General features: G+C 35.9%; 1 protein-coding gene across 2 annotated transcripts; it reads right to left on the bottom strand.

Annotated features, from left to right (window-relative positions):
• Positions 1–3815: 3815 nt before the first annotated feature.
• On the bottom strand, positions 3816–93479 carry RYBP (ring and YY1 binding protein). Of its 2 annotated transcripts, XM_090407551.1 has the most exons (5): positions 93298–93479; positions 39608–39733; positions 34433–34573; positions 12558–12644; positions 3816–5705 (listed from the first exon to the last, which is right to left on the bottom strand). In XM_090407551.1, the coding sequence occupies exons 1-5, from the start codon at positions 93321–93323 to the stop codon at positions 5480–5482; spliced, it is 606 nt and encodes a 201-aa protein (XP_090263677.1). In that variant the 5' UTR covers positions 93324–93479; the 3' UTR covers positions 3816–5479. The 2 variants fall into 2 exon arrangements, with proteins under 2 accessions (XP_090263677.1, XP_090263756.1); XM_090407630.1 differs by lacking the exon at positions 12558–12644 and having other exon boundaries at positions 3820–5705.
• Positions 93480–116937: the final 23458 nt, after the last annotated feature.

Raw genomic sequence — 116937 nt, forward strand, 5'->3', positions numbered from 1 at the left:
GATGGCACACATTCAGCCCACATAGTTTCCAGCAAACCTTGACTTTAGGACTTGAAGCAATTTTTCAGCTATTATTGGCCACTATCCATACCAGTTGGCTGTAATTTATTACTTATTTATATAAGTAATAGTTTTATTTATTATTTATTAATTTTTTCCTTTTTGTAAACATATTGCTCTCCAGCTTAATTTAATTTTGTAACACCTAATGAATAATAGTAATAGGACTCTAGCTCTGATGTAGTAATCCCCCCCCCCCCCTGCCACCACCAGAAGCCGGGCCAATAGTTGTAATGGTTGACCAGTAACTTGAGAATGCCATGTAGATTGTTGTGCAGCTTGCTTCTTTGTATATGTGTATACTCCAGATCAGTGTTTCTTAACCTTTTCAAAGTCACGGTACACTTTTGATTATAAGAAAAATTTGGGGAACACCAACAGCATTAGGGTCATAAAACTAACAAACATATGCATAAACTTGCCTTTTAAAAAAATGGAACTTATTTTAATGTGATACTCGAGCTTGTCAGCTTTTGCAGATTTCAGTAATATCGGGTCCAATATGTGATATAGCTACCCTCATCTGTTTGTCTATATTAGCAAGTCTTTGATGCTTTTTTAGTTTTTATATGGGTTAATATTGAGAAATAGAGCTCACACAAATATGATGTTGAAAACTAACAAAATTTTCAGTGCTCTTGTGGAGAGAGCTGGGTATTTGGCTTGGACAAAAATACAAAATTCTTCAAGAGTTATTTCAGAGAATTTCATTTTTAGAGTACAATCCGTTGACATGGTAACTAATTGCTCTTCTTCTTGGAACAAAATTAGCTGTGCCAAATGGATTTCCAGTTACACTCAGAATTGTGTCACGTGACATCTTTCACCGGCAGAACCCCAGTTAAGAACCACTGCTCCAGATGATGACCTTATTGTGAAGGTTGAAACATTGAGTGTTTATTTTGGTTTATATTTTTACTCTAACATGATAGTTGCCTCAATAATTTGCATAATGTATTTTAACTATAACGCTTTCACAACAATGTCAAAAAGAAGCAACAGTGCAAAACCAGAAAATGAACAAAAGAAACAAAGAAAAGCAATTACGTTAGAGAAAAAATACAAAATTATTACCAGCCATCAAGCGAGTAGCACTGTTAAAGCTCTTTTTGAGAAATTTTCTCTTGCTATTTCTACAGTGTGCATGCACCATTTTAAAGGATAAAGAAAATATTTGAAAGAAGTAAAAATGTGCAATCTATGCAGTCTGCATGGTTGTGTAATAAAGAAACAGGCAGTATAATTCCTCATACTATTAACAACTTGGATAAGCAACCAAACTCAACAATTAAATATGCCAATTACCTACACAACAATTTATACTAAACCATTAGCCATTTTTAAAATGCTGAAAAAAAGTATGGCTAACCAGTTGCAAAAGTTTCAGAAGGTGACATTAATGAACTGCTTCAATCTTACACTACGGAACTCACCCAAATCTTCTCGAATTAGAGGAACAAGAAAGAAACGAAGAAGAAAAAGACAAAGAAGATAACGAATATGTAGCTCAAACTCGGTTTTTCACTTAGGAAGGCTTAGGAAAAGCATTTAAACTTCTCGAAAAAGTTCAAGCAATCTCTGAATTACAAGATTCAGACTTTGAACGATTTAGTAAATTTTTCCATGAAATGAATAATGCTTCTGCTTGCTTTCAAACTATTTTAAACGAAAAGAAGTAAAAGTCAACCAAGCACTTGAGGCCTTCTTTGAAAAAAAATGATGCACTGAAGCTTCCTAATATATCTCCTACTAACTCAACGGCTGCCAATTCACCCAGTAATATAGAAACGAGCTAATTTTTTTTTTTCAAAGAATCTTTTTTTTTTTTAATTTAAAATTTTTCTTATGTTTTTTTTAAATATATAACTCTTTGGGCTGTAAAGTCTTATCATTTAATATTCATTTTATATATTACTTCTTACAAACGTAACTCGCTTTATGAATGGTCGCCAGGAACCAATTAATTCGTAAAGGCAGGACCTACCTATATATATATACTGCTCAAAACAATTAGGGGATATTTCAGTTTGTGGGATAATTAACTATTTGATACTTTATACATGAATAAATATTTCTTACTTAGGGATGGGGTATAATTGATGAGACATTGTTTAAATAATCAATATATCAAATTTGACAAATTATACATTTTAGCATGAAATAATTTTAACAAGAATAGTCAAAAACACTTTTTTTAATTTTTAATAGGGCATAGGTCTCCATTAACAGTCAAAACAGGGGTACGTCTTGATTGCATGGACCAGATAAGATGATCAGTTCTTGTGGGATATTTCCCCATTCTTCTGTGAGAGCAATTTTGAGCTCTAAAAGCAATTGTGGTGGCACCAGTTGAGCAGAAACGTGCCTACCAAAGCATCCCAGGCATGTTCGGTTTAATTACAATCCGGTGAACAGGCAGGCCAGTCCATTTGTTCAATCCTTCTTCCTCAAACCACTCCTGTACCAAATCTGCACAGTGTGGACGTGCGTTGTCATCTATAAAAATGAATTCTTGGCCAATTGCAGCAGCATATGGATGAACTATAGGTTCCGAAATCTTATCGCGATACCTTTGGGTTGTTAAGGAACCATTTCTGATAAAATAGAGATCAGTATGGCCACCTATACATATTCCAGCCCATACCAAACTCCCACCTTGATGTTGGGGTCTTTCACGAACAAACTGTGGATTATTTTTTGTTCCACTTTCATGCCATATCAAGATATGTCAATTATCTGGTTGCAGACTGAACCTGGACTAATCACTAAGAAGTACACGAGCCCAATCCCCATTTGTCCAATTGCAGTGTTCCTGTATCCAAATTCTTCAGGCTCTTTTGTGATTTGCAATAAGTGGAATGCAAACCATTGTCTTTAAACCAAGTCTTTAAGCATATAAATCTATGGCATGAAGCTGATTCGTACTGTCTGTGTCAATACCAGCATCCCTGTTGTGTGGCAAGTTCAATTCAAAGTTGTTGCATTAAATGTTTGATTTCTTCTGGCAAGTAATGACAAATACTGATCGTCTCTTGGAGTTGTTGCTGATGGGCAACCTTGATCTTGTCTTTGGCAAACATTTCCCATCTCCAGAAAGCGATTCCAAAGTCCCGAAATTACGCTTTGAGATACACGGCAACTTGCTGCGTTTGTCCAGCTTAAAATTGACCAATGGCTCTCCAAGCCATGGATTCCGGGATATCATGTTGCTCTGCCATTTTAAACAAAATAATGGGTGGTAGGTGACACAAGTTTACAACTGAAGTGATAATTATGCACTGTGGAAGTGAGAGCAACAAGCCATGCTTTTATACCCCTCAAATGCTAATACAGCTAAGATACGTTTCGACAAGTGTCTTAGCCGTATTAGCAACTGAGTACGATTTTCTATGCAGTTGCATGTTCTACACTGTTTTATATTAATATTTTAAAATAAATGCTACATTTATAAATTATTCTATAACTTTACTAGGAGGGCTATGCCCCCCCCCCCCCAAGTTCCAGACTGGTAGGCCAGTTCTCCTTGAATTCTGGAGACTCAAAAGGGCCCCTCCCCCAAAGTTCCGGGCTGGAAGGCCGGTTCTCCTTGAATTCTGATGACTCTACACTCAGGGTAGCTCCTGAGTTTCAAAACATTTCAAAGAACGTGACATAAAAAGGCTTATTTTATATATATATATAGGGTAGATAATTTACAAGAAAACCAAAATAACCACTAATTGTTTTGAGCAGTGTATATTAATTTCAAACTGCACTTATAAAGATGAGAACAGAGAGAAAATCTCAGAAAGATATTACATATCATACAAACAGAAGTATATTTCTCAATTTTTGAAGTCTGCAATTTAAGCTGATAATAACAAAACAAATATTTCAACATATTTTCTGCACTTGCACAGGATTTAAAAAATACATCCAAACATTACAAAATTCAAAAGAAAATAATTTTCAAAATCTTGACACACTGGGATAATCACACATATTTCATTTTCATATCCTATAGATATCTGCGAGAATGGCAAATAGTGAATTTAAAATGCTTTTTAAAAGTGAATTAAATTATTACCATTTCAAATATAATAAAAATTTTATTAGAATTAAAACGTCCAATTTCGAATCAAGTTTTTATAAAGTTATAAAGAAGTAAATCTTTTACTGAACAAAACCAGTACCAAGAATTAACATAAGAAATCTAGATAAATAACAAGATTTCAGTTCTTATTTCAAGTTAGGATGGAGGAAAAATTTTCTCTATTTATTTATTTTTTTATCAGCAGAGCATTTTATTTCATTTTTAGGTTTAGTGAACTTTCTCACTATTATACACACCACTGCTATCAGAGTGAACCATATAAATAATCTATTGAAGATTAGAATGAATGGGCACATGATTTTCCTTTTTTGAATAATTCAAGTAATCCTATACTTCAGGAAGTTCAGTAGAAAAATTCTTTAAAGAAGAATTACTCTAGATACATTTGCTTGTTTAGATTTGAAAGATTTCACAGTTGTATGAAATAGGTGATGTGATATTTTTTCTACCATATAAGGACTTCGTGACTATTTTAAAAATGTACCTTTCTAAGTCTATATTACAGAAGGCCTTTCACATTATATTCTTCTGAATATCAAGATGGAAAAATTAGCTTGTTCAAAGAGGCAAGTTATTTTTATTTTCAACCCATCAGTTTTATTATCTGTCACATAATTGTGGCAAGATGGCCAAGTTTCGTAAGCAGATAAATAAAAATCCACAATTTATACATAATGGGGATCTGTTTATCATCATAAATAGAAGACATTAAAATCAGAAACCCACCCAATCACCTCCTGCATATTATTCTGCAGATTCAGAAGGTGTATAATGATCCCTCATGATGCAATATTCCTGCAAGATTTGGTGTGTTCAAGTACAGTTAATTCAAATATATATACTGACACACACAAGTACAATGCATTATAGATAATAGATCATACAAATGAGATCTCAAAAGGAAATAATAAAAAAAAATTAAAAAACCTCACTCACTTTATTATACACAATAACATCTCTCTTTCCCTCTTTTTAAGTGTGTGTGAAATAGTCATTTTTCTGTTGCATGAGTGTGTGAAACAGTCATTTTTTTTTTTTTCTGTCCTCAAAATGAGATTTACTCAAAATTTGTGTGTTTGGAAAAGGAAACCATTTCATCGTTCCTTAAGAGCATTTCATCAAAGCTTTCTTCACATCACTAGCTATTGTCACATTGTAACCCTGAGGCTTGGCAAGTCAGAAATGCACAGGTCCACCAAACAACACAAAACGCCACAATATGGTGGCAATGTGAGAAGACAATTCTTATTTCTGTACAGGAGAGATGAACACATTTTAAAACTGAACACGGGGATCCATACCAGTGCTGTTAGGTACACTATGACATCATCTTCGTTCCGATTGGGTATCTCCATTCCTTATGTCACTATGGCTGGCTGAATCAGACTGACTGCTGTCTGTGCTATTTCCACTACTACTGTGTGGACCATTGGTGGTATTATCTGAAGACATTCGACGTTTTGGTTGGAACTCTGTAATGATCACAGTGACATTGTTCACAGTCACTGCCTTCTGCTGAGCACTGCTTCTGTCAATATTCTTTAGTCTGGGTCTAAAAATCAATAATAAATAAAATAACCACAAAGGAAATTATAATTCTAGAGTTTTCTGAAAAAACAAGTCTACATGCAAGCAAGTATACACATAAATATGGAAACTTCACATACTGATAATTTAATAATTTTTATTTTAAAGAACTGAGAAGACAATACAAGGGCCTGCTTAATAGTTTTTTAAATGATAATCTTGCTCATGATAGGCTGATTGTAAACCTGTAATACATTAATATGATGGAGTGCTAAGGGTTGTCAAATCAAGGAATCCTGCTCTAGAGATTTAACATGCTCTCTTACCTGGACCAACCAAAGTACAGTAATCTAGTTTATCCAACATAAGTTGAATAAATGGTAGATTGCAATGTGGCCATGCACATCAGGAAGATGATTTGCAATTCTGATAATTGAAGGCTAATTGCTTGGTGCTCTACAAGAAGCTGGCTAGCATGAAAGGGTCAGTTAATTGAAGAGTCACAGTTTTGAAGGTCAGATAAATGCCAAGTTTTCTTTTATGAAATGTATTAATATAGCAGCATGAATTAAATAAAATGCACTCATTCATTATTCTTCTGCACCTGGCTTGATGTTTCAGTTCTACCATTAGAGATCTGAATTATAGCAGTGAAAATAGTACGTGCAAGGAGACCATCAGTATAGATGAAACAGTGCACAACAATTATGTTACAGACTTGAAGAAAAAGAAAAAAAATCTATTGACTGACATTTGTAGTGCAAATAAAAGCTGTTTATGGAAATGAGTGTGCAGACAGTAGAACTTTTTTTTTCTTTCTTAAGTTGATCTGTACATGTTTGCAGTGCACCACATTCAGAATTCATACTCATGGATACCACTATTAATTCTGAGTACTATGTGAGGACATGGCTAAAATTGAAGACAAGCTTTCAAAGTCCTTACATGCAGCTGCCTTCACACAACAATACACACCCTCACACAAACACATGAACTCAAGTGCAAGGATTCACCACATTGATATCACCCTTAAGGATCAACTACTGTGCCTCTCAGAGTTGGCTCACTTTCTAAAAATGAAGCAGAATTTCAAAAGGTATCAAGTTATGTTAGGCAACAAAGCCAACACACACACACACACAGAGGATGAAGATTCGTCTACATGTTCAATTCTATCAAATGATATGAACACTAGTGAAAGCATGAAAGCATATGCAGACTGCAGAATAAAGTTTAGGAAAGTACCTGTTCCTATTATCAAAAAAAAAAAATAAGGAAGCAAACTTTTCAGTATATTCTTGTACTTATGTTACTCTAACATAAATATGAGTAATGAACTTTATTAATATAGTAAAAGTGGAGCTCAATTATTAAGAGTAAAATAAGTAGTTTTTTAAGCTAATCTTCTGGCTTCACACTTTGCCTCCAATGCACACACATAACTGACAATGGCAAATGCCCTCCCCACCCAATCATTCCAACTGCACAACATACAATGTCTCTGTATCCTTTTGCCAGAAAGAAATCATAACCTGTTGTCTAAATTAGACACAAAAAAGATCCCTTGCCCTGATGGCATTCCTTCAATTGTCCTGAAGGTCTGTGCACCAGAACTGACTCCTATCCTATGCTGTCTATACATACTCTCTTACTCCACTGGTATATATCCCAAAGCCTGGAAGCTGGCCTATATTCAACCCATTCCTAAAAAGGGTGACAAATCACTGCCACAAAACTACAACCCTATCTCACTCACTTCAGTTCTATCCAAAGTGATGGAGAAAAACCATGAACTCTCAACTCCTATTCTACCTTGAAGGTACCCAGCTATTAAGTGACCACCACTTAATAGCTATGGATTCCATCGATGCTGATCAACAGGAGATCTACTCTCATATATCGCCCATTGCTGGACAAATGCCATGGAGAAATTTAGCGAATCCCAAGTGGTTGCACTTGATATCTCTAAAGCCTTTGATCGGGTCTGGCACAAAGGCCTACTAAGCAAACTCCCATCATTTGGACTGTTCAATTCTATCAATTTATATCTCAGGACTTCTGCAGATGGATTACCAGCTTCCTGTCTGAATGCACACTATGTGTGATGGTAGACAGTTCCCTATCCTCTCACCATCCAACTAATAGTGGGGGTCCCACAAGGTTCAGTTCTCTCACCGACTCTCTCTTCCTACTATATATATCAATGACCTACTTCAGTTGACCTCCAACTCAATACACAGTTTTGCAGACGACAGCAGATTGCACTCCTCCCTTTCATTTGACAAACCCTACACTACACAACTCACTTTAACCCACAGAGCATCAACCACCATTGCCCTTAATTTTTACCTCCAAACCATCCTCCAATGGGGCTCAGATAACCTCGTTGACTTCAACGCTAGTAAAATCCAGTTCTGTCTTATTTCTCACAAAAAAGAACCATTTACCCCCAGCATTATTTTTGATAACACTCAAATACCCAGATAAGATGAGATTTCTCTTCTCGGAATTACCCTAAAATCAAGCCAGTCCTGGCATAAACACATCACAACCATTGCATCCTCAGTTTCCAAAAAAAAAAAAAAAAAAAAAAAAAAAAAAAAAAAAAAAAAAAAAAGGGGTTTTCTTTCACTCAAGACATTACTTCACCTCTAAACAGCTGTTAGCCTTATAGAAACCGCCCAGCTATCGAATACTGCTCTCACATTTCGAGTGAGGCTCTGGGCTCTTAAAAGCTCCCTCAAAATGCCCAACTCAATACAGAGGAGAGCAACTGCTCTCTTCTAAACAAGTTTCTCCTTTCCCTACCCATATACGGTACTAACGTACTATAGGTTGACCAGCCAACTTCTCGTATATGGGCCCAACATATATATACATAAAAAAAGTAGTGGTTTACCAAAGTATTCCTTTATTACCTTTTTTGTTACTGAAACAAAGATGCCAGAAAGCATGTGAGATAACAACTACAAGATTTTATATCCCATCAATAATGATCAGGAAAATGATAGAGCAGCTACAGTATTCAACAGTAAACACAAAGAAAATCATTTTGAATTGCAAGCAATTTCAAGTAAACTGATATACCTATGGTCCAATAGAAAGTTCTACTAAGGAAGAAGTGGAGGAATTTTTATGGCTGTTATTTCTCTTAACACCAATTAAAAAAAAAAAAAAAAAATAGATATCCTTGTTGAAGATCCAAACCACATATGGGCAACCCCCCTGGCCCTAATCTATTTCAGCAAAGTTTGTCTGATTCATGGTGGGAGAAAACATGATGTGTTCTACTAACTCACATTAAGCTGACGTCATATTACTTGTGCAAAACACACTATGTTTTCTCTAACCAAGGTTTCTTTCTCACTTTGACTAGTGGCGTGTGTGTGTGTGAACGTGTCAGTTTGGTACTAGCGTTGGTGTTGTGCTTTGTTTTAGTGCCTGCATTGATGTTATGTTCTGTTCAGTGCCTGCAGTGTAGGAGACAGTTTTGTTTGACAGTTCTGAATATCGCTTATAAATTTGGGACATTGTCAGGGGTTATTGCAAAAAAAAAGAAAAGTAGATGCAGAGAATCATCAATTTCAAGACAACTGGACAGAGGATTATTATTTTATTCTGAATAAAGGTTTGCCTGTATGTCTGTTGTGCAACGAATCCGTATCCGTCAACAGAGAATAAAACTTGAAGAGACACTTTACTTCGAGACATGCAGATCACCCAGAAATTGATGGACAACTACGAAAAGATGAAATACAGAAGTTGAAGAAGAACTTGGATACCCAGCAGCAAATGTTCAACAAGCAACGAACACAGCACCACAGCATTGTCAAAGCCAGCTTTGTGGTAAGCGAAAAAATCGCTAAGCATGCTAAGTCATTTGGTGAAGGAGAATTTATCAAAGAATGTCTGCTGGATGTTGCAAGTATAATATGTCCTGAATAGAAAAAAGACTTCGAGAATATTCGTTTGTCGAGATGTACTGTTGTCCGATGGATAGAAATTATGGCCGATGATATCAAAAAAAGTTGAAAAGAGAAGCTTGCTAGATTGAAAGCATTTTCAATTGCTTTGGATGACAGCACCGATACCTCCAATACAGCACAACTAGCAATATTTATTAGAGGAGTTGATGCGGATTTCAACATCACAGAAGAATTATTGGCGCTTCGGCCGTTAAAAGGAACAACCACCGGTGAAGATATATTTGAAACAGTCGTCGAGAGATTTGGGCTGAAATGGAGTTCACTATCTGGCATATGCACTGATAGAGCCCCTGCAATGGTTGGTGCTGAGAAGGGATTTATTGGAATAGTTCATGAAAGAGCAATAGAACTACAGATCCATTCAGAAAATTTAACAAATTTTCACTGCATTATCCACCAACAAAATCTGTGTGCACAATCGATTAAATTCACAAATGTTATGGAAGTTGTAGTAGCCAGTATTAATTTTATTAAGTCAAGTGCACTTAATCACTGCCAATTTATGGAGTATTTGGCAGATCTATTTTCGGATTACGAAGATGTGTCTTATTATTGTGAAGTGAGGTGATTGAGTAAAGGTAAAATGTTAAAAGGATTTTATGATCTGAGACAAGACATTGCAGATTTTATGGACATAAAAGGAAACAATTAACCAAGTAAAAGATGATGAGTGGCTGTGTGATTTAGCACTCCTTGTAGATATCACCGGATACCGAAACGAACTGAATCTTAAATTGCAAAAACAAGGACAACTGGTTCATGAACTGCATGGACGTGTCAAAGCTTTTTGTAATAAACTAAGATTGTTGGAAAGTCAGATAAGAGCTAAAAATTGTTATCATTTTCCTACTCTAGCAACTCATAAAAATATCCCTCATAATTGTTATGGAGATGAACTGAAGGCACTAATCGAGAAATTTGATACAAGGTTTGCAGACTTCAAAAATAAAGACTCCACATTCGCTATATTTGCTCGTCCAATGGATGCTGGTGTAAATAATGTGCCAGAAAACTCACAGATGGAACTTATTGATCTTCAGGCAGATTTAGTGCTAAAATTACAATTTAACAACATTGCTTTGACGGATTTTTATAAATTTTATTTGGTGGAAGAAAAATATACAAATTTACATGCCTTTTCAAGAAAAATCATTTGTCTTTTCGGCAGCACATATGTGTGAACAGTTTTTTTCCGAGGATGAAATACAATAAATCAAAAATTCGGACAATAATAACGGACGAAAACCTCGAAAATTCTATGATTATCCTTAAGTAATATTAACGTCAATATTGATAGTCTCGTAGTTGAAGTACAAGGCCAATCTTCACATTAAATTGTTATGTTGTTCATTATATTATAAATAAATGAAATATGAAGTAGCGACTTGTTTTAATTCATTTAATATTAATTTATTTTATTTAATAATTTGGTCCAGCCCTTGACTCGGAGACAATGATAATTTGGCCCCTGAACTAGGAAAGGTTGCCCATGCCTGATCTAAACAGTAGAATTAGAAATAGTGTGCTAGAAACACAGAAATGTTTCAAAAAAATTTGGCATAATAATGGTAAGTACTGGCTGGATTTCTGTTCAGGAATTACTAATACATTGTTCCAAAGATGTGAACAAATTCAAATGGAGACAGACATGAGGGATATTAAAAAAAATAAAAAAATCAGTTTCAAATTGAAAAGAAATATTAATACAAAAGTTTCAAAAAGAATCCAAGTTAATTAGCTTTCACAGGTGAATGAACTGTGTACTCATATATACAAATATTATCAATGACAAAAATGAAATGGCATTTGAACAAACATTGGAGTGTCAAACCCAAAGACTGACTAATTCAGCAAGGGAGCAGGTGAAGTTTCTGCAAGAATAGAAAAATAAAGAAGTTAAAAAATATCAGTGAGTTAAAGAGCTATGATAGTGTATAGCTGTTTGGGAGATCATCCTCAAAGGTAATAAGAATGGAAAGAAAAAAAGAACAAACAACCTTAGAAACAGCTGCACGCACTCAAAACTCTAAAAGCCTTTCCTTGCTTTATATTCAAAAGTCTGATCATTCATAGTCATCCCCATTTGTACATAGGTTGTAAACTTCTGGAATGTTAAAATTATGAAGAATTTATTTCAGAAAATGTTAGATTTACAAACTTTATGGCTATTAATCTATGTCCTTCCTTGGTCTGATAAATATCATATCTGTTATTCCCAAAGTTTACAAATGTTAATACAGATGTTTCAAAAAGAATCCAAAATTGTAATCCAATGAGCTACTTGGTATCTTAGTCTAAGAACATTGTCTAAAAAGTTTGGCCACCTTTGCTATGTGCCCTCTAAACTTTAACTCTCTATCCACTAACTCTCCCAAATCTCTGGCTTCGCCAAATTCCCAAAATGAATAACCTCACTCTTTGCCAGATTAAACTGACATTTGTTCTCCTTTGCACATACTGCCAATCTATCCAAATTAACCTGCAATATTTTAACATCTGTATTAACAATTGCTGTACCCAGTTTTGCATCATCAACAAACAACTTAATATTTCCTTTCAGATTCTTTCCTATATTGTTAATGTACAAATTAAATAGTAGCAGACCAGAAACAGAGCCCTTTGACATACCACTAATCACAGGCCTTCCTGGACTCTACTGCTGAATAAACTATAGTCTGGTATCTCTCCATCAACCACCCTCTTACCCACTCCATCAACTTGATATCAAGTACTGTGTATGCTGCAATTTATTAATTAGAATTCCTATTAATGTGTGGTATCCTGTCAAGTCTATGCAAAATCTAGAAGTATCATTACCCACCAAGCTGTCACCATATTATAAAATGTGAGCAACCTATAGTCACAACCTATCCTTCATAAAACTATGCTACCTCTCATATAATATCCCATTTCTGTCTATCCATTCCTGTATTTTGCTCCAACTTCTCCAGTACTTTGTTACATCAGTCTTGGAGTCCCTAGATGAAATAAAGGACAAATAATACAGCCAAAAATCCAAGATAATAGGATTCAAGTTATGTTTAAATTACTTTACCCTTAATTATACTGACATTATCTTAAACTGAAATAAAGTTTGAGATGAAAAATCTAGAGGCTACATCCAAAAATATAACCCTTGCTATGTATAAAAAAAATTAAAAAAAAGCTACCCATAGTACAATAATAATGTATTATAGGAAAATTGCACAACCCACTTTGAACTCAGTCTTATTTTTTTTCTCCCCCTTACTGACATCCTTTTGCAACATACACAACCTTTCCTCTCCCATTCTTAAACGGAATGGGAGAGGAAAGTTTCTTGTTCAGATGGAATATTTGCACATATAGATCATGCTACTAGTAGGCATGCCGATTAGTGATTTATCGAACCATTTTCTACACACGCACACACAGTTGACCCTTGAAGAGTAGGTTCACTCATATGTGTTTTTTTTTTTTTTAAATAAATACGCTGGAAATTTTTTTTTTGAGAGATTTTAACAATTTGGAAAAACTCGCAGATGAATTGTGTAGCTAAGAAATAGTGAAAAAATTAAGAAAAAGGTATGTCATGAATGTATAAAATGTCATCTCCTTCCAGGAGGTTGACTACCATGGACTTCCACCATGTACGGTTTTGTGCTTCTCTTTTGCATTCTTCATAGGACAAAAAGGTCCAATCCTTAATATTTCCCATCCAATCTGTTCTTTGTCTTCCTCTTCTTCTTCCTTCCTTCTAGAAGTGTTTTTTTTGTAGGGATTCATGCCTTAGTATGTGACCAAGGCAGGTGGTTTCCTTTTCTTAATTTTTCAGATTCCTATCTTCTCCAATCATCTCTAATATTTCTAAATTAGTTTTTTGGCGGTCCATGGGACTCTTAAGAATTCTTCTGAGGATCCACATCTCAAAGGCTTTTAGTTTATTTTCACAATATTTTGATATTGTCCAGGTTTCTGCTCCATATAGCAGTGTTGACCATACGTAGCATTTGAATCATATCCAACTGCATAAAATAAAAAATATAATGATTCATTCATTAGTGTATAGCAGCGCTTCCCAAACTGTGGGCCGCGGCCCCCTTGGGAGCCCGGGGGCCGCGAAATAATGAAAACAAATTTAAAATGTTTTAAGACTAAGTAGATTTTTGTTATTTTTTATATTTTAATGGAAAAATTCACACATTGGTGTTGGTTCAAAAACTTTGCTCCCTGCGTATTTCGGCGCTTAATGAATATTAGTAAATATTGCTTATTCATATGTTTCATTTCAAAGCAGTGGTTAACTGTATTTACTTCGAATGCTCTCCAGGGAAGCTCCAAATCTTCCTGTCCCTTTCATCAATCATGGACTGATCAAAACACGTTTTATATTATCACTGTCATCCGAGCTAGTTTTCTGTTACCAATAAAAGTTTCTCATATACTTCACATGAAAAAAAGCTTAAACAAGTTCATGTGGGGAGATAGTAACTCGCTTGCAGTGATAAACAACACGCCCTCCCTAACAGCCACTATACTGCAGAGGCAATAAAAACAAGTACTTTTATTATGCCAGTGAATAAGGTATGAGGTGAGGAGTCTGTGTAATATATTTCTCAACAAATAGTGCAATTAGAGACAACTGGGATAAAAACACACTAATTAATGAATCACATGTCCCCTCATACAGAAACTATGCTATATAGACTGAAACAAAACCATATGTTGCACAGGCAAACACAATATCTAACTGAAAACTATTGTTATTAATTAGATGTGTGTGAGTTCGATTTCCCAAGGCAGCAATAAAATTCAACCGAACGTGTTAAAATTCGTAAAAGTGTTAAAACCAAGTAATATATATATAAATAATGAATGTTATGGCAGTTTCACATATGGAATTCAGTTGAAGAGAGTTAGCATTTCAACTCAATTGTCAGCTATGCTTTTATCTTTCAGTTGAGCGATCTTTTGTTAATACCGCATCAATCATATGCACGTTTTAATAACCTGCCTTCGCTGTCTGTTTCGCGTTAGGCTTAATTACCGTAAAGGGAGAAAAGTCACAAAAGAGAAAAATGTTCCTGGTCCGGGAATTCCCTTATTAAGTAATATTCACTAATTTCATGTTATCAGTCTGTGGTGTGCCAGTATCGGTAAGTGGTGATATTATTTGATCTATTCTATGTTAAAAAATTTAACCCTGAGATGGATAAGTCGCTGATAAAAAAAATAAAAAAAAAATCCTGCGAACAATGAGAAAAAGCAAAAACAGACTCAACAAAAAGGACAGTATTTCATATTTTACAAGAACAGCCTGCATCGTCTTTAGAACCAAACGGTAAGAGGCAAAAAATGTAATATATGCATTTGATTTTTGCAATATTCGCTGTGTATGTTTTGTATTGAATATAAATACAATAAATATTATAATAATACATCTCTCTATTACGATTTTTTTTTCGAGGGGGGCCGTGAAATATTTTAATTTTTGCAAAGGGGGCCCTGACATCCAGAAGTTTGGGAAGCACTGGTGTACAGGGTCTTGTCTTAGCCTAATTCTGGTTTTTGTGTGAATTTACCTTGAGGTCAGAATGTTTTTCATGCTAATGAAGGTTTGATCAAGCAATTTCTATTCTTAATATTTCCTTATCCCACTTTCCATTCTCTGTAATTAGTTGACACAAATATATATAACTCTCTACTTGTTCTAAAGTATTTCCTCTGATCTTAATATTTATATCAGGTATCTTCCCTTTTTCTCTTGTTACAAGCATGGTTTTGTTTTTTTTTTGTAGTTGAAATTAAGTCCATATTTTTCACTTAGCTGCAGCATCTCTTCTAGTAGGTTTGAAGATCTTTTTTATTTTCAACTAGCAGTACTGTATCATCTGCATATCTTAAGCTGTTTATAATCCTGCCTCCTTTAAATTCTTCTAATTGCTGGAAGATATTTTCAGTATAGAGGTTAAACAATATAGGAGAAAGAACACAGCCTTACCTGACACCCTTCTTTACTGGGAATTGCTCCAAGATTTCTCCTGATATTTTTACTGAGGCAGTTTGCTCCCAATATAGATTTATCAGTAATCTAGTATATCTTTACCATCTACTACTAAATTTCTTATGCATTTGATTAGTTGTTCATGTTGTATATTGTCAAAGGCCTTTGTGTAGCCAATAAAGCATAAGCAGACTTCTTTCTGCTTTTCCAGATATCTCTCTATAATAGTTCTAATGTTGAAGAGTCCTTCTCTAGTTCATTTATTTTCCTGAAAACCAGACTGCGTTTCATTAATTTCCGTTTTGATTTTATGTTTATTTCTTTCTAGGATGATATATAACATAACTTTTGCTATCTGATTGATTAGACTGATTGTTCGGTACTCTTCACATTTGATTGTTTTCGATTTTTTAGGCATTGGTAGGAATGTTGAATCTTAAAATCTTTTGGCAGGTGTCCAGTTTCGTATATTTTGTTACATATGTCAGTCAGTGATCTTATAGCCTTATCATCTAAAGCCTTTAGATATTCTGCCATAATTCCATCCATTCCTGGAGCTTTTCCTGGTATCAGTTTCTTAATGGCATTTGTTACTTCCCAGGTAAGAATAGTCGGTCCCTCCAAATTTTCTGCATTGGCTTGTCTATTCTATCATGATTGTAGAGTTTCCTTTGAATATTCTACCCATATATTCCTTATTTTGTCTTTCTCTATTAGGATGTTTCCACTGGTATCTTCAATGCAATGAGAGCCTACCCTTTCGCAAGATTTGCTAGTTAGCTCCCTAACTTTTTCATGAAGTTCTCTGGTTTTGTGCTTTTTGTACAGAAGTTAAATTTTCTTGCATTTATTGTTGAGACATAGTTCTTTTGCAATCCTGCATTATTTTCCCAATCTCCTTGTTTAAGTTCTTGTATTCAGAAAATTTTTGTGTTTCTATCTTTCCTCCATTTTCAGTATCTTGTCATTCATCCAGAGTTTACTCATCATCTTCTCAAATTTGGGAATTGTTTGTTTTACTGCCTTTTTTATGTACTCTTTAAATTTCTGCCATTTATACTCAATCTCATTTTTAGGGTAAGTATACAGGGTGTTCGGGATAAATTTGACATATTTATAATTAATTATATTTTTCCGTAAGTTACATGTATTAACACACACTTCTCTTCATTTAAAAGTTTGGACCCTTCTTCATTCATATACAAGATGTCAGAAAGGATGGATAGCTGGAACCCACCTGAATCATGGAAGAGAATAACTTGTATCATGATGATTCGTGCCCGCCATCAAAATAAGGATATTACAACTGCTGCCCAATGCTCCCTGAATACAGTAAAAACAATCAGGCATGAACTAGAGACTTGCAATGATGACTACGAGGATGTAGCAAGAAGAAAGATCCCTAGCAGACGATCTGATTGCGTTCGTACAGCAGAATTCCTCGCAAATCTGCAGGAACAGGTGTTGAAGAACCCTGGCATTGGAATTCGGGCTTTGTTCGTGGAGTTGCTAACTGTAGTCAAGCCCTGGATAACAAGGGTAGCCAATGGTAGGCCGTATGTATGGCAGCAGGATTCGGCCCCTTGCCACACCTCTGGGAAAAGTCAAAAATGGTTGTCTGAAAATTTCTACGACTTCACCAGTCCAAATGTTTGGCCTCCAAACTCCCCAGACCTTAACCCCATGGATTATTTTGTATGAGGCGCAGTTGAAAAAGACACCAATCGCACTTCCAGTAATACAAAAGCCCAGTTAATGGATAAAATTAAAACAGTTTTTGCGGCCCTTCCCAGGGAGACTGTAGCATCAGCTTGTTCGAGGTTCCGAAGCAGAATTGAAGCTGTGATCGATGCTAATGGTGGTTATTTTGAGTAAATCTTGTTGATAGTATTGTAATTAACTCTGCCTGTAATGTTTTTTTGTCAATTCATTAAATTTAATAGATACAAAGAAGATTTTCTTTTTCCTTACGAAACTGTCAAATTTATCCCGAACACCCTGTACTTGGTGAGATCAGAAACATTAACAACAGTGGATTGTGCCAGTTCCTTTAAAAACTTATCTTGTATTTCTTGATTTTTAAGGGAGATGAGATCATATTTTTCTATGTTTATAGGTTTATAGGAAGATACAGAATGTCTTCATAGAAACATTCCACATCTTCATCTGGTTAATCAGAAGTAGTTACATATATTTTGGACATTAAAATTTTTAAAGGTTGAGCTGCAATTTTTAATGCAATTATCCTATCATATCATCATCATCAAATTCCTGACATGTACCATCAAGGGGGTGTGCAGGATATAATAGTACCACATGAAAAATTTATATCATTACTAACTTCCTATCTACAATTTTTCTCCAAATCAGTCTGTTAATTGTCAAGACTCCAATATTGTCATTATCAGATCTTATATTTCTATCATCTAAGGCACATTGTACCGTATCAATCCACCTATATCTTGATCTTCCTCTGGGTTGTTTTCCAGCCAAACTGGCACAGAACACTTGTTTTGCTAATCTTTCCTCGCCCATTCTGTTTAAGTGACCATACCACCTGAGATTAGCTCTGCTAACGCATTCCTGGATGTTGACAATGTCAAGTTCTTCACTAATATCCTCGTTTTTAATATGATATTGCCATTGATTCATACCTCTAATCTTTCTCAGGACTCTCATATCTGGGGTCTCTAGTCTTTGGTCAAGTGTTTTACTTCTGACCCAGCTTTCAGATCCATATGTTAAAACTGGTTTGAACACTGGCTTGTATACAGCTAATTTAGTGTTCCAACTAATTTCTCTCTCATTCCATATGAAGTTACAATTGACTTCCTACCATACCAGCTTTGTTGATTCTGTTGTCTATTTCCATATTGAATTTACCATCTTCACTAAAAATCGTGCCTAAGTAGATGAAATGTTTTACTTGTTCCACAGGTTCCCCTTTCATAACATAGTTGATATTTTCAACAATCCTACCTATTTTCATTGTCTTTTTGATGCTGATCTTCATCCATATCTATTACAACAGTTATTCGATTTAGTTAGGAAATCTTGCAAACTTGTAACGATTTATTTAAAAGTATAACATTGTCCACATAAAGAAGAGCTGACATTAACATATCCAATTCTGATATCATGTTTATTACCACTTTCCTTTATAATGTGATCCATATAGATAATGAATAACAGAGGGGGATAATGCACATCCTTGTCTCACACCAGATTTAACATTAAACCATCTTCCTGTACTTCTTTCAATTCTAACTGCTGACTTATAACTCAAATAAAGACTAAGTATTGCTTGATATAATGCCCCATTGACACCATATAACAGTAGCACACTGAATAGCTTCTCTCTTGGTACCTTGTCATATGCCTTTTCCAGATCGACAAAACTTGAATACAGATCTTTGTTATATTCCCATGCTTTCTCAACTATTTGTCGTAAAGTGAAGATATGATCCTGACAGCCTCTATTTGGCCTGAATCCAGCTTGTTCTTCACCAAGCTTTTCTTCCACAATTCTTCTCAACCGTTTCTCAAGTATGCTTGCATAGATCTTGCCAGGAACACTCAGTAAGGAAATACCTCTGTAATTCTCACATTCGGTTTTATTTCCCTTTTTATATATGGGTACTATTAGAGCTCTACTCTAATCATCGGGAATTCGTGCTGTCCAGGCTTTCTGAACTATGCAGTGCAGCCACTATAAGACTTTTATAACACCATACTTCAGCATTTCTGGTCGAATATCATCTACTCCTGCAGCCTTTCCACATTTCAAGCCTTTGATGGCTTTTTCTACTTCGAGTATGGATATGTATTCCTGACTGTATGCCTGTTGAGTGTTTTTTTACCACTGTGCTATCACTACTTGTTTCATTTAGCAATTTTTCGAAGTAATTACTCTATACTTAAAGGATATCTTTTTCTCCTGTTTTCATGTCACCTTTATCATCTCTAACTCCTTTTCCAGCACTCTCTCCTCCATTCCTAAGCTTCTTCAACAACCTCCAGAATATTTTGCCACCTTCTTGATATTTATTTTCTATATTCTTGCCAAAGTCCTCCCATGACTTCTGTTTAGCTAGTTTTACACAGTGTTTAGCATTCTTGCATTTGTCTCTAAGAGCACAAGCTGACTTATTTGGCAGGAACTTTTGATATGCTTTCTTCTTTTCCTTCGCTGCCTCTTTAACTTCCTGTGTCCACCATGGAGTTCTAATTTTTCTATCCTTGCAGAAAACTTCACAACATTCCTCTCTAGCTGAGTCAATCAGGGCTTTCTTCAAGGCTTGCCAGTGAATTTCCAAAGTTTGATTCCTGTTCTCAAACTCTTTCATTTTTTCTTCAATAATCGTTGTGTATTTTAGCCTACAGTTCACATCTGAGAGCTGCTCAACTTTTATTCGCTTTAAAACTTTCTTACATGTTATTCTTTTCAATATGAAATTCAATTTTATCCTGCTCAAGACTAAATAGTGATCACTTCCAATTTCAAATCCTCTGTACACTCTGGTGTCCTGCACCAGGGAGAAAACATCACTATCAACAATAACATAGTCAATGAGACTTTTCTTATTCCTAGCCTCTTCTCTCCATGTGAATTTGTGCACATTTTTAAGTTTATTTTTCACTTGTTGAAAAACAAACTTTCAGCATCTTTCTCTAAATCCAGAGTAATTTAATAAAAAAAAAAAAGTGGCACTCCGTTTGGCAGTTCCTATAGGAGGAGATAACCTTGCTAATGCTTCTGCCTGGTATCTCCACTTGGGCCTGGCTCCCACTGAAGAGATCTCAATAAAGGTCGAAACTAGTCTGGGTAGTGGCCCCTCCCTTAATGCATAACATTATACATATCCGCAAGGAGATGTGTTTTGCATTATGGGAGATACTGAGATAGGAGTGTTGGTAGCTTGCTCCACCTTTGCTAGGAGTCGCCCGGTGTTGTACCACTTTACCCCAGTCCTGAAGATACTTTCAGGCACAAACTTTGTTTGCACACACTTGGATAAAGGATTAAACTAAATTTATTATCTGTAATTAATTGTTGAAATTCTGTTTTGACTAGATTTTTGTATAATTCTTCATATCGCACCATACATGACTTCAGTTCATGTTTAAACTGTTCAGCTCGTTCAGTATTTGGATCATGTGTAAGAAAATCACTTTGCAATTTTACTAGCCATTTCAAGCCTTTTTAATTAATCCCGCAGTGAATAGAATCTCTTCATTATCATGACTTTTTTCTTTTTCATTGATTTCGATGAAATTCTTCAATATCTGCAGACGAAAAATCATCAAATCCTTCTCCGCTAACTGCATGTGCTAATCTGATGATATTGGGTTATTCAGTTGTAAGCAAAGGTACAAGGTTTTTCTTTTTTCACACATTCTGGCCAAGTAGCTTTCCAGCATGCATTTAAAGTTGATGGTTTCAATTCTGATAACGCCAACTTAGTAAGTTTGATGCCATCCAAAATTGAAAATTTCTTCCTCACATCAATAACTGTCAGTAAATTATCCTTATGTAGTTTATCCAAAATGTATTGGAATGTTCTTCTTATGTACTAAGTTTTGCAGGTAGTAATCGCTCCTGGTCTAGCGGTTGCATTAAGGATGTTGTATTAGGTGGCAGAAAACAAAATTGCACATTTAGGTGTTCTAAAACAGGATGGACAGGCACATTGTCTATAATCAATAAAACTTTATAAAGTCCAGATTTTTTCCCATCAAATAGAGTTTAATTTCTGGAACAAAACATTGATGGAACCATTCATTAAAAATTTCGTTTGTAACCCAGACTTTTTCTATTTGCCTTCCAGTGCACTGGTACGATCTCCTGAAGCACTGCTGCCAAATAACAGTCACATCCTTAGCTGCTTTAAAGCCACCAACACTTTTTTGTGATTTCGCTATATAAGTTCTACTTGGCATTTGTCTATATTTTGTAGCACAGAGTAATCCCTGATATTTAAAACATCGGGGCGGAGAAGTCCCCAAAATTCAAGTTTATGCACATATGTACTCTACTAGAAATTATAATTATAATGGAAATGCTCTTTTTAACAGAATTGAATTCAAGTGAAATTTTGAAAATAAGTGCCATTTGGACGTTTAATCAAAATATACAGCCTATAAATAGAATTGCTTTTGTTTCCTAAACCATGTTTTTTCGACATCGTGTAAAAAAAAAAAGCCATGTAAAAAGAGAATTAGCTGTATTTATTCCACACAAGAAAGGCAGAAAGAAGAGCCTATACCAAACAGAAGCTGTGCAAGAGTGCCAGAAATACAGTAATCTGATGAAATTCTTCATGAAGGAGATTGTTCCCATAGAATTGAAGTGGAGGGAAAAAAAGAAGGCTGAAAATAGCAGGTCTGGCGATTATGCAGTTCAACTGTAAAAAAGATGTTGAGAAGCTGTAACACAAGTTCCTGTAAATCTGGCAAAAATATGAGACATAATGAATGCTAGTTCTGCTAAAAAATGGAAATATCTATAGAAGAGACAAACTGATATTCTAAGAGAAAGTGGTGGAAGAGTCTGTAAGAGAAGTGCTATTTATCAACTGCAACTGATAGTTTTCAGCGCAACATCAAGAATTTTTAGAGCAGTCTTAGGTGCACCATCCCATACATGAGATCAGTATCCCAATGTTGATCGTATTTGGGATTTATACAAAGTAACTGTTCAGCAGGGAAGTACCACCTTGACAGCAAAGGATGCCAAGTTTTTCGGAAGATATTGATGCTATAGAAGTGATATAACTGTGCTAGGAAAAGTTTGGAGTAAGAGTCAGTTCAAGAAGAGAGAGATTTCATCTTGACTGTTGATGATCAGATCTTGTCCACTTATCTTTGAAAAGGTAATAAAGGTTCTAGGCCAGGGAAACAAGAAAACTGCGTTTTGGAAGCATTGAAGTTGACTAGGTTGCTTTCACTCTAACCAATAATACTATAATCAGTGTTTAGGACACTTATATAGATGATCTTGAAGCATGAGATGTTTGAGCACTGCAAGGACTATCATATGAGTAGGATTAGTGGAGTGTGCTATCATCAAATTTATGAATAGGGTAGAAGTCAATGAGAGCAGGTCATTTATATAAATCAGGAAGAGGATAAGAAGCAAGGAATAAGAAAAGTCTCATTGACTATGTTATTGTTGATAGTGATATTTTCTTCCTGGTGCAGAACACCAGAGTGTACAGAGGATTTGAAATTGGAAGTGATTCTATTCAGTCTTGAGCAGGATAAAATTGAATGTCATATTGAAAAGAATAACATGTAAGAAAGTTTTAAAGCGAATAAAAGTTGAGCAGCTCTCAGATGTGAAATGTAGACTAAAATACACAAAGATTATTGAAGAAAAAATGAAAGAGTTTGAGAACAGGAACCAAACCTTGGAGATTCAGTGGCAAGCCGTGAAGAAAACACTGATTGATTCAGCCAGAGAGGCATGTGGTGAGGTAGTCTGCAAGGATAGAAAAATCAGAACTCCGTGGTGAACACAGGAAGTTAAATAAAGAGGCAGTGAAGGAAAAGAAGAAAGCATATCAAAAGTTCCTAGCAAATAAGTCAGCTTTTGCTCTTAGAGAATACAGAGACAAACGTAAGAAAGCAAAACACTATGTAAAACTAGCTAAACAAAAGTCATGGGAGGACTTTGGAAAGAACATAGAAAATAAATACCAAGAAAGTGGTAAGATATTCTGGAGGTTGTTGAAGAAACTTAGAAATGGAGGAAAGAGTGTCGTACAAGGAGTTAGAGATGATAAAAGTGACATGAAAACGGGAGAAAAAGATATCCTTGAATTATGGAGTAATTACTTCGAAAAATTGAAATGAAACAAGCAGTGATAGCACAGTGGTAAAAAACACTCAACAGGAATGCATATCCATACTTGAAATAGAAAAGCCATCAAAGGTTTGAAATATGGAAAGGCAGCAGGAGTAGATATTCGACCAGAAATGCTGAAGTATGGTGGTATAAAAGCCTGGACAGAGGCACAAAATTCCAGATGATTGGAGTAGAACTCTCATAGTACCCATATATAAAAAGGGAAATAAAACTGAATGGGAGAATTACAGAGGTATTTCCCTACTGAGTGTTTCTGGCAAGATCTATGCAAGTATATTTGAGAAACAGTTGAGAAGAATTGTGGAAGAAAAGCTTGGTGAAGAACAAGCTGGATTCAGGCCACATAGAGGCACCAGGATCAGATCTTCACTTTACGACAAATAGTTGAGAAAGCATGGGAATATAACAAAGATCTGTATTTAAGTTTTGTCGATCTGGAATAGGCATCTGATAAGGTGCCAAGAGAGAAGTTATTCAATACGCTACAGTTATATGGTGTCAATGGGGCATTATAACAAAGATCTGTATTTAAGTTTTGTCGATCTGGAAAAGGCATCTGATAAGGTGCCAAGAGAGAAGTTCTTCAATACGCTACAGTTATATGGTGTCAATGGGGCATTATATCAAGCAATAGTTAGTCTTTGAGTTGTAAGTCAGCAGTTAGAATTGAAGGAAGTACAGCAAGATGGTTTAATGTTAAATCTAGTGTGAGACAAGGATGTGCATTATCCCCTGTGTTATTCATTATGTATGAATCACATTATGAAAGAAAGTGGTATTAAACATGATATCAAAATTGGAGATGTTAATGTCAGCTCTTTGCTTTATGCGGACTATGTTATACTTCTAAATAAATCTGCTACAAGTCTGCAAGATTCACTGACTAAATTGAATGACTGTTGTAATCGATATGGTATGAAGGTCAGCATCAAAAAGACAAAGACAATGAAAATAGGTAGAATCGTTGAAAATGTCAACTGTGTTTCGAATGGGGAACCTGTGGAACAAGTAAAACATTTCAGCTGCTTAGGCACGATTTTTAGTGAAGATCGTAAATTCAATATGGAAAAAATAGACAACAGAATCAACAAAGCTGGTATGGTAGGAAGTCAATTGAATAAATTCATATGGAATAAGAGAGAAATAAGTCAGAACACTAAATTAGCTGTATACAAGACAGTGTTCAAACCAGGTTTAACTTATGGATCTGAGACCTGGGTCAGAAGTAAAACACTTGACCAAAGGCCAGAGACTGCAGATATGAGAGTCCTGAGAAAGATTAGAGGCGTGAACAGATGGCATCAATGGCAATATCATATTAAAAATGAGGATATTAGGAAAGAACTTGAGATTGTCAGCATCCAGGAATGCATTAGCAGAGCTAATCTCAGGTGGTATGGTCACTTAAACAGAATGGGAGAGGAAAGATTAGCAAAACAGCTGTTCTCTGCCAGGTTGGCAGGAAAACGATCCAGAGGAAGACCAAGATATAGGTGGATTGATACGGTATAAAGTGCCTTAGACGATAGAAATATAAGATCTGATAATGTTGGAGTCTTGATAAGTAACAGACTGATTTGGAGGAAAATTGTAGATAGGAAGTTAGTAATGATGTAAATTTTTCATGTAGTACTATCATATCCTGTATACCCTTTGAGAGTACATGTCAGGAATTTGATGATGATGAGGATGGATGAAATGACAGTCCTGAGGGATACTAGCATTGATAAAAACAAGTCTAAGGAGAGATCATCAGACACCATTTCATGTAGGGATCTGGAGAGAAAACTGGCAATCTATTTACACAAGGACAAAGGCAGTCCAAATGATGGTAACTTGTTGAGAAGCATTCGATGCCAGATCCAATTAAACACCTTGGAGATATCAAGAACAACAGCACAGATTTCTCCAAACCTTTCCATGGAATGAGTCTAAATATGAGAGATGTAGATCAGGAGATCTCCTGATCTACGTGGTCCCTAATTAGATAGCAGTTCTGAAGGTGTTGAAATTGACTGTTAGTTGCCTTCTCCATTACTTTAGGCAAAAGTGACACAAGAGCAATAGGCCGATAGCTTAATGGTAAATATTTATCTCCTTTTTTTTGGTTGGGGGGAACTGATTGTATATAGACTTTCTACCATGCTGAAGGATAAATGCCAGCTGAGTACAGTTTAATGAATATATGACAGAAATCAGGTGTTAGTTCAGTAGCACATCTCTTGAGCACAAGGAGTGGAATTGCATCAGGACTGGCTGTCTTTGTAGTATCCAAGTTATTCAAGACTATTCAGATGTTTTTCTGGCAGAAGGTCAAAGTGGCATGAGATGCAATGTTCTACACAAGGGAAGAGGTAATTTGTCAAGGTCATCTATGTGGAGTTGGAAGAGAAGAATGAAACCAAGATATCAGCCTTGTCTTTAGGTTATGTTACAATGGAGCAGTAAGGCGAAACAGAGGAGGAAGCACAGATGGATAAAAGTTATGCCCAGAAGCATGACTGCGAGTAACACAAGCAGCGAGTTTTCGACATTTATCCATGCTGGATTTAGACTTTGCCCTTTTTTAAATTGTGGTTTTACAATGTTGCAGGCAACTGTGTAGGCAGTGAATGAAGCTGGTTTTAGTCTCAAGCCAGTTGGAAAAGGTTGTTTGCTTTCATGGATAGTGCTGGAAAAACTTTTTGGAGAATCATGGTTGGGGAATTTGAACAAAATGAGGAATGAAAGTTTCCATTCCAATATGGATTATTTCTGTAGCAAGATCACAACAGGTAACTTTATCTGAAGAACTGAAAACAGTAGTCTGACCATGGAAAGAGAAATAAAAGTCACACAAGTCTTCCCATTTGGCATTGTTGTAATGCTAGAGTATGTGAGGCAGTAAATGACTGAGGGAAGGACGTTCCACCAGAGATGAAAATAGGATAAGATGTTGCCTGAACTGCCAAGATGAGTAGTCACTTGAACAGAGTATCTGGAAGGAGAACTAGTTAAGAAAAGATTTAGGTGTTGGATGAGTTATGAGGATTGTCAGGAATTTAGATAGGAAGATGAACGATTACAGTAAAAATCTCTGCCAGCTTGGTCAGAATTATGAGCTTATTAAAATTATGGACATTGAAATCACCAAGAAGGATGACTTCATCGTTTGAAAATTCTGACTGTATGAAATTGTGGGACGCATAACGATCAAAGCCGTATAACTGAGAGGAGACCTCCACATAGTCTTTAAAAGAATGCGAAGAACTGACCACTGCATCTGACCTAATGTCCAATCCTCACCCTCTCATGGTGCACTCCGTTAGATATCTACCTGGATACTGAATGCACGAGGATGGTCTGGCAATTTAGCCGACCAAACTGTATTCTTATTTGCATAACCAAAATATAAAATGATAGTACAACATGACAGAATTTCATGCAATTGGGGCATCGCCTGGTTAAACAAGGCCCCCACTGTTTTCGCCAGGGAACCAGGGTGAACAGTGAAAAGTCAGCTACTGGGACAAATCCTAAAACACACCTCAACTCAACATCACCAAAGTTCAAGATCGGTATAATCAACATAAGAAGTGTGAATGGCAAAAAAATGGAGCTAGCTGAGGAATGGTTAAGTACCAGATCAGCATAATAGGGGTGACTGAAACAAAAAAGACAACAACTGGCGAGATCTTTCTGAGCAATAAATACAAAATGTTATATCAGGCAATGATAATCAAGGAAAAGAAGGAGTAGCCATAGTATTGAACACTAAATACGATGCTAATCTTCTTGAATTGCAGGCAGTCTCAAGTAGAATGATGTGGGCAAATATCAGAATGGGGAACTGGACAATGAGACTTAAGAGAAAGCAACTGATACAATGAAAAATGAAATGTTGGTCCTTGTTGGGGATCTAAACAGCAGAGTTGGGAAAATTTTGAAAAAAAAAAGAGCAAAGCTAATAATAATGGCAAATACCTGTCAGATTTCTGCTCAGGATATGGACTGGTTATTACTAACAAAATGTTGCAACATAAACATGTGCACAAATTCACATGGAGAGAAGAGACAAAGAATAAGAAAAGTCTCACTGACTATGTTATTGTTGATAGTGATGTTGTCTGCTTAATGCAGGACATTAGGATGTACAGATGATCAGAAATTGGAAGTGATCACCATTTAGTCTTGAACTGGATAAAATTGAATTTGATATTGAAAAGAGGAATATGTAAGAAAGTCTTAAATTCGCTTTGAAAGTTTTCAAAGCGAATTAAAGTTGAGCAGCTCTCAGATGTGAACTAAAATCTGAAGACTAAAATACACAAATATTATTGAAGAAAAATGAAAGAGAAGTTTGAGAACATTAACCAAATCTCAGACTCAGTGGCAAATCCTGGAGAAAACATTGACTGCTTCAGCCAGAGGCATGTGGTGAGGTTGTCTGCAAGGATAGAAAAATCAGAACTCCATAGTGGACACAGGAAGTTAAAGAGATAGTGAAGGAAAAGAAGAAAGCATATCAGTTGTTCCTAGCAAATAAGTCAGCTTGTGCTCTTAGAGAATACAGAGACAAATGTAAGAATGCTAAACACTGTAAAACTAGTAAACAAAAGTCATGGGAAGACTTTGGTAAGAACATAGAAAATAAATATCAAGAAGATGAGAAGATATTCTGGAGGTTGTTGAAGAAGCTCAGAAATGGAGGAAAGAATGCTGTAAAAGGAATTAGAGATGATAAAGGTGACATGAAAACAGGAGAAAAAGTTATCATTAAAGTATGGAGTAATTACTTTGAAAAACTGCTAAATGAAACAAGCAGTGATGACAGCACAGTGGTAGAAAACACTGACCAGGCATGCAATCAGGAATACATATCTATGCTTGAAGTAGAAAAATTCATCAAAAGGCAGCAGGAATAGATGATATTCGACCAGAAATGCTGAAGTATGGAGGTATAAAAGTCTTACAGTAGCTGCACTGCATAGTTCAGAAGGCCTTGACAGAGGGACAAATTTCAGATGATTGGAGTAGAGCTCATAGTACCTATATATAAAAAGGGAAATAAAAGTGAATTACAGAGTGTTTCTGGTAAGATTTATACAAGTATACTTGAAAAACTGTTGGGAAGGATTGTGGAAGGGAAGCTTGGTGAAGAACAAGCTGGATTCAAGACAAAATAGAGGATGACAGATAGTTGAGAAATCATGGGAATATAACAAAGATCTGTATTTAAGTTTTGCAGATATGGAAAAGACATAACGTGCCAAGAGAAAAGCTATTCAAAACGCTACAGTCGTATGGTGTCAATAAAGTATTATATCAAGCAATACTTACTCTTTATAGTTGTAGGTGAGCAGTTAGAATTGAAGTAGAGGAAGATGGTTTAATGTTAAATCTGGGTCAGACAAGGATGCACATTATCCACTCTGTTATTCATTATCTATATCAGGGGTGGGGAACCCCTCGCCCGCAAGTCTATTTCAATTCGCCCCTTTGCTGATGTACTCGTACGTACATCAGAACACTACATACACTATATATAAGAGTTGAAATTTGCCAGTTGCCCGCGGAAGTTTTTAAATTAGCAATTTTTGCCCTTGATACTAAAAAGGTTCCCCACCCCTGATCTATATGGAGCACATTATGAAGAAAGTGCTATTAAACCTGATATCAAAATTGGTGATGTTAGGAAATAATTTTGTATTTTGTATTCTGTTTTTCTGTTGGTTGTTACGTTTTTTATTGTTTAAATGTTCTGGAATTGGGATGTTGCAGTCACGGAAGTGTTCTTGTAGTCTAGCCCACAATTTTGTTGGCAAGGAAATTTGTAAACAATATTGTGGTGTTCTAGTATTTCTTTGTGTGTATGAAATTTAGTAGGTTTTAGAAGTATTGCCAATTTTTGGTTTGTGGTAAACACCACCTTATAGTCGGAGTGTTTGAAAATGTATTTGTAGGCTTCATATTTGACCTCCAGAACATACACAAAGCCTACAAATACATTTTCAAGCACACCGACTATAAGCAGGTGTTTATCACAAACCAAAAATTGGCAACACTTCTAAAGCCTACTAAATCTCTCACACACAAAGAAATACCAGAACACCACAATGTGGTTTAAAAATTTCCTTGGCAACAAGATTGTGATGTCACCTACACAGGTTCTACTATCAGATCTTGGCTAGACTACAAGAACACTTCCATGACTGCAACATCCCAATTCCAGAACATTTAAACAATAAAAAACTCAACAACCGAAAGAAAAACAGAATACAGAAAAAACAGAAATAGCTGTCCAAGCCCTTGAACAGAAACATACCCCAAATCGACAAGGCCATAATAGTAGACCTACAGGAAAACGAAACAATGCTTAGAATTTTGAAAATGATAGCCATAAAATGTGACAAAAACTCAATAAATGTCCACCAGCCCTAAATAATTTCCAAGAGTTGGAAGCTCCATAACATAAAAATTAGGTCATGACTCCAACCAATAGAACACAACACAGATACACCATGCCAGCATGACATAGCCTCCACTTCCCCCACGAGCTCCGAAGACGCATTGTCGAAATGGATGACACCCCGTTCTCCCACCCTGATCTCATCCCATAATACTGGAACATGGAAATTTTCCCAAAAATTTCCATGTTCACCCCATCCCAAAGTATTCTCTGCCCACCTTTAATAACATAAAAAAATATAAAAACACCCGGGTTTTTCAAAAAACTTCACATACCTTTTGCCTCACCAATAATTCTCCCACATCTCTCAAACCCCACTTTTCCAACCCCCCTTCCGTTCAGGTCATACTTCCTTCCTTCAAAGGAATGTATATCGCCACACGCCGGGATGCTACTGAAGAAGACAGCTAGCAACATCCCACAAAGGTATGTCCAGTTTTTCTTCCAATATATTCTTCATATATTTGTCCATATAAAACATAATGTTCAAAAATTTGAGTAAAAAGCCAATGACATTATAAAAAGGGGGTACCCTAAACAAAACTAAGCTAAATAGCCATAAAAATAATATTTATGTAGAGGAGTAACATGGTAATTTTCCCAGAAATAATACCTCTCCTAACTGTATTTTATGTATATGTCTTTTTTTTTTTTTTAAAATAAGTTAGGAATTATTGACCTTTTTCAGTTATCTTACATCAACTACTGAGGTGACACCACATTTTAGAATTATCTGCTTTAGAATTATTGTTTATGTTCTATTCTGTTATCATATGCTGACAATGCCTATGATATTTAAGCGAAAATTCTATGTTAATAAAGTTTTTTGCTCGAGTTTTCCTTTGTGTTTATAATTCTTTTCATTATGCCAACTCACGGTATTCCATTATTGAAACAAGTCTTTCAAAAGAATTACTTCCGATATCTAGAATATCTCATGTCGTACCATCACGTGTATTTCTGTAAAAATTTACATATTAGCCTGTAAACACATTCAAGGTACATATCAAGGAATTAATGAAGAAAATAATCTAGACTCTTTATCTTCAGTTTTCATGTTGCCTTTATCACCTTTTATTGCATTTACAGCACTCTTTCCTCTATTTCTAAAGTTTTTAGTAACCTCCAGAGTATTTTGCCACTTTTCTGATATTTGCTTAATTTTCATATTTAATCTAACACAGGTCTGGTTGGTGGATTCTGCTCTACAACTAAGAGTCCAAGGGTTCAAATCTCATCATAGGAAATGAATTTCAATGCTTGGTGTGAGACCAATGCTCAGCTAACTGGAGATTTGAAGTGGCTTGAAAAGTTTCACGTTCCATCTCTAGAGCAGGTTTCCAGACTGTGCAAAAAAAAAAAATAAAAAATAAAATATAAATATACAAAATTAATAATTAGAAAAAAATGCTTAGGCCAGGATGGTACAAATGTACTATAGGTTTACAAAAATCTTTTGGGTGTTAGAACTAGGATTTTTTTGCTTTGGAGAATAGTGAATGACTGGAATAGATTGCCAGTCTGCTGTGGGTGCCATGACTGAATAAGTTCAAAGCAAAGTATGATAGACACTGTGCAAACATTGGATAGTGCTTAGTTAAGATGAAAAAGGGATTAAATTTGTGTGGGGGAAGACATGAACAGAAAACGTTCCAATTGATGGCAACATATTGTGACAGAAAACACTGAGTCTATATGAAGACCTCAGCAAGGGATCCCTGAAACAAGTGACACCAAGCCATTTACTGCACGTAAGGAATGGTTACACAGATTCAGGAACAGGTTTGGGATGAAAAATATAAAAATTATGGGAGAGGCTGCAGCCACGTTTCCAGCAGAATTGAAGAAGTTGATTAAAGAGAAAGGATGCCATCTAAAGCAAGTCTTCAATTGCTATAAAACCAGGCTCTTCTGGAAGAAGATGCCAATAGAACCCTACATTCATAAAAAGTGCAAAGGAGGACAAGGGCATATAACATGGAAGTACAGATTAACTCTGGTAGTATGTGGCAATGCTGCGGGGCATAGTGTAAAGAGCAAAAAACCAATGTGATCTCAAAAACAAAAATTATCTGCCCATGTTGTCGCAACATATCAGAAAGCATGGGTGACAGCCATCTTGTTTATGGAATGGTTCCATCAATGATTCATCCCAAAAGTGAATACATATTTGGAAGAAGGGTTAGAATTAAAGTCCTATTAATAACAGACAATGCACCTGGCCATTCTGAATCTGTCTGCTGTGAAAGCAAAAATGTCAAATTTGTATTTTTACCTCCAAATACAATCTCATTGCTTCAGCCTCTTGACCAGGGTATCATTCGGTTTGTCAAGGCCACATACACCGCCTGGTATTTGATTTCATTCGATCAGCAACTGACGAAGACCCAAATCTGGACATAATGCAGTATTTAAAATCATCATCACTATTGCTGATGCAATAACATTCATCAAAGCTGCAATGGATTAATTAAAACCAGAACCTGTAAATTCCTGCTGGAAGAACTTATGGAGTGACGTCGTGAATAATTTTAAAGGCTTCCCGGGGATCGATGGAGAAGTTAGAAAAATCATTCACAAAGCAAAACAAGTTGGTGGAGAAGGATTTTCTGACATGTTTGATGAAGACATGGAAGAGCATACTGAAGGTCATCAAGAAGTATTAACAAATGAAGAATTGGAAGAACTTGTTGAGTCATCTATACAGGAAGATGAAGAAGAAAAAACTGAAATTTGCTTCAGTGTTTCGAATTTCAGACATTAAAGGACAAAACTATGAAATACAATCCCTGAATGGAACACAGCATTAAGTCACCAATATGATCACCGAAGGATTACAACCTCTGCAGCAACATTGAGTTAAAAACAAAGACAACTTCTGATTTCAATGTGCTTCCAAAAGGTTTTGGCAAAAAAAACCTTCAACTGTCAAGGATCTCCAACCATCGATATCGTCACGGCAATAGTAGTCTAATGTGTCATTCACTTCATCTCATCATGTAGACATTTATCATCTCACATTATCACAAGAAGACGGGCGAGTACAGTACAATAAGATATTTGAAGAGAGAGAGAGACCAGATTCTCATAACATATTACGACATATTATAATTATTCTATTTTATTATTATTTACTGTTGTTAATCACTTACTGTACCTAATTTATAAATTAAACTTGATCATATGTATGTATGTACAGGGAAAAACAGTGTATATAGGATTCAGTACTATCTGTGGTTTCAGTCATCCACCGGGGGTCCTGGAACATATGTCCCCTGCAGATAAGTGGGAGGGACTACCGTATGTAAACTTTTTATGTAATACTATCATAATATCCTGTACACAACTCGAGGATACATATTAGTAATTTGATGATGATATGCCAGCAAAGGTTGGTCGATTAGTAGAGCCTCTGCTACTAATGGCTCATGCAAAAAGTTAAGCTTGAGGACGGTTAGTAGTTGGAAGGGAAATAATCGTTTGATGCTGTTGGCACACTCTCTCTCGATGAGTCTTTGGACTCCCTGGAGGTGTCCAATAATAATAATATAAGATCATTTTTAGTTGCAAAGTGAAAGTATATGTTTACACAGCTTAAAAAAATTATTCAAGAAACAATCTGTGATAATTAATTCAATCCCTATACAGCAATACTATTACAATAGTACCCTTTTTTTTATGACTCTGTTGAACCATTTATTACCTAACTTATGAAAACTGGATAGCAGCTCACATTCAGTTGCTATTTTCTTAACAAAAGTAATATTTGCCAAACAATGTTATCCTTTCTTCGTTCACCTCTCCTTCTATCCCATCCACAAAAATTTGTAAACCTATCATCATATACAGGGACTGTGGACAGTGTAAGAAATTTTTTCACAGCCATTAAATTCCTGACATTTAATGGAGAATTTATATTAGCAACTGAATGTGAGCTGCTACAGGATGATAGTGCTACATGAAAACATTACGCCACAACTTCTTATTGACAATTTTCTTCCAAATTAATCTGTTATCTGTCTAGAAACTCTACTCTACAGACCAAACATTAATCATTTTTCACCTCAGGCCTTTAATAAGCAGAGCAGTGTTTACACAACAGGCAATAAAATTAGTCTCCCACTTAAAGCCTATCACAAACATTCATGCTCAAAGTGTGATCTGAATATGCAAACCTACTGGTTGGAGAGCAGATACATTAAGAACTTGGACAACCAGGATGACAAATATGACAATTTTATGATAGTTAATGCATTTATAGAAACTTTTGTAAGCGATTTCTTTCCATGTAGTGTATAAAAACAATGGTGAAGATGCCCTGCATATCCTGATTATTCAAAATTTTATCTTTCTTTATGTTATATACTCACCTTTTACAGTACAAGTTATTTTATTTTCTGAACTTAGAACTACAAATTTGAAAATTGTGAAATCTTTTTTTGAACAATCAATATATAAATGTACAAACCTCATTTTCTTTGCACTTTTATCAGGCGTCGAAGGCTTCTTATCCTTTTCTGGCTTTGGAGTCATCTTTTGTTTTGGCTGGGCTTGAGTAAATTGCTGGGCTACTTGCTGAGCAACAAGCTGAGGATTAATGCGAGGTTTTCTGTAAAATATATATAAAAAAGAACAAATGCAAAAGTTTAAGGTATCAAACAGTTAACATATCCTTTTGTTGCATTCTTAATTTTTAAAAATGAAAATCTTCAATTTTTAAAGCTCAATTCATACACTCATCTGTTTTTTTTTAGTTTTTTTTTTAGGCATAAAAAGAGAAAAATCTCAATCTAATGGCCTACAGCCAATTTTCAGAAATGCTATCATGTGCTATAACAACCTTTTCCAATTCTAGTGATGTGAATCAGTGTTGTATATTGAAGGAAGAATAAATATTTTTGAATGTTCTTTCTAGACTGATAATATTAAATCACACCATAGATAATGAAGCATCATTTTTTACAATGTCATTTTTGTTTTATTTATATATGCATATGTAAAATTATACATGAAATGTTAGTTATGCGGATATTAGTCAGTGTTCATTTTAACAATTTTTTTCTTAGTCCAATTTTTCTTAGAAAAGAAGTCAAAAGAATAGCAACCTACCCCAAAGGTATTTAAGAGTCAAAATTGGATAACTGAGGAGGCCTTCATATTGCTGTTTAAGGAATGCAGAGAACAAACAGGGGCTTATAAACCTAATGTCCAATTCACACCTTCTCATGGTATCTGCCTAGATACTGAACAAATGAAGATAGGCTGGTAATTTGGGATTTAGCCAACCAAATTGCATTCATATTGGCTAAAACCAACCAAAATGATGATAACATGAGAGAATTTCATGCTGGCTGGGGCACCACTTACTAAGAATTATGTAAGTATACCTGTGAAAATGTTAAATAATTCCAGTACAAGACTACAGGATTAATCCCTTACTAAATTGAATTTGGTATGAAAATAAACAATAAAAAGACAATGAAAATAGGCAGAAACACTGAAAACATCACCTGCATCCTGAATAGAGAATCTATAAACAAACAAAAGCTTTCAGCTATTTAGGTACAATTTTAGTGAAGATGACAAATTAAATATGGAAATAAACAACAACAGAATGACAAAGATTTAGAGGAAGACCAAGATCTAGGTGGGTTGATACAATAAGAAGTGCCCTAAAACAGAAATATAAGATCTGATAATATTGGAGTCTTGACAGATAACAAATTAATTTGGAGGAAAATTGTTGACTGGAAATTAATAATGGTGTAACCTTTTCACCATTATTATTTCATACTGTACACCCCATTAGAGTACATATCAGAATGATAATGACCTATCTTTTACTAAACTTTCACAAAGGATAAGTGAAAAAGCTTCAACAAATTCATGCCTAATTTACTCACTTTTTATTTAAATACACAATGACTAAATCCATCACTGTTGTGTAGCTGACCCAGAAGGGAATTGCTACACAATGACAATGGTGGATTTTGCAAGAGTGTCAGACAGAACCTCATGGAACTCAGTTATACAAACTGGGGCAAATGTGAGATGAATATGAAGACGAAGATATGAATACATGGGCAACTGATGGAGAGAGATTAAAGAGTAGTATATTGAGAAGTAGAATCCAGAAGCAGACAAGCCAGGTGATTAGTAGAGTACTGCAGAGCTCAGGGCTTGGACCACTGTTTTTAATTTCCATACTTATGGCACAGAAAAAATGATTTGAAGGGAAATATTTATTTGTATTCTGATGATGCAAAACTGGTAATGTAATAATTAATTAAGGCAATATATAGAGCTTGCACAATGGTTTAAATAGGCTGACAGTATGGGCAAAAGATAACAGGTATCAGTTATCTTTTATGGAAATATGTCAAGTTATGCATTTTGGGATGGCAGGTTACAAGTTGTGTATTATTATTATTGATGGAAGTGTACTCTATAAAATTAAAGCCAGGGATTTCGGGATATTAGCAAAAAGAAATTGATATTAAGGGGATATTGAAAAAGTGGCCAAGGAAAGCTCATAGGTGGGTGTTTGTCTTAACACCCATAAAAGGTTTGAAACTATAGTACATTAGTACCATGGGTAAGCTACTTAGTTATTGAAGAATACACTCACAAACAGAGATAAGGAAATTATAATTTCTCTTTATAAGGCTTGATACAGCCATACCATTCTCGCTGTGTGCAAGTCTAGTCACCTGAGTTTCTTGGGAATGAGAAAGTGATGAAGGGGATTCAAGGATGAGCAATCCAAGGTGGTGGTGTGTGTGTGGAATGCTTCTTAGTGCAGATGGTGTTTGTGGTTTGCTGAAGATGACTGACATGTGGAAAAAAAGGGAATATGACAAATATTTTAAGTTACTAAAAGGGTTTTATAGGAATGATGCAGGACACCAGGTTTCACTAATACCAAAAATCTTAGGCCACAACATAATCATCAATTTCCTGATATGTACCCTGAAGGGGAGTTCAAGCAATTATGATAGCACTGCATGCCTTAAGTTTACATTATTATTAAATCTCTTATCCACAATTTTCCCTCAAATTAGTCTATTATTTGTTAGCACTCCAGTATTACAACATAACCATCAAGACAAACCCTTTGTTCCTTATGTTCTTGGCATTTGTGTATGGGCATAACAAAGTTACTGCCTGTTTTTTATTTTTATTCTTTATTTTTTTTTTATAATTATATCTGCAGTCTGCTTGGTCCAGTTGGGCAGCTTTATCCACCCCAAACACACACACAATCAAAATGGCATTACCAAGCACATACAGGTCTACCCCTTCATCACATTCATAACTAATGCTTGTTGTCATTCTTATCATTATTACATTTACATACCTAAGCTGTGCTAACCCACACATTCTCACTATTATTCCTATGCTGATCCAGTTTCCCTGACTTTCTGCATTAGGTCTCAATTCAATAAGCAATTTGTCCAGGTTTCTAATGCCAATCCACAACTGCAGGTCATATTATATAAGTCCTTTCTACAAACTCACTTCACACATCCATAAACTCATGCCCATTTCTCTTACACTATGCATTTAATCATTTCCCTATCAAAAACCCTAACTCAGTATTATCATAACAAATGGCCAATTTTGACCATCTACTTTCTCGTTTCTTCCATCAATTCTTTCATATCCTCTCTCACTACTTCAATTCATCTGTTTATATTAGCACTATCATCTCTTACATTTCTTTTGTTTCTTGATTGCATTCATCATATCCTTAATTTTCTCTCCCAATAATCTCTAAATACAATGAAAAGCTAATTGCAGTTTAGAAGTTTGGGTCTAGTGACTGAAGTTTAGATGTTGAAGCATGTTCACAAAGACCTTATGCATTCTGATAAATATGATGTGTATCTTATATAGGCATATTTAAAAAGAATACTTATGAGGCTGGTCTGAAAAGTTCTCGGCCTCAACCATAGATGGCAACACTATCGGTAGATTTTTTTGTTTTCTAAGTTGGTACATCTGTCATAAGCATCCATGTAAAACTGCAAGTCATTCTATCAAGTAGTTTGTTTTATACAGCTGTCTGAAGCAAAAGTGTCATCTGTATCCCTCGAAATGGATAAAATTGAGTATCATGCGGTTATAAAATTCTTTGTAAAAGAAGGTTTAATGCCAAAAGAAATTCATTCGAAGTTCATAAAAGTTTATGGGCACCCTTCTTCATTTTTGACAATTAAGAAATGGGCTGACGAGTTTAATCGGCAGATCATCTTCAAGGCTGTACCAGCCTTGAAGATGATCCACGTGAAGGATGTCCAAAAAGTGTAGATTTGTGCAGATGTCTTACATTTGAACCAGTAAATTCTCATAAATTTCAGGTGTTGTTTTTTTACTTTAATGATTAAGTGAAATAAAATGTTAAGTCCTTTTATCACCAAGAGAATGAAATCATTGATCAAGTGCACGATATGGATGTATTGGATGACTGGCGAGTCAAAGTGCATGAAATTGCGGAGACTATAGGCATTTCAAAAGAACGTATAGGATATATTTTGCATGAAGAATTGCAAATGAAAAAACTTTGCACAAGATGGGTGCAGCAGTTGCTCACAGCAGATCAGCATGAAAATCTCTAAACAGTGCTTGGAGTGTTTTAACAACAATAAAATTGATTTTGTGCATTGATTTATTACTATGGATGACACGTGGATTCACCATTACACATCAGAATCCAAACAGTGGACAGAAACCGGTTGTTCAGCACCAAAGAGGACGAAATCGGCTCATCAGCAGGAAAGGTCATGGCATCGGTGTTTTGGGGTGCTAAAGGTATTTTGTTTATTAATTACCTTGAAAAGGGTAAAACAATAACCAGGGAATATTATTCCAATTTTTTAACCAGACTAGATGAAAAAATTTTTGAGGAAAGACCGCGTTTGCAGAAGGAAAAAAAATCATCTTTCTTCAGAACAATGCACCCACTCACAAAGGTGTTTTTTGGCAATGGGAAAATTAAGGGATCTGCACTATGAATTATTGGAACATCCACCCTATTCCCCAGATTTGGCCTCCTTCTGACTTCTCTTTTCCCAAAACTAAAACTCTTCCTCGCTGGTCAGCAGTTTTCTTTGAATCAAGAGGTGATTGCAGCTGTAAAGGGTCTTACTGAGAACCACTACAGGGACAGGATAATAGCGTAGCAGCATCGATGGAAGAAATGTATTAGTTTTAAGAAAGATTATGTTGAAAAATAAAAATAAATTTGAAATTATAAATTCGTTTTTGCATTGTTAGGCCGAGAACTTACCAGACCACCTTTGTATATTCAAGAATTTGTGCAGATGTCTGACATTTGAACCAGTAAATTCTCATAAATTTCAGGTGTTGTTTTTTGATTTTAATGATTAAGTGAAATAAAATGTTAAGTCCTTTTATCACCAAGAGAATGATTTTCACTAGTGTAAAATAATTTCTTAGTCATAAATTGTAGCTGAATTCTAATAATGCATACAAAATATAATATCATTAGAAATGCATAAAATGACTGGCAGAAGTGCAAAACTTGCTTATTAAAGTAAGTTTATTTAGATTAAATGCAACAGAAATTAGTACAGACACACACACACATCAAAAACAGAAAAGAGAAGTTAATATTACTTACCTGGTAGAGGTTCCTTTACGCACATCACACATTAAGCACTTAAAAGCCTCTGCTGAATTGCGATATGTACACACACTACAGTCCCAGTAATTCTCTTCGGCACCTTTTGATTGGCGTTTTGTTCTCCTTAAAATAAATAATTACTCACATGTTAAGACTGATATTATACAATGATATGAAGTTTGCAGATATAAATAACAGAAAATTTAGTAAATTATTAAACTAACTTTCATGACTTACACATGTAACAAAAATTATATAGAATTTATTCAAAAACTCCAATATATTTTATCCAATGTTATGTGAACATCATCAGGAAGATAGACTGCTAACTACATTCAAAAGATGAATCTATTTCAATAATGAAATATTGTGAGTTGGCATACTAAAAAGAATTATAACACCAGGGCAAAACTCACATAAAAAACTAAACTTTATTAGTATAGAATTTTTGCCTAAGTATTGTAGGCATCATCAGTACATGATCACAGAATGATAAACATTAACAGACAATTCTAAAATGCGCTACCTAAGTAACTAATGTAAAATAACTATAAAACATCAATAATTTTCTAATTTATTTAAACAAACAAACAAACAAACAAACAAACAAACAAACAAACAAACACACACACACACACACACACACACACACACACACACACACACACACACACACACACACACACACACACAGGGGATAGACGTAGACCATCAGTTCCGTTTAAGTTAGAATGGTAAAGTTTCAGGTTTCTTTATAAATCCGTTCTATGAGGAAATGACTTTTACGAAGGTATTTAATATTGATAGCATGCCCTGCAAATTCAGACTGCTCAGGCTTATTGGCATTTAATATAAGACTTGTGTACTTCCAACTGAATAAAAGCAGATCTTCTAGTTTGTTCTGAAATGAGATAACTCACAAGCGAAAGGAAACTGGTAGGTGCCTGGTAGAAGGTAGAAGCTTGTCTTTCAGACCTACTGCTTTGTGTTCATTCACAAGTAATTTCTTCTGTATTTGAAGAGATAGAGATACCATAACTATTCCAAGTGCTTATGATGAAAGAATCCTTACAACCATTATCTAAAAAGGTAAAATAAATATGTTGTAATTCTTTCTGTAACTGTTCATCTGAAGAACATTAATAATGGGCATGATGTACTAATGTTTTAATAGTTCCAGGATTTAGACAAGGATGGTAATGAGATTCAACGTGGATATAACTGGCTGTATGAGTCTTCTTCTGAAACAGTTAAAATTATAGGCCACCATCTAGATGATGATGAATTAAAAAAAAAAAAAAAAAAAAGATTAATTGCTTATTTAAGGTGAATTGGATTTAATTTAGAAAGAAACTGTCTTAACTCAGAGGAAAAGTTGAAAGTTCAAAACAGAAGTTTAAACATATCTGATGGTCTATGTTTATCCCTTTGTGCAAAATAGCAGATTTAAAAGTACTAACTTTATTTTGTGTGTGTATATACACACACACACAAAATAAAGTTAGTATATATATATATATATATATATATATATATATATTTATATATATATCATATCACATAATGATATGATATATATAAATATATCATATCATTATCTAATTCCTGCCATGTACCCTCAAGGGGTGTACAGGATATGATAGTACTACACGAAAAATTTACATCATTACTAACTTCATATCTACAATTTTCCTCCAAATCAGTCTGTTATTTGTCAAGACTCCAACATTATCAGATCTTATATTTCTATTGACTAAAGCTTGTACCGTATCAATCCACCTATATCTTGGTCTTCCTCTGGGTTGTTTTCCTGCCAACCTGCCAGGGAACACTTGTTTTGCTAATCTTTCCTCGCCCATTCTGTTTAAGTGACCATACCACCTGAGATTAGCTCTGCAAACACATTCCTGGATGATGACAATGTCAAGTTCTTTCCTAATATCCTTGTTTTTAATATGATATTGCCATTGATGCCATCTGTTCATGCTTCTAATCTTTCTCAGGACTCTCATATCTGCAGTCTCCAGTCTTTGGTCAAGTGTTTTACTTCTGACCCAGCTCTCAGATCCATAAGTTAAAACTGGTTTGAACACTGTCTTGTATACAGCTAATTTAGTGTTCCAACTAATTTCTCTCTTATTCCATATGAATTTATTCAATTGACTTCCTACTCTACCAGCCTTTGTTGATTCTGTTGTCGATTTCTATATTTAATTTACCATCTTCACTAAAAATCGTGCCTAACTAGTTGAAATGTTTTACTTGTTCCACAGGTTCTCCATTCACAACACAGTTGACATTTTCAATGATTCTGCCTATTTTCATTGTCTTTGTCTTTTTATTGCTGACCTTCATACCATATCTATTACAACAGTTATTCAATTTAGTCAGTGAATCTTGCAGACTTGTAGCAGATTTATTTAGAAGTATAACATAGTCCGCATAAAGCAAAGAGCTGACATTAACATCTCCAATTTTGATATCATGTTTAATACCACTTTCTTTCATAATGTGATTCATACATAATGAATAACACAGGGGATAATGCACATCCTTGTCTCACACTAGATTTAACATTAAACCATCTTGCTGTACTTCCTTCAATTCTAACTGCTGACTTACAACTCAAATAAAGACTAAATATTGCTTGATATAATGCCCCATTGACACCATATAACTGTAGCATACTGAATAGCTTCTCTCTTGGCACCTTGTCATATGCCTTTTCCAAATCGACAAAACTAAAATACAGATCTTTGTTATATTCCCATGATTTCTCCACTATTTGTCGTAAAGTGAAAATTTGATCCTGACAGCCCCTATTTGACCTGAATCCAGCTTGTTCTTCACCCAGCTTTTCTTCCACAATTCTTCTCAACCGTTTCTCAAGTATATTTGCATATATCTTACCAGGAACTCAGTAGGGAAATACCTCTGTAATTCTCACATTCAGTTTTATTTCCCTTTTTATATACGGTACTATGAGAGCTCTACTCCAATCATTGGGAATTCGTCCCTCTGTCCAGGCATTCTGAACTATGCAGTGCAGTCACTGTAAGACTTTTATTTCACCATATTTCAGGTTGAATATCATCTACTCCTGCTGCCTTTCCACATTTCAAGCCTTTAATGGCTTTTTCTACTTCAAGTATGGAAATTCTTGAAGTAGAAAAAGCACTGAGCAGGCATGCAGTCAGTATTAATGACTGCATGACTGGTCAGTGTTTTTTTACCACTGTGCAGTCATCACTGCTTGTTTCATTTAGCAGTTTTTCAAAGTAATTACTCCATACTTCAAGGATATCTTTTTCTCCTGTTTTCATGTCACCTTTATCATCTCTAACTCCTTTTCCAGCACTCTCTCCTCCATTCCTTAGCTTCTTCAACAACCTCCAGAATATTTTGCCACCTTCTTGATATTTATTTTCTATGTTCCTGCCAAAGTCCTACCATGACTTTTGTTTAGCTAGTTTTACACAGTGTTTAGTTTTCTTTCGTCTCTGTATTCTCTAAGAGCACAAGTTGACTTATTTGCCAGGAACGTTTGATATGCTTTCTTCTTTTACTTCACTGTCACTTTAACTTCCTGTGTCCACCATGGAGTTCTGATTTTTCTAACCTTGCAGACAACTTCACCACATGCCTCTCTAGCTGAATCAGTCAGCGTTTTCTTCAAGGCTTACCACTGAATCTCCAAGGTTTGGTTCCTATTTTCAATATCTTTTATTTTTTTCTTCAATAATCTTTGTGTATTTTAGTCTACAGTTCACATCTCAGAGTTGCTCAACTTTTATTCGCTTTAAATCTTTCTTACATGTTATTCTTTTCAATATGAAATTCAATTTTATCATGCTCAAGACTAAATAGTGATCACTTCCCATTTTAAATCCTCTGTACAATCTGGTGTCCTGCACCAGGGAGAAAACATCACTATCAACAATAATATAGTCAATGAGACTTTTCCTATTCCTTGTCTCTTCTCTCCATGTGAATTTGTGCACATTTTTATGTTGGAACATGGTGTTAGTAATAACCAGTCCATGTCCTGAGCAGAAATCCAACAGATATTTGCCCATTATTATTAGCTTTGCTCTTTCCTCCAAATTTTCCCAAAATATTTCTGAATATCTGACAATCACTTCCTACTCTGCTATTTAGATCCCAACAAGGACCAACTTTTCCTTTTTCATTGTGTCAATTGCTTTTCATAAGCCTCAAAAAATTCCTCCACTTCTACCTTAGGAGAACCTTCTGTGGGGCCATAGGCACAAATAAGTCTCATTGTCCAGTTCCCATTCTGATATTTGCCCACATTACTCTACTTGAGATTGTCTGCCATTCAAGAAAATAAGCCTAGTATTTTGTGTTGAATACTATGGCTACTCATTCTTTACCTTGATTGTCATTGCCTGAATATAACATTTTGTATTTATTGCTCAGAAAGATCTCACCAGTTTTTGTCTTTTTTGCTTCAATCACCCCTATTATGTCGATCTGGTACTTATCTAATTCCTCAGCAAGCTCTATTTCTTTGCCATTCAGGCTTCTTATGTTGATAGTACCGATGCTTAACTCTGGTGATGTTGAGTTGGGGTGTGTTTTCAGATTTGTTCCAATAGCTGACTTTTCGTTGTTCGCCCTGGTTCCCTGGCGAAAACAACGGAAGCCTTGTTTAACTGGGTAACACCCCAGCCGGCATGAAATTTTGTCATGTTGTACCATCATGTTTTTATTTTGGTTTAACCAATAAGAATACAATTTGGTCGGCTAAATCCCAAATTGCCAGCCCATCCTCGTTCGTTCAGTATCCAGGTAGATACCCAACAGTGTGCACCACGAGAAGGTGAGGATTGGACATTAGGTCAGAAGCCCTGGTCAGTTCTCCGCATTCCTCTAAAGGTGATGTCGAGGTCTCCTCTCAGTTATACTGCTTTGACCCTTAAGCACCCCATATATATATATATATATATTATTATTATGACACCTCTAGGATGTCTAAAGACTTGTTGGGAGAGGGTACCCACTCCACAACTCAGTTGATCACTATGAACCGCAACTACTTTCATCAACACACACAATATGCGCCATCTATGGCCAAAAACCACCACTGGTATTTTCAAGACAATCACAAACATCCATGCCCAAGGCAGGATTCGAACCCGCAGCCTTTTTGCTGCAGAGCGGATATGCTAACCACTCAGGCAACGAGGCTGGCAAATATATGTTAGGAAATTATAGACCTTTTATAGTTATCTTACATTAGCTACTCAGGTGGCATTTTTTAGAATTGTCTATTAATGTTTAATTGCCATTTTGTGATCTTGTACTGATGACAACTACGATATTTAAGCAAAATTTCTATGCTAATAAAGTTTTTTTGAATGTGTTTTGCAGGGTATTATAATACTTTTCAAAAGATGAATCATATGTCTAGTGCACATGTTCCATTAAAGCTATGAATTTACAAATTAGTTTATAGCATATTCCTAATAAAAAATAACAATAATGATAAAATAAAATAAATAAAAAAATAAGAAAAGTAAAACTAGCTGAAATTTTGAAAAGTTTACTTGCTGACCATGGAATTACCAATGGTACAACACAAAAACAATTTACTATTAGTAATTCCAACCATTTTTTATTTATTTTAAATCATTCCCAAATAAGAGGCCAAAAAATATATAGCAATTTTATAATTTTGAACTTGCCAATTTATATAGTTTATACTTTTGGAGGCCCTAGGCACAACATCATTATGAGACTCCAAAAGAACAAGTCTATTTCACTTAATCAAATTCATATGCATTTTTTTTAGTTTAATGAAAATAAAAGAAAGTTGACATTTCCATAATAACTCATTTTAATAAAATAAAAATAACAACATCAGTATACATATATTTGCATTTAAAAACTGTATAAAATAAATCTGTTCAAATTTAAATTAAAAAAATGAATAACAAAGTTTTTTTTTTCCTTGCTTTGGTTTTAGCAAATATATCTATAATGTCATTATAATGAATTGAGTCCATTACCATCTGTTTCAATGTATAACAACAACGGGTCACTTGTTTTATTTTGGTGCAAGTTGCTTCTTAAATTTTTATTTGTTTCAACACTGAAAATGAGCATTCAGAACTTGCATTTGAAATAGGCATCATCAAAAATATTTTTAAAATTATTTCTATGTTCGGAAAAGTAGACCTTAACCCATCATTTATAATTTGTACATTTTTAATTGAAGAATTTTCTTCCTTTATCATTATTAAAAATTGCTTAACTTCATCAATTAATTTTTCTGAGTCAATATCAGTCCCATAAGTTTGTAAAATTTTGTTAATAGTAGTCTTATCTTTCTTCAAAAATATGTTAAACACATCTAATATGTCTAAATAACTATCTTAAAAAATCTTATCCTTTCACCATTCAATTAATGCAAGGGTTCCTCAAGGTTGTGTCCTCTCACCAACCCTCTGCCTACTATATATCAATGACCTACTTCAGCTGGCCTCCGACCCAATACACAGTTTTGCAGATGACAGCACATTGCACTCCTCCCTTTCTTTTGATAAACTTTACTAAATATAACTCACCTCAACCTACAGAACAGCAACCACCACTGCCCTCAATTCAGACCTCCAAGCCATCCTCCAATGGGGTTCAGATAACCTAGTCAATTACAATGCAAATAAAACTCAGTACTGTCTCATTTCTCATAAAAAAAACCTTATACAAATCACAAATCCACCTAACCATCGAAAACTGCTCTCACATATGGGGTGGGCCCCCAAAAGCTCGACTCAATACAGAGGCGAGCAATCAGCATTATTAATGACACATCTCTTACCAACTCACCCCCCCCCACACACACACACACACACTTTCGCACAGATAATCGGTCTCTGCACTATGTGTTTTCTACAAATATTTCCATGGAAAATGTTCATCTGAAATAGCATCAATAATTCCACCACTTAGTACTAAGCTCGTTGGAATACGTGCAGTTGCTGCTCAACATCCCTGCATAGTGCATCTTGAAACCCACAGAACAAGTTTCTTCTTCTCCTCCTCCTCCACCCCTGCAACTGCTATACTATGGAACAGTCTTCCCTGTGATGTGTTCCATAGTATAGCAGTTTATATTCTATCTCAAGAGCTGGAGGTTGCTTTAAGAAATACTTCATAGGGAGAACTGTTCCACAGAACTGAGGTAGATGGAATGAAAAATAAATGGGAGTAGGTATGGTGAGTCAATACTTCAACCGTAAAAGAGGACAGGCAGCTGTTGCTCATATTTTGAAAAGTAACAGAAATGAAACATAATGGATGCTAGTTCTCTTTTACGGTTGAAGTATAGTTCTGCTGAACAGTATGAATAAAAATTCCAAGAATTAGTTTATTTAATCATGGCAGAACTAAATAATTCCTAAATCATCATTCAATACTTAAAAATAAATTAATTTATTCATTGCCAGGGAAGGCAAAGTCATCAACTAAAGACCTCAAAGAAATACCTTCAAAATAATGGACGGGTCCGGATATAGTCTGATTTGTGGACATTGTTCAGTCGTGATAAGAGATGGAAGCAAATTAGTATAACAATTGCAAATTAACAGTCTATTAAAATAGTTATCCTGTAAATACGAAAATTGACCAACAAACCCACACTATTTCAGACAATAAATATATTGTGTTAGGGACTATGAGATGGAGACACTTGCCTGCCATCTTTAATTGGCTACCAATGGAGACTAAGTTGCCTCCTCAATCTCCAAAAGGCTAGATAAGGATAAAACAGCGTCATGAACTCTGTTTAGGGGAATAAAAGGTATTAGCACATTTTTATATTTTATTTTTATAAAATAAAAAATAGAAATAAACTAAAGTGAACTTTGACACTGCATAAGTTTGGAAACTTCATGTCATTGGCATGGATTAAGACTGTCTTAAATCACATTCTAATGCAAAGCTTAGTTTTTGTGATGGTAAATGCTAAAAACCTGCTTCTCACAAAAAAGGAAAGTAATAACTTTCATAGTTTTGTATCCAGAACAGAATTACAGAATGCACTGTAATTCTGTTCTTCTTTTGAAACTGCAGTACCATTTTTCTGTCTTTGATTCTGATAAACTGTTGAAGCTCAGCTATGTTATGATTAAAATTCAGCTTAGTGTCTAATGGGTCACAGCAGCTGAACTCAAGAATCAGTTTTTCAAATCTATTGCAATTTTGAGAATCTTGAACCCAGAGATGCCCTCTCCCAACACACACCTCACTGTCTAATGCTACAATTCTCAAGAACTTTGTCTTACAGCCAACCTGAAGATGCATGTGTTCAATGCCAATATCTAGCATATCTAGCTAGATGAGCTAGATATGCAACTGAGTGACCTCTGTTTTATGAAATTCACAACTTTAATGACCTATTTCATTAAAATGAGAAACATGGTTCTCTCCTGTAGAAGATGAAATGAAGAATGTTTACCTGCAGACTGACTTCCTTCACTTCAGCACTCAAGACTTGTACAATCCAAACAGCAAAAATGCCATCAGTATACATATTGAAATATGAATCCCAATTCAGAATATCTTCATTAAAAACGTCCAGTTGTGGTTGTCATAAACTGACAAAATAAATTTTTTTCCACAACTTTTAGCTAAAGATATCAGACATATGTTAGGAACTCTGCATCACTGCTCAATAAGTGCCAAATTTTAGCTTTCTGCTGAAGACTAAAGACAAGGATAGCAGAAAATGTTGTTCTGCAGATATCCTGTTCATTTCAAATAAAACATTTTCTTTGATGAAGTCTTCATCGCACCTTATCAATTCCATTTCAATGAGTGAAAGTATATCAGTTTTATAGGTATTCATTTCCTCTGCTAGAAGCCCTTTCTGCTTATATAAATTTTAAAAACATTTTAGCCAACCACATAGGAGAAAGAGCAGGTGAAAGAACAAAGCACCAAGACACTCCTACATTAGTGGCAAAGCTTGAAGAGAGGGTCATTCCATGCCATCCACCAGCATGCATGGAATGACCATAGAGGAAAGTGGGGTGATCCAATTATGGAGAGTGGCAGGTAGACCAAAGGCATAAGCTTAGCAGGATTCAATGTTAACAATTAAAACCTCTGGAAATGTCAACAGCTGTTGATTGACATTTCTCCTAACCTTTCTGTGGTCAGAGCACATTCATGTTATAGGTTTCACAGATTCTAGTGCATAATTCAATGCTAGTAAACTGAATCCTTCCTTTCTTCCCAAACACATCTTTTCTTCCAGTGTTATTTCTGATAACACTCAAATCTTCAGACAAGATACTGTAGGATTACAAATATTGCCACTCCAGAATCCAAGAAATTAGGTTTCTGCTTTTTCTCAACTGGGAATGGTTATTAATTGTAGAAAAATTATAAATCCATCCAATCACAAATACTATACTATGGGTGTCAGTAATCATCCTAAACAGTTAGGATGATTACTGACACCCATATCTTTCATCAGTTCACTCCACTCCACTTCCTTTCACACAGGTATTCAAGGTTTCTGTCTTGCCTGAATTTTTTTTTCCAAATATTTCCATGGTCAGCGGTCACTGAAATGTTATTAACAACTCCAAATCACACAAAAACTTTCTTCCTCTTATTTTTAACACCATTGTCTTTTAGAGCAATATCACTCATGTATTTCTTAAAGAGATTATATGTAGGTTCACTTACTTCCTGCTTATTCATGGTTTTTATGTACTTAGATTGAACAACCTCTTGTATATTCAGGATCACCCTATGTGTGTGGGGGAAGAATATGCACCATGGGTGTAATGATGGGAATAATTTGATATTATCACAAAAAAAAAAGGGGAGGGGGGATAATCCATCCTAGACATGGGCTTCAAAAACTCACTTGCCCTCTTGCCACAGACAAATGGTAAGTGGTCTAAATGCATTCAGTATGTGTGTGTGTGTGTGTGTGTGTGTGTGTGTGTGTGTGTGTGTGTGTGTGTGTGTGTGTGTGTTGTACCATCATTTTTTATTTTGAATATAGAAATAGACAACAGAATCAACAAAGCTGGTATGGTGGGAAGTCAATTAAATATATTCATATGGAATAAGAGAGAAATTAGTCAGAACACTAAATTAGCTGTATACAAGACAGTGTTCAAACCAGTTTTAACTTATGCATCTGAGAGCTGGGTCAGAAGTAAAACACTTGACCAAAGACTAGAGACCGCAGATATGAGAGTCCTAAGAAAGATTAGAGGCGTGAACAGATGGCATCAATGGCAATATCATATTAAAAACGAGGATATTAGGAAAGAACTCGAGATTGTCAGCATCCAGGAATGCATTAGCAGAGCTAATCTCAGGTGGTATGGTCACTTAAACAGAATGGGAGAGGAAAGATTAGCAAAACAGCTGTTCTCTGCCAGGTTGGCAGGAAAACAACCCAGAGGAAGACCGAGATATAGGTGGATTGATACGGTACAAAGTGCCTTAGACTATAGAAATATAAGATCTGATAAAGTTGGAGTCTTGACAAGTAACAGACTGATTTGGAGGAAAATTGTAGATAGGAAGTAAGTAATAATGTAATTGTTTCATGTACTATCATATCCTGTACACCCCTTGAGGGTACATGGCAGGAAATTGATGATATATATATATATATCTATATATATATATATAGAGGAAGATTTACTCGGTTTGAGAACATGTTAAAAGTATTAAATGACTAAAGACCGAGATTAACATAAAAGGTTTTAATCATACGACTAGTTTCGTCTAACATAGACTTCTTCAGGTGCTAAAAAACATAAGAATCCCAATAAGGAACTGGATCTGAACAGTATTAAAAAAAAAAAAAAACTGTAGAGGCTAAAGCCTAGATGAGTTTAAAAAGAGGAACAATCTCCAACTGTATTATGCGATGTGTGTGTCCACGATCTCGTGCACGCCACTATTGAATAGCAGAGCTATGGCAGTCTGATAAGTTGTAGCTTAAATTACTATTGATATGAACAGGGTTTAGGATTAATGCAGTTGGAGATTGTTCTTTTTTTTTTAAAGTCATCTAGGCTTTAGCCTTGACAGTGGTTTTTTTTTTTTTTTAACACTGTTCAGATCCAGTTCCTCTACAGTTCTTTACTGGAATTCTTATGTTTTTTAGCACCTGAAGAAGTCTATGTCAGACAAAACTAGTTGTGCAATTAAAACCTTTTCTGTTAATCTCGGTCTTTAGTCATTTAATACTTTTAACATATATAAATATATCCCCCACATAACTTAAACCTTTTTTTTTTTTTTTAAACATTTCATTCACTGTAAAATTATTTGATTAGAGTTGGCTGCCAAAGAGTTTTATGTCCAGAGAGTTAGAATAACACTTCTAGATCTGAAATCCTTAATTCAAACACTACAGTGTTCTCTTTTGAAGAATTGCCCAAACATTTATTAACTTTTAGTTGCCAGTTTTCCTTTAAAAGTCATAAGGCAATCATTTTCACTTTCTTCCCTCCTTTTTATCTCCTTTAAAGTTAGTTCAGAACTTTTATTTCCCCTCTTTCTATTGAAAGACTGTTCATTTTTTATAGTAATTAAAAACTCAAACTGCTGTAGTTCCCGCCCTCCAAAAGTCTACCAACAGTCAGTTTTTTCGCATGATGATACAACGGCCCCGAGTCCCTTTTACAGGAAGCCACGGCACCATCTCAATCCCCCCAAATTTTATCTGGGCTCGGGACCGGCATAGCTGATGAATCTGGCCTATGGCTGGGTCAGTATTCCTGACTGTAATCCATGTGTGTTCAAGGGACTAGTTTGCCTGCTTGCAGGATCAAATACCCAAGATAAACTGGTGGAAAAAACCCTGCTGTAGTTCCTACCCTCCAACAGTTGTTCTGTTGTTATTGTTGTAACATAACAATCGACAACTTATAAACATTTTTTCCTTCTAAATGAAAGAAAAATTAAATGAAATTAAATTTTCCAACATAAAAATGTACACAAATTTACATGGAGAGAAGAGGCAAGGAATAAGAAAAGTCTCATTGACTATGTTATTGTTGACAACGATGTTTTCCCACTGGTGAAGGAATGAGAGTCCTGAGAAAAAATTTTATGTGTACATAAAAATGTACACAAATTTACATGGCAAGAAGAGGCAAGGAATAAGAGAAGTCTCATTGACTATGTTATTGTTGATAGTGATGTTTTCTCACTTGTACAGAAGTGTACAGAGGATTTGAAATTGGAAGTGATCACCATTTAGTCCTGAGCAGGATAAAATTGAATTTCATACTGAAAAGAAGAACATGTAAGAAAGTTTTAAAGTGCATAAAAGTTGAGCAGCTCTCAGATGTAAACTGTATGGTGTAAACCAGAAATGCTCAAGTATAGAGGTATGAAAGTCTTACAGTGGTTGCACTGCATAGTTCAGAAGGCCTGGACAGAGAGACAAATTCCAGATTGGAGTAGAGCTCTCATAGAACCCATATATAAAAAGGGAAATAAAACTGAATGTGAGAATTACAAAGGAATTTCCGTACTGAGTGTTCCTGGTAATATTTATTCAAGTATACTTGAGAAATGGTTGAGAAGGATTGTGGAAGGGAAGTTTGGTGAAGAACAAGCTCGATTCAGGCCAAAGCTGTCAGGGTCAGATTTTCACTTCACGACAGATAGTTGAGAAATCATGGGAATATAACAAAGATCTGTATTTAAGTTTTGCAGATATAGAAAAGAAATAACAAGGTGCCAAGAGAGAAGTTGTTCAAAGTGCTACAATTGTATGGTGTCAATGAAGCATTATATCAAGCAATACTTAGTCTTTATTTGAGTTGTCAGCAATTAGAATTGAAAGAAGTATAGGAAGATGGTTTTATGTTAAATCTGGTGTCAGACAAGGATGTATATTACCCCCTCTATTATTTATTATCTAAATGGATCACATTATGAAGGAAAGTGTATTAAACCTGATATCAAAATTGAAGATGTTAATCTCAGCTGTTTACTATAAGCAGATGATATTATACATCTAAATAAATCTGCTATAAGTCTGCAAGATTCCCTGACTAAATTGAATAACTCTTGTAATGGATTATTTAAATTAAGGGGATATTAAATCCCACATTATTTTAAAACCGAATAAGAAACTCAAAGATTGGAATCAATTCCGAATATAGTAAATTATAAAAATATTGGCGATTACTAGCGTGAGCTAATGCAAGTAGTCCTAGTACGTAGTACAATACCGGGCAACTCGCAGCAAAGGTGGTAAAGTTCTGATCGCTATTCTTGGTATTTTCCATAATGTAAAAACACATTTCCTAGGAAATGTATGCTGTTATTACATTATGGCAGGAGGTCATTACCCAGACCGATTTCAGCCGTTTTTGAGGCTTCATCAGTGAGTAACTAGACCAAAATAATACCAAAGGGTATAGCGAAAAGAACTTATATACTCCACTATACGAGTTGTCAAACAGGTGCACCCATTAAGTTAATTAAATATAAAGAGCCAATAGTCTCCATTTCGACGATATAAACATTATTTAAATTAAGGGGATATTAAATCCCTCATTGTTTTAAAACCGAATAAGAAACTCAAAGATCGGAATCAGAGTTTCATGCCGAATATAGTAAACTATAAAAATATCGGTGATTACTAGCGTGAGCTAATACAAGTAGTCCTAGTATGTAGTACAATACCGGGCAACTCGCAGCAAAAGTGGTAAAGTTCTGATTGCTATTCTTGGTATTTTCCATAATGTAAAAACGCATTTCCTAGGAAATGTACGCTGTTATTACATTATGGCAGGAGGTCACTACCCAGACCGGTTTCAGCCTTTTTTGAGGCTTCATCGACCTCGTATAGCAGAGTATATAAGTTCTTTTTGCTATACCCTTTAGTATTATTTTGGTCTAGCTACTCACTGATGAAGCCTCAAAAAAGGCTGAAACCGGTCTGGGTAGTGATCTCCCGCCATAATGTAATAACAGCATACATTTCCTAGAAAATGTGTTTTTACATGATGGAAAATACCAAGAATAGTGATCAGAACTTTACCACCTTTGCTGCGAGTTGCCCGGTATTGTACTACGTACTAGGACTACTTGCATTAGCTCACGCTAGTAATTGCCGATATTTTTATAGTTTACTATATTCGGCATGAAACTCTGATTCCAATCTTTGAGTTTCTTATTCGGTTTTAAAACAATGTGGGATTTAATATCCCATTAATTTAAATAATGTTTATATCGCCAAATGAAGCTTATTGGCTCTTGTAATGGATTTCGTATGAAGGTCAGCAGTAACGAGACAAAGACGATGAAAATAGGCAGAAACACTGAACATATCAACTGCATTTTGAATGGAGAACCTATAGAATAAATAGAACATTTCAGCTACTTAGGCACGATTTTTTGTGAAGATGGTAAATTAAATATGGAAATAGACAACAGAATCAACAAGGCTCATATGGTAGGAAGTCAACTGAATAAATTTATATGGAATAAGAGAGAAATTAGTCAAAACACCAAATTAGATATATACAAGACAGTGTTCAAATCAATTTTAATTTATGGATCTGTGAGCTGGGTTAGAAATAAAATACTTGACCAATAGAGACCACAAATATGGAGTCCTGAAAAAAATTAGAAGGGTGAAGAGATGGCATCAGTGGCAATGTCATATTAAAAACGAGGATATTAGGAAAGAACTTAATATTGTTACATCCAGGAATGTGTCAGCAGAGCTAATCTCAGGTGGTATGGTCACTTAAACAGAATGGGAGAGGAAAGATGAGGAAAACAAGGTGTTCTTGGCCAGGTTGGTAGGAGAAAGACCCAGAGGAAGACCAAGATATGGGTGAATTGATACAGTAAAAAAGTGCCTTAGAAGATAGAAATAGAAATCAGAAGATAGAAATCAGGCAATAACAATCAAGGAAAAGGAGTAGCCATAGTATTCAACACAAAATACGAGGCTAATCTTCTTGAATGGCAGTCAGTCTCAAGTAGAGTAATGTGGGCAAATATGAGAATGGGGAACTGGACAATGAGACTTATTTGTGCCTATGGTCCCACAGAAGGTTCTACTAAGGTAGAAGTGGAGGAATTTTTTGAGGCTTTAGAAAAAGCAACTGACACAATGAAAAAGGAAAAGTTGGTCCTTGTTGGGGATCTAAATAGTAGAGTAGGAAATGATTGTGAGACATACAAAAATATTTTGGGAAAATTTGGAGAAAAGAGCAAAGCTAATAATAACGGCAAATATCTGTTGGATTTCTGCTCAGGACATGGACTGGTTATTACTAACACCATGTTCCAACATAAAAATGTGCACAAATTCACATGGAGAGAAGAGGCTAGGAATAAGAAAAGTCTCATTGACTATGTTATTGTTGATAGTGATGTTTTCTTCCTGGTGCAGGACACCAGAGTGTACAGAGGATTTGAAATTGGAAGTGATCACTATTTAGTCTTGAGCAGGATAAAATTGAATTTCATATTGAAAAGAATAACATGTAAGAAAGTTTTAAAGCGAATAAAAGTTGAGCAGCTCTCAGATGTAAACTGTAGACTAAAATACAGAAATATTATTGAAAAGAAAATGAAAGAGTTTGAGAACAGGAATCACACCTTGGAGATTCAGTGGCAAACTCTGAAGGAAACATTGATTGATTCTGCCAGAGAGGCATGTGGTGAGGTTGTGTGCAAAGATAAAAAAATCAGAACTCCCTGGTGGACACAGGAAGTTAAAGAGGCAGTGAAGGAAAAGAAGAAAGCATATCAAAAGTTCCTGGCAAATAAGTCAGCTTTTACTCTTACAGAATACGGAGACAAATGTAAGAAAGCTAAACAGTGTGTAAAACTAGCTAAACAAAAGTCATGGGAGGACTTTGGCAAGAATATAGAAAATAAATATCAAGAAGGTGGCAAAATATTCTGGAGGTTGTTGAAGAAGCTTAGGAATGGAGGAAAGAGTGCTGTAAAAGGAATTAGAGATGATAAAGGTGAAATGAAAACAGGAGAAAAAGATATCCTTGAAGTATGGAGTAATTACTTTGAAAAACTGCTAAATGAAACAAGCAGTGATGACAGCACAGTGATAAAAAACACTGACCAGGCATGCAGTCAGGAATACATATCCATACTTGAAGTAGAAAAAGCCATCAAAGGCTTGAAATGTGGAAAGGCAGCAGGAGTAGATGATATTCGACCAGAAATGCTGAAGTATGGTGGTATAAGAGTCTTACAGTGGCTGCACTGCATAGTTCAGAAAGCCTGGACAGAGGGACGAATTCCCGATGATTGGAGTAGAGCTCTCATAGTACCCATATATAAAAAGGGAAATAAAACTGAATGTGAGAATTACAGAGGTATTTCACTACTGAGTGTTCCTGGCAAGATCTATGCAAGTATACTTGAGAAACGGTTGAGTAGAATTGTGGAAGAAAAGCTTGGTGAAGAACAAGCTGGATTCAGGCCAAATAGAGGCTGTCAGGATCAGATCTTCACTTTACGACAAATAGTCGAGAAAGCATGGGAATATAACAAAGATCTGTATTTAAGTTTTGTCGATTTGGAAAAGGCATATGACAAGGTGCCAAGAGAGAAGCTATTCAATACGCTGCAGTTATATGGTGTCAATGGGGCATTATATCAAGCAATACTTAGTCTTTATTTGAGTTGTGAGTCAGCAGTTAGAATTGAAGTACAGGAAGATGGTTTAATGTTAAATCTGGTGTGAGACAAGGATGTACATTATCCCCTCTGTTATTCATTATCTATATGGATCACATTATGAAGGAATGTGGTATTAAACCTGATATCAAAATTAGAGATGTTAATGTCAGCTCTTTGCTTTATGCGGATGATGTTATACTTCTAAATAAATCCGCTACAAGTCTGCAAGATTCTCTGACTAAATTGAATAGCTGTTGTAATAGATATGGTATGAAGGTCAGCAATAAAAAGACAAAGACAATGAAAATAGGCAGAATCATTGAAAATGTCAACTGTGTTGTGAATGGAGAACCTGTGGAACAAGTAAAACATTTCAGCTACTTAGGCACAATTTTTACTGAAGATGGTAAACTAAATATAGAAATAGACAACAGAATCAGCAAAGCTGGTATCGTGGGAAGTCAATTGAATAAATTCATATGGAATAAGAAAGAAATTGGTCGGAACACTAAATTAGCTGTATACAAGACTGTGTTCAAACCAATTTTAACTTATGGATCTGAGAGCTGGGTCAGAAGTAAAACACTTGACCAAAGACTAGAAACCGCAGATATGAGAGTCCTGAGAAAGATTAGAGGTAAAAATGAGGATATTAGGAAAGAACTTGACATTGTCAGCATCCAGGAATGCGTTAGCAGAGCTAATCTCAGATGGTATGGTCACTTAAATAGAATGGGAGAGGAAAGATTAGCAAAACAAGTGTTCTCTGCCAGGTTGCAGGAAAACGACCCAGAGGAAGACCAAGATATAGGTGGATTGATACGGTACAAAGTGCCTTAGACGATAGAAATATAAGATCTGATAATGTTGGAGTCTTGACAAGTAACAGACTGATTTGGAGGAAAATTGTAGATAGGAAGTTAGTAATGATGTAATTTTTTCATGTAGTACTGTCATATCCTGTACACCCCTTGAGGGTACATATCAGAAATTTGATGATGATGATGAAAGACATCTGCTTTTGAGTTCCAAAAATCTCATTTCCCTGACAGCAGTATCATAGGCTTATTTTCATTCCATACATACTTCATACTTCTGGTTTTCATTTCAGACATGAAACAATAAAAATGAGCAACATTCCATGTAATATAGTTATGGTGCTTTACTTGAAAACAAAAAATATGTAAGTTTTTCATATTATATATGCATTTAAATTAAATTGCAGTTATCATTTCCAATAAATAAACTTTTAATCAAATCAATGCATTCATTTAGTCCAATATTAACGGTTAGCCTAGTGGCTAAGCGATTAGCAACAACATATGCCTAGGGAAGGAGTGTCCTAGGTTTGATTTTCGCCGACGAAGTAAGGAGCTCAAAGATCTTTCTCAGCCATAGCCAAGTTAGCTGGTCTTGGGTGTGGACAGCAGGGTTCTTCCCCCCCTAGTTTATCTGGGGTTTTTCATCTTGCAAGAAAGCAAACCGGCCCAATGAACACACAGGCTACAGTCAGAGGATATAGTACTTAATCCCTCATTAGGAGGGCACAACCAGCCATAAGGGGAGGTCACGGAATGGGGGAACCCCACACAAATAATAATAAAAAAAAACCTTAAATATGTATAGAGTACTCATAACATATGTAAGAGGACCCATTCTTTGAAAAAAAAAAAAATAATAATAATTGTACTATTGTTAATATAATTTCATCAACAAAATAAACCTATAATTATAAATAAAAAAATTAAAATTGGTACAATCTAATTAAATACTACAGTACATCTATATAATTTATTGTTCAAACACCTTTAGCACTTAAGAATAGGAGTACAATTATAATACAATATCATCCTAAGCTGATTTTCACATCTCACAACATGAACTTTTTTAGTGTAAGTAATCTGTGAAATTTTATATACTGCAGATTCTTTTTAATATAGTTATTTAAAAATACAACTGTCTTGCAAAAACCGGATTACGTGGCAGTGCACTGTGAAAAGTTAGTCTGGCTCCACATCGAGTGCTATCTATTTTCTCATTATCATGAATTTTATTGTCTTCCCTTTTAAATTATTAGTCATGGATAATCTATATAAATTCACCTTTCATTTCAGCAGGCCAGAAGAATCACAACTGTTGTATAGAAAGCTAAGTCTGAGTACGAAAAGAAACTGGCTCTACAAGCTAAAGAAGACTCAAAAGAATTCCATTGATATGCAAGTAAAATAAATAATGAATACGAAAGAATAACTCAGAATACAGCAGAGTAGACTGTTGCATAAATTGGAGAATATAGGTCATCATCAAATTCCTGCCATGTACCCTCAAGGGGTGTACAGGATATGATAGTACTACATGAAAAAAATTACATCATTATTAATTTCCTATCTACAATTTTCCTCCAAATCAGTCTGTTACTTCAAGACTCCAACATTATCAGATCTTATATTTCTATCGTCTAAAGCATTTTGTACCGTATCAATCCACCTATATCTTGGTCTTCCTCTGGGTCGTTTTGCTGCCAACCTGGCAGAGAACACGTGTTTTGCTAATCTTTCCTCGCCCATTCTGTTTAAGTTAAGATACTGCTAACGCATTCCTGGATGCTGACAACGTCAAGTTCTTTCCTAATATCCTCGTTTTTAATATGATATTGCCATTGATGCCATCTGTTCATGCCTATAATCTTTCTCAAGACTCTCATATCTGTGGTCTCTAGTCTTTGGTCAAGTGTTTTACTTCTGACCCAGCTCTCAGATCCATAAGTTAAAACTGGTTTGAACACTGTCTTGTACACAGCTAATTTAGTGTTCCGACTGATTTCTCTCTTATTCCATATGAATTTATTCAATTGACTTCCCACCATACCAGCTTTGCTGATTCTGTTGTCTATTTCTATATTTAATTTACCATCTTCAGTAAAAATCGTGCCTAAATAGCTGAAATGTTTTACTTGTTCAACAGGTTCTGCATTCACAACACATTTGACATTTTCAATGATTCTGCCTATTTTCATTGTCTTTGTCTATTTATTGCTGACCTTCATACCATATCTATTACAACAGCTATTCAATTTAGTCAGAGAATCTTGCAGACTTGTAGCGGATTTATTTAGAAGTATAACATCATCCGCATAAAGCAAAGAGCTGACATTAACATCTCCAATTTTGATATCATGTTTAATACCACTTTCCTTCATAATGTGATCCATATAGATAATGAATAACAGAGGGGATAATGTACATCCTTGTCTCACACCAGATTTAACATTAAACCATCTTCCTGTACTTCCTTCAATTCTAACTGCTGACTTACAACTCAAATAAAGACTAAGTATTGCTTGATATAATGCGCCATTGACACCATATAACTTAAGTATATTGAATAGCTTCTCTCTTGGCACCTTGCCATATGCCTTTTCCAGATCGACAAAACTTAAATACAGATCTTTGTTATATTCCCATGCTTTCTCGACTATTTGTAGTAAAGTGAAGATCTGATCCTGACAGCCTCTATTTGGCTTGAATCCAGCTTGTTCTTCACCAAGCTTTTCTTCCACAATTCTTCTCAACTGTTTCTCAAGTATACTTGCATAGATCTTGCCAGGAACACTCAGTAGGGAAATACCTCTGTAATTCTCACATGCAGTTTTATTTCCCTTTTTATATATGGGTACTATGAGAGCTCTACTCCAATCATCGGGAATTCGTCCCTCTGTCCAGGCTTTCTGAACTATGCAGTGCAGCCACTGTAAGACTCTTATACCACCATACTTCAGCATTTCAAGCCTTTGATGGCTTTTTCTACTTCTAGTATGGATATGTATTCCTGACTGCATGCCTGGTCAGTGTTTTTTACCACTGTGCTGTCATCACTGCTTGTTTCATTTAGCAGTTTTTCAAAGTAACTACTCCGTACTTCAAGGATATCTTTTTCTCCCGTTTTCATGTCACCTTTATCATCTCTAATTCCTTTTACAGCACTCTTTCCTCCATTCTTAAGCTTCTTCAACAACCTCCAGAATATTTTGCCACCTTCTTGATATTTATTTTCTATATTCTTGCCAAAGTCCTACCATGACTTTTGTTTAACTAGTTTTACACAGTGTTTAGCATTCTTGCATTTGTCTCTTATATTCTCTAAGAGCACAAGATGACTTATTTGAAGGAACTTTTGGTATGCTTTCTTCTTTTCCTTCACTGCCTCTTTAACTTCCTGTGTCCACCAGGTAGTTCTGATTTTTTTTATCCTTACAGATAACCTCACCACATGCCTCTCTGGCAGAATCAGTCAATGTTTTCTTCAGAGTTTGCCACTGAATCTCCAAGGTTCGATTCCTGTTCTCAAACTCTTTCATTTTTTCTTCAATAATCTTTGTGTATTTTAGCTTACAGTTCACATCTGAGAGCTGCTCAACTTTTATTTGCTTTAAAACTTTCTTACATGTTATTCTTTTCAATATGAAATTCAATTTTATCCTGCTCAAGACTAAATAGTGATCACTTCCAATTTCAAATCCTCTGTACACTCTGGTGTCCTGCACCAGGGAGAAAACATCACTATCAACAATAACATAGTCAATGAGACTTTTCTTATTCCTAGCCTCTTCTCTCCATGTGAATTTGTGCACATTTTTATGTTGGAACATGGTGTTAGTAATAACCAGTCCATGTCCTGAGCAGAAATCCAACAGATATTTGCCATTATTATTAGCTTTGCTCTTTTCTCCAAATTTTCCCAAAATATTTTTGTATGTCTCACAATCATTTCCTACCCTGCTATTTAGATCCCCAACAAGGACCAACTTTTCATTTTTCATTGTGTCAGTTGCTTTTTCTAAAGCCTCAAAAAATTCCTCCACTTCTACCTTAGTAGAATCTCCTGTGCGACCATAGGCACAAATAAGTCTCATTGTCCAGTTCCCCATTCTCATATTTGCCCACATTACTCTACTTGAGACTGACTGCCATTCAAGAAGATTAGCCTCGTATTTTGTGTTGAATACTATGGCTACTCCTTCTTTTCCTTGATTGTCATTGCCTGAATATAACATTTTGTATTTATTGCTCAGAAAGATCTCACCAGTTTTGGTCTTTTTTGTTTCAGTCACCCCTATTATGTCGATCTGGTACTTATCTAATTCCTCAGCTAGCTCCATTTCTTTGCCATTCAGGCTTCTTACGTTGATAGTACCGATCTTTAACTCTGGTGATGTTGAGTTGGGGTTTATTTTCAGATTTGTTCCAGTAGCTGACTTTTCGCTGTTCGCCCTGGTTCCCTGGCGAAAACAACGGGGGCCTTGTTTAACCGGGCGACGCCCCAGCCGGCATGAAATTTTGTCATGTTGTACCATCATTCTATATTTTGGTTTAACCAATAAGAATACAATTTGGTCGGCTAAATCCCAAATTGCCAGCCCATCCTCGTCCATTCAGTATCCAAGTAGATACCCAACAGGGTGCACCACGAGAAGGTGAGGATTGGACATTAGGTCAGAAGCCCTGGTCGGTTCTCCGCATTCCTTTTAAGGCTATGTGGAGGTCTCCTCTCAGTTATACAGCTTTGACCCTTAATATAGGTTTGAATTATAAAAAAGTGGTATACTGGGGATGTGAGTCTGCAAGATTTAAGGTAACCAGTGGTGTAACACAAGGATCAGTGCTTGGTCTGCTGTTATTCAATCTGCACATTAATGGCATTGGGAAGGATTTGATAAGCGACATACAGCTATTTGCTGATGATACAAAGATAGGTGAGGTAATCAGGAATGCTGCTGATATGTATAATGATTGCAGAATGATTTGAATAGGCTGGAATTGTGAGCACAGGAAAATGGATGTCAGTAAATGTAGTCATTCATTTCGGTGCGATTAGATATCCAATGTCATATTGTATTGGTGAGATTATGCTAGAAGAAACTGATGAGGTTAAGGATCTTGGAGTGTTAGTAGATAGGAAGTTGAAGTTCAGGGGCCATGTAGCAAGGATTGCAAACAACTCAAAAGATAACTGCAATGCTGAAACAAAAGTTCACATGTAAAGATATGGCTGTCATTTTGCCTGTTTATCAAGTGAGGTCTTATCAAGGCCTTGATAAGACCTCACTTGAACTATTTTGACCTGGTTTTTGTTGTGATTCTGATATAGTGGAGAGAGGGCAAAGGAGTGTTAAAAATGATAGGATTGTGGAATACTGATTATGAAGACAGATTGAGAATTTGTAGAGAGCGGAGAAAGGGGGGGGGGTGATATGATTGAGACATACACATTTCTGAAAGGGTCATACAGGATTTCAGTTGATGGAATTTTTCAATTTATGGAGAGTGGGAAAAGGATAAGAAGGCATCCTTGGAAGTTGAGAAAGAATGCTGCTAAGAAGGGGTGAGGGCTAGTTTTTCTCTCATAGGGTGAAACATCAGAAACAGCAAGTACACTTGATCTTATTTTGAGTAATATTTTCTTTTAAATAAATTAAAATGTTTACAACCTTTTCTAAATCTAATAATTTATGATATAAAATATTCTTTTTTAATTTAAGGATTGATCATTGGCTTAAAACAGTGAGAGATTTGGAGTCATATTTTCTGAATCCCCCAGTCACACCATCCACTTCTAATACAAGTTGCAATAATGCTCACCAGTAGTCATTATATATTACATACCTGCAGTATGTTATTAAAAAAAAAAAAAAAAGAAGCCAGTTTCACTTAAAAATATCAGAGAACCCTCTGATATTTCGGTAGCCTGTAACTTGGTAGAACCATTGCTGTTTCCTCCTGGCGTGATGTAGGTCAAAAGTAACAAGTATAGTAGTGATCCTTTAGAATCACTCGGTGTAGAGTGATCTTGTTGATTATTGACTTTTTGGAGAGGTATTCCTGCACTTAAACATACCTCAATAAAGGTCAAAACTGGTATAAGTAGTGGCCCTTCCCAAATATATAGTATTATAGACTTCCAGAAGGGATGTGATTTGCATTATGGGATACTAAGGCAACTGATGTGAAGTCATTAGCCTTTATATACAAGTATCCCAGTCGTAAAAATAATCAAGATGCACTTGGACTAAACTTGCTTACAGTTGGATTAAATTAAGAATATAATTTTTTGGCATCTGATTTTTTTGAAAACCATAACTGGTTCTGATTACTCTGTATTTAACATGTCTAGCCTATCTCTAACTTACTGTGCTGATTTTAATGTACCCAATGTCTGGCCTATTAAATAGTCTGTATAATTGATGATTGTTTGATATCACTGATGAAGATTTCAAGGAAAGGAATGACAGGATGGAAATCACTCTGAAAAAGAATAGAGAATAAAAAGTTTTGAATACCATGAGAGTTGGATAACAGATGACAATAGATCTAATTAAGAAATTAATAACAGAATTAAAAAAGCAAAAGCAGCATTTTTCCAAATATACCACATATTAGGAAACAGAAATCTGAACAAACAGTCAAAACTAAGGATCCTAAAGACAGTAATCTGGAACATGGGGACATATGAATGTGAGTCCTGGACGGTCAAAACTGAGATGAGTGACCGATTGAATATGTTTGAAATGTGGTGCTTGAGAAAAACGGATCATATCAGCTGGACCGAAAGAGTCAGCAATGAACAGGTTCTTAAAAAATTCAAGACGAAAAGAGACTATATGGCTAATATCCAAAAAAGAAAAACTGCGTTTGCAGGACATTTGATGAGTGATTCTTCTGGAGAGCTCCCCAGAATAGTATTGCAGGAGATAGTGGAGAGAAGGAGAGGAAGACCCCAACTGCCATGGAAAGACAACATCAAAAGACTGGATGGACAAGAGTTACAGAAGCAAGAGATAGAGAGGCATGGAAGCAGACTGCTCATACTGCAACCCTCTTAAAAGAGGCCAAAGCATTAGATTAGATCTATTCCTATACAAAATGATCACACTTATATTAATGTACAAATTGCCAAGCTAGGGGTGCATGGTGTTCAACACTCCATGGTTCATAAGGAAAGACATCGCAACCTTCTTAAACAAAACAACTGCAAACTTATTTGAGAATGCAGTCATCCACTCTAACCCATCAATCTGCTAAGCAGTGGACTATGACAAACATGTCCTGAAGGCACAAACTCCCCAAAATTGCACTGTGCAGGTAAATATGAAATACACTGTTAATCATTCCATGATGAGCAAGCCCAGTGCTCACTAAAACACACCTAATTTGAATTTTTTTCTTTCAGAAACTATCCATCTATTCACTAGATATCAACAAATACCGTACGGTCACTCAGATATTCGATGATGTGACACACCAGTCCTCACCATGCAGTCCTGTTGTATACTTTTCTGGAGGCTTCAACTCTCTGAAGATCAGTCACTCCAGACACACACGATCTATTCATCTCACTAACAGTCTACCCTTTCCTCTTTTTTCATGAACTGTATCTTTTATTACTGTTTTGAGAAGTATTTCTTTAATCCTTTCAATGTGTCCAAAGTATTTCAACTTTCTTCTGTTAATAAGGAGCCTTAAAGTTCTACTAATCCTTTCTGGCACTCATCTGTTTGTATGCTTTTCAGTATATGATATTTTCAACAGCCTTCTGTGACACCACATCTCAAAAGCATGCTATTCTTTTCCTATCAGACTTCTTTAGGTTTGAAGTCTCACATCCATAAGTCGCTGTTGGAAAAACAGCTGCATCCAAAATCAACTTTGATCCTGTGGGGACAGATGCATCCTTCCATATTTAGGAATGCCTAAAACTATTGTTTTAGCCATTCCTAATCTTCTGAACACCAATTCTTCACATCAATAATGGATCCAAGGTACGTGAACTTGCTCAATTTTTTCTCCATTAACGTACACTTGTTTCTCAGGAGCTGACCCGTCTGTATTTCTTTTGAGAACCATAATCTTTGTCTTGCTAGGATTGAGCTGCAGTCCTCTATTTTTACTGATCTCATTAACTTTGTCAAAAATTTGTCCTAGTTCTTTCTTGTCATTACAAAGGAGTACTGTATACCTCAGATTAGTGACCAATCTACCACCAATACTGAAATACCCTACCACTAATTCCTGAAAGTTTTTTTCACTTGGTTATAAATTAAAGATGCCAAGACATTATATTCTTGGTTTATCCTAAAGGATAAACCAAGAATATTTGCTTATCCTTGGATAAATCCAAGGATAAGCAAAGTTCATGCATTAAGTATTTTCGTGACTAAGCTACTTGTATATTTTGTTTGCTCACACTTGATAAAGGATAAACCAAGAATATAATTTCTTGGTTTCTTTAATTTATCCTAATTCCAGTCTTAAACTCATCCAATGCTACATGCATGATGTCCTCTGCACAGATACTAAACAGGTGAGGAGAAACAAGAAACAATCTCACCTCACCAGTGGCTGGCCTGTGGAACCGTTTTACTGCTGTACCCCCGAATGGAGGGGGGGGGGGGAATAGATCGAGGCTAACTCTCTTTCCAACCTGAGAACAATCAGTTAATCCAGCACCTGTTCTTACTGTGACTTCTTGTTTACTGTACAACTATCAACCTGATAGTATGTTGAGGAAAACCCATTTTATTACTTCCCACAGTTTCACAAAAGCTTTAGAGCAGTCTTTCTTGTATAATGAGACATGTGGAGTATCCATAACTACAGAATAACACATATACACCAGAGTAGAAATAATTTATTATGTAAATATTTCATCTTACATATTGTAAGGTATCATAATAATGACTTGAACAAAAAAGCAGTTGAGTGAATGCATTACATTGGAATCCCTCTATGTATACAGTCATCTGTCAATGGATTAAAACTATAAGGTTGAAAATAATTAAAATTAGATAAATATAAGAGATTACAAATTTATTTAATACAACTGAGGATAACAATTTCCCACACTTTTGGAATAGTGAAGCAGTCATTATGATTGAGGTCAGGTCGATGAAATAAGGCTTCAGCACTTTCTTTGTATAAATGTTCATCTTCATATATAGATCTAGGCAGCAGCTTGGTGGTTTCCCACTGGATCCTCTAGCTAGTGTTTATAAATTTCATGTTGTGCCAGGATAGATCTGTGAGGTATGATAAGATGCATGTGATCTTATTGTTCAGAGATACATTTATTTACAGATATTGTTTGTAAGACATAGTAAGACAAGTTTCACAAACATGGTACTTGTTATATGCCATGTAGCATCAGTGGTAAGAGTTGTCTTTTAAAGAAGGTAACAGGTTATGAATTTGGTTGATGGGTTATAGGTAGCAATGAGAAGATATCTTTTTATAATTTTTACCACGCACACTCACTCAGAGATATATACCATTAATACATGGTATATGAGTTTTATGGCCTTCTTGTTAGAGTTGCTGTATAAGGCTGTTAATTATTGTTTGGGTTATTCTTGGATTATATCCATTTAGTAAGGCTGTTTATTTGACAATTTCCAGTTTTTGTTTTAGAGATTCTTCAAAAAAACAAATCTTGTGTGCTCTTGATACTAGGAATTTTATGATGACATTTTTGACATTGATGGTTAGCTGTATTGTAGATATGACAACCTGAAAAAGTTGGTTCTTGGTAGACAGAAGTGGAAACGATTCCATCTTGCTCATGCTGGACATGTACATCTAGAAAGGAAATACAATTTGATGATACTTTTTTTAGTGTAAACTTAATGTGAAGATGTAGGTTGTTGATTTTTTGTAGAAACGAATGGAATTCTAGATTTGCGTGACTGCAAATTACATCAATGTACTGCAGCCGAATTGCTGGTTTTCGGTGAAGAGAAAAGATTCTTTAAGTGTTCAAGATAAAAGATAGCTAGGTTAGGTGATAAGGGTGAACACTTTTTTGAAACCATTTTGAACACTTAGAAGAAAAAATCTTCTCTACTGAACCAAAACCAACAATTTGGCTATAGTACATTGATGACGCTTTTGCAGTTTGGAGTCACAAAACTCAAACTATACCCATTTTTAAAAAATTTATATATATATATATATTTTTTTTTATTTTTTAAGTAAAAAATCTGCATCTATAGAAAAAGTGAAGATGCAGTCTGGCTTTTGGAATGGTTTTGGTTCTAGAGAGGCCCTCAGAACCAATTTTTTCAGGTCATTATATCTACAATACATCAGCCCACTATCTATCACAAAAATATCATCATCATCAAATTCCTGACATGTACTCTCAAGGGGTGTACAGGATATGAGTACTACATGAAAAATTTACATCATTACTAGCTTCTTATCTACAATTTTCCTCCAAATCAGTCTGTTACTTGTCAAGACTCCAATATTATCAGATCTTATATTTCTATCGTCTAAGGCACTTTGTACCGTATGAATCCACCTATATCTTTTTGAAAATTATGGAGACTACCGTGTTTGAATAAAAACATTAGTTTAGTATAACTAAAATCTACATTCGACGTTTCGACCTTTGTGTCAAGGTCATCTTCTGGAGCATACAACTATACACAGAAAACAAGCTACACTACAATCAAACTGGTTTGTTAAAGATACTGACCAACCGCTACAACAATTGTTGGCCTGACCTTTGGTGAAAAAAAAAAAAAAAATTATACATCAACGCTAGAGTCCTATTATTAGTGTTATCTGTTGGTTGTAGAAATACATTGGGCGCAACAACAAGTATCTATCTATATACATAAATTAACATCATGATTATACTTGTACATTCCAGCCAGCTGGTATGGAATGGTTTCTAATACTAGCTGAAGATTGGCTAGAGTCCTGACTTATGCTTATCTTATGTTAGGTAGGTTGAATGTGTGCCATCCAGATCCTTGGAATTTTCATGCCATCTTTGTTGTTGATATTTGGGTGGTTTATCAGGATTTCACAGGCTTCCTTAAATTTCCTTTCATACCAGGTTTTTGTGTCGGTGTAAAGAGCGGGTGCTTTTCCAGTTGATTTGGTGTAAGGTGTTGAGCATGTGATCTGAGAGGCCTGCTTCACCATAATGGTTATATTTAATATGTTCTTTCTTGCATATAGGGATTGTCCGTCCTGTTTCACCAATGTACAGTAAGTTACAGGTGCAGCGGATGCAACAGACTCCAGGATGTGCTAATGGGAGGAGAGGATCCTTAGAGGAGTTGAATATGGTTTTAAGTTTAGTGGGTGGTTTAAAGGTGGCATGGAGGTTATAATGTTGTAGGATTCTGTTGATTTTTTCTGATAACCCTTTAATGTATGGTATGGCTATGGTTTTACTGTAATCTAGATTCGTTTTTGTTGTTGTTTTATGGAGTATTTTATTACTAGTATTTTTGTTATAGCCATTATTTATGAATGGTTTTTAGTTTTTGTTTCAGGGCTTGCTGGTTAGAGCAAATTGTTGTAGCTCTGTTTTTAAGGGTGTTAATGACTCCATATTTTTGTGATGGGTGGTGGTATGAATTAGCATGTATGTATTGGCCAGTGTGTGTCAGTTTTCGGTAGATCGTGAAGGATACACTGCCTGAAGAAAGATGTGCGACTAGTGTGTCTAGGAACAGGAGCGAATTTTGATTTTCGATTTCAATGGTAAATTGTATGCGTTCATGTTGTTTGTTCAGGTGGCTAAGGAATGTGGTTAGCGTTTGCGCCTGTGCGGCCAGATCGCAAACACGTCGTCAACGTTTCTAAGCCAGACTGTCGGTCTTAGCTTGGCAGAATCAAGAACCCTTTGCTCAAAGGTTTCCATGTAGAAGTTAGCGATTGGGGGGGGGTATTATATGGTGAGCCCATGGCTGTACCTTTTTCTGTAGGTAAAATTTGTTTTGCCACACGAAGTAACCCGGACTGTAGCACATATGCAAAGAGGGCCGTAATGTCGGGCGGAAATTTGTTTTATTTGTTGTAGTGGTTGGTCAGTATCTTTAACAAACCAGTTTAATTGTAGTGTAGCTAGTTTTCTGTGTATAGTTGAATGCTTCAGAAGATGACCTTGACATAAAGGTCAAAACGTCATTCAAACATGGTAGTTGTCTCCTTAATTTTCAAAAATGCATTCGGATCACCGTGCAAGCTTAAAAGAAAAATTCCACCTATATCTTGGTCTTCCTCTGGGTCATTTTCCTGCCAACCTGGCAGAGAACACCTGTTTTGCTAATCTTTCCTTGCCCATTCTGTTTAAGTGACCATACCACCTGAGATTAGCTCTGCTAATGCATTCCTGGATGCTGACAATGTCAAGTTCTTTCCTAATATCCTCATTTTTAATATGATATTGCCATTGATGCCATCTGTTCACGCCTCTAATCTTTCTCAGGACACTCATATCTGCAGTCTCCAGTCTTTGGTTAAGTGTTTTACTTCTGACCCAGCTCTCAGATACATAAGTTAAAACTGGTTTGAACATTGTCTTGTATACAGCTAATTTAGTGATCCGACTAATTTCTCTTATTCCATATGAATTTATTCAATTGACTTTCTACCATACCAGCTTTGTTGATTCTGTTGTCTATTTCCATATTAATTTACCATCTTCACTAAAAATTGTGCCTAAGTAGCTGAAATGTTGTACTTGTTCCACAGGTTCTCCGTTCAAAACACAGCTGAAATTTTCAACGATTCTATCTATTTTCATTGTCTTTGTCTTTTTATTGTTACAACGGCTATTCAATTTAGTCAGAGAATCTTGCAGACTAGTAGCTGATTTATTTACAAGTATAACATCATCTGCATAAAGCAAAGAACTGACATTAACATCGCCAATTCTGATATCATGATTAATACCACTTTCCTTCATAATGTGATCCATATAGATAATGAATAACAGAGGGGGTAATGTACATCCTTGTCTCACACCAGATTTAACATCAAACCATCTTCCTATACTTCCTTCAATTCTAACTGCTGACTTGCAACTCAAATAAAGACTAAGTATTGCTTGATATAATTGTGATTGTCCGTGTAAATACCAGTGGTGGTTGGCAATAGATGGCGTAGGTGTAGTTGCGGGTCAGTTGGTAACTGAATAGTTGATACTAAGTTGTAGAGCAGGTGCCCTCCCTGAATGAGTCAAATAATAATAATAAAATAATAATGCCCCATTGACACCATAACTGTAGTGTATTGAATAGCTTCTCTCTTGGCACCTTGTCATATGCCTTTTCCAGATCGACAAAACTTAAATACAGATCTTTGTGATATTCCTATGCTTTCTGAACTATACGTCGTAAAGTGAAAATGTTATCCTGATTTGCTCTATTTGGCCTGAATCCAGCTTTTCTTCCAACAAATCTTCTCAACCGTTTCTCAGGTATACTGGCATTAATCTTACCCAGAACACTCAGTAGGGAATACCTCTGTAATTCTCACATTCAGTTTTATTTCCCTTTTTATATATCGGTGCTATTAGAGAACTACTCCAATCATGAGGAATTCATCCCTCTGTCCAGGCCTTCTGAACTATGAAGTGCAACCACTGTAAGACTTTTATACCACAATACTTCTGCATTTCTGGTCAAATATCATCTACTCCTGCTGCCTTTCCACATTTCAAGCCACTGATGGCTTTTTCTACTTCAAGTAATAATATGTATACCTGACTATATGCCTGTTGAGTGTTTTTTACCGTGCTGTCATTGCACAGAGCAAAAGGAAAGGGTGAAAGAAATGATTGTTGTGGCAGGTACGAATGATTTGAAAGGAGACAAAATGGAAATGATAGAAGACCTGAATGAATTGTTTGAGGTAGCAAAAGAAAAGAGTGAGCGAGTTAGAATGATTAGTCTTTTGCCACGGTATGACAGTGAAATGTTTGAAAGGAGGGCCATAATTGCGAATGACTTTATGCGTGGGTTATGCATGATGAGTGGTGTGGAATTTGTGGAAGTGTGGTGTGAGTTCGATGGGCGAAAGGATCTATATAAGATGGATGGCTTGCATTTGAATGGTTACGGTGTAAGGAGACTTGAGAAAGTGTTGCTGAATGTAGTGGATGTGCAAATTCAGGGAAACTAGATTTATTAAGGGAGGGGGTAAATATACAGTCCTTAGGGAGGCAGTTGAATGAATATAATATGCCCGACGAATAAGGACAACAAATCAGAGTGGTATAGTTAATATAAGGCATCAAGGTAGGGTTGGGGCCAATGGGGGTCTTAAATTCATGTACACTAATGCTAGGAGTATTAGGAACAAGAAGGAAGAGTTTTTGGCCATGGTTGGCACTTCCGGACCACAGGTTATTGGTATTAGTGAATCATGGCTGACTGTAGATGATATAGCTAGTGGGATTAAATGTGATAGATATAGTGTGTTCAGGAATGACAGGGAGAATAAAATAGGGGGAGAAGAATTGTTGATGATAGCTGATGAGCTAAAGCCAAGGAGAATAGAAGCTGAATTGCAGGATAGAGAAAAGAGCACATTTGAGGCCATTTGGTGTGAGAATGTGGCTAGCAGAACTAAATATACAATTGGGTGCTGCTATAGACCAGGTGATGGAAAAGATGGTGGTGACAGTATGCACAAACAAATAGAAGAAATGAGTGTAAGGAGGGTAATTATTATGGGAGATTTCAACTATGGTCGCATTGATTGGAATGCGACCATAGTTGAAATCCAATTCCTTCCTCCCGCTCGCACGGGAGGAAGGAATTGGATTTTATGCGGTTATTAAAGGATAACTATCTGTGACAGCATGTAATGGAAAATACTAGGGGTCAGAGAGTGCTTGACTTAGTAATTACATCTGAGGATTTGGCTGTTACAAATATGACCACATTGCCACCAATTGGTGAGAATGATCATAGGGTCTTGACTTGGGAGGTGGCTAAAGGTGTGGAATTTTCAATTAAGACAGGATACATGTGGAATTATCGGGCTGGAAAGTATGACAAGCTTAGGAGTTTGATTGGTTCAGTGCCATGGCATGTACAACTGCAAGGACTAGAAGTTGATAGTGCATGGGAGGCAGTTAAGAAGTGTTTGCATGAAGCAATGGCTGACTGTATACCTAGAGTCCGAATAATAAATCAAGTAGGGGTTAAATGGATGATTAACACCATTAAGTTTGAGCTGCAAAACAAGAAACAACTATGGACAGAATTTAAGGAGAAAGGTGATCGGCAGGCACATGAATGGTATAAAGCGCAGGCCAGAAGGGTAACGAGTGTGGTAAGAAAAGCAAAAAAGGATTACGAAAGAACATTGGCCATGCAGGCTAAAGAGAATCCTAAACAGTTTTTTAGATATGTAGCAAGTAAAAGGAAAAATGTACATGGCAGAATGATTTTAAAGAATGCCGATAGTAGGCAGGTAAGTGAATCAGTTGATATAGTTGAGTTACCGAGTGAGCACTTTGCAAGAATATATCATCCAGGTGGTGACATTGCCGAACCGAATAAACCAGTAGATTATACGGGAATTGTGGTGAATGAAGTGGAGGTGAGTAGTCTATTGCATAACCTCAATGTCAATACATCCGTGGGATTGGAAGGTATACCAGCTCGTGTCATACGAGAAGCAGCTAAAGAACTGTCAGTATCCTTGACCATTTTGTTTAATTTGAGTCTCGGGTCTGGGTTAGTCCCGAGGGGGTGGAAAGAGGGGAAAATAGTTCCACTGCATAAAGGTGGTTCCAAGACTGCTGTTGTAAATTACCGACCAATTAGTATATCAGGAATCATTGTCAAGGTCTTAGAGAAATTAGTCAAGAAAAGAATACAGGACTGGATAGATGAAAATGGGATATTGTATGCGGGACAACATGGTTTTGTGAAGAGTAGATCGTGCCTCAGTAACTTGCTCACGTTTTATAACACAGTGACGGCTGAACTGGATAGGGGTAATGGGTTTACAGTGATACTACTCGACCTTGCCAAGGCCTTTGACAGGATACCACATGGAACCCTGATCAGTAAACTGGAGCAGATGGGCGATAGATATAGGGTTGGTGAGATGGATAGGAGGGTGGTTGAAGGAGAGATACCAGAGAGTGGTTTATTCAGGAGTGGAGTCTAAAAGACGGCTTGTGACTAGTGGTGTGCCAAAGGGCTCTGTTCTTGGACCACTGCTTTTCAATTTGTTCATCAATGATATAAGAAAGGATTTGAGAGGAAGTGTTCACTTGTTTGCTGATGATGCAAAGTTGGGTAGAGCAATTGTGAGTGCACAGGATGTCAAAATTTTACAGGATGATTTGGTGGACTGGGCTAGGAAAAATGGATGTCAATTTAATGTTGCAAAGTGTAAGGTTATGCACTTTGGGATGAAAAGAATAGCAGCAGTATATCACATTGGTGGAACCGTACTCCAGGAGATTGATGAGGCCAGGGATTTGGGAGTGTTGGTGGATAGGGAATTGAAGTTTACGGGGCACATTGCAAAAGTGACTAAATCACCTCATCAAATCACTTGGCTTCTGAAAAATACTTTAACTTGCAGAGACAAACAAGTTGTTGTTCCTCTGTATCGAGCCTTGATAAGACCCCATCTGGACTACTGTGCCCAATTATGGGCACCAACCAGGGTTTCTTCGTGATGGGGAGGAAGTGGAGAGGATCCAGAGACGAGTGACCAAGATGATAGCAGGTCTGTGGAATCAACCTTATGAGAATAGGTTGAAGATTTGTGGGTTGCAGAGACTGGACGATAGGCGAAGGAGGGGTGATATGATTGAGACATTCAAATTACGGAAGGGTTTCCATAAGATTGATCCAGAAGATATTTTTGAAAATATGACTGGTGGTGAGAGGCCTAGGGGCCATGCATGGAAGCTGGGCAAGAGCGTGGTTGACAAGGGTGTTAGAGCTAGGTTTTTTACTTGGGAGAGTGGTAAATGAGTGGAATGAACTTCCAGAGTCTGTTGCGGGTGCTACGACCGTGAATGAGTTCAAGGCAATGTATGATAGATACTGTGTCAATGTCGAATAGTTGTTCCTGACATGATGTTAGGGGCTCCCTCGTTGAGTCTGTCGACTCCTTGGAGTTGACCGGAACAATAATAATAATAATTTAGCAATTTTTCGAAGTAATTACTCCATACTTCAAGGATATCTTTTTCTTCTGTTTTCATGTCACCTTTATCATCTCTAACTCCTTTTACAGCACTCTTTCCTCCATTTCTAAGCTTCTTCAACAACCTCCAAAATATCTTACCACCTTCTTGATATTTATTTTCTATGTTCTTACCAAAGTCCTCCCATGCCTTTTGTTTAGCAAGTTTTACACAGTGTTTAGCTTTCTCACATTTGTCTGTGCAGCACAAGCAGACTTATTTGCCAGGAACTTTTGATATGTTTTCTTCTTTTCCCTCACTGCCTCTTTAACTTCCTGTGACCACCATGGAGTTTTGATTTTTCTATCCTTGCAGACAACCTCACCACATGCCTCTCTGGCTGAATCAATCAGGATTTTATTCAAGGTTTGTCATTGAATATCCAAGGTTTGGTTCTTGTTCTCAAACTCTTTCATTTTTACTTCAATAATCTTTGTGTATTTTAGTCTACAGTTCACATCTCAGAGTTGCTCAACTTTTATTTGCTTTAAAACTTTCTTATATGTGATTCTTTTCAACATGAAATTCAATTTTATCCTGCTTAAGACTAAATAGTGATCGCTTCCAATTTTAAATCTCTGTACACTCTGGTGTCCTGTACCAGGGAGAAAACATCACTATCAACAATAACATAGTCAATGAGACTTTTCTTATTCCTTACCTCTTCTCTCCATTTGAATTTGTCTGCATTTTTATGTTAGAACATGGTGTTAGTAATAACCAGTCCATGTCCTGAGCAGAAATCCAACAGGTATTTGCCATTATTATTAGCTTTGCTCTTTTCTCCAAATTTTCCCAAAATATTTTTGTATGTCTGACAATCACTTCCTGCTCTGCAATTTAGATACCCAACAAGGACCAACTTTTCCTCTTTCATTGTGTCAGTAGCTTTCTCTAGAGCCTCAAAAAATTCCTCCACTTCTACTTTAGTAGAGCCTTCTGTGGGACCATACGCACAAATAAGTCTCATTGTCCAGTTCTCCATTCTGATATCTGCCCATCACTCTACTTGAGACTGCCTGCTATTCAAGAAGATTAGCCTCGTATTTTGGGTTGAATACTACGGCTACTACTTTTTCTTGATTGTCATTTCCTGAATATAACATTTTGTATTTATTGTTCAGAAAGATCTCACCAGTTTTTGTCTTTTTTGCTTCAGTCACCCCTATTATGTCGATCTGGTACTCATCAAATTCCTCAGCTAGTTCCCTTTCTTTGCCATTCAGGCTTCTTATGTTGATAGTACCGATCTTTATCTGTGGTGATGTTGAGTTAGGGTGTGCTTTCAGATTTGTTCCAGTAGCTGACTTTTCGCTGTTCACCCTGGTTCCCTGGTGAAAACAACGGGGGGCCTTGTTTAATCGGACAATGCCCCAGCCTGCATGAAATTTTGTCGTGTTGTACCATCATTTTGTATATTGGTTTAAGCCAATAAGAATACAATTTGGTTAGCTAAATCCCAAATTGCCGGCCCATCCTCGTTCGTTCAGTATCCATGTAGATACTCAACAGGGTGCACCACGAGAAGGTGAGAATTGGACATTAGGTCAGATGCCCGTCGGTTCTCCGCATTCCTTTAAAGGTTATGTGGAGGTCTCCTCTCAGTTATACAGTTTGACCTTTAAGCACCCCAAATCAAAAATATCTCAAAATATCCCATCTCAAAAATATGGCATTATAAAATGCTGCATTTACGTCTACCTTTTCACTGTATGAGGAAGCTCATGTGCATGAGGACAAAGTAATAGGGATAGAACTTCAGAAGAAACATGACTATTTCAATTTGTATAAGAAAATCAGAAAAACGCAAGCAGTGTCTCTAAGGTACGAAAGTGGAAAAATAATTTATACAAGAAGAGAATAAAGCACAGATTTGGATAAAATATATTATAGACCTCTTCAATGATACTAGACAGAGACCTATAAATAAAAAAGATAACATTCTAGGACCAGCAATTTTGAAATCTAAAACAGAGAATACTATAAGAACATGTAAAACAGGAAAAGCCAGTAAACCAGATAGTGTGCAAACAGAATTTTTAAAATTAATAGAACCAGATAACAAACTTCTTGAAAAACTGTTCAATAAAATATATGAAAGTGGAAAATTTCTGCCAGATTGGCTCAAATCTGCATTTATCACTATCTCAAAGCGAAATCTTGTGGTGACTTCTGACTTATTAGCCTAATGAACCAAGCATTAAAAAATATTTTTGAAAGTAATTCAGAATTGCATCTATAGTAAAAGTGAAGATGCGGTCTGGCTTTTGGAATGATTTTGGTTCTAGAGAGGCCCTTTTCTGTGCCCAAATATTAACACAAAAATGAACAGGGGAAAAAAAAACTGTCTATATTTGTTTCATAGATTTTGAAAAAGCTTTCGACAAGGTCAGACACATTAACTTAATAGAAGTCCTTCAACAAATAGGACTAGACGAAAAAGACATAAGACTAATAAGAAATCTGGAATCAATCAGCTACCATTCAATCAGACAACATTACTACCAGTGATATTAACATCAAAAGAGGAGTGAGGCAAGGATGTGTGCTCTCCACAGTCTTGTTCAACATATACTCAGAGGTAATCTTTAAAAAGGCATTGAAAGAATGTCCTGAGGGAATCACAATAAATTTAAAGATTGTTAGCAACTTACGATATGCAGATGACACCGTGCTAATCACAGATAACATCATGGATCTCCAAAAACTCACTGAACAGAGTATATATAGAAAACCAAAGAATGGGAATAAATATAAAGATCAAGAAGATGAAATACATGGTCATCAGCAAACACCCAACCTCATCAATGAAACTGACGCTCAATGGGAAAACTATCGACAAAGTGTCAAGGTATAAATATCTTGGCTTAATGAAAAGTGGGATCTTGAAACAGATATAAAGACAAGGATTGAAGTTGCACAACAGTTCATTATTCCTCCATTATGGATTCCATCTGCAATAAAGATATCAACATAGAAGTCAGATGCCAAATGCTGAAACATTGTCTGGTCCATTTTGCTCTATGGAGTTGGACATTGAAGGTGGCAATCATCAAGAAAATTGAAGCCTTAGAGATGTGGCTATATAGACGAATACAAAAGATAGCCCATGAAGATGTCTTATCTGTTGGCAAAGCCAAAGATTTCATACAAACAATCAAGAAATGAAAAATGTCATATCTTTGCCAAATCATGAGAAATTGCAAACATCAGCTTCGACAAACAATTTTGGTAGGAAGAATTGATGGCAAAGGAGATAGAGGAAGAAAAAGAATATCTTGGTTTAACAACATCAAGATGTGGACAAAAAAAGAGCAACGTACAATGGCTCAGATTAATTGCAAGAACGTATTGCCCTCCCTATATCTGCATGATCAGCAAACAACTGAACATCTCCTATCAGGTCCTTCCTAATATCACTAATGTATTATTATTAACATCCAACCTCCATGGAGTCAAAGACATCATGGGAGGTACACACTATTGCACATGATGCTCATCCCAACTGTGCATTAAAATGATTCAATGTGTCTACATTCACCTCCTCAAGGACTCACTTTAGTGAGCACGGAAGTGGCGAACCCGAGGTACCTGATGCTAGACAGTGTCTTACGTCATGTAATATCATCATGTCTTTCCATGCCTACTGGCACATAAGGCTGTAATGCTGGTTTTCCATCTGCCCCTGTCCCTTGCAGCTGCTCTTACTTCTGCCCAACTCGCCCATCTCGACTCCTTCATTTCGGATTCTATCATTCTTCTCCAAGTTAATTTTGGACGACCTTAGAGCATCTTCCTTCTGGAGCCCAACTCAGTGCTACTTGGGGAATTCTGTTTATCCCCATATGAAGAACATGTCCAGTCCATTTCCATCTTCTTAGGCAAATCTCTTCATCTACTGACTTGGAGAAGGTTCTCTTTAAAAGTTCCTTGTTAGTAATTGTATTTGGCCAGAAGATTTTTAAAATTCTTCTTAAACACCTGTTTTGGAAAATGTCCAATTTACTACTTTGTGCCTTGGTAAGTTTCAGAGCCATATAGCAGCACTGCTCGCACAGTAGATTTATATACATTAATTTTCACTTTAACCGTAATATTTGATGCTTTCCATAATTTGTTTAATGACCTGAAATAATTTTGTGCTTTAGCAATTCTTTGTAAAATGTTTTCGTCAGTGCTGCCTTGTTTATTTATTATTGATCCAAGGTATGTAAAAGTATCAACATCTTCAATTGTTTCATTTATTAACTTAATTTCTTTATTTGATTTTTCATTTATTCACATATCCTTGGTTTTCTTCTTGTTTATATGTAGACCCACAGTTTCTGCGCAGCAAGCAAAGTTTTTAGCTGCAAGTCATTTAACTTGGAGGACAGGAGCACTATATCATCAGCAAAATCAAGGTCTTCCAGTGTGGATGTAAAGTCCCAACATATTCCTCTCTTTTGTTGATTGAGTTTTTCATAATACAATCAATTAAAATTATGAATAATAGACCAGATAAGCACATAACCCTGCCTAACTCCAGTTTCAATGATAAAGATCTGTAAGTTTTCCATCCACTTCCATGCAAGACTTGCTGCCATTATACATATTCTTAATAATGTTGAGAAATTTATAAGGTATTCCGTATTCTTCTAATATTTTCCAAAGTTTCTCTCTATTTACTGAGTCGAACGCTTTACTGAAATCGATGAAGTTTAGGTAAAGTAGGGCTAGAAATTCTATACATTGTTTGATTATATTTCTAAGAGTGAATATTTGTTGGACTCCCTGGAGGTGTCGTGTAATAATAATAATTTGTTGGATGGTTCCACAACCAGTTTGAAAACTGCCTGTTCTTCTCTTAGTAAATTTTCGATTTCCTTTTTTAATCCATTAATTAAAATTTTAGCAAACTTATTCCTCTCCAATTTTCACATTTGGTCAAATCTCCTTTTTGGGGGATTTTTATAATTACTGCTTCTTTCCATTGTTCAGGAATTTTTTCCGTCTTCCATATTTCACTGTACAACCTTTGTAATTTGGCAGTAGTTGTGTTAAGATCAGCTTTTAACATTTCAGCATTGAATTCAAGGAATCTTTGACTTCGCTCAACAAAATCTCGTCTTGAGAAATGTTCAAAGTGGGTATTACACTAGTTTTAATATTTTGTGCCTGTTGAGATCCTGTATCTACGTTTACATTCAAAGTTTCTTCAAAAATGACAATTGACTCGATTTTCGAGTCAATTGTCAATAACTTTCCTTGTTTGTCTCTAATTGAGGAAAGGATTGCTTTTTTTTGTTACCAATGATTTATTTTATAATCTGATAAAGTTGTCTAATTTCTGCAGCATGTTGCGCTTCATTTGCTAATTCATCAATATATTTTCTCGTTGGCTCTTGCAGCTCTCTTTATGCTTTTATTTAGTTGATTATAGCGATTGCTATGTATCTTATATAATCTTTCTGATTTTGTATTGTTCATTAATGATTTAATCTTTTTTCTCTCTTCAATGATCTTCCAAGTTTCTGCAGTCAACCATTCTTTATTTTTCTTTTTTCTTTGTTTACCAAATTACATCTTCAGCAACTTCATTGTATGAATTCCTGAAGTTTTTCAAATATTCTTCTACTTTGTTTCCTACTATTACATCTTGATTTTCCTCTATTTCTAATATATTGAATCCGTTCTTTATTTTCAAAGCAAACTTTTCTCTTGTTTCTTTAATTTTTCAGTATCGAATGCAGTTCTTGAACTTCTTTTCTTTCCTAATACACTTTGAAGTTTTAATTTCAACTTCGTCACTAACAAGAAGTGATCAGAACCAACATCTATACATCTTTACAGGGAGGGATGATTAGCCCTTCGCCCAACCCCCGAAGGGGACCCGGCTATACTCCTGGGGACTGGGTCTCCATTTATCGCCTCTTACGACACGCAGGAGTGCAGCTGGGGTATTCTACTACCAACTTCAACACAGGGATTCATGTAATATACATCTGTAGATTATCTGTAGACCGGTCCCTACTCTGCTTTCTTTCTCTTTGTTCCTCTTGCTCCTTCTCCCCAATGCTGTTAAGAGTTGAGGGCTAGGGGTAATCTTCCATACTATACTACTCTTTCATCTCACGCAGTGGGAGTCTGCTCTCTCCTTTCCAGAAGACAGGTTCGGAGGCCTTAATGTGGCAGCCCTACCACCTAGCTCACCCTGCGAAAGGTTGGTAGCCTATCCATGGAAAATTTACAATTACTCACAAAGAAGAAGGAAACTAGGATGGATTTAATCAGAATTGACCCAACTAATGGAGAGACTTCTCTTTGAAAAATTAAAAATAGCTACTTGGAATGTCCGTGGAATCACACACAAAACTGATGAGTTAAACAGAGAACTAAAAAATTAAAACAACGATACAACAGCAATAACAGACAAAAAAGAAAAAAGAAGGGATCTCAAATTCTGAAGGATTATGTGATGATCTTCTCTGGAGTTCCAGAACACAAACGGGCTTCATCTGGGGTTGCAATTTGGATTAATAAAAAATGGAAAAACAAAATTTTGGATTATACTTGGGTATCAGACAGAATAATTAAAGTTAGAATGAAAATTATGAATCAAACATTCAATATTTTTGGAATTTATGTACCAGTAGATGGAAAAGAGGAAGAGAAAGAAATTTCTGGAAAACTTCAGCAATGTATTGATGAAACAAAAATGAAGAAAATCTTGATGGGAAATTTCAATGCTAGAGTGGGTAGTAACCTAACAACAGGTTACTACCCACATGCACTGAATCAGAGGGAGAATCAGTAATCAATAACAATGAATTTTATTAAGAGACTTCTGCATATTTAACAATCTAAAAATCAACAATACTTTCTTCAGGCATAAAAATATACGTAAGTACATGGGAAGCAAGAGGAACTAAATCAATAATAGATTATATTATTATTATTAACAACAAACTAAATAATATCAAGGATACAAGGGTTTTTAGAGAGAGCAAAACTGATAGTGATCACATGTTGAAAACAGATTTGAATTCATAAAAAGAAAAAAAGATAAAGAATCAACATCTAATAAGCAGTTTAAAATTCACCTCCTAGAACAGGAGTGTTAGAAACTTATAAAAGCAGAATAAGAGATAAAATAAAACCAACCACAAACAATATTGAAACTGACTGGAATAATATAAAGGAAACCATACGAAAACAGCAGAAGAAAGTTTAGGTTACAAATCAAGGAAAAACAGAAAACAGCTGAGAACTTGGAACGATGACTTAAAGGAATTAATCGAAAGGAAAAAACAGGCTTTTAAAATATATCTGCTGAGTAAAAACACTGCTGACTATATACAATATAAGAAACTACGGGCTTCTGGAAGTCAGAAAGCTTTCCAGAAGTATACGCAGAGAAGATTGGAGTAAATATGTTAAATCATTAGAGCAGATCACTGGACCACAAAGAACAGATTTTAAAATTTTCAGGCAACTACAAACAGCAGAAAATGACCAATTAAAAAATAATCTAATTTCCAAAGAGGATTGGAGATAGAACACTACAAAACATTAAGGAATGAAAAACAAGAAATAGAAAACAATGACTGAACTGATGATATCAATATACAGGAACATACAGAAGAAATAGTAATGGAAGAATTAGAAAAAGAATTTAAAAAAAAAAAATCAAGAAATAGAAAAAACCTGGGCTTGGATGGATTGTGTTGAGCTCTTTAAATATGCAGACAATAACTTAAAATAAAACCTACTTAAATTCTTCAATAATATGTGGAAATATCAAAAGATTCCAAACGAATGGGAAACTGTAGTAGTAATAAATATTCACAAAAAATGTCCCAAGGACAAATGTGAAAGTTACAGAGGCATTACTCTCTTAATAACAGCATCTATACTGCATGCAAATATTCTTAAAGAACAGACTAATTAAATATACAGAAAATTATTTAGAAGAACAGTGTGGTCTTAGAGGGAAAGGATGCACAGATGCCTCACAATGTTTCACAATGCAACAGATCATAGAAAATAGAAAAGAATTTAACCTGTCCACTTTCCTTCTATTTACTGACTATGAAAAAGTGTATGATAATTTGAACAGAAATCTACTTTGGCAAATATTACAAGATGATAAAATATCCCCTTAATTAGTTAAACAATTTTCTATACAGAGAAAAAAAAATGCATCAAATTTGCAGACAGAAAATTATCAGAACCTAAAACTATAAATAAAGGAGCAAGACAAGGCTGTGGCTAATCCCCATTCTATTCAACATTTATATAAACAGAATCCTAAAAGAATGGAAAACAACTGTCAAAGATGGAATTGAAATGACAATTAACATACAGCTAAATACAATACTTTATGCAGATGATCAAGTACTAATTTCAAATTCAGAAGATAAAGAAGAGAGAGTTATGGGAATGATAGAAGAGGAGAGACCAGAAATAGTAAAAGAGAGAGAATTATGGGAATGATAGAAGAGGAGAGAAGGAATGAGAAGAATGCAAGGGAGTGCTGGAACCAGGGATAGAGAGATACCACGACAGCAGGTAAGTAGGGGAACATGGAGAGAAAGTGTTAGAGGGGAGAGAGAGAGAGAGTGAGGGATGCAGGTGAGCAATCAAGGAACACAGTGGTAAGAGGTGTAATGTATGGAGACTTGATGATCCATGGTGTGCAAAACAGGATATACCAGGAGTGTTTGCCTGGAGAAATGATAGAAAGTGTGGCTATGGGAATTAAGCAAAGTGAAAGGGTGGATGAGATAATTGTAATGGTGAGCACGAATGACTTGAGAGGCAGTATAAATAGGGTGGCGAGAGATCTGAGATTCATGCTTGAGAATGTACAGAAAAAAACTCAGAGAGAAGACAGTATATGTGTTGCCCAGGTATGATAATGATGAGCTGAGTAGAAGACCATTAATAATGAATAGTATGATAGTCAGAATGTGTCAGAAGAGGACTAGAATATGGGGATGCTTAGAGGACAGAAAGGAACTATATGCAAGAGACTGTTTGCATTTGAATGAGAAAGGATGTAGGCACCTGGAGAGATTGCTGTTCTCTGAATGAGTCGGTGAGTCAATGCAGGGAAACTAGAAGTACCAGGGTGGATGGTAGCAGGGGTGACCTTTGCGGGAATAGGTGCTTGGAAGAAGGGGGAATACATCGAGTAACATTGAGGCCAGGAAGGGATAAAGATAGGTATAGGATAAAGAATCAGGAAGGGATAAAGATAGGTATAGAAGCAGTGACATTTTTATGCTTTATATTAATGGCAGTAGCATCTGGAATAAAGGAGATGAATTGGTGATGCTGATAGTATCAGCTTGTTCAAAGATTATTGAGATCTCTGAGACGTGACAGATGATATAATAACAGAAATAGAAGTAGAAAGATACAGCATTTTTCGAAAGGATAGGAAGGAAAAACACAGTGGTGGAGGACTGCTTGTAATAAGTGATGACTTATGTCCTCTTAGAGTGGAGGCTTTGGAGGGCAGTGATGCTAATGGTTTTGAAAGCATATGGTGTGAGGCAGAGGTGGGCAAGAGAGAATATTTAGTGGGGAGTTGCTATAAGTCAAGGAGCACAGAGGGTGAGGAACAGATGTTTAGGCAGTTGAGCTTGGCAAGTGCAAGAAGAATGATTGTTATGGGAGATTTTAACTATGGCAGTATAAATTGGGAGAGGAAAATGCATATAGTAATAAGGGAATGGAATTTCTAGAATTCTTGAGGGGCAAATGTCTAAGGCAACATGTAGCAGAAGGAACACGAGGTTCAAGAGTTTTGGATTTGGTCATAGCATCAGAAGAGCTGATTATAACTGAGATGGGATCTCTTCCCCAGTTGGTGTTGACTTGGAAGATGAAAAGACAGGCAGGAGTATCAAAGAGAAGGAAATATGTGGAATTATAAGGCGGGTGATTGTAATAGTCTTAGATATCAACTTGGAGCAATAGTAAGCTGTATTCCACGAGTGAAGAAGAGGACACAGTTTGGTGCAAAGTGGATGATAAACAATATCAAATACGAACTGCAGGTGAAAAAGATTATGGAAGAGATATAAGGAGAGGGGTGAAGAGCAGATGCATGAAAAATATGACTCAAGCCAGGTTTTATCCATACACAGTACTAAAGGTTGATCAACCAACCTCTCGTGTATGGGCTCAATATAAAAAAAAGGAAAGTGACTAGCATATGGTAAGGAAGACAAAACTGGAATATGAGAAGAGATTGGCCCTAAGATCCAAAGAAAATTCTATGGAATTTTTTAGCTATGTGGCCAGTAGGAGGAGAAATGATTTTGGAAGAATGACATTGTTGGATAAAAATGAAAATAGAGTGACTGATGCAGAAAACATAGTGAAGTTGTTCAATGAACACTTTATTGAAGTATTTCATCCTGGAAAAGGTTTTAATACTAGAGGGATAGGGTAGGTCCGAGGTTTAGAGGTGCAAGAGGAGAGTGTTTCAAACATTGAGTACTCTGGATGTCAATAAAGTTGAATGGAATGGGAGTGAATGGAATCTCGCCACGGGTTTTGAGAGAATATACTAAAGAACTGATAGCTCCATTAACCTGGCTCTTCAATAAAAGTCTGGAAGTCTGCTACTGCCCTTATGCAATGGGCAATAGCAGACTGGAAGTGTCAAATTATAGACAGTTTATGTTTCATCAGTAGTTGTTAAGATCTTGGAAAAATTAGTGTGGTACCATATACAGCACTAAGTAGATGAGGGTAATGTTATCTGTGAGAGTCAACATGGATTTGTTAAGGGGCACTGTTGCTTTAGTAATATGATTGCCATTTATAATAAAGTGACAACAGCGGTTGATGAGGGAAAGGCATATACAGCCATTTTTTTTGGATTTTGCAAAGGCATTTGACAGAGTGGCACATGATAAGCTAATATTCAGGTTGCAGCACATGGATTTAGATGTCAGTTTAGTCAACTGGATTCAGGATTGGCTATCTGATAGATATCAGAGAGTTGTATGTAGTGGTGCAATATCAAGGAGGCAGAAGGTTACAAGTAAGATCCAAAAGGGCTCAGTACTGGAACTTGTGTTGTTTAACCTTCATATCAATGACAATGTCAGTGGATTGCAGGGGGGGGGGTTTCAGTTGTTTGCAGATGGAAGCTAGGAAGGGTTATTAGTAATAGTGCAGATGTGGCAGCCCTGCAAGAAGATTTGAATAAACTGGACAGATGGAGAAAATGAATGGGGATGTCAATTTAATGCAGCAAAATGTAAAATCTTGAAGTTTGGGATACATTGATGGAAGGCAGCATACTCTGTTGGAAGAGCTGTATTGAAGGAAGTAAGAGACAAGATCTGGGGGTGATGATTGATAGAAACCTGAAATTCAGACAACATATTGCAAAGGTAGTGAAGGTAACACAGAGGATTTTGCTGCAAAACTGAGAAGGACACTGACCTACAGAAATAAAAGAGCTGTCATTCCACTGTATAAAGCTCTGGTCAGACCACATTGGACTACTGTTCTCAAATTTAGTCCCCAGGATTTGAAAGGGTTAAATTAACTGTGGGAAATGCACAGGGGCAGATAACAAAGATCGTTTCAGGACTATACAATGTTGGTTATGAGGATTGTTGAGGGAATGTGGACTGCAATTTGGTAGATAGAAGGAGGGGTAATATGATTGAGACTTTTAAACTGTTGAGAGGTAGTTACAGGGTTGATACTGGGAAAACCAGTATCAACTTCTTCTACTGGGAAGTTAAAAGTTTACTTATACAGAGAAAGAAAGGTTACCATTAGGAAGGGTAAACTATTGTTATTTTCCTTTTCCATCGTAATTCCCAATGGTAACCTTTCTTTCTCTGTATATAGAAAACCTACTCATACAGGCAGATACATTCACAAACTCTCCCACCACCACCCCTCCCAGCAACCCTTTCAACCGAACTCAAGCACATACACAACACCTTCCTTTCCAATGACTATAATGACTACAAAATTAAAAAAATAATCAAGTCCTTCCCCATTCCCCGGACATCTCTTCAGAAGGACTTCAGAAATGCCATCACCATTCATTACATCCATGGTACTTCAGAAAAAATAGCCAGATCATTAAAAAGTACAATCTCCATACAGCTTTTAAGCACCACCATAAGCTTGCTACCCTTATCCGCTCCACTAAAGACCAGCTCCGTCCTCTTTCAGTGCCTGGTGTATATAGAGTACCCTGTTCCTGTAAACTTGCCTACTTCGGACAAACAGGCAGGTCAGCATCCATCCGGTTAGAAGAACACGGTTCTTACATCTGCAAACACGATTATTGTCAATCTGGCCTTCCAGACCATGTTTTGGATACATCCCAGAAATCTCCTGGGAAAAAACTACCATGCTCCACCATAGTAAATTCAAAAAAGAAAGACTATTCTTTGAATCTGCATCTGCACTCAGATCAACCTAATTTAAACAAATACCGTTGCATTAAACTTCCCAAAATTTGGGAAACTTTAATTATCAGAGATCCCTCTTTAATCCTAAGCCACAAATGCCCATAGAGGGCGCACCACCTAGATAGGACTTAAGTTTCACTTTGTATTGTATTCGTGTGTGTGTTGTTACAAAAAGTTTTTGTAATCCCCGAAGATGTCTCTGTGATGGAGACAAAATATTGGAAGGATTAAAATTAGTTTTAATCCTTTCTCAGTGCTGGTAATATTCTATTAAACCTGTAACATGAATTCTTCACAGCACTTAAGCCTCAACACACGTAACACATCACTGAAAGTCACTTGCTCTGGTTACAGTGATCAGTTTCAGAGACTAAGTTTCACAGTTAACAGTGTTATTGTTGCAGTTTGTGTCCCATAGTCAGTTACTTCAGCCTTTGTGTACTATGAGTAAGAAATGTAAGATCTGTGAAGAAAATAGGTCATTTCAGGAGAAATGAATTTCTGTTTATAAACAATAATGACAACAAACCACAGTGCCTTGTGTGTTTGCAAGTATTGTCTGTGCACAAGGAATATAATCTCAAACGCCACTACATACAGCACCGGCCGCTAAATACCAAGAATATGTTGAACAAGTACGTACTAACGTAATTTGAAGAGAAAGGTTAGTGCTCAGAAATCTATTTTTACTAAACCAACATCAATACAAAAAAGCTCACTCTTGGCATTGTTTGTTGTAAGCGCAGAGATAGCAAAAAAATCACTATCTGATGGTGAATTTGTAAAACACTGTTCTGTGAGAATGGCACATGCATTTGGGGAAGATAAAATTGCAGTGGGTTTGAAAGCGTCCCACTATCAAAACAAACTAACAAAAAGAGTCGAGGAAATAGGTTCTCATATATTAAAGAAATGAAAAAGTGTTATTACAGATTAAGCTTACTTCTCATTGGCTCTGGATGAATCAACTGACATAACAGATACAGCTCAACTTCTAATTTTCATTCTAACTGTTTCCAAAGACTTTGTTATTAATGAAGAGCTACTAGCATTAGAGTCATTGCATAACACAGCCAAAGGTCAAGACATTTATGATGCAGTTATGAAGATTGTAAATGGTAATGGTGACATCAACAATCCCACAGCTATTGAGACAGATGGTGCCAAATCAATGCGTGGTACTCAAACTGGCTTAGTTGGCTTACTAAGGAAGGCTGGAATTAATTGCCCTGTATTGCAATGCATTATACATCAGGAGGCTCTGTGTGGTAAAATTCTGGAGATAGAGAATGTTATGAAAACTGTAATGAAGTGTGTGAATCTAAGGACAGAAATCGGGCCTTGACACTGCAAGTTTCTTTCTTTTCTAACAGAAATGGAGACAGAATGACAATTTAGTGTTGTACACAGAAGTACGTTGGCTAAGCAGAGGGAACTGTTTGAAACGTTTTTTGCTTTGAAAGGAAATAAAACAGTTTTTAGAGGAACACGAGAAGACAAAGAACTAATCACAAAACCATGCGATCCTCATTTTAACAGCTTACTCGCCTTTCTAACAGACATCACACACCACATGAATGAACTCAATGTGAAGTTACAGGGACGTAACCAAACAATCTCAGATTTAATTGGACACCTAGATGGGTTCATAAGTCTACTGAAGATTTTTAAATTCACCCTAGTTAGAGGAAACTTGGTACATTTTCCTTACTACAGGGAGTTGATGGAGGAGAGCCATGCCATTGACTTCAAGTTTCCTGTGCCAATGTTAGACCAACTTTTGGAGCAATTCAGTAAACGATTTTCTGACTTCAGTGACATGCGGCCACAAATGACATTATTTAACAATCCAATGAAATGCGACATTTCAGAGCAGCATGACACTATTCAATTGGAGTTGTGTGACATTCAAAGCGACCCCTTTTTCCAGTCAAGGGTGGAGATAGGCATTGACTTTTGGAAACTGGTACCAAGGGAAAAATATCCTGCATTGGGTGATTTCAGCTTGAGAATTGCATCTATGTTTGGAAGCACATACATACATGTTTGGAATATATGTTTGGCATATATGTTTGGAAGCACATACATATGTGAATGCACTTTCTCAACTATGAGGGAGGTTAAATCATCACAAAGAAGCCAAATGACTGATGACCACCTTCAGGATTTGTTACAAATATCGTCATCGTTAAAAATCGACTTTGATGAACTTGAATGCCCACAGTGTTCTAATTAAGTTGTGTTACATATAAAAAACCCAGAAATATGTAATTAAATTTAATTTAAATACAAAATTAATGACAAAAAATCTCACGCAAAGAGATTTTTTTAATAGTATAATTTTCACCTGTGTGTCACAGGCATCTTCAGTACATGTTAAGATCAAATTAAACAATAACTGACAATTCCAAAAAGCACCACCTAAGTAGCTAGCGTAAGATAACTAAAAAGGTCAATAAAATTTCCTAACAAAAAAACTATATATACAATAAAAAGTTAGGAAAGATTCAGATCTGTTTAAGTTAGGAGAGTGGAGTAAAGTTTCACATGTTTCTTTATAAAGTCGTTCTATGAGGAACCACCTTTTGTGAAGGACTCGTCTTTTTCCAATGAACTCTATGTCTGGTTAAGATGGCATGTTCTACAAGTCCAGACTGTTCAGGTTTAAGGTACTGAATATAAAACTGGTGTTCTTCTAGTCGAATAGAGGCAGATCTTCCTGCCTGTCTGAAATAAGATAATCCACAAGAGCAAGGAATCTGGTAGGCACTTGGATAATTAAGATGTGGAAGCTTGTCCTTAGGAGAAGTGAGAAAGGTGGAGATTTTTCTGACCGGTTGAAAGGCAACAAAAATATTCAGTGGTTTTGAAACTTTTGCTATATACAGTACATTCACTAATGCCGTGTACATAAGGGAAAGGAATGCAAGTTATTTCTTCTGTATTTGAAGAGGAAGACATTAAAACTACTCAAAGCTCTTTTGATGAAGGAATTCTTGTATCCATTAGATAGAAAGGAAGAAGTAATATATTGCAGTTCTTTCTGTAAGAGATCATCTGAAGAACAAACGGAGTTGGCCCGATGAACCAATGTTTTAATAGTTCCTGCCTTTTGACTGGGATGGTGATGAGATTCAGCATGGATATAATGGCCAGTATGAGTCTTCTTTCTATAGACTGAGAAATGTAGTATACCATCTGGTTGGCGAAGAATTAGAAGATGTTAAATTTAATTTAACAACTTATATTTAAATCAATCAAGTATTTTATATTGTTTTCCCAGTAGTAAAATGATTTAACAAATATAGTAATTTAATACATATAACTATTGCCTGGAAAAAAATGCAGAGATTATTTTTATTTAAGTTCTGTCTAAAAGTGTGTGGCCCGTGACGCTACCACTCATCATATATTGGTCCTCATATAGAATGAAGTTGGCCACGCCTGGTGTAGATGATGGTGGTAGTGACAGTTTCGCTGTAATTGGTGGAGATGGAGAATTGTAGAGTAAGTGCCTCGATGAGTCTTAAGACGCCTCGGAGGCATCGTGGAATAATAATTATCCCCAAGTCACTGGCCTCATCAATTTCCTGCAATCCAATACCATCAATATGATACACCATATGCAACCTTTTCAACCCAAAGTGCATAACCTTACATTTTGCAACATTACATTGACAATCATTATCCTTTGCCCAGAATGCCAATTTTTTTTAAAATCAACCTGCAAGATATCTACATCAGCTTTATCAACTCTCGCTCTCCCTAGTTTTGCATCATCAGCAACAACTGAACATCCCTTAAATCTTTCCTATGTCATTGATATACAAATCAAAGAGTAGTGGACCTAGTATGGAACGTTAGGCAATCCACTAGTCGCCATTCTCCTAGATTCCACTCCACCATATACTACTCAATGGTGTCTGTCAGCCTCCTCCCAATCCATGCTACTAGCCTCATATCCATTTCCCATTTGCTCCATTTTCTGTAATAGTTTTCCATGTGGTATTCTGTTAAAAGCCTTGGCTAAGTCAAGCAGTATCATGGTGTAGCATGATACTGCTTTATTATAAAATGTGAATAAGTTACTAAGACAGAACCTACCCTTCACAAAGCCAAGTTCATCCTATCAGCCTTGAGTTCACACCAGATAACCTCAAAAGGACTCAAAAATCATTAATATTAGTAGTAATAATCCCCCATCCCCTCCTATCACTTCTATACTTCTTAAAAATACCTTTCACACTTGTTATTTTAAATATATATTAAAAATATTAAGAAAAGAACAAAACAAATTAATTAGTGATGCCATGGTTTATACCATATACAGTTTTTTTTTTTGCACATAGAGAAAAAAAAATGACTTGGCATTAAAGAATGTGTGAACAGAGCTAATCTAAAGATATTAACAAACATTCATAATAGTGTGTTATAGTCAGTCACTTAGAATGGGAGAGGAAAGGTTAGTAAAAAAAGGTGTCTGAGGGGATGATGATAAGATCAAGTCATCATGTTGGAGCTTTAATGGAATATTTACAGCACTAGGAGAGGATAAATAACTAATTTTAATGCTTCCAATATTTCGTCTCAGGTCACCGAGACAATTTCAGAGATTACAAGTAACTCTCATAATACACAAAAAGACAACACAATACTAAATGAAATATCTGACCCAGGATGTAAAGTGAGACCTCTGAAGTCTCAGTGACTGAGATGAAATATGGGAAGCATTAAAATTAGTTTTTAATTCTTTCCTAGTGCTATAAATATTCCATTAAACCACCAACACAATGTCCTCCCAGCATTTAAGCCTTAATACTCAGACAGGATCAAGGTCTAGAGGAAGACAAAGGGTTAAAGAGAGTGATGCAGCTAGAAGTATACTAGGATACTGAAATATAATATCTCAGAATATCAGGCATTTTAGATTCTGATAAACAGATCAAGTCAGATCTCCTATTCTAGAGAAAACTGCTGAGCAGAAGTTACTAATAACAACCTTAATCGATACTGTCATGGTATGCTGTACACCCAGAAGATATTTATCAGGAATTTGATAAAAACATGATATAGATACCAATTATTATTACTATCAGATACTTCCAAGGAGTCGGTTTCACTTAGTTAACAAAATTCATTTATTTTTTAATCTCTGCTCACTGGAACAGATTTCCTCGCTATCTTCCTCAAAGACTATAGCATAGCTATCAAGGGATTCCCTCTTTTTTTTTCTTACACTTTTATCCACATACACACAAATCACTGATGTGCTATTGCCTTTGTGTGCTCTGAGGGTGTGTGTGTGTGTGTGTAGATACAGTGCTCAACATGTTCGGAAAAATTAATGTCAGCAATACTGTATTGTTTGGAAAACATTTCCTTCATATGAGAACCATTCCAAGAAGAAGAAATCAATAATAGGAAGAACAGTAAAAACATTCATTTTTTTGGAAAATGTGTTACATTAATTTTTGTCATTAGAATTTAGGCACATTCCAATATAATAGTCATTACAGGTCAAAACAATTATTTTTAGAGTCAATAATGGCTAAAAGCATCCTCCTAACCTGAACAAGTATAGCTGCAATAACTTGCCATTGGGAGACTTTTCCTAAAATCAACTCCTATACAACTTGTAATACTATTTAACAATATTTCGGAGTGCCAAATTGGGACTTTAGATTGTTTGTCCATTAAATTTGAATTGTTTTACTTACTCGCTGTTGCATAAAAACTTTGACTTGTTGTTTTGCCTTGAAGATGCTGGTTAAATCCAGCGAAATATAAGCCAGTTAATAAACATCTTTGTAATTTAGTCTGCTTGTGTTGTAATGCCATTAAAATAAGTTATGAGCAACATCCAGTACCTATGTGATAAGCTCCTCTTAATTTCTGTCTCAATCATACCTCCCTTCCCCTGCCTATTTACCAAAAGTAGAGACAGGGTAGAGAAAGTTTTCCAGCATAGCTCAGTTATATGTTCAAGCAAAATTAATGTATTTATGGAAACACATTGTAAAACGGTTGCTATAAGTATTGATAAGGAAGACAAAGCTATTCAAGAATTAGCTAACACTTAAAAAAATGTGATAAAAATATGCGATTCTGATACTTTTGCATACATTTGAGTAACTGCAATTCTGCATTATGAAATTTTATTCAGTCACTCTGGACAACACGGTATTCTCAATCTGATGATTTGACCCTACATGAAAAGCATTCCAAAGCAAACGTTATTTACCAGCATAAGAGTGAGATTCACTTTTTATACCACGGAGAAATTATCATCTATAAAACATGTCCATTTTGAGGAGGTTCTTATTGGAGAGGTCCATTTTGAACTATTAAATTATTCCCTTTGGTCTAATGCAGTTATTGCTGAATACGTATCTGTATGTGCTCGCTAATTCAATTCGAAATTTTACTACAGATTTTCATCAGACAGCTGCAAATGCATGTTTTACAAAATTCAGCATTAGTGAACATCCAACTAAAGAAAAATGTAGATATTCGTTCCAATTTGTCACAATAGCTTTCAATGCATACCTGTTTGGACTCTTCTTGGAATCCATATTTCGATGGAATACAAAAAAAAAAAAAAAAAGTAGTCCCACTATACAGTTTCCCTCGTAACTGTTTATAGTGCTAATACCATAAAATAAAATAAAAAATAGTTTATAACACAAGGAAACAAGGACGCTAATCTCTTTCTACTTGATCAACTTCCATGAAATCTTAAGATGGCGGTTCAAAGTCACGTGATAATATTACAAGACTGCTGCTGCCATCTATATAAAAAAAAATAGAAACATAGAACTAAATAAATGTAAGCATAGACACATTCAACTTCCTTTTTTAACCGCGGAGATACTTTCCCACATTCTTAAAATACTCAGATTATTAAAAAATCTTTAAAATCTTTGATTTCTGACTATTTCAAATTTTCAAATAACAGATAACGCACAAGAGTGTATTATCTGTTAGCCAGAAAAGGTTGATAGAGCTTCTGCTACTAATGGCTCACAAAATGTTAAGTAAGTTTGAGCGCGGCTAGTAGTTAGAAAGTGTAATTCGTTCGATGCTATTGGCACACTCTCCCTCGATGAGTCTCTGGACTCCCTGGAAGTGTCATATAATAATAATAATAATAATAATAATAATAATAATATGTTATTTGAGGGTGCATTCAACTGCATGCTCCTTTGAATGGCTTGTTGTAAGCATCTGAGGATGACACCCATCAGTAGTTTCTTGCATATTAATTCGTTGTTGTATTGGCAGAGGTTCAGTTATATTATTATTATTATTATTTTACTTTTAACTTAATCTTTAATGTGATTCAAACGCCTGTTGTTGATTTAAAAGTGCCACAAAGTAACTCTTCTTGTCATGCTGAAGACAATGATATATAATTCATCGAAATCGGCCAAGTGAAACCCAAATTTTGAGTGTGCTGAAAATTGAGCAGAGTTCACTGTGGTCACTAACGAGCATAGAACAAAGAACGTCGCCATCTTTACAGTTGTCCAAGGGAAGAAAGTTGAGCTGTGAAGTGCAACAAGTGACTGAATGGATTATCGTCCGACGGAAGTCATATAACCTGCAGGAAATGCCTAGGAATCTTCACTTTACATGTTCCGGACTCTCAGACACAACATGGCCACGCAGATCCAATGCCAAGTATAGAGGAATGGAAATGCCTATACTGCAAAGAGAACAAAGAAACGCCGCCACCCACGACGCAACTGATTACACCGGAGGCAGAATCGGGCGATGAACTGAACAGACAAAACATTACTGGTGAGTCTTATAATTTGAGTTCCGTAAATTTCTTACTAGAAAAAGGTTTAGAAAATAGAAAAGCCAGTTGGGAAGATCTTGTCCAAGAACTATTTGATAAACAGAATAAACAAATAACAAAAAAAAAGTAGTGAATAATATGAAGAGTTTGTTAAATTTAATAATTCAAAAGTCGAAGAAGTCTGTACTTTCGAATCGCTTGATGCATGGAAACAACACACAGTACAAGCGAGAGGTCTCTCAATCTTGTATATTAACATCGGAAACATCCGAAAACATTGGTTATCGTTGCAGGCTTATCTGAGGAATTACACTGATATTATTGATATATAATGATTCTATCCATAACTAATGATGAAGTGACTGCTTTCCAAATTCCAGGCTTCCAACAATATAGATCATGCCGCCAAACAAAAAGAGGGAGTGGAATATTAATATTTATCAAACAAAAATTAATAGCAAAAGAAACGGGCTATCAGTTTGAGCATGCTGAAATCCTTTGCCTCGAAATCACTAATACCACCAATAGACAGCAACCCATAATACTAAATACTAGAAATATCTAATGATAATTGGCGACATAAACATAAATATTGCAAACGAAAACCAGTACAATACTGTACATACCTATACATGCAATCCATGTATAATCTACTGCCAACAATAACATCATGTACTAGAGAAGAAATATTCGGAAATACTATCACTGCCTTTTGTCTAGATCATATGAAAGTCCGAGCACCACCAAACAGTTACACTGCATCAGTCATAAAGTGCAAAGTAGCAGACCATTACTTCACCGCTCTAAACCTGCACACCAAGACAATATATGATCAAGACCAAGATAACTCCTGAGTTTTGTGAAGTCCTATGTACCCTACTGATGAACTACAACCTAAATATCCATTCTTTGCTATGAGCCACTTATATTTGTCCTTGTTCAAGCCACTGTTGCTCTGACCATACTGTCGGGTATTCTACATTTATAGAATTAGTAATAATTGCATTATCTGCATGTTCTTGATGTCCTGTGATAGCTGAATATATGCTCGCCACATTGCACAAATTATCTTGCATTTTCTGTTTTTCTGAAAGCATCGAAGAAGGAACAAGCTCGCACTCATTGTTCTTAATTTTCGGCAAAAATTTTGCATCGTATTCCGAACTCGATTATTTTAGAATTTTCATCCTTTTAAAATTTTGAAAAGTAATTGGTTAATTTTTTTTCATCGGTTCTCTTCATATTGTTGATGCATATGATGCACTATTTCACTTTTCTTCGTAAAATACTTTCTCCTAAATCATATAGCAAACTATAGTGAGGACACAGTTTCACAGAGCACACTACACATTTTAACTTGTCAGGTGCACTGAACTTGTTAGGGGTGTAGGGATGACAAACGACCAACTGCGATGTAGCATTGGGTGGGGGTGCAATATTGTCAGTTTTCTTTCGGTTTGAAACTTCGAAATCGAATGTAGACACAGGTCATTGCCTTGTTTTCTGAGACGAAAATGACAAGAGCCGCAAGCTATGCTATTTTTTGACCAAAAGCTGGAAATGCATTATAAGTCTCATTATTATGATTCTTATAATTTATTTTAATGAATTTAAAAATTTTGATAGTTTTAAAAAAGTACCAGGCTACAAAATCTGACTACACTTCTGGGAGTTTGCTTTGTAAACCTTTGTGCCAGACCCGGTTAAAGGCTTTAGAGATATCAAGTGAAACTACTTGGGATTCGTCAAAAATCTCCATGGCATATGTCCAGTGGGTGATGTATGAAAGTAGATCTCGTATTGATCGGCATCGACGGAATCCGTACTGTGGTCGTTTAATAGCTGGATACCTTCACAGTAGATTAGGAGTTGAGAATTGATGATTTTTTCCATCACTTTAGATAGGACTGAGGTGAGCGAGATAGGGTAGTATCTAGATTTCAGCAATTTGTCACCCTTTTTAGGAATGGGTTGAATATAGGCCAATTTCCATGCTTTCGGATATATATATATATATATACACCCAAGTAGAGTAAGTGGGTATGTACAGATGGCATAAGATGGAAGTTATTTCCTGTGCACAGATATCTGGAGGAATGCCATCAGCACAGGAGACTTTTTTGTGTCTAGTTTAGAAAACAGGTTTATGATCTCTTTCTGGCAAAAGGATACAGGGAGCATTGTTTGCTGGCAGTTGGAATGCTGGAGGGCGTTTGCCATTGTCAGTTGTGCACGCATTGCAGGCAGAGTGTGAAGACAGGAGGTTAGCATTTTCTGTGAGTGATGTTGCAATTGAGCCAACTGGGTATGAAAGGGGTGGGGATAGTGTTGGGCAAACGTTATGACCAATTGCTTTGGCAAGAGCAAGAGACCAAAAGGCATGGCTGCCATTTGGACAGGCTGCAAGTTTCCTGATTTTTGCCTGTTGAAATTATGTTTAGAAAGCATTGGTAATTTTCTTGCATCTGTTTTGGGCTTCGGTATAAGCATTGAAGGAGGATGGAGTTCTTGATTTGAGCCAGTTGTGGTATGCCTGATTTTTCATTTGTACAGATGTGGCACATCTTTTGGAGAATCAGGGTTTAGATAGGGGAAGGTAGTTCATAAAGTGTGTGGAATGTATGTTTTCTTCCGAGTGAGGATTACTTTGGTGATACGTTCGGTTCATATGTTTGGATGATAAGACCAGAAACAAAAGTTCAACCATGGGAATGAAGCATAGCAGTCTTGGCGGCTGTCCCATTTGGCACTGTTATAATGCCAAATTACTCTTGTGTGGGAGTGACTGTGTAAGCGTTGTTGCATAGGGAAGCAGATAGGCACTAGGTTATGATCAGAATTATCCAGGGCGATCACTACATTGACTGCATATTTGGAAGGGTCATTGGTAAGGAAGAGGTCCAAGGTATTTGCAGAGTGGTTGGTATTTTGGTTGGCTTGTGATCAATTTGTGTAATGTGGTTAGTGATAGCAAATGTTTCAGAATCTCTGAATGCAGGATCTGTACAACTGGAAGAAGAAAGCCAGTTGGTGTTATGGACATTAAAATTACCTAGGAGGATGATTTCACTGTTTGGAGAGAGGGACTGGAGAAAATCAACTTTTAAGGAGAGGAAATTAAAGTGCTCAGAGTGATTGGTGGTATTAGGAGAGCGATAGAGACAGCAGATGAATTTGACTGAGTGGGAGAGGGATATTTTCAACCAAAGAAGGTCGAGGTTGGGTGATTCTAGGTTAGATGCTCTCTGGCAGGGTATGTCAGAGTGAATATATGCGGAGATTATTTCACTCCTTTTGACCCAAGGGTCGAAAGGAGTTAAATAATGTATAGTTTTGAAGGTTAACATGGATAGTGCTGGAGGAAGGTGAGATTTAAATTTCTGTTAAAAAGAGTAGGTAGGGTTTGGTGGACTGCAGATGATAGTGGAGACTATTAAGTTTAGAGTTAACGTTACGGATGTTGGTGATGTGGATATGCAAGGTTCTGTGAGGCATGGACTTGAATGCAAATGTGTTGCACGGTTCCTATGCAAAGCCGCATACTAGCCCCCTTGGTAGTTACTAGTGGCGTCACAAGATTTTTGCACTAGTTTGGTTTGTTTGTAGTCTATAATCCAACTGTTGTCTCCATTTTGGAGTTTTTCTTCTAGTTGTCTTCGGAGTTGGCGTCTTTGTTCCTTCTGGGCAAAAGTTCAATCAGGTCGAGCACGTACGCGCGATTGGGGCAAGTGGTCTTTAGATGGGGAAAGTTTGCTGAGCAATGCAAACACCACTTCAACTGAGCTACAGAAGTTCTCTATTATTATTATTATTATTATTATTTTATTCACATAATTGATACACAGTCAAAATAAGATATCATAAATAAAAATTTGACTGGTGATTCAGGACAATTCAGATTCTACCCAAGAATCTAAAGAATAGTCCGTCAGGTAGCGTCGTAAAATATGGACTGTTCCAAGTAATGCTGTTTTTGTAGGTCATATGGGGTCACTTCATTGATTTTTAATTGCTGTAAATAATTGGAAAGCTTCTTTGAAGTTCCACCAAGTGCACCGATAACTATTGGGATGACGTTGGTGTGTTTAAGCCACAGTCGGCCAACTTCGATTGCCAGATCTCGATATTTAGTCATTTTTTTCCAGTTCTTTGTTGTTAATGTTGTTATCACTGGGTACTACGATATCAATAATCCCAACTTGTCGATGTTCGATAATTGTGATGTCAGGTCTGTTGTGTTCCAAATGCCGATCAGTTTGTATTGTATAGTCCCAGAGAATTTTTATTGTTTCGTTTTCCAATATTGTCTCTATTTAATGCTGACACCAATTATAATATGTAGAAAAGCCATATTTTTTGCATACAGTACATGTCAATGAATTATTATGACCACTTGATCATGGCGGTATTTATAGTCATTTTGAGATATCTTGCTGCACGAGATGTTCTACAGTCTCATCTTTCTGATCGCATAATCTGCATTTGCTGTTATTATTGATGTCCAAACTTTTTGATTTCATTGCATTAGTTTGTAATGCCTGTTCTTGAGCTGCTAGAATAAATCCTTCTGTTTCTTTTTTAATATATTATTATTATTATTATCAAAAAAAATCAACTAACGCCTTTTATTCCCTGATAGGGAGTAGGCGAGGCCTTTATACCCTCTCTAGCTTTTGGAGACTGAGTGGACAGTTCAATCTCCACCGGTAGCCAATCAGTGGTAGCTGGCCCATGTCTATCACTAATTATAGCAGCCACCGATGAAGAGACTGGCAAACAAGTGCTGCCATCTCTTGGTACCTAACCATAACAAGATATGTCACTGTCTGAAATAATGTGGGTACTACGGTCGATTTTCTTGAGTTTATGGGACGAAAAACCCGAGTTTCCGGAGGAAAAACCCGCCTATAGATATTATTATTATTATTATTATTATTATTATTACCAAGCAAGGAAGACAAAAACAGAGAAAAACTACTTTCTGTGGACTAAGGATTCACAGATATTTATGAGAAAGAGTGAAAACACTCGAGTTTATATAATTATAAGTGAATCCGACTTACACAGCCTACCAATATAATACACTAACTCTTCACATCCTTAAGAGCAAGATTAGAAATCACTTAAAAATTACATAATGGCGATCTCAAACATAGGCGAACATATCCAGTCAGACAATATAAACTTTAAGGTCATTGGCTGTTTTAAGAAGAAATGGTCAGACAGCATTTCCGCCAATACCTTCACTATCGTACAAACAAACATAAGAAGTATAAAAAAAAACACTGGCTTACATTGATAACACAGCTCAACTACACCATGATAAACATAGGTTCGCAATTGCAATAAACGACACAGAAATTTACGCATACAACATAAATAATTACCAAACCTACAATTTATGTAGACCAAACAAAAGAGGAGGCATCGTGGCATTTATCAAAGAAAATACAGTGTGACTGAAAAACAAACTCATTTCGAACATGCGGAAATGCTAATTCTAAAAATCACAAATAGTCACAACAGTATCAAATACACAATATACAGACCCACAGATAATAATCCAGTCAGCTTTCTTCATGAGTTAGAAGCATGGCTAAAAGTCATCGAACCCCGTACAACACACGGGCTCATCCTAATAGGGGACATTAGCATAAATACTCTTGACCACGCTTCTTCAACCATTAACACATACCTTGATATACTACGTCAGTACGACATAAACCCTACCATTAACTCCCCAACAAGAGAAGAAATACTCAATAACTCACTAACACAATCATGCATTGATCATATCACCATAAGGGCTCCCATCCATACATGTACATCATCAGTAATTAAAGTCAAAATTGCCAATCACTACTTTGTCTCAACTTCGTTTTATTACGTTACCTACCCCCCCCCCCTCCCACCACTACAAAAGTCGACAAAAATCGATCATACTAAAGAGCATTGTCGATAACCAAGTAAAAAATACAGCCTGGAATTGCCTATTTAAAATAAAAGATCCTATAACATTATCTGTGAATTTTCAACTAAAGTTCACAGAAATATACGAAAAAGCAACAAAATGTACACAAACGAGGCGACAAACAGACAACAATCCATGGATAAATGACGACATACTAAATAGTATTACTGTAAAAGAAAATCTATGAAAAAAACTCAAAAAGTCACCCAGTAACACACATTTACAAACCTTGTACAAAAACACAAGAAATCAACCGAAAATAAAAATTCGTAGGACAAAAAGACACTCATCATCATCATCATCATCATCATCATCATCACCATCATCATGCATATCAAGGATTTAGGCCTAGCATGGCCTGTTTCGGCCTTAGAAGTCATCGTTGAATAGTTTAAGAGGACGTCTTGGTTTTCTTTTTCCTAATGGCATGTACTTTAAGGCTTGTTTTGGTAATCTTTCTGTTTTCATGCTTTGAACATGTTCCATCCATTTATGTTTATATTTTTTAATTTTTTCTATTACTGGTTCTTGGTTTAAGTCTTTCATAATTTCTTCATTTCTTTTGTGATCAAATAGGGTATACTTTGCAGTTTTTCTCATAAACTTCATTTCTGCTGTTGTTAATCTTTGTTTGTCTTTTTTGTTTTATTGTCCAGATTTCGCTTCCATACATCAAGACTGGTAGAGCTAATGTATTGTATACTTTTAGTCTGGTTTGTTTTTGAACTAGGTTAGGTTTAAATATAGAGTTAATTGCACCTGTTATTTTCAAATATTTTGTAATTTTTACGTTTATATCTTTTTAATTTTCATATGTGATCGTACATCCTAGGTAGTTAAATGAATTCACCTGTTCTAAGATCTTGTTATCTATTACTATTTTAGTTCTTGCTGGATCTTGTCCTTTAAAGGCCATAGTTAAAATTTTTAATTGAAATCCAATGTAGAAATTGCAGCACTTAGTGTTGAACTCTGTAAAATTATAAAGCGCAATGTCACACAAGATGTTTATTGTATGTATAAATATTTTAGCAATCAATAAATTATCATTATTATCATTATCATTACTCAAAAAAATTATTAAGAGAGACTTCTAGGGAGTCAGAGACTCATCGAGAAAGGCCACATACTACATGCACCAGCTATCATATTAATTCTTGAATTCATTCATACTGCTCGCATTCACAACATCGATTGGCAATCCATTCCAAGCACGCACCATCCTATGAGAGAAAAATCTACCTCTCACCCCTTCTTAGCGATATTCATTCTCAGCTTCCAAGGATGCCCTCTCTTCCTTTCCCCACCCTCCATAAATTGAAAAATTCCATCAAAATTGAAATCCTGTATGACCCTTTCAGAAGTTTGTAAGTCTCAATCATATCGCCCCTCTTCTCCTGTTTGCTAATGTCTGCAGTCAACACAATTCTCAATCTGTCTTCATAATCAGTATTCCACAATCCTGATATCATTTTTAATACTCTCTTTTGTACTCTTTTCAATATATCAGAATCATAACAGAAACCAGGGGACCAGACCTGCGCACAATAGTCCAAGTGAGATCTTATCAATGCCTTGTAAAGAGGCAAAATAAGATTCTTATCTTTACACGTGAACGTTCCTTTCAGCATTGCAATTCTCGTCCTTTGGATATATGTTGGATATATGTCCGTTGGTTTCCTCCAACAAGGAATAATTCCAAGAGATTCGTGAGACCTCAGTTCGCTGTATTTAAGAAAACCATACCAAGAGGCTCTGTAAGCGGTATATCCTTGGATGGGACGATGATAGTAAAAACCTGTATCAAGAAAACCTAGAGTGTGCCGACCCTGACATTGCAGATGAACTCATTATGTACTTCTTGTAAATTGTTTCGCTGAATGGGTGTCTGAATATCATTGATTTTGTGTCTTTACAGAGATCATGAGTATAAAGTTTATTGTAAGCCATTTGTGAGCAGATAAATGTCATACTGCATATTTGCTTGCGCAGTGCATATTACATTCTCGGTTAATATCTTTGCTGTGTCATTCATGTGTAGGAAGATCTGGCCTCCGAAAGGTAACTGATTGATGTCACCCATACAAATGCTAAACAAATATGTTCTACTGGGGTGATTAGTACTTTTTTTCTGTTTTTGAAGTAATTTCTGAGCTATGTGTACAGAAGTCCACTGGTTTCATTATGACTTAGATTTTCTTGAAGTATTTCATGTTTTAGTGTATCAAATGCTTTAGACAGGTTAGTAAAGACCACCATATACCATTTTTTTTTTTCTAACGCAGCTTCCATTATATCAAAGTCTTATTTTACGGAAGTATAAGATCCTTTCTTCTACAAGTCATTTCCCTCCTTATCATTCCCATTATCCGCGATGATGTCCTCATCATAATTTTAGCAATATCCAAAACGTTTAGGTCATTGTTCACAATCACTTTGATATCTCTCATTTCTTCTACCCCATTCAAGATATTTTAATCGATTGCGTACTCTACATTCCATCTTTGCTTCCCAAATTTCAATACTCGCACTTCGCAACATGAATTGACATCCGCGCTCATTTGCCTATTCAACCAGGGTATTGCAGTCCTCTCGCAAAGCCACGACATCAGCTCAACTCCTGATAGCACTTCCTACCTTCGCATCGTCTGCAATCACAATCGAAAACTCTACCAATATCATTTACATAAAAATAAACAGCAACGGACCCAAAACAGACCCTTGAGGCACACTATTAGTAACTTCATCTGGGATATCGCTCCTCCATAGACAATCTACTGATACCTATCAGACAGTAAATCTTGATTAATTTGCCAGCACATTAATCTACTATTTAGCCCCATCAATTCCAATTAAATTACCAGCTTAGCATGTGGCAATTTATCAAAGGCCTTTGCAAAATCTAAGTATATTACTAAATATATAAAGAGCCAAAGGCTTATATTCGGCGAGGTAAAATTAATGGATATTACATCCCAAATTGCATCCCACCCCTAAATATATGAAGAGCCAAAGCATATATTTAGGGGTTTTTTGTTTTTTGTTTTTTGGGATGCATCTTTAAAGAAGATGTCCTAATAAATTTAGTAATTTATTAGAACATCTTGGCAATTCTTATAGTAGGGTATGTAAGCTCTGTGCGCCACAAACGTGGTATTATCTAGGTCTAGCTACTCACTGATGAGACCTCAATAAAGGTTGAAACCGGTCTGGGTAGTGACCTTCTCTCATAATGTAGAACAGTAATACAGCTCCTAGGAGCTGGGTTTCACATTATGGGTAAATACCAAGAATAGTGATCGGAGCATGCTCCACCCTTACTATGAGCTGACTCAGTGTTGCACTACCAAATGGGTTATGTGTTGCACTATCCAGTTATTTGCTTACGCTTGGACTCGCCGAACTTTATTTATAGTTTCTACATTAGGCATGAAACTCTTTGAGTTTCATTTTCGGCTGTGAAACAATATGGGATGTAATATCCCTTAATTTAAATAATCTAAGTATATGATTATGAATGCATCACCTTCATCCAATTCATATATCAACTTATTATAATAAATAAGCATATTGCCACATGATCTTCCTTTAACAAACCATGTTATGAACAAAAGAGTATTTTTCTGTTGTCAAACCAATTCTGAAACTTGGCATTAATCTCTAACATTTTAACCACAACTCGAGACACACAGACTGGCTTATAATTCAAAGCCTTACTCTTATTACCTCCCTTACGAATCAAAACAATTTTACTCTCCTTCAACTCCTTTGGAAATGGCACACTGACTCATGTTAAAAAGATATTTAAAAGCTGTTGCTAACTCCATGGAACATTCCCTCAAAACAATGGTAAAATAGCATCAAGTCCTACAACCTTATTAACAACAAGTTTATTCAATTTCTCATGTACCTCCTCACTAGCTAACAGTTCTTACTCCTCTTCCTTTCCCATTGCATTCAAGTTCTGCATGTTGTCACATTCACAAGAATGAAATATTTTATAAATTGCTCATTAAATACCTTAACTATATCCTCTGCAGCAGTTATCATTCCTCCATTTTGACCAATCAGTGCCATCCTCCCATAATAATTATTATTCTACTGGCCACATATCGAAAAAATTCCCAAGAATTTTTTTAGCTGCATTAGCTTACTGATGCGCATACTGCACGTTTGCTATCCATATCAAGCGATTTACCATCCTCGCCTACACTTTTTAGTTTCCATGCAGCTTATTATTATAACCATTCATCTTGTACTTCATCCAGAATGAGTTCTTTCAGAATGCATACTTTATCTCTTGATTCATCCATTTCACACTTGCTCTATTACGCTCTTGATCTTCGGCATATTTTGAATATATTGTGATAAGCCTATACCGAGTAGTTTTTGATTACGGCCCAAGAAACATTGATACCCTTTCCATCCAGTTCCTTTTTCCAAGTTATTGATGCAAGCTGTTTCCTGAGCTTTTAATACTTACCAGCCTTATAATTCCACATCTATCCCTCTCTAATAGAAGTCCTCAAATGACTGACCATTCTGCAAGTGATCACCTCATTGTCACTGTCACCAACTCTCACCAGATTTATAATAACATCATCTAATGAGATCATAAAATCCAATAACTTTGATCCTGGAATAGCTTCTGTTAGGTCCTGCTTAAGATAACTGTCTCTCAAAAATCAGAAATTCATTTGCATTTTCCTCAGATGTAGTGGCTTGATTTCAGTCTAAATGTATATCATAATTAAAGTCGCCCATAATGATCACTTGTTTCTTTGTAACCAGGCTAATATGCTTATACATTTCCTTCTCATTATCTTCCATATTACCAGATCTATAGCAACATTCAACTAAATATTTGATCAATTTATGGTAATAAAAAGTATTATTATTAAAAAAAACAAAAAGAAAGAAGATATTTTTATTGATCTCTAAAATATTAACATATATACAATAATCGGAGACTCGGGTTTTTTGTCCCATAAACTCAAGAAAATCGACCATCGGACCCACACTATTTTCAGATATTAAAGAGATTGTGTTAGAGCTAGGGACCACGAGATGGCGATACTTGTTAGCTGTCTCTTCACTGCGTGCCTATTAAATTAGTGATACCCTTGGGCTAGCTATCATGGAGATTACGGTTCATTTTCCACATTAGATTTCTATTTTAAAAAAATCAATCATTTTATTATTAAAATTATGATTATATATTATGTGTTTACAACACATGCTATTCTGTTTTTTTTAACAATGAAATTCATAAAAATATTCCTGTTTTTTCTGTATAACGTATTAGTAATAGTTACTACAGTTGATAATTTATAGTTGCAGCTGAATAGGATTAACGTTTTACAGTATTTATACAATAACAATAAATTATTTAAAAAATCAGCTAACACCTTTTATTCCCGTATTGGGAGTAGGTATTTTAGCCCTATCTAACTTTTGGAGACTGAGTGGGCAGTTAAATCTCCACTGGTACCCAATCAGAGATAGCTGGCCCAAGGCTCTCACTAATTAAGTGGCACTCATTGAAGAGAGATATCTCAACAAGTGCCGCCATCTCGTGGTCCCTAACCCTAACACAATATATTTAATGTCTGAAATAGTATGGGTTCTACAGTCGATTTTCTTCAGTTTAAGGGACAATCCGAGGGGAGAAAAACCCTCTTGCCATGCCAAAGATCAACTAACTCGGGAACCGGTCGAAAAAGGGCTTAGAAAAATTTCCTCTAGTTGCTGACTAAATTTGAAACCAAGAGGTCCTCCTCCGTGCAGTCAAGCACCATGGTATGCAAATGCCACATCCACTGAGCTACACAGGTTCTAACAATAAATTATATATATTTACAATTTTTGCTTTAATGTATTTAAGTACTGTAACCACAGCACTTAATGCAATATATGGATTTATTTTTTCTTTGTTTTGATCTTGTTTGAGATGTAGTTCTCAGTTTGCAGCGTCAACGCTTTTTGTTTATTAAGGAGGACATCGGTTAGTTATTTTTTATTGTTTTGATTGCTGTGTTGGAAGTAGGCTGATGTTTGATAGGACTGATATTCACTAGCCATAGGACTCGCACGCACGTAGACTGACTGAAAGCTCGCGCAGTACTCTTTCTAATAGGGAGTAATTTACTCCCTAGTTTCATAGTTTGAAGCGTGAATTTTATTGTATCTTTATGGACGGAATACTGCTGCTCAGACTGCATCTACTGTTCAGCTACCTTTAAAAACAACATCTAGCTCATAACAGGAATAACTGCTAAAGCAAGGGCTACCACCCCTTCCCCCACTGCTGCCACTGGGAAATACCTAGGTCACAAAAAGCAACAATCTGAAGCTTAATTCCATTGAAGTATCACTTCTAGAAACAAGCAGTAAAACTGTGACTACGTTATCTCAAACTTTGTGCCTTATAAAACTTAGCGGGTCAATAGGAAGTTATAATACTACAACTTTGAGTGATATTAAGATGGCGGTACGGGACGAATTAGAGTTTCGAAAAATCCCTCGATTTGCTGCGTAACGTTGCCAAAGTACGGGGTAATTTAAGAAACGATATAAAAAAGGACATACTAACTGCAGCGAGCGAACTAAGGAATATATTCTATAAAATGAAAAATGAAACTAAAGTACAGTAAAACCATGATGCAATGGACTAATTCCGGCGAAGGAGTGTCCGTTAAATCAGAGTATGTTAAAAAATTGACAAATTAGCTAATTTATATGTTTTTACTTATATAGAAACTTTTATGTAATTAAAATTAAGTATTGTATCTATTAAAAGTTTAATTTCACAGAAAAGTTTTCTATATGTATTTCCACATGTAAAGTTTAATTTCACAGACACTCCCGAATCCAACTTTTGTATGACTTCTAATTTTGCCGTTTGTCCATATTTTAAGGTTAGAGTTACAAAGATGTGTTCTACCATTCAAACATATCTAATTTTAAATTTATATTGAATAGATCTATAAAATGCGAAGGTACATAAACCATTCACTGGAAGTAAACAAATGCACAGTACTGGACGTGGCTTAGAACAAGTCAGAACATCGGCCGGCATGCGCGATTGCCGCAGAAAGTCACGACACGCGACAAAAGAACCAATTATAGTGCGATTGGTGTGATCACGTGCTAATCATTCGCCAAACATGTTTTATGAGCAGTAACTCATTTATGTCGGCTAAATTACTACAGTGTTTTTCGAACATATGATGGCCTATTCGCCAAAATTTATTTAAAATAACAGGAAATTAATAACAAAACTAACCTATTAATTTAAGTATACGCAAATCTTGGTTAAAAGCATTTTAAAATTAACAGAGTGTTAATTTTCAAATGTGGCATACGGATCGAGGTCCGTAAAATCGAGGGTTTGCTGTATCAATAGAACTGCAGGCTACTACTGACAAGCAGAAACAGGCCAACGTAGCTCAGCCTAATCAGCCATGCTCTCAAGTCGTTAAAACCAATGCTAAAAACAAAGACAAATCCGAATACAATCCTTGCTATAAATTAATAGCGAAACAGAGAGCTCAATTTAAACAGCGAGGAAACTAAAAATATCATCAAAGAAAAAATAGACCCAAGAAAATCAAAATCGGAATCGCAAAAATGAAAAGTATTAATAACGGAGGAGTGTTAATTGAATCCAAAGAAAAGACCGACATAGACATGCTACATAACGAGATCTCCAAGGAATGCAAAGACATATTAGTAGCAAATCCCAGTAAGAAACATTTTCCAAGGCTGATAATACATGTATAATTGATGATATTCCCACTGAAATTGATACAACCAATGCAATTTACTCAATCCGCATTGCAGGATGAAGAACTCTTCATCGGCGGCACAAACATGACACAGAAATTTATCATGACAAATAAAAAACGAACAAGAGAAACTTGATTATAGAAGTCGATCCAACGGTGAGAACCAAACTGCTGAAATGGTTAAAATGGGTTCACGGACAATTCGTCGCGAGGAAACTTCATCGCTGGGAAAATTAATTGCAAGAAAATTCATTCACCAAAAAAATTCGTTAAAAAAGCATTAATTACTAGATAACTGAAATGATACTTCATTGATACAAATATATAAAAATTAAATGCAATGCAAGATAAATTTCAAAAATATAGTTCTTTTATGTATAACTTGTTTAGATTTTAATAAGATTTTCATAATATTCTTATCTTATACATTGAAAGTAATATATTTATTGATTGGTGTGTTTCCTAATTTCAGTTTCGTGTAATTGAGATTCATTTTAACTTTGTTTAGAAATCCTGTTCAAATTCCATGGCCAAACATGGAAACTACTTCAGGCCTCCAATAAGCTGTGGTCTCACATCAGACGACAAAATTCATCTCTGACTTAAACTCAATTACAAAATCTGTGCCCATTGCGAGTTTCGAATCCACAGCTCATTAGTGAGAGAAGGTACGCATTTTAGATTCTAGTCGGTTGTTAATGGCATTTATTTCTGATTGCAGTTTATTTTTGAACGTTTCACAAGAGAAGTAATTAATTATTTATTTCACTTTGGGAGCATATATCTATCTGTCTATCTATTTATCTATCTATCTATATATATATATATATAGACTTGGTTATTTTACCTCCTAATCCCAAGTATGCAAACAATTAAGTTTGCACCTGAAACAAAGTTCAAATCTAAAGATGGTACAACACCAGGGCAACTCATTGTAAAGTTGAGTAAAGCTCTGATCACTATTCTTAGTATTTTCCCATAATGTAAAGCACATCCCACTAGAAGATGTATACTGCAATGCATTTTAGGTGGAGTCACTACCCAGACCGGTTTCAACCTTTTTTGAGGTCTCCTCAGTGAGTAGCTAGACCCTAAATACCAAGGTTTAGTAATACAGAGCCTTATCAACTTTACCTATACAAGTTGCAACAAGGTGTTATTATTTTTAATAAAAATCCATGGAGGAGATATAGATGTAATACATTTATTTTTTAACTTGGGGATATTGTATATTAGGATAACAAGTTATTTTATAAACTTGGTTATTTTAACTCCTAATTTCATATATATATTGAGAATAAATTTTAAATAACTTTAAACCGAGATAAAATATGAAGTTTTAATGAAACCTTTTACAGCCTTCTTCAGGTATCCACTAAAAGTAGAACACAGCAATAAAAAATTGAAGTTACAAAAAAATGAGAATTACAGGCAAAAAATGCAATACATAATTGACACAAAAACGTTGTATTTTTCAAGTCGTTCTGTCTAACGCGCTATTGTTTGTTGTATGCGTGCTTGCAGGTTCTCGTGAGCGCCAGTATTGAACAACTGCAGCATGGCTATCAGGGATGTTGTAACTCAAATTGCTGTTCAAATGTTCAGGATTAAGGAGGATTTCTCTGGAGTCCACGATTTTCCTTTCAAACTCATCACTACGGCGAAAAATGTTTTCGGATTTATCCCAGCAAACTGAGTGACTCTGTAGATCGTCATGAGGGTTATTAGAGAAAAGAACATGACTGGATAGCGCAGATGCATGTCATTTTTTATAGGAGATGTCTCTCTTATGCTACTCAATACGCAGATTTGTTAGTCTGTCCAAAATAAGGAATATTACGGTCGTACCATAACTTGTAAAACACCTGGATATTTCATTCGGATGACTTATAAGAGAACGAACTTTAGGGAGTGTAGTGAAAAACGTCCTGATGTATATTTTAAGGACTTTAGCCAATTTATTGGAGACTGAACTAATGTAAGGTATTGAGATGCTACCTTTAAAATCAGTAGTTTCGGTAGTACGCTGCTGAGGAAGATCCAGAAGAAATTTCTTAATTGTTTTTTTCAGAATATCCATTTTGTTTAAAGATAACAGAAAGTTGTTCAATTTCTTTTTGGAGTTCATCTGGCTCATTTAAAAGAGATCGTGCTCTGTGTCCTATGGTAGAAATAGTTCTGAGCTTTTGTGGTGGAAAGTGATGAGATTGACAGCGCAGATATCTGTTAGTATGAGTTGGTTTTCGGTATATTGAGATTTTAAATCTATCAGAGCATCGTGCAAGAATTAAGAATTGCATCCAGGGAAGGAAGGCAGTTATTTCGTTCTAGTTCGGCAGTGAATTTTATATTAGGATGCTGGTTGTTAAGATGTTGAAGAAAATCCATGAGAGATGTGTGTCCGTGACTCCATATAATGAAAATGTCGTCAACATAGCGTCTTCAAAGTTTCGGCTTAAATGAGAAGGACGATATGGCTTTGGTTTCGAAATCTTCCAGGAAAATGTTTGCTAGAACTGGGGATAAAGGGTTTCCCGTTGCTAGGCTTTGATTCTGTTTGTAAATGGAGTCCCTATATCTGAAGTACTAGAGTGAGTACAATGCTTTAGTAAAGCAAATATATTTTTACACAATTTGTCCTTAAGTAATGTTAATATCTCCTCAGTAGGGACGTTAGTAAATAATGAGATAATGTCAAAACTTGCTGTGATATCATTTTCACTGATTGAAATATTGTTTATATGAGAAACGAAGTCTGTGCTGTTTTCGATGAACAATGAAGATTTATTGGAGAAACACTTGAGGTATTCTGCAAGATGTTTCGAAAGTTTATAAGTAGGACCATCAATTCCTTCCACAATTGGGCGAAGAGGGGTGTCTTCTTTGTGTATCTTCGGAACTCCATAAATGCGTGGAATGAGAGGGTGAAGAGAAACTAAAGAAAGACGCATATTGTGAGGAAGTTCAAATGTGGTCTTTAACAGATTGTTTGTGCGGTTTTGTAGTTCCCTTGTTAGATCATCCTGAAGAATTGAATATGTAATGTTGTCTTCAAGCAATTGAAGTATTTTATTGTAGTAATGTTCCGAATTGAGAAAGACTGTGGCATTGCCTTTATCTGCAGGTAAAATAATGATGTTTTTGTTCTTTTTAAGATTCTTTAAGACCTGTCTTTCGGTAGGAGAAAGATTATCTCTTGGAGGTTTAACATTATTGATAATGAAGATGGATTCAATACGGAGAAGTTTTGCCAAATGATTAGGAATAAGTGAACTCGCTTTTTCTATTTTAGTAAGTAGAGATTCTTTTGGAATAAACTTAGGTGAGGGAATGAAATTTAGACCTTTGCTTAGAATATCTTTTTCAGCAACTGTTAAAACATGTGACGAATTGTTTACTACAACTTTGTCAGGATTAATATAGGCTTTAGTAGGAAAAGATGTGTTTTGTCCTCTCTTAAGAGTATCAAACTTCCTGATAAGATTAAGCTTATTCTTATTTTCTATCCATGTAGCTTGCGCTTCACTGTTAAAGATAAAATTCAAGGATGTTTGGACAACGTCCTTGAATTTTAACAGCAGGACGTTTTTCACTACACTCCCTAAAGTCCGTTCTCTTATAAGCCACACGAAGCCTATTCATCATAACCTGAAATATCCAGGTGTTGACAAGTTATGGTGCAACTGTAATATTCCTTATTTTGAACAGACTAACAAATCTGTTTAACTGCGTATTGAGGAGCATAAGAGAGACATCTCCTATAAAAGATCACATGCATCTGCGCGATCCAGTCATGTTCTTTTCTCTAATAACCTTCATGATGACTCAGTTTGCTGGGATAAATCCGAAAACATTTTTCGCTGTAGTGATGAGTTTGAAAGGAAAATCGTGGAGTACAGAGAAATCCTCCTTAATCCTGAACATTTGAACAGCAATTTGAGTTATAACATCGCTAATAGCAAAACTGCAGTTGTTCAATACTGGCACTCACGAGAATCTGCAAGCACGCATACAACAAACAACAGCACGTTAGATAGAACGTGCTATTGTTTGATCACTTGAAAAATACAACGTTTTTGTGTCAATTATGTATTGCATTTTTTGGCTGTAATTTCTCAGTTTTTTGTAACTTCAATTTTTTATTACTGTTTAGTGGATACCTGAAGAAGGCTGTAAAAGACTGAAACTAGTTGTATCATTATCATTAAAATATAATATTTTATCTCGGTTTAAAGTTATTTAAAATTTATTCTCTAAATATATATATATATATTCAGAGAATAAATAAATAAATAAATATATATATATATATATATATAAATCAGCTAAAGCCTTTGTCTCTTATAGGGAGTAGGTGATACCTTTATACACTATCTAGCTTTTGGAGACTGAGTGGGAAGTTCAATCTCCACCAGTAGCCAATCAGAGATAGCCGGCCCATGTCTATCACTAATTATAGGTAGCCACCGATAAAGAGGCTGACAAACAAGTGCTGCCATCTCTTGGTGCCTAACCCTAACAGGATATGTTATTGTCTGAAATAATGTGGGGACTACGGTCGATTTTCTTGAGTTTCAGGGAGGAAAAACCCACTTGCCTATATAGATTTTTTTCAGTAAAAAAGTTTAAATTTAAAATTCTTAGTGGTATAAAATACTAGTAAGTATTGGAAAAAAGGTAAAGACTAGTATAGCAACCACAGATGGCAATTTGGCTTATGCTCAGGTAAATCCAATCATCATATAATAATGACAGGATTGAAATGATTTTATCATCCTTTTCTTCAATATAATTACTCAAACGTGCACTTATGATCTTTAACGATAGAAGAGTACAACATTTCAAAATACACGTGTATTTAATAACCTGAACACGCAGAACATTACTTGTTTGATTGTTGAAGCACTAATGCTTTTCATATTCCCCTTTGTCTGTGAGGGAAGTTTTTTGAGTGGTGCATTATTGAACTCTAGTCTTGCTCTGTGAGGGCATTGTGATTAGCCATGTTCAGCTGAACATAAGATTGATTTGGGTCTTTTATGTTTGTAGTCATCATCATCATCATCATCATCATACGTATCAAGGATTTAGGCCTAGCATGGCCTGTTTCGGCCTTAGAAGTCATTGTTGAATCGTTTAAGAGGACGTCCTGGTTTTCTTTTTCCTAATGGCTTGTACTTTAAGGCTTGTTTTGGTAATCTTTCTGTTTTCATTCTTTGAATGTGTTTTTACGTGTTTGAACGTTATATTTGTAGTATTCTTATTTATTTTAGTCTGAAGCTTGTTTGATCAGCAGGTTTGGATGATCGTCTTGATGAAGAACTTTTCTGTTAGATCATGGAGGAGCGAAGAGATATACGGAATGTTGACTTCTCTGTGAATCTGGGAGTTTCTTATAAACCACTGGGCATCCAGAATCATCTGCAGGCATTTTTTCTGTATCCTTTGCAGTTTTTGAATATTTGTATTCGAGTTATGACTCCATGCAGGAGATGCGTACGTGATGACTGGGCATATTACCATCTTATATGTAAGTAGTTTGTTATGTATATCCAGCTTGTTGTTGATCATGGGGTAGAGTTGTGCGATTGCTTTAGATGTCTTTGAGCCTATGTGTTTTATGTGATTGCTGGATTGATGTTTTTTGTCAAGTAGCACTGAGATATTTTACTTCCATCTGCCATGAAATCTTGACTCCTAATAGATGTATGCCCTTCTTGCTTTGGACCTTTTTTTAGAAAAACATTACAGCTGAACTTTTTGGGGGTTTACCTGAATCCTCCAGTCCATCAGCCACTTTTCTAGTATATCAATACTGCTTTGCATTCTTCTGATTGCCAGTTGGGGGACTGAGAGATCTTGCTTGTAGAGCGGTATCATCTGCATATAATGCAGTGATGGTTGTGCTAGGGTTTTGGGGGGGGGTAGATGTCAAGCTATGTAGATTGAAAATAAAAGGGCTGCCAAGAGAGGGCACTGAGGCACACCAGCCAAGATTTTGCATGTGATTGATGTAATTTCATTTATTTTTAATTGCATATATCTGTCTTTGCATCCATTATTTTATTAGCTTGATTGGTAGGTTGAATTCTATGAGTTTATAAAGCAGGCCCTGATGCCACACCTTGTCAAAAGACTTTGCAACATTTATGAAGAATGCAGCTGTATAGAGTTTCCAATTGTAGCCTTTTGTGATATGCTCAACCAGTCTACGTATCTTTTTGTATAATATTATAGCCTATATGGAATGCAAATTATTCTTTTGGAGTGATTCCTAACTTGTCCGTTTCAGATTGAAGCCTTGTAAGGATAACTTTTTCAGCGACCTTACCAAGACAGGGTAGAAGACTGATAGGTCTCTAGCTTGCTGGGAGTAGGGGGGGGGTTTCCACTCTTCCAGGTTGGGGAAAAGTGCTGAAATCCAAGAGTAGCGTTGATTATGTTGACTAAATGAATTATAGCTTTTCTGGGTATGAATTTGATTAATCTGTTGGTGATGCCAACTGGGCCTGGAGCCTTTTTGTTGTTCAGGTGGGTTATAATACTTGTTATTTCTACTGGAGAAGTAGGTGTGATAGCGTCTGAATTATTCTTTTGTTGTCTTAAGGCTTGCTTGACACAGCGGTGAATTTTGTAAATGGGTTGATGTTTAAATTTTCGTAAGAGAGGATACATTGTGTTTCCAAGTTGTCTATTAGAGCTTCAGCTTTTTATTTTTCTGTGCGGGCTATTCCCTTCTTGGTCTTGATGTATTGGTGATATAAGTTGCCTTTTAGTGCGGAGGGACATCAAGAAGTTTCAGATGGAGTTCTCCTCTGGGTTTAAATTACTCAGTTTAGTTTCCCAATCATAGTTTCAGTGTTCTTGAAGAGCTTCACGGAATAGCCTATTTAATCTGTTCAGTATTGTTTTGTCTTGTGGTATCTCTTTCTAACTTTGTTTCCTGCCCTTATTAGGTCCATGATTTCATCGGGGATCGGGTGAAAGACTAGTTTGGGTAACTGATTTTATTGCTCTTTTGATTTGGCTGGTGAGGTTGTATACAGCAATGTCTATCTCTCTTTATTGTGAATAACAGGGACTGGGCCGATGTGCTCTGCAAGAATTCTAGAGAGTTTGTCCCAAGGTATAAATGAGTGTGGTGAAGTGAGTTGCTCGAGCGTAGCGAGCTTAAGAAGGATGGGGTTGTGGTCGGAGGACAGTTCGGTAAGTGTTTTCCTTTGATAGTGGTAACTAATGATTCTGAGGATGACTATGTCAAGTACATCTTTTAGCTTCCAACTAGACTATGATGGGTGGGTTCTGTAGGTCTGGCTATAATTATAGAGTTTTGTTTTGAATAATTGTGGAGCTGAACCAAGCTATACGTTTGGCGTTGAAATCTCCAGCCATAATAAGAGTCCATAGAGCCGAGAATGGAATCCAAATCAAATGTCAACAATGGGATGCTAGGTGAGTTGTATGCAGCGTAGATTTTGATGCTGTGGGTATTGTTAGTATGAACTTCAATACCTGTTATCTCAAGGTTCTTGGTTTGTGGTTTGGTCAAGATGTCACAGCCTAGATAATTTTTGATGTATACGGCTGTGCCTCCTCCACAGGCAGAGTCTGTCTGTTTTATACATCACAAAGCCTCTTAATATGGGTTGTTGGCTAGCCCGAGATGCGTTTCGTTAACCAGAATTATGTCTGGGTTATATCTGTGAGTAAATTCTTGCAGTTCGAGGAACTTGTTGGTCAGACCATTTGCGTTCCATGATATGATCATGAAGGAGTTTGGTTTATGTTTACTTTTATTCATGATTGAGAGCTGTCAGAATTGAATGGGTGCCTTGCTGGAATTTCCCCATGGAGGATGGCGAGAGATTTGTTTTGCTGAATTCCTGAAGCATGGTAGCTAGTGAGGCCGTTTGTTCTGATGTTAGATTAGAGCTTTTGAGTTCGTAGAAGGGAGTATCCTTGGCTCGTGCAGCCTCGGTATATGTTTTGGTCATGGTCATAGGTTGTTTTGCTTCCTGAGATGTTGAAGTGGTGGTTGTTTGAACTGGATCGTGACCTGCACAGTTGCCTGAGTGCAGGGTGATGGATGGGCGGCTTTTGCTGACCCACGGTTTTTTGGGTGTGCATTGCACCCTTTGTTGTTGGCGGGGTGATGGCCTCCGAACTTGGTGCACTTAGCCGATGCAGATTTTGATTTTGTACATGTGGGGTCTGGTAGCCTTTGCCTCATTTTAGGCACCTGAAGTTGGCCCGGCATAATTTTTGAGCATGCCCAAACTGCTGACATCTGTGGCACTGTCCTGCTGACGCTTTCTTTCTTACAGGCTCCATGGTAATTCTGAGGATACAAATAGCCGTTAGTTCGTATATCTTCTTCTTCTAAGTGTTATCAATCTCTACAAGTACTAACACTGTCCTGCACAGTTGCAAGTACTAACGGCATTAGCCTTTTATCTGACCTCAGCATCATGCTCACTTCGACTGAGGTCACGGTCTGGTTGATTAGATCGGCGGAGATTTCTTCAGGGGTAATTCCTTATGTGACACCGAGTATCACCACCTTTAGGGTCTTTTCACTTGGTTAAGCAAAGGTGTGGTAGGGAAGATTTTTGTTGTCCATTCGCCTT

Source organism: Typopeltis vanoorti, chromosome 1, assembly GCF_054136105.1.
Source record: "Typopeltis vanoorti isolate ZY-2024b chromosome 1, IOZ_Tvanoo_1.0, whole genome shotgun sequence".
Taxonomy (NCBI): domain Eukaryota; kingdom Metazoa; phylum Arthropoda; class Arachnida; order Uropygi; family Thelyphonidae; genus Typopeltis; species Typopeltis vanoorti.

Bases quoted from the DNA above. Each gene is read 5' to 3' on its own strand.
- RYBP (XM_090407551.1), bottom strand. From the start codon at position 93,323: ATGGATTCCAAGAAGAGTCCAAACAG. The intron at 12,645-34,432 runs GTTTGTACATTT...TATTTCATCTAG, and splicing joins AAAAGTGCAAAGAAAATGAG to GGACTCCAAGACTGATGTAA. The intron at 5,706-12,557 runs GTAGCATAGTTT...ATTGATTTTTAG, and splicing joins AATGGGATATTATATGAGAG to ACCCAGACTAAAGAATATTG.